The sequence below is a fragment of the Chelmon rostratus genome, chromosome 10 (genome assembly GCF_017976325.1).
Source record: "Chelmon rostratus isolate fCheRos1 chromosome 10, fCheRos1.pri, whole genome shotgun sequence".
NCBI classification, from domain to species: domain Eukaryota; kingdom Metazoa; phylum Chordata; class Actinopteri; order Chaetodontiformes; family Chaetodontidae; genus Chelmon; species Chelmon rostratus.
Genome location: NC_055667.1, coordinates 11,010,868 through 11,155,046, shown reverse-complemented (window position 1 = coordinate 11,155,046; position 144,179 = coordinate 11,010,868). Strand labels below are relative to the sequence as shown.

General features: G+C 41.8%; 3 protein-coding genes across 7 annotated transcripts; 2 read left to right on the top strand and 1 right to left on the bottom strand.

The window, feature by feature from the left end:
* Window positions 1-27,118: 27,118 nt before the first annotated feature.
* Window positions 27,119-82,166, bottom strand: LOC121612526 (neural cell adhesion molecule L1-like protein). Of its 5 annotated transcripts, none has more exons than XM_041945466.1 (26): window positions 81,692-82,166; window positions 62,041-62,216; window positions 61,362-61,470; window positions 61,050-61,237; window positions 60,777-60,899; window positions 57,869-58,039; window positions 57,464-57,502; window positions 57,179-57,287; window positions 56,885-57,066; window positions 55,199-55,333; window positions 53,856-53,996; window positions 51,975-52,086; window positions 51,004-51,170; window positions 50,016-50,181; window positions 49,362-49,486; window positions 49,050-49,154; window positions 47,311-47,508; window positions 46,838-46,908; window positions 46,512-46,734; window positions 45,498-45,613; window positions 43,678-43,882; window positions 42,418-42,540; window positions 39,174-39,356; window positions 32,859-33,038; window positions 31,545-31,617; window positions 27,119-27,627 (listed from the first exon to the last, which is right to left on the bottom strand). In XM_041945466.1, exons 2-26 carry the CDS (start codon window positions 62,120-62,122, stop codon window positions 27,414-27,416), a joined length of 3,540 nt encoding a protein of 1,179 aa, XP_041801400.1. In that variant the 5' UTR covers window positions 62,123-62,216; window positions 81,692-82,166; the 3' UTR covers window positions 27,119-27,413. The 5 variants fall into 5 exon arrangements, with proteins under 5 accessions (XP_041801400.1, XP_041801404.1, XP_041801403.1 ...); XM_041945470.1 differs by having other exon boundaries at window positions 32,907-33,038; XM_041945469.1 differs by having other exon boundaries at window positions 57,179-57,284.
* Window positions 82,167-99,231: 17,065 nt separating this feature from the next.
* Window positions 99,232-128,331, top strand: cntn3a.2 (contactin 3a, tandem duplicate 2). Its single transcript, XM_041945450.1, has 23 exons — window positions 99,232-99,306; window positions 99,520-99,657; window positions 100,499-100,634; window positions 104,657-104,832; window positions 105,888-105,983; window positions 106,122-106,325; window positions 107,239-107,341; window positions 107,685-107,869; window positions 109,062-109,198; window positions 110,632-110,761; window positions 111,262-111,412; window positions 111,727-111,854; window positions 113,815-113,984; window positions 115,388-115,505; window positions 121,054-121,212; window positions 122,710-122,859; window positions 123,050-123,120; window positions 123,771-124,005; window positions 124,513-124,622; window positions 125,973-126,159; window positions 126,420-126,532; window positions 126,656-126,824; window positions 128,137-128,331. The coding sequence occupies exons 2-23, from the start codon at window positions 99,603-99,605 to the stop codon at window positions 128,232-128,234; spliced, it is 3,081 nt and encodes a 1,026-aa protein (XP_041801384.1). The 5' UTR covers window positions 99,232-99,306; window positions 99,520-99,602; the 3' UTR covers window positions 128,235-128,331.
* Window positions 128,332-133,775: 5,444 nt separating this feature from the next.
* Window positions 133,776-143,332, top strand: exosc10 (exosome component 10). Its single transcript, XM_041945834.1, has 25 exons — window positions 133,776-133,931; window positions 134,734-134,870; window positions 135,317-135,440; window positions 135,530-135,634; window positions 135,834-135,993; window positions 136,090-136,198; window positions 136,286-136,361; window positions 136,443-136,553; window positions 136,804-136,947; window positions 137,884-138,074; window positions 138,273-138,429; window positions 138,618-138,766; window positions 138,941-138,991; window positions 139,129-139,240; window positions 139,379-139,426; window positions 139,539-139,614; window positions 139,696-139,805; window positions 139,895-139,987; window positions 140,063-140,131; window positions 140,227-140,332; window positions 140,410-140,483; window positions 142,496-142,676; window positions 142,794-142,858; window positions 142,929-143,005; window positions 143,098-143,332. The coding sequence occupies exons 1-25, from the start codon at window positions 133,809-133,811 to the stop codon at window positions 143,126-143,128; spliced, it is 2,679 nt and encodes an 892-aa protein (XP_041801768.1). The 5' UTR covers window positions 133,776-133,808; the 3' UTR covers window positions 143,129-143,332.
* The last annotated feature ends 847 nt before the right edge of the window (window positions 143,333-144,179 follow it).

Sequence of the window (144,179 nt, the reverse complement as noted above, 5' to 3'; positions counted from 1 at the left end):
ATACGGCATCAAATGAGGAATGCGGTGTGTGTTGTTTAGACAATTAGGGCTACTCTCCCTAGTCTTGGGTTTAGCATAATGGAGCAAGCCCTCTATTACTACAGCGATGCTGCCTCATCTGGATTCTCTGTCAACAGGGCTATTGATCTGTGTCAAATTATTGTCCTATGGTGCTGAATTATGGACCAGGTAATTTGAATCTGCTACCAATAATCCAAGTATCACTGAGGGAATGATGAAAAATTGACTAAATATAATTCCAGCTTCCAAAATCAGAAAATCATTAATCTGCACTGAAATTGAGGAATCAAACTTAAGCTGCTTATCAAGGTGCTGAGAGATCTTTGTCTTCTACAATATGCTGATTTATGACATAAACAGAGTGGACAGTAAACCCCTGCTTTTATATACTCTATTACTCATTCAAGAGGTGTTCAGTACATGTGGGAATCTGAAAACTGAACAGACTATACTGAAGCCCTGCTTCCATTTATTAACCCAAAACATATGTGTTTAGGCCTAGTTTTCTCCTCAGCTGAATGTCAGAAGCACTGTTAATGGTGATGCCTTCACTAACTGCGTACTATGTACTGAAGTGTATTTGAACCGATGCGATCATATATCTTAGAAAAAAGTGAACAAAGGACGAAAGTCAGTGACTGAATGAATAAATTTGAGTTTCATAATTTTCACCTCTAATCGTCACTGGGATGTTAAACCAATCGAGAGAAAGACATTTCGTGAAATAGGATTATTCACTGTCTTCCCGAGAATCAGATAAGATGGATATCACACCCATATTTGTCCACTAAATATAAGACTACAGCAGCAGCTGGTTAGCTTAGCTTAGTGTAAAGACAAAAACCCGGGAGAAACAGCTAGCCTGGCTCAGGCTGAGGATAACAAAATCCACCCACTAGCTGATCTTCATGCAAAGATAAGATGGTTGTAGCTTTACATTTATGATAATAATACTAACGATCTTTATCTCTTGTCCTACAGCAGCTGTCAAAATTTCATGGTTAGCGCAATATGAAAACATTTCATACAATACATTCAATACAAAAATAGAATGGACCAAATACCCAGCAATACTATAAGACAAAAACAATACTAATAATACAAAGATGAGACATGTTGGAAGTAAAACAGTGTGCTGGCCTCAATAAAAAGCTTTTTGTTTAAAATGTTTGAAAAGCGATTTAAAAGATATCCCAGGTTAGTTAGCTCATATCTGTTGGGCAGATATACTGTTCTTCTCATCTAACTCTTGACAAGCAAACTAATAAGTTCCTTTTTCCAAAGCGCTGAACTATTCCTTTAATGTGTAGGCCGTGTCCTCTTGTCCGTAAAACAACAGAGAGACATGACAGTAACCTCGTGCGTGGAAACCACTGAATCTAACTCCCATCCGCCCGGTGCGAGGACTCAGCTCTTGAGTCATTGAAGATTGACAGGCACCCACAGATCACATGTTCATTCTGGGACATGTAAGCCACTTTCAAAAGAACAATGTCTTCTGTGATTTTTCTCACTTTTCGGGTGAGGACTACATGTTGCAAACTGTGTCCTCTGAGACACAATGTGAAATATCTGCGCCCACCTTGCCTCTGTCAAACTGAATCAGCGAGGGTGGTTGTGAAGAAAAAAAAAACAATGTTTGGGATTAAGAATACACTTCAGAAGGAATAACATTACTAAAAGTCAAGCGTATCCTTTCGGACAGTATTGCCAGTGAGCCAGCAGCACAGCACTTTAATCTCTCTCTCTCTCTCTCTCTTGCACACACACACACACACACACACACACACACGCACACGCACGCACATACATGATTTTCTTAAGACATGATTTGGTTCAGCTGCTCTGGTGCATTTTTTTCCAGTTCAAGTGCAGTTCAGTCCTCTGATCCCCTGAGCTCTCCCTGGGGTTCATCCAGTGAGAGACGCATGACATGATTAATGGGCAACAGAGGTGGCTGATGGGACAAAGGGAGGGGGAAATGCACCGCATTAGGAGAAATTAGAAATAAGGCCATGAAGTTAATGAACAGGTAGAAAGTCAGTACAGGTGAAAACTGTCCCTTAGTAGATTTGGCACAAGCACCTCCGGGAAACATTCAATTACAATTTGCTTTTAAGAAATATATTAATTTATTTAATATTCTTGAATGCATGAATTTAATTGTCGCTCTCCGTAATATCTGCACATGACAGCTACAGCTGGCAGTCAGTTCTCGGGAAGTACTGCTATGTGAAATGAGTTGTTTAAAGCCCCTTGTGGCTGCAGAGAGAACTGCAGAAAGTCTGATAAACTGCCTCATGTGATGTCACCTGAGGCAGCATGGGTTGGAGTTGCAGACTACAAGTTTGAAAATGAAAAAGTCTGGAGTTGAAAAGAAGCGAGCTGACCAGACCTCTGTAGCCATCTGCTCGAGGTTAGCAGCTTGAGGCTACATTGGCCATAACGCACCCAAATCTCTGAGTGAACTGCACTGTGGGTAATGTAGGCACCAGGTTTTGACAAAGAAGAATAAAAAGATGGTATAAAAAACATGACATGCTAAATCAGTGGAGTGCTACTCTGAGGTTGGGGTTAGATTGTGGTTACAGCTGATAAAACATGAAATATTGGTCTGTGGCAAGAGGTGAACTCCGGTCTCCTGCATGACAAGCCAGACGTGCCACACGCCACCTCTACACCTTTCTACACCTCATCCTGTACGCATTATGTTTTGCAGTTCTAAGACCCAAATGCAGGACACTCAGGCAGGCAGGTTGACGAAACAAAAAGCAAGCTTTTAATAAAAGAAAAACTGGTTCCAGGAACACAAAAAAAGGCAGCAGGAGCAGGCTGAGGAGTAATCTAAAGAACACAGACACAGATAAAGATTACTAAACTAATAACAGACTGGAGGCGACATGAGGAAAACAGGCAGGGAAGAGAAGAAACTCTAACCACGACAAACTGACAGGGGAAATCACATGGGCTAAATACACAAGAGGCTAATTAACAAATGAAGCACAGGTGATAGAGACAGGACAGACAGGAAAACACACAAAGACAGGAAGTTAAACAAAACACGACACGTGAGAAGAAACCCTGTAAACAGAAAACAGAAAATGGCTCAATTAAAACTTGAAACTATGAGAGTATGGAGTTAATTTCCATGGACACAGATTGGAGATGCTCTCTGCTGTTTAGGAAAGTTGACAGCTTTGTCGGGTTGCACCTCTCTGTTTGACAACGCCACTGCAGTCGAGCTCCATTCGTAAACACCGACTCAGAGTTCATGTTCCCTGATCAGTAGATGGCATTTTCCAAACAACAATGAGGTGAAACAGCTTCACAAACATCACATGAAATGTCCCATTACCCCTGATGTAATTTCACCCAGCAGAGAGCCAGTACATAAAGGGCCAATTTGTCAGCATCTCCAGATATATACTGTACATATATACCACAGATCTATATGTGATTGTAATGGAGGACATTTCCTCTGAAAGATCATGAAAGAGAAAACAAACCAAGGCAAACAAGAAGCAGGTATAATGGCGGAGCAGGAGTTAAGGATAATTTCAGTGCCTACCTGTGGATGCTGCAGTGTTCACACTGACTTGTCGCTGTTGTTGCATTATGTGTGTGTTAGTGTGTGTGTGTACGGGTGTATGTGTGTGTGTTGCATGACACAGAGAAAGGGACAGGGGGAGACAAAATGTGCCCCTCTAGCCTTTGTAATTATCTGCCAATTTTCTCTCCGTCAGTTGCCTTTATCATCCCTTTCAGATCTCACCTAGGGGTTGGAGACTGTCACTCCGTGGCACCTCCATCTCTCAATGTGCGCCGGATGAAATGTAGAAGTCCTCCCACTGACCTCTGCCTGCCAGCTCCCGCCTCCCTCTCCGCTTATTTGTTTCCTCGTAACGGGAGACATTTGGAGATAAGGATAATTATCAATCAGCGATCTCAGCAGCTATTTATGCAGCCACTGAAGAGGAGGCAGTGGATGGGTGTTACTTTCCGACACCCGACTCAAGATGTCATGAGAGATTGTCTTTTTTTGTCCACAGGTTTCCTTCACATGGACAGTTCTCTTGTAGGATAGATTTTGGCATCAGGAATAAGCAGAATAATAAGATTGTAGTTCACATTAAGAATAGCAGGCTATGGCCAGTGATGGCAAACCACTGTGAAAATCTTGGGTAATGTCATTTTTATCACAATTTTTTGGGGTTTATTCTTGAATACGCCAAGAAACTTGACATTTCGCAGGCACACCCGTGGGTTAAACTGATGTCAGTGGCCTTAGACTCATGCGGCATGCCACTTTTACCCCGGCACTCCCTGACAAAAAAATAATCCCCCATCTGATGTGACATTTGAACAAGCAAAAAAGCATATGAGGCCAGCGTTAAGAGCATTATCACTGGGTTGAACACTGCTTTGCTTCCCATCAGGCAAGTTAGGGTCATACACGAGGTGACAATCCCTCCATAATCCTTAATTGTCTGGCTTCCCTCACTTCAAAATGCCACAACTTTATTGCTCACAAAACATTTCTGTACGCCAAAGGGGACAGGGGATAATTAGAAAATATGTTCAAGCTCAGGAAAATGAGATTGAGCTAACAGATGCCTCTCAAGGTTTTCAGCATCACTTGTTTTCCAAGACACATTCAAGGGACATTGTGTTTTAAATAGCAGTCTATTCGATGGGAGCTCATCTGGTTTATTTAGCTTTTTCTTTCTGTTTGAAAACACACCAGTGTTTCATACCCTCAAGGACTCGTCTCAACTCAAAGTGAGACAAATAGTTATTTTCTTGGCAACAGACATTGACGTGCCGATTAGGTCAACCTCGCTGCATGATTAACCAATTGGACCCCAGCTGTCCCTAATAAAACAGATTGATTGCTTTTTGGCTGAGCAGAAAGACCAACTGAATTCAGCAGTTTGTTGTTGTTGTTTTCTGACTCCAAAGGCAGTGATCCAGTAAAGGTACAATATGGTCACCTGTGGAGGGTCACTCCAAACAGATAGGGGGCAGCATATCTCCAACTGCTGCTCACTATAGCCTTTGCTGTAGCTATCTTTGACAGTAGCCACTAGCTGCCGTAAGCTAGTTAGCTCAGCTAGCTCAGCTAGCCATGTAGCTAGTGGCCCAATTAGCTGATTTGACGGAGAGCAGGAGCACCGCAGGAGTGCTGGTGTTTACACCGACGGTAATGGAACCAGGTTCAGCAGCCTCCCAGTGAACACGAAGATGCACAGTTGTATTTTTTTTTTAGTTTTATAAGGAAAATAGCTGTAAAAAAAATTCCTTTCTTGACATTTTGGTAGTTATTTTGCTTTGTTTTGGTATTATGAGACAGGACGGGCTGGGGCTAGCTGGTTAGCATGCTAACTTCAGTAGATATCTCTGCAATGCAATACATAGACGCCTTAGACATAACGTCAGAACTGTTACTTCTTCTCATTCTGTTGATAATGTTAGTTCATTTGAACAACATATCTCACACATTACACCTTTAACCAAGGGCCTCATTAAAAATGTCTAACCAGTAAAGGATAAATGCAGATGCCAAGTGATGCTAATATTGAAAAACTCTCCCTTTTTGAGTGAATTGGACAATATTGTGAAAAGTAGTTTTCAGATTTTCATCATTTCAAATATGTAGCAAAGTGTCAGGTGATACCCTGACAGGTAATGAATGCAGCGTCAACACCAAAATATTCAAATAGAGTATCAGAAGTCTGACAATGTAGTTTTGTCATTGTCCAACTCTGTGAATCTCCAGGATCTTCTAACTCTCTCATACAGGTGCACGCTTGAATAGCCAAGTTTCAGTAGGAAGGGATTATTAAAAGGCACGCTGCCTTTCAGGTAGAAATACCTGCCTCGACACTGAGACGAGCCAGCAGGGGTTTTGACAGTTTGGATTACACTGGGTAGGTGTAGTCCATGCAGAGAAGTGTTGTTGCAACCAAACTTAGAGCCACATCCACCTACTGCATGTCAAGTCAGGGTGGCAATAAAGTGACTGCACACAGCAGAATTCTGGTTTTAATTTAGATACGTGTCGCAGTGCAGTTTGTTGAGGGAGAGAGGCTACGCACCTTTCAGCACTGCTAACGTCAGATCAGATCACATATACAAGTAAACAAGAGCGTTCTGATCAAGAGCCAATTTCACACTCAAATATGTTTTTATTTCATTAGAAAGCCTGCAATATATTTTCATAAATGTTTGCTTTTATTGCTGTACAGCACTTTGTAGAATTGGTTTTAATCATGCTCTACTACAGGGTATACAGGGTAGTATTATTATTTCTGAACAGACTACCAACGCACCACATTACAATGTATGTTTGTGTCTATAAAGCTGGTTCTTATTTAGTGAGTGGGGCTTTGTTTTTAACTACTGTCCCACAAACCTGAATTTTGCGGCTGTTGCCGTTATCTGTTTAACGGCTCCAGCATGAAGATCTCTGTTATCGCCGCGTTGTGTCATCACCATCTGTGTTTAACACCTGGAACCCCCAGCTCCCTATAGGAAAGCTGTCGAACATTATCTCATCTATAGTTAGCAGGGCTAATATCAACTAGTGTTGACGTTCCCTTCTCTCATTACACTGTTATCACAACCTTGCAACCTTTGAATTAATTAGTTGCTGCAAGTCAATTAGCCTCCTCAGCAAACGCACCATGACTGTCAAAACACCCTTCATGCCTCAGAACTCCAACGAGTTTAAAATAAGCAGTGGAGGAGCCGATCTTGGGAACTTCAATACGTTTTGAATTGTTGGTTTTACTCGCTGTGTGTGGGGCTCACAATGAATGAGGAGCAAAGCTTTTACTCTTTGCTAGCCCCTGACGAATCGACACGCAAAATCAAATACCGCTTAATGACTTTATATCGAATTTAAGTAGGTTAGAGATCTCACAGTTGATTATGATCGCTATGCTTTGGTTTACAAATGCCATAGAAATCTGAATTCAGCATGGCAGCACACAAACAGAGCATGAGGATGAATGCTTTATCGCTCACTGTTGTGGTCTGCATGGTGACGCGCGTGAGGTATAGTCTCCTATTTTGATATGCGTACGTGGGTTTGGAGGAAACCCCCGCTGTGAACTGCATTTCCATCGTTGAGCCTCTCCTGCAGTGAACTTTCACTCAGAGGACTCCGTCTCAGGTGTCCAGCCGTGCCCTTAGGCGCTCACATTAAAGAGGGTGCACAGCAATTACCCAATTTCTCGGCTGCTAATAAAAAATTCAAGCGAGAGAAGCTTTTTTTTCCCACCCTATCATGCTTTGTACTGCATGTATACAATGACTTCAAAAACGCTCTTTGAAAAGGTTTCCAGTGAGAGATGGCATCATTTATAAATATAACTGTGTCAAGGACATGTTTCCTTTGTGGTTGACTTGTGTTTTTTGCACTGTTTTCCATTCCATATATGGACATGATAACACACCCCAACTAGGTCACTACAGTGAAGTCAGAATCACAAGGTGACTTCAGTTCATTGCACTTGTACCCACTGGACTCTGAGGACTTGTAAGTAATTAGTGCTCAGCTAAAAAAATCTCTTTGTAGTTTAAAAATACGTGATGGAGACAAAAAGGCAGGGAAAAGTAAACCCACACAAAGAGGTGAAACTCAAATAATAAAGTCCAAAACCGAGAAAAGTTCCTCCCAGATCTTTCAGGGGCACCGAATTGCTGCTTTGGGTTTCAGGTCATGCTTGCAATGGATTTTTCTGGCTGTTACAGTCACTAAGAACATGCCTCAGCTGCCAAGAGGTGGATGAGAAATGGAGCTGTTAGACCGACAACAGCATAAAACAACTATTTATATCACCGCTGGTTTCACGGCTGGATTTATGATTCTTTTAACCTGTCTCTCCAAAAAGCAGAGCTGTCTGAAGCTGAGACATTGTAAAAACACATTACGCTCTGTCAGATTCTCTAAAGTCGTGGATGGGCGCAGATAAAAAGTATACAGTATATACTGCAACAATTTTTATCATTCAGTGCTTGTACCATATATTACTGAATAATCTGTTGATAGTGTGACTTGAATGTGTTTATCATCAGTTTTATATTCACCAAAAATATGCTCATCAGTATATTTTAATGTCAGTAATAACTCCTCAGACTCTTTCTCACCGTAACTTGTCATGCTTTGTCTCCATCAGTGGCAGAATGCAACTAAATACATGTACTCAAGTACTCCACTTCAGTAAAAATGTTTCTTTTAATGCAAGTTTGTACTTCAACTCCACTGTAATTATATGACAGCTGTAGCTGCTACTTACTTTACGAACTAAGACACAAAACACACGAGGACCTTTTCAAATATGATGCTTTGTAAAACACCCAGCAGTGCAAGCAGCCAGAGCTGAAATGACTAGATGATTGACCAGTCAGTTACCAAAAACATTAATTGGCAACTACTTTGTTAATCCTATCAGTCATTTTTCATGCAAAAATTATTTTCATGGTTCCAGTTTCTCTCTGCCTTTCCTTATAATTATTTTAGGTTTATATATTCATTGATTATTTTTATAAATCTATTTTTTTCTTTTTTAAATCTTTATCTTTATTGAATTATAACAATAAATCAATGGATTGACAGAGAAAGTAAGACGCAGATTAATCCATATTGTAAACAATTAGTTGAAGCCTTTTTAAAAAATGGTTAAATGAATTTACTTTTGATACGATATACCTCCACACTTTTACTTAAGTAACTCACATGTTTTTACTTGTAATGTGCTATGTTCACAGTGCAATATTAGTACTTTTATAAAGGAGGTAAAGGATCTGTGTACTTCCTTCATCACTACTCTCTTTTCATTGGGATTTTCAAATCATGATATGATATCATGATAAATTTGAGACTTTTACAGATATTTATCAAATGCCTTGTGATTATAACCCTGATTGTAATATAAACACAAAGCATATTTTTGATTAGCGTTCCTTTGATTAAGTCATTCCTCTGCTGCACTTTTATCTCCTTTACTGAATTTGGAGCAATTCTGGTATTTTGTTTTTCATGTCTTTTTGTCTTTTATTGTAACTGGTCTACTCTTCCTTCTTTATTATTTTTAAATGTTGTAGAAATGCATTTCTTCTCCTTGTGTAAAACACTTTGAATTGCCTCTGTGTTAGTGTGTTCGAAAGGTGCTGAATAAACTTGCCTTTCTGTGCTGTGCAGACAGTTTATCCCTTAGAGCAAGAAAAGCCATAGTGTGGAAAACAGTGGTGGGAGTGACAGAAAGTCAGAGATGTTGATACACCTCCCAGCAAAAGCTACAGTAAATCTTGACCTGCTGTCTACCTGTCAAAGCAGCACTGCCTGTCTTCCGGCCGACGTGCGCTTTTGCTGAGAATCACAGCTATAAAGACGTGAAAGTCAATTTAAACAAAACTGCAGATTTTTGTTTGAGCTGATTCAAAGTTTGCGTGGTGAGGGGCTCACGGGCTGCCTGCGGTAAGCCAGCCACCCAGAGTAGACACGCCTGTATGCGTGTGTTGGTGCATTTTTGCACACGGCCATTTCTTGAGCTCACACCTCATGCTGCTTTTAATGGAATACATTGTCATATGAGATTCATATCCGTTCCTTTCCCACACTACCGGGGTGCCATCTAAATGGTTCCTTTGTATTAACAGCAAATCTTTATCATGGAATATAGATCAAAACAGGGAGAATGCAAAAGCACAGAGATGAAAAAATGGCACGCGGAAAGAGATGGATTTAGTCATGAATTTGAATAAGTGTGGAGGGAAATGGCACAGGTTAATCACAGGGATAAATCATATCCCTCTTGCAGCTTGAGGCTGCGGCTTGTCGATCCTTCTGTGTCGTTAGTCATCCACTCTCAAAGACCTGACAAAAATACAAACGCATAAATAGAGGAGACAGGAATCTCTGGCAGCAATTCTGACCTTGCTGCACAGAAAATCAAACGAACAAAGTGACTGAGATTCAAAAGCAGGCAGCGCAAAGGCGTTTTGCTCGTATCCTCGTACCAGCTTTGTCTTTTTTCCAGAGTCAAGAACATTTTTCGTGCAGTTATTTGAAAACTGCAGAGCAAAATGAATACTCATAATGAATACCATGCATTGCATATTCAACAAAAAATGTGTTTTTGTCTTATTCATGAGAATTTCTATTTTTGTGTGTGAGAAAAACAACAAAGGGGCTTTTTTTTTTTTTTTTTTTTGCCCTACAAATCCCGAGCAACACTGAAAATGAGACTGTCACACAAGAAAGTGAAAAGTTAAACACGACATGTAGATATTCAATTACACGTATATAAATACATCTTTACATACTCTATAATTTCTTCATGTTCCAAAGTCATATGCTGCCTAAGTCAATACTCGACTCCCCTATTAATTTTGCATGACCAAGGATTCACAGGTAGCAAATTTCACAGCTCATTGTTGCAAAGATTGTGTTTCAAGCAGGAGTTAGCTGGAAACACAATAGCTCTGAAGAGATGCGATCTCCTCTGGGGTAAACTGAGGTTAATAATGATAAAATGCAGTGGCTTTCTTGTGTCTTGGGGTCAGACTTTGTGTTCTCGAAGTGGTGATGGGCCGCTAAATAGATTCACAGGCCAGATGAAAACTGAGTGATTTATGCGGGCATGTAGCCAACACTGAGGACCGTGTGCTTGAATAGAAAAAAGCTTGATACATAAGAGCATCCTGGAAGCTCATGGGCAATATGTAAGACTCTGAACCTCGTGGCACCGCCGGCTTGAGTCACACACAGTCAGTCAAGGCTTCTTTGCTGAGGTTTGCAGCGAGCTGCAGATCTCTCAGCGCCTTGTCACTGAGATGATATGTGATGATACCAGAGCTAATTAAACTTAAGGTCATCATGCACCATATCAAGATGAGATGCCTTTGTCTGTGAAATGTCAATGTCATGTTAATAGTCACAACTTAATTAATGAAAGCATGTACGGCAACACAACTTGACTAGTTATGCATCTGATGTGTATCTTACTCTGCAGCATACAGCATATCCATTGAGAATTAAGGCATTTAGCCAAAATTCTTCAACAACAGGAAGTGTGTATAGGACCAGCTTTCATGAGCTTGACCTGGGGGAAGGTGTTAATTGACACCTTTTTCCCCAGACTTTTAAAAAGTCTACATGTCTATGAAAGTCCCACGCGGGCTGAAAAGAAATGTCAAGCACATTGATCGGAAGTGAGGAGAAGAATGGAGATCAGGCACAAAAGTAGCACAAACTTTTAACAAGCAAGGAGTGTGATAAGACGTAGCTCCAGAATGATGTTTGAGGCATTATGCCGACAAAACAGACTTTCAGTCACACACACTGATAGGCACAGTTTCCATAGCAACACATCTTTGATTTTTGTGATGAAAATGTTTCTTTCTTTCTTTCTTTTTTTTTTCTTGTTTAATGTGTGAATGTTTCCAAAACAACCATATTTGAAAGAAATCTAGAACGGTGCAGATTACATACATGTCGGTTTATTACGTCCTCTCCTGCGCTCGAGGCTGCGTAACACATTTTTCACTTGTCAGGGCTCCAAAGGTTGGTGAACACGACTGGAGATCCTGACTGGGATGCACATCCGGTCAGCATTGAAGGTGCAGTATGTCAGAATCGGCCACTGATCGAATTCCTTCTCCAAACAAACGGGGGGCAGTTTGTGTGTCCTCATATTCTCTTGCTAATTACAGCTAATTTTTAAAAATGTTTTTAGCTTAAATTCGTCCATACTCCATCATATCTGTAACACCAAATAAAGTGCTTTGATACCACAATAATTGTTGTAACAGAGAATCATTGGGCATTAACTACATGCCATCCGTTTGACTTCTACCGCCACCTGGTTTACTGTGTGAGGGCACATTGTGTTTCCTTTGTGCTTTGGCCTGAAGTTGTGACCTCTAGTGTCATGCACAAACATACCAGTCAACAAACACGTCGAGCCAGATGTTCCTCCTGAGCAGGCCACACATATATTGTGTTAAGATTACCAGCAACTGTCTGCGTCAGACTAAGACTACGAATGGATTAAGTTTAAAAACTACATAACATAAAAGCAACACACAAACTGTTGTACATGTTCCTGCACTTGCTTGACCATTACCTTGTTTACTTCACCACCTTTCATTCATTACTGATCACTTTCCTTCACGCCTGACATGGGGTTGGAGCAGAAACATTTAAATACCACAATACCCACAATACAGACTGAAAAAACTTATTAGGGTACTATCACGTGTGAAGTCTGCATCAATCTCAACAGGCTATTTAACAATGGCCCAGGCCTTTAAGCCTGTCATTGTATGGATGCTGTTCAGCAGCAGACGTGCATTTACTTTTGAGACTAGAAAACTCTGTAGGTAAAATGGGAGGTAGAGCGGAAAATTCCGGCCTGACTTGATTGCCTCTATATTGCCTTGAAGGCATAGATGGTTTCTGTTGAGACAAGCTTATGAATTGACAGCACAGTGTGCTGCTCTCTCTTGTTAGAAGTCAATCTAGCTCAGCCATCCGTCAATCTGTCTCTGTCTCACTGGAATCAACTTAAACAAATAATAATCCAGCCAGATCATCCATACAAGATTGGATTTCCTTAAATAGAATTAAAATATCAGCGTTCTGAATGAATGCATGTTCTGGTGTACACGGCAAAAAATAAGCATGATAGATTAGTTTTCATATCTGCATGATTTGAGCCATATAACAGCATGTGCAAAGATTTAAAAAAGTGTCATAATCAACCAGATGTTGTAGTTGCCTCGCACAGCATGATATTAGTCTTTTCTGTTTTAGCAAGACTACCAGTTGGAGAGTGTCAAAGGAAGGCAAACAGTATTAACTGCAGTAATTAAAAGACCCAGACAAAATGACTTCGCCCATCCAAAACTGAAATCCTGGCACCGTGCCTGCTTCACACTAACAGCTCTTCAAAGGATATATGCTTTGTCTACGTTCATACTGTATAGAATCAGCTGTGCAGAAAGATGAGACCAAATATTTAAAGGAGTAAATCACATTGGCTTTATGGCGTGCTACTTTTCTTATGCATTTGCACAAAGACAGTTTGTCAATTACTTAAAGAAGGCCTGAGAAGATAAAGACAAAGGCAAAGAATCTAGCATGCTACATATCAGATATATAATGTAGGGAAAAAAGGGTTTTTCTCATTTATATGCAATTGTAATGATATGCTAAGACTACTGTAGAATTGTTCATAGTTTCATAGATTGACAGACAATTATGCACTTTTCCTGCACCTGGCCGAGAAACAGTTCCTCTGTAAACCACAGTGTGTGTTATCTGTTTTTGCACCGATTAAACAAACTAGATATAACATGTTAATTAACAAGCTTTTGAGGTGCTGGTAGATGGATTTTGTTGCCTTTGGGCTAAGCCAGACTAGGTGATTCCCCCTGTTTCCAGTCTTTGCTAAGCTAAGATAAGATAAGCTAACCGTCCTCTGGCTGTATGGCTTCATATTTACTGTGCAGGCATGACAGATGAATCAATCTTCTCATCTAACTCTGGGCAAGTATGTAAATAAACGTATTTCCAAAAATGTCAAACTATCATATCTTCATGTGGTTCACACTCAAAATTGAATTCTTCAGGTCAGCAGGTGCAGTCTGAATCGTCCAGTGTGAATAAGCTCACATGAGGCAGGAGAGTGACAAAGTGTGATAAATTCTACGCATTGATGTTTGATTAAACAAATGAGACGAATAAGACTGCAAACAGAGCATCTGTTCTATTGCGAGCTGCTATTTCACCTCATGAATGCCAATGAGGAGGTGGTAGGGGGTTATATTATAGTTGAAGATTGAATGCAGGGTCTGTCCCCCTGCCTGATAATGCCCCCCTGTTTGTCTTCATGTGGAGATGGAGAGGTGTTTACGCTTACAGCTACAGAGCCCTAGCATCACACCCAGCACCCAGACAGAGGCAGAGAGGAGAAAGAGAGTGAGGGGAAGACTTAGAAACAGAAGAATGTGGATGCTTGAGTTATATTTGTGGGGAATGCTTGTCGCAGTTGCACATAGACACAAATAAACTCAGACACACACACACACACACGCAACACAGTGCTGTAAATGCAGGCCACAGTGCGTGGGCCATGCCCTTCCTGTGACGGCAGCTCGGTGGACACAGAGCATGCAGGAGTCATCGCTGGCTGCCATGGATAATTACCATAATGAATGTAAAGGCCCTGACACACAGATGCTGCTGCAAGAAACAGCTCACACGTATATTCGGAAGAACAATCCTGACTGCTGATTCCTTGAGAAGCATGTGACATATGGTCCATTCTCAATAATTCTGCCATCTTATTGACATTTTGTGCATCATTCATGGCATGGTCAGTGGTTTAAACTAACGATGATGGAAAAGCTCTAGAGTATAATATATATTGTGTGTGCTCAAAATTGCAAAACTTGTATCTCTTCTCAAATGCTGAGATATTACCTCAGGGCTCTATAGGACATGCCTGCAATTGCCCTGCCAGTGCTTTTCAAAGTGTAAATAATCTTGAAGCTTCACAGATCTTACAGCGTTGTTGAATAATGCATGCTTGAAATTACAGTTGCTCTGATAGCCGCCTCTGTTGTATCAGGGCATCCTCTCTCTCTCTCCCCTCCGACTGATCACAGCCCATAATTCCCTCTGTCTAAAAAGTGGGATGTCACAGAGAGGACTCTGATAAGAGATTCTGCTTTGTCACCATTTGAAAAAGGTCCCTCTATCTGTGGTCGCACTGAAAGAGGAAATTGCACACTCCACCAATCCAAGAGTATGAGGTTTAGAAATAATGCCTTTGGAAAAGCCTGAGATAACCACTCAGAATACATACATGCGCTGTTGCAGCAGGCATTTCCTCTCTATTTAACCAACCTGTTTGCCTTGTTCTCTATAGACCCTCGGTGCCCAAACTTTTTCCTTTGGAGGACCAAAAGTGAGACTTAATGGGGGGCCACAGGCCAAAATTAAACACCTATTGTGTTATATTTCTAAGATGCAAAACGGTACGAGGATCCCAAGTGCTCTGAACTGACTGACTTTCTGTGCGAAGTGTCACACTGCCTGCCGTGCTCTAATTCTGAAAAATAATTCATTTGTGATGGGGATTTTTTCAGCTGCAACCTTTCAGTGTATTTACATCCTGGGATTGGCTCTCTGTGTTATAGTTTTCATTGTTAGTGGCGGGGTCCGCCATTCCACTGACAGCGATCGTTGATCAAATATGTATATATATATAATAAAAAGACATATTTGGCGCAGTCATATTTGGCACATTTCTGACCTTGGATCAGTTTTAAATATTGCACACAGTAATGGAAGAAGAAGGAGCAGGAAGACCTCCAGCTCCTCAGCAGGGTGTTCGGCTCTTTTCACAGCGCTCTGCTGTTGTGTGGACAACTACTCGTACCGTGTGCCAATTAGTGTGATTTTGAAACATTCTGCTTTGGAAATTTTGGATTTGTTATTGTACTGTTTTTCCAAAAATCATTTCCACACTAAAATGACGCCCTATGTGCAGGACTACATGATGCCCCTGTGACAAAAGTGGTAAAGAACATTTTTAATTGTGTTTTAAGCTCTAGAAAGTTTTCCTTTTACTCTGCAGAACAGAAGACAGCACACACACAGTACAGACATCACATTTCTTTGTGATAGCACTGTGGTTTTGTGACCCGCTGTGTTGTTTTCTGATTATACTCCACTCCGTGGCATGGACGCTTTCCAAAAACTGTATATACCGCTGAGCTACCTACTGTCTGGGGAGGGAGAAACACATGGTCCTTCAATAAAAGATAATAGAAATGACAATAAGATTTACCATCTTCATTCATCTTCTTCATTACTATCTTCAAGATACTGGGAATAAGCCAATCCAGGAGCCTCACCAGCCCACCAGTCCTACTGGAATAGTGGTTATGTAAGGCAGCTGGTAACTCATTACATTTAATAGGATGCTACACTGCAGTCGTGCTTGAGGGCTACTACTTATTCAGTCTTTGATAAGAGTTATAAAATCTATTCCTTATGAGCTCCTCTGTAAAAAAATCCTATACAGCCGAGTCTCTGAAGAACTCCCCTGAAAACAAGCTCCTGTATAACAAATAGACATGTTGTATGATAAATCCAATATACTGCATGCTTACACAATAAAACAAAAATAGGCGCTTCCACATATTTGACAAACGGAGCTTATTTTTCTCTCAGTGTGTGGTGCCAGAGAGCAACGCCGCCACAGTCGCCCAGCTTGTTTCTTACAGCACTCAGCAGCAGACAGGAGAAAATTGGTCTCAGAGGACAAAAGCTGCATTAATGTACTGTAACTAAAAAAAAAAGGTGTAGAGTACAGTGAAGTTACTTCATGAAGGCATGACCCTGTTGAGGTGCTAGCAGCAAATGCCACATTAATGCCAAGTGAGTGCTTCCTCCTGGAGCTTTAAATGATGTCTGAACAAGCTCCCTCCATCCAGGAATCATCACTAATTAATGATTACACCCGTTAGGTGTGAGAGTGGAGCTTTTTACTGGAGCAAGAAGAGCTCAGGGGGGCAAGAGGTTAATTATACAGAATGTACGCCACATGATCCTTCCTTAATTTTGATGCTGCGGTGTCTCTGCCGTCCTGGCATGGAGGTTTACGTGTGTTGTAGCCAGCGCAGAGCCACCAAAACATCGCGTTCATTAAATGTTTATACACACTCGTCATTCGTCGTCTACTTCAGGCCCCTTTTTCCTATGCACCAATGAATAAAGCATCCACATACGGCAAATGACATATAGAAAAAGCTGAATTTCACACTTTGCCTTCTATAGGGCAGAATTAGGCCTCATCACAGCTGAATAAGTATGATGGGAAAGGACAGTGAGAGGCTTTTTAGTAATCACGCATGTCAGGGGAGGTTTCTCTCAGGCAGAAAATGTGGAGTTGAGAAGGAGGTTGAAGTGCGAATAAACGAGGTAGGCAGGACTTGATGGATTCCAGAGGAGGATGACTGACCACTAATTGAGGAAGAGGCACTCATGCTGCGTCTCGCTGCATGTCGCCGAGACAATGGGGGGCAAATTAGGTTTCATGAAGTCGTACGGGAGATATAAGGTGTGATGGAGTATAATAGAGGCAAATGAAATGAGGTGATATAGACTGAAAGATGCAGCGGATACAACTCCTTAGGGGAGCTTGCAGCTACTGGAGTGTGAAAAGTTATAAGAACTTAGGTATTATGAGCCCAGACAAGTCAAACTCTGTGTCCCTAACTTCTTATCATGGACAGCAGAGATGTCAAATCCAACGTTACAGGTAAGGTTTGACATGGGAGCCAGTTCACGCAATGCGGAGGGTGAGCCATGAATATGTCATTGAATGTGTGTGTGTGTGTGTTTGTGTGGGAGTGTCTGCATGTTAAAGTCAAGTCAAGTTTATTTCCGAAGCCCAGAGTGCCTCAGTGGGCTTCACTGGTTCAAACAGCAGCAGATTTTGACCCACGCAAGACAAAACGTGAAAGCACATGAGGGAGAAAGAATGAGGAAGGATTGTCTGTGTGTGTGTGTGTGTGTGTTTGTGTGTGTGTGTGTGTGTGTGGGAGGGATGGAGGGGCGATACAAAGCATAATGTTCTTAATGCTTCATAATCAAATAACAGGGTGATAGTAGTTCAGTAAAAGTTTTAAACCAATACAATGTTAGTCCAACAAGTCCAGCATCAAGACACGACGAGTACTCCTTACAATATTATCATTTTTGAAACTGCTTTCTGAGCTGTGGCAAAGGTTTGGAAACCATCCTGATGGACAGCAGTCATGATTCCAGCGATGGCTCTTGAATGTTAACCATACAGTACGTCATTTTTTGCCATTTGCTGGAATTACTGATGCTGTCGTGTTTTTCTTTCGGCTGGGGTTAGGATGCGCGGCCGGATGGAGACGTGGTCGGGGCGACACAAGTCAAGTTTTCATGGAAATTTCCAGAAAATCAGCGTTAGAAAATTCAAATGAGTGCGTGCCTCCATCCATTACCGTCGTACAGGATATTGGGAGTTGGGCTCATTGACACAAACTGTTGGTGGTGCTAATTCTCCAGTTGGGCACCATTAATCCATTTAAAGAGGACGCGGCGATCAAAAGCGTGGCATTTTTGGGCATTTCTTCACCTGTTTATCATGGATGACCAGAGAGATGAATAAAACCAGGTGGAAACACATTTAAGCACTCCCAAACAGAGACAGGAGCAGCACAGAATTCTGGTGGTCCAGAAGACACAACCGGTCTGATGAGCACCACATTTTTACTACTGTGTAAAATCTCAAATATCTGAACAATATGCAGATGAAGCCGTTTCATCTCAATCTTACCTGTTGGTCTTCAGTGTAACATTAAATGTTTTTGCTCATTCGTTGCTCATTCGTTACTTAAACACAGCATACTGATTTGAATTAAATACCAGATCTGTAATCTGTAACCGAACAGTTTGACGGACGGCTTGATTCCCCCAGATCCCAGAGTGCTTTGCTGAACATTAAATTCCTCTCTGAATCGTGGCAGACATCAGATGGCGTCTGCGCTCCAACTCCCAGTCAACACTGGCTTCCTGCTGCCATTTAGCTGGAGAGTTCAGTTAATTCAGTTTGTCCCAAAACATGACAAATTATTATGTGCAAGTAGTGGCGGTACAGCAGCATTTTAAAGAGAAATCAAGCAAAGACACAAGTTTTTCTAAGCAATAACACCCATGGCGAAGTGCTGCAACACCACATTCATTGCTACTACTGTCAGCCTGAGCTTTTAGCAGGTGGAAATATCTGAACTGCGCCTTGAGGGAATGTCACATGATTATAATAAAGACTGTAATAAAGAAAGACAGTGAGAGATTGAACACCACACTAAACACATTATACCTATCTGTGCTTATTGCTCCGGCATGTGCATGTGCTTGTGTGTGTTTGAATGTTTAGCAGTAATGGTACACCGCACACAAAAGGATCAAGTACTTTCATGATGTAGCACAGGACAAAGCCATTACACTAATCAGTTTGTGTCGAGCGGAATTGAGAGAATCTAATATGCAGGCTTTCATGTTAGCGCTCCACCAGGATTTAAGAGGCGACTGTGTGATTATCTCTGACCAAATGATGCTTTTTGCGCCAGTTTTACTTGCCATTTTCATCCATTAATTGTGATGTAAGGAGGACAAAAAAAAAAAAGAAGTCAAAACCTCACAGAAGCACAATGGTTTAACATTTACGCTCTGCAAGAAGCCAGACATGGATTCCTCCGGGTCAGGGAGGAATCGTTACCAAACAAATCCAGTGACAGGTATCAGATAAGAAACGCTACAATACGGTCAGACTGCAGGTGAAAGTGGCTCAATTCAGATGTTCTCCTCAAAATTCTGAACTCAGACTGGGATTTGAAACAAAACACATTAAATCAAATAACTTGCTGTTCAGATTGGGGAATTATCACGTCTGGTGCGTTTGGTAAAATGCCAAATTTGTGGCAATGCGACCTCATTCACGTCACGTCAGATTTTCACATTGCTCCAGCATTAAGCTTTTCACGCCTCTGTGCTGATTCTTGTGAGAAGAGCAACCGCTATGGAGAGGTTCAGCACGAGGACAGCGAGGTGGTGGACCATAATTATAATTGTAATTATTCTAATCACAATTGTAATGTTAACCAAAGCAAAATGAAAAATACATTATCAGTGTGTGTTTGAAAGAATAGATAATTGGGGCCACATGAGAATGTGACCGTGACATGAAAGCTGAATCTCTGCGTGATGGCTTCTTCATAGTGGAATATTAAATTCTAATTTATTTTTATCATTGTTGTAGTTGACTCCTTTAGGGTGTGTCAGTCTTTCATTTAGCCGTTTTAGTTTATCCTGATGGCTTGTCCAGCAGTTTATGACCAAATGCCTGCAAAACTAACACGTTTTAGCATGCTAAACGCTAAACTAAGGGAAAGGCCCAGAGATGTTTGACTTTTTTAAGACAATTAACCTGATCTTACACAGCCTGCACGCTGCATGCAGGCTAACTGAGCTCAGCCAGACACCACTGAAACAAACTAGTTAAATAACGCCTTGGCTCTGCACCGTGTTGTATTGAGGAAACAATGCAGGTTAGGCCTGCATCTATTTCTATGCTGGCATTCATTGTCTGAATAGGAACATAATACTGGCCAGTCATGTAGGCAGCTCGAAGGTCAATGTGTCACGGTGCTAACGTGTTCACACTTGAGACATACTGACATGAAGTTGTTGATTTGTGTGGAGTAAACAGGCACTACAGTTCCACAGCTGCCAGCAGTGTTTATCTACTGTCGACCATGAACCACTGAACCTACAGCTGCTGACAGATGGAAAGTGAAATCAGTGTACGGACTACAACGCACAAAGCCGCTGCCTTAGAATGTGGCCCTTTGTGCGAGTGTGTAACAGGTTGCATGTTATTTCTAATATGAATGAAGTCCAGCTGTAACTGTGATCTGGACACAAAGGCACCTGCCTGTCCAGCGCGGCTTTTATCATTCAATCTGTGCTCATTAGGCTGATCGCTGCAGCCAGGGAGGAACAACCAGCGCAGCATTTTAAACATGATGGATGCGCAGGTGAATGTGTGCGGGGTTAGATCATCGGAAGACTGTAAACTTGTCTGATTGAAATAACAGCGCAACAAAATTTGCTCCATCATTACGGAGACACCTGGAAAACTGACAACCACTGCCTCCATCAAAGTGTAATGATTATAATAAATCACAACGTGCAGCTTCTCCAGAGAAACACTAATGTCCTCCAGAATCACGACTCTTTTATCATACTTTATTTACTTCTTCAAGTGGGTTATTGCACCAAAGGGGTCCAATCTGACCCACTTACAACTCTGCGTGATCATTTTTCAAGTCAAACTTTAAGCCTAGCTAGGTTTATTATCAATTTACTTTGAGACATTTTAAGTTTTCCATGTTGCTGGGCTTTTTGGCAGTCCAGCTCTGTGTTAAATTATTTGACATGTACACCAGGATCAAAAGCCGTAATGCATCTTACGCGGCCCTGTGTGTTATGCAAATGAAGGTGTTTTAATGAAGGCGTCATGAATAATTCAGGAGTGCTCCACGAGAAACGCACCGCAGGAACAAATTCATAGAAAAAGAATTGCTTTGGAAAACTAAAAATTGACATTGAAGCATCTCTCCCGTCTGTTTGATATCCAGGGCTGCTCGTCATTTGCTTATTAACAAATGTCAGCAAGCTGAAATAACCCATTTAATTAGTTTGTAAAGTACAGGAGATGCACGCGCTCTGTGTCCACTCTGCTTCTCTCTCGCCGCCGCCAGCCTTTCGTACTATAAAGAGACTGAAAGCAAATATCAGGGTGAGGTTTCAAACTCAATTTGTCTTTTCGGGGGGTTGTTTGTACAATACCAGAGTTTGATTACTGCCTACAAAGGAAAAGAAAAAAGGAACACACTCGGCTGCACTTTGAGTTCTGACATTTTTTAAAATAGACCAATTGAATCATTATTAACAAGGATTTTGATGCACTAAAAATAACATTAAAAACACCACTGCGGGTGAGCAGGTGGAGTGTTCAAACATGAACAAATAAGAAAGCCATTTTTGATTACGTTCCTTCTGCTGTGCAAGTTAAGGATGCCATTTTTCACGTGGCTCCGTCGCAGAGACTTTGAGCAGACTCACGTATTGTGTGTAGATTGTGATTTGTGCCAAGTTGTTGCTTTGACAGCCCCGGGCTAAGAAAGGAAGGTGAGAATTATTCGCCACCCACACAGCACTTACAAGTCTCTTATCTAATCCTCCAGCAGTAGTCTAGATGAAATCCTTTGCTGGATCAACCTCAGGACGTGTTGACCTAAAAGGGCCCGAACGAGACGCGCGCCCGGGTTGTTTCAAATCGAGATGCATTTAGTTGATGTGTAAATGAAGTGTTGAAGTGTTGTCATTATCTGAACGAGCACGGCGCCCGTTTAAAGCATGCCTGTTTGGCACTGCTTGACCTCTCGTATTGCTGCTCGCAGCTTTCTCGAGAGCCACTCATCCAGACAACTTCACACTTGACACTGCGGCTCCTTGGGCCCTGAGCAACACACCTGCCATGACAGAGCTGCCTCCCCTAGCAACGCCAGAGTATACGTCATGTCAGTGCAAACGCTCTCACAAACACTTTTTGACCTCGGCGACGTCAAAGCTCCATTCGGCTTCTGCAGACGAGCCCCGGATTTTACCCACCTCAGTGGTGAGCTGATGTTCGCCCCCAGAGAAGCCAATAACAGTGTGAGCTGAACAGATGGGCCTCCTTCTCTTCTTGTATCAAGCCAATCGCAACCGATTTTGCAGATGACTGACAATTTGAATAGCCAGTGAAATTCTGAACATGCCAATATGGCTCTTCAGTCTGTTATTTACGGCTCCAGGCACCTCAAATCAAGGATTTCAGTGCAAATAGGGATATTGAACACAATGTGAACCATGCATGTACTCCAGTTGGTTCAAGACAAGCTGTCAGTTTACTTTGGGTGTGCCTCGGCTTTTAAGGCTTATTTTTACTGGACTGCCATGATCATAAAATTATAATCAACTGGTTGTTGTCATTGGTAACAGCTAGCTATGAGGGACCAGGCTATTACTGGGAACGAAAGTGTTCCTTCAAATTATATTGCTGACATGTTGAAATGTTAAGTTTGGGAAACAAACTTACAAGATTTTGCTCCATTATAATATCTCCGGCCTCTCCGGCCTCTCTTTCTTCATCTGTTCTTGAGTGTAGTGTAGCGAGTGACGGAGAGCGAGCTGGAGCCAACGTGCCATGTGCATGTGGTGGTGTAACAGTGGGGGTCCCCTCTCACTACACTACACAGTGTACCTCACACTGCTAATAAATATGTCCCACAGATCTCAGGAGCTCGCACTCGACACAGCACCTCCTCAGCAACACACCCACCAAGTGTGAAGTCGATTGGATGAAAAGGTTGTGCAGAAAAGCAAAGGACGGACGGACAGACAGGCAGACAGACAGAGAGGCAGGCAGGCAGACAGACAGACAGGCAGACAGACAGACAGACAGACAGACAGGCAGAGACTCCTTCTGCTGTAGTTAGAAGGCACCCACTGTGAACATCATTTCCGTCGTTTGCACTGGCTGCCACTCACTCACAGGGACAGTAATTTGATGCAGACGCAGTACAGCTGAACTTCCCGGTGTCCACTTTGTCCTGTGCAGATGTCTCTAAAGTGCCCCCCTGGTCTCCGACATGAGCCAGGCTGACTTTGTAATCATATTACCAATGCATGTCTCATTAGTTTCTGCCATGGCTGAGTGTTTCTGCCTCCTCCTGCTCGACTCATACCCTCTCTCTCTCTCTCTCTCTCTCTCTCTCTCTCTCTCACACACACACACACACACACACACACATTTACTCAATTGCTGGCTGGCATTTGAGAGTGTCTGGGCTTGCATCTAAAGCAGTTTACCAGGGAAATAATAGCCCTCTAAAAGGATTCTCTGTATGCAGAATCATCCCATTCCATTTGCATTCTAGTGAGACAAATTAAATTTTAGCAGAACGTGAGTGTAGCACCATGTTGGGATGACAAAAGAATGAGCAGAAAAGGAGGAGGATGCCTGAGGCCTACAGTAAATTAGGTGGGAGTTTTCAGGGTGTTATTGTGACTGGGGCGAGTGTATGTATGCATTTAAATTCATGTTTTGTTTTTTTAAAATTAGAATCAATGGGACCTGCGCTTTAGAAGGATTTTGTGAAAGACAGACAAACCACATCTCGAGCGCCCGTCTAGACTGTGATGTCTTGCTCGACAGCGGCGCCTTTTTCTTGTTGGTCTGCTTTGGATTTCACCATAAGGTTAAGCCCGGGTATTCATCCCACATCCATTTACTGCAAAAAAAAAAAAAAAAAAAAAAAAAATGCAGACAGAGGGTGAAGTCCGTTGGAGGAATATGGAAGATAAAACACTAATTCTGATTGCGTGTCAAGGTCACGAGGCCGTTTCCTGAGCTCTTTTTCTTCATCAGCAGCGTTGCTGAATAGTGTGCCATCAAGCAACCTTCAATACTCAGCCGCCCTTTTTCTCCACCCACCCTTCACCCCTCTCTCTGGTAAAGTGCTCGAATCTTGTCCTTGAGAGAGTTTATGTGTGGCTCTCAATAGGACCGACTGGCTGCTGTCCCTTTGAAAAAAACAGGAGTCGTGACACTGGTTTAACTCCCGTTATGATTCCTCTGAAAACGTTTTAACGGCATTCCCTCAAAAGCCGCCAAAGAGAAGAAGGTCTTTGATAAGAGCATCTCCTGTAGCACCTGTCATGGTTCCCCTCTCGGTGAACCCGGCGGTGTTCATTATTGATGAGATCTCCATGGCCATCGTGCTACCTCTTTCTTTACTGGGTAGTTACAGCATAGACTCAATACCTCAGACCTTGAGAAAACTGCAGATCTTCCCTGCGTGCTGCAGGCCTTGCAGCGTCCCGTCCCCGCAGCATCTTCAGCTGGTTTTAAAGTTGATGCAACACTGAGTGGTTACAGCCCGTGGTTATTGGGCTGAACTCACAGCGTGTGTGAGCATGCTATCGATTTCTTCCCACCAGGCAATTTCCAGGGCACTTAGCCTAAATATCAGCTCCGATCAAATCGACTGAAAGGGAGCGATCCGCTTTGAGCTCGGATGCGCGCGAGGTTGTGTCCGAGCGTGCAGCATCCACCGGCGATAACACGAGCAAAACATCATGCAACAAACAAGGCTGTTCCATTCAGCAAGGATTCAGGTGATATTAACATCCTGACCTTTGCTCATTCCAAAGGCTATAAAGACTTTTGAAAGGGTCACCTGCACGCCCTCAAAATAGATTTAGTGGAGCAAAAAAGCGGCTTGTGTGACACTCAGGGAGGCTTTGACTAGAGTAATCTTTTGTTGTTGTTTAGAGGTTTTAATGTTCCACAGAGAAAGCAATTTTAAAACGGATGAGGGCGTAATCCCCTACAATACAGGGATTATCTCCTTAAATGACCTTTATCTTGCCATGAGGCATGGAGTGCTTTTCAACTCCACTGTCCCAAGTCTGGTTTGATTACAGCTACAATGCCTATTTATAATCACCAGGCTATGGACAGACTATACGGTGGCAAGGAGGCTGTGAATTTAAAGTGGGAGATAAGGGGAGAGGATCTAGGGAAGGTGAAATAAAGTAAAATAAGCATTGGTTTGTAATGGTTTGTCCTTCTGTTACTTTTATTCTTTGTAAATTATAAATTTCAATCTCAGTCACAATAGTTTCGGTTCATTTTGGGAGCAACAAATACGGTAAATGACAAAAAGAAAACTTTCTTTCAAACCTCTGCGCTTTTTATTGAAAGGATAAAAAAAGAAAGAGGGGTAGCTGGGCCGTTTTTGAGGGATTTAAAGAAGCTCCCACCAAATGACAGATGACTCAATCATCTCCCCTCTTTGTTAGTCGGGATGTCAGCCTCATCAAAGCTGCTATATTTTCCCCTCAGAAACTGGAGGGGAGTGAGCACTGTTTTGGTTCAGATAATTGGAGCCATGGGACCTGGCTCCAATTATCTGAACCAAATAATGGGACGCAGATTTCCCAGAAATGGCGAAGAGATTGACGACACTGCTGACTATATTTTATAGCTGAACTTTCTGCCACATGACCATTTTTGCTCTTTTTGGTTTGAAGTAACTTTTTTTTCTTCAGCAAAGTTGCACATCCAACTGGATCTCTTTGGTTTTCAAGAATCGTCTTTGCTTTTAAAAAGGCATTTGTGTTTAAAAGAGTTCAGTGGTGAATGTTGCACATGAAAAATAAGCCTGTAGCCAATGAAACATTTAGCACTTTCTAGCCTGCACCACCCACTATATCCTGTTTTAATGCATCCGTTGAAGTAAGATTGTTGGATAGGTCAAATCTCAACTATATTTGAGCTATATCCTTGATGAATATTTTAGGGACATGCATTATGCATGTAAGGATTCACTGCATGTATCGCAGTGATAACGGGAAAATATTTTGGGGATTTGCAATGTGTTTGACCTTTGAGGATAACAAGCTTAATTCAGCCATGTTTGCAACATTCCAGCATCACTTTGTGCTTAATTTGTGAACAAAATTTGCTGCATAATTTTGGAAATAGCTAAGCACCAAGGACGGATTTTTTCTTATAATGTATTCCTTGTTCAGTGGAAGGACATCTTAACTTGAGAGTCAGCTTACCGTATAAGTGAGTGCTTTTTAAATTAGAGAAAAGGAGCAGCAAATAGAAAGTGATGGATCATTTCACCAAGTTAGCACAAAAACTAGGAAGGAAGCGTCCCACATGAACAACGTCAAGATAATAAATAGAGTGATTCACGCTGTGATCTCCAGCAGAACACAGACGCATGATTAAAAACGTCTTTAGTTTCAAAACGTCCTCCTCAGTACTGGGGAGGATCTTAGGTGAAAGCTTCATTCACAAATGAGTTTTGACCAGTTCCTTAAATAAATTTATTCATGATTACGCTCTGGAAATAAATTACTTTAGCCTTCTTGCTAAACAACTTAAAACAGCAGATCCCTGCTGTAATTCCCCCAGCAAACCGGGAGCACGGTTAGTTAATTTGATGTGAAGTCGTTCTTGGGCTCATGTTGTTTACGTTGTTGTCTCTTCTTTGATAGGAGCAATGAAACAGTGCAAAAATATGTTTGATGTAATATAAAGGTTTCACCAGCATATCAATTATAAACAAATAATCAACTTTCACACGTTTGCATTCTAATAAAAATCCAAAATATATCCATAAAATATACAGTAAAGCGTTTGTGACGAGGTCTTGGTTCCATTTCATGAAGGCTGACGTGCTGTCCTATGTGATAAATGAATGACTGCCTGTTGTAGATGCATTATGTGCGTCTACTCTTTGTGTTATTCCATTCACTGTGTAATAAAATACACCTCTGGTGACATTGTCGATGTTTTTTTACATTAAACAAATTTATTGTGAAAGAACAAAAGCAATGTACGCCACTGAAGACTGTGGCTGATAGGTACAAAAAACACTTTATTATCATTAATAAAATCATGAAACACTCAAACGATACAGGTCATTCTCTTACAGTATGTACAAAGAGTCACATGGTATTCACACTGATGGTGTATTCTTTCCTCTCTGGTCCCTGGGCAAAACTTCTCCCTGCTGTAAAAAACTTCTGCACATTTGAGTCATTTTTATTGCCCCATATTTGGCTATTCAAGCTATATTTAATGCCAGGGAAGCTGAATTTAAATGGTATCTTGAAAGAATTTGAAGTGGACCGCTTCAACTGGAGCCTGGCTTTATGCAGTGACTTGCCGGGGTCCACTGGGCTCGCTAATAGAGCCTCCGTGCTTGCGTGTGGAATATTCTCCGATAAATGAACCGTCCTCATCGAATTCTCCTTCACCGTCTGCGTAGTCGACCAGGCTGTCTCTGCTGACGCCGTCTCCCACCGCGTCATCGCCAGTCAGGGAACACAAGCTGCTGCCCTTCAGTGGCTTCTCTTCGCTGTCACTGCCATCAACAACAACAGAGAGGGATGGCCAGGGTCAGCAGTGCACCACATAGACACATCAGGCGGATGTTCAGTAGCAACACACGGGACCCTAAGAGGCCGCGTCTGACACACAAGCACACACACAATGTCACACATAACCGAAAGCATATGCACATGCACCTACAGACCTTGTACAGTACATGTAGACTATTAAATGCTGGCCTGCTCTAACACACACACACACACACACACACACACACAGATACATGCTCACCCTCAGTTCTTATGGTTTCAATACATCACTACAGGCGGTAGGCAGGGGCGGATGCAGCGGCTGCACAGCAGGAGAGGGAGCACAAGGGAGACGGGGAGGGCTTGCTACAATCACTTCACTAATTGCTAATTGCCAAGGCTTCAGGACCAAAGGCAATTTCAAATCTCTTTAGAACCAGCGATGGAAATTGCCAGAGTGCAGTGAGAAAGAAGTCGAGTGGGAGGTGTGTGTGTGTGTGTGTGTGATTGAGAAAGGGAGAGGGGAGAGGGGGAGAAGAGGTGGGGCATATGCAATCCCAGACAAACAGCCTGTCATTCGTGGTATTCCCGAGGGGCCCGCACGCGGCCCGAGGAGATTAGATGCCAATTTAAGGCTGGGCAACCGGCCAACTCGCAGGTGTCTCACTACAAGACGCGGGGTCACCTCAAAACACTGAGGATATTTTTCCTCCCTGTCCTCTTTTCTAATTCCCTAAACCACGCATGTTTTTGCAACACCTCTCCTTTGGTTTAGTATTCATAACACAGAGCGTCTGCGTTCAGAGACGTTCAGGCGGCTGCTGTGTGATAGCACCATTTGAGGCGTACTGTAGTTGACACCTGAGTCAAATACAGGCTCGACATTTTGAGCAGCGTTTAAGCACAGAGACGTGGTTCAAGGTAAGATTACAAATCAGGTCTCCTTCACAGGGATTTTTAATAACCAATCTTATCTGTCCCATTTCACGAGGCCGTTTACCATGCAAGCCACATAAGGTCCACATTTCAGCTCTTATCAAACCCTCTTTCTCTGACGACTCTAGAGTGCCGAAGATAAGTGGCTGTTATCTAAGAGCAGAGGAATGCCACAGCCGCTGCAGCCCGCCCACAGTGACTTTGAATGCAGTGATAAAATGGGGCTGAGTGCTTTTGAGCCCCAGCTCTCATTCAAGACTGGGATCCAGCTCAGTCTCAGCTGTAGCCGTGAAAAGGCTTTCCTTAAGCCTCACAAACAGACGAGCGATGGAGGCACGTCACCAGGAAGAAGGTAATTGAATTTGTCTTGCCATTGACCCACGCTGACTTGGCTTGGGGGCAACACAGAAACTTCAGGTAGCAGGAGGATCCCCCCGACACACACACACACACACCTCTTTGCACCTGAAGTTGTATTTATTTTAGTTTTAAGGTGTCTGGAGGACAACTTCACTACATCTGCTGCCGCCTCCCAAGTTGCTTATAAAAAATATAAGAAGATGAGATGGAAAAAAGGAGCGGGGGTAAAGAAAACAAAACAAAAGATAAACTAGCTGAGGGGAAAAAATAGCATCACATTGTCGGCCAGCCTGCTCCTGCTATGACACCTGCTGTTCTTGCAGTGGACAGAGGGGCAGGGCAGCAGAGGGCTGTCTCCAAAGAGAAATCGTCTGAAGCATAATTACCACTTGTCAGCTCCCCAGACACGTGGCATACCAGTGGGTGGTCTATTGCCTTCGGAGATTCAAAGGGCACAAGAGAGCCCTGAATCCAGCTCCAAAGCCAGGAAAACAACATCATAGTAAGACTAAGGGCACTCTGGGGGGGCAGTAGTCAGAACAGCCTCATGAAACGGACCATGAGAAGCATTCTAAACAGATAGTCGCAGCCAAACATCTGCACCAACTCATATATTACCACGGCTTCTCCCGCCTGATCAGCTCCTAAATTAACTTCACGATCACAGCTAAAATCAATACCACAATATTAATACTTTCTGATAATGGATGTATATATCACGACATGGCAAATTACACACAACATCATAAAACTGCTGTTCAATACAATAAACCACGCTTCACCGCAATTTTTGTTTTCATTTGCAGCTTGTTCGTACTATTAATTTGGACAGCAGAACAATAACAGAAAATAATCATGTCATCATTTTACTGCTTCACTGAAGGTTAATGTATGGTAATATTGAGTTATCGCCCAGCAACACTTGGCACTTTCCATCAGTGTTAAACCTCACAGAAAACAATACAGCATCTGCTGATGGACAACCCCTCTCAATTCAAACAAATGCTGTCATCTGCAGCTATGTGGCAGTAAATACTTTCTCATGATATCTTTAAAATACTCTATAATCAGTCACATAGTCCACAATCTATAAACAGGACTGTAGACAATGCTTTTATTTCTGTTCAACAGAATTATAGTCTTGGCAAGAGACTCAGGAGTGCAACTGGCAGCAACCACACAATTGTGAGTAATCATGTTCTGAATAATATGATGACGAGCAGAATCAAAGCAGACAGAAGAGGCTATTTTAGGTGATTTCTGTTGCGTGTGCACAAACAAACACGCCATTGTCACACAGTTGCTGCAGTGCTGTCAAGCAAAATGGGATTCAGTCGATTTCTCTAAACTGTCACCGTAGCAGCTAAACAATGCAAACAATGGAAATTCAACAGCTATTATAAAGTACAACAGCTGTCTGCTTTGGGCTTAAAGGCTCGGTTTTTCTACGCATTTGCCATGCTTAGTTTACGCCTGTTTCATTGAATATAAGACATTTTCATCAGCAATTACCGTACATCCAGAATCAATGTCTGCAGGTGAGGCTTCCTCTGTTGCAATTAGAAATACTCCACTCAATACTGTGATACTATATGTTACTATACTAATAATTCACAATGTGAATCAGGGTATGAAGGTAAATCTAAGTCTGCCCAAACACAAGATAAGTAGAGGCACTGCAGCAGCATTTCATGTTTCAATAATATCTCCTCAAATACATCTTTCTGCATTAGCGGTGGCTAACACATAACCTTAACAGGTTCAGCAGGCAGCTGATCTGAGAGCTTCAATAATTAATAGCGTTACAGCTGTTGAAATGTCTTGGTTGTAAAGTGGGGTCACACTACCACCAATCTTTAGCTCCATCCTGCAATTCACTTAAACTGAAGCCCATGCTGAACATTAAGTTCCCTGTTTTTGTGCGAGCTCCAGCCCTCCAGGATACACAGTGTAACTAACTAACAAACTGGGTCAGATTATATTATAGGATTAAAGAGTAACCCATTCAAAACATCAGATATTCTACATTAACTCACAATGACATGTGTCTCAAAGGGCTAAGTATTTTCAAGAAGTTTTTTCCTAATCAGGTGTTGGAAAGGGGGATCTCTTATATTTAGGTCATTACAGCTGACTGTATATTTTGGGTGTGTTTATGCCAATTTTGGACTCATGACATCTCATCCTTTTTTGGTGCAGAGTGCAGGGAAATCTTGATGGAGTAAAAGCTGGTGTGACCCTTCCTGTACACATAGATATACACATACACACATATATATGCTGATGCATACAGACCCAAGCTGACTCACACACACAGGGGAGCAAAGGTTTGTTACCCACTACTCTTAACTACACAGTTTGATTACCTAACCCATTAAGTGATGGGAACAATGGCTTCTAGGCTGATCCTGGTACAGCTCATGAATGCACGGTTTGCTTTTGGGATGGGAGAGAAAAACATTACTGTGACACATGACAAATGAGTTCCTCATCCAAAAAATATTTAACATATGGTTGTTAGATTAATATTGCTACAACACAATGCATTTCCAGGAGATAAAAAATGTCATTTCCTCAGCACGCTTTGGCACTGCAGCTTCCTCTGCGGAGCAGGGGTACGGCTCACCTGTATTCACAGAAGGTGTCATCATTCATTCCTTGTGACTCCACGTCAGGGTGGAGGTCTTCCTTCTCTTTCACTGCAGAGGGGGCAGGACAGACATTTCAGCACCACTGTTAAAGAGCAGCACTTTCATCCACAGATGTAATTGCATATTTCTTGCACTGTTGGGACATAAAATCATTTGTAATGCCTCAAATTTGAATATCTATAGAGAAGCCGGCCTTTAAAGTTTCCAATGGGAAATAACTCAAACAGTAACATTTGTCTTTTGCTCGTTTTAATCAACCTCAGTGATTTTCTGTCAGGCGATTCAAGGAAACTGGAGCAAAAGCAAACACAACATCAATGCTCAGTAGGTGTACAGGAATAAATGGTCTGAACTTTTACATCACTTGAGTGCGTATAAGAGTTGAAATTAAAAAGCAACCGAAATGCTTTTGAGAACATCTAAATATGACTGTGTAAACATTATATCAAGTGTGTACACTGAGAGCCTCTCCTCTGTATGTCTGCACAAAGTGCCACATATCACCTCTTTGTATAAATATGCTTTAGAAAATACCAGATGCTTTCAAGAGAGACAAAAGAGGCGATTCATGAAAAGAGCCGGATGGGCGAAGGGGGAATCCAAAGGAGCTGATGAAATATTCAGTGCTTCATGTCAAAAGCTACTGCAGGCAAAGAAGTGAGGTGGTGTGGAGACGACGGGAAGGCAGGCTGAGAGGAAGAAAGCGAGTGAGGAGACACACTGCAGGTAGGTACCATAGTGAGACTGAATCTGGCTCTGATACAAGGCAGCACAAAGGTGCAGGAGAAGAGCCAGGAAGTTCTGCACATGCGAGGGGTGGGAGGTGTGGAACAAAGCCAGCTGTTCCCACTTGTCTGGCTTGACGAGGAATGTAATCAGAGGTACCAGGCAGAACTAACAGAGTCGCGCAAATTATTTCATACACATTAAATCTAGACTGGCTGCAAGCATCTCACAGACAGTTCATGTGCGGTTAATGATATGAGGCTTGGCAGGGTTAGCATACATAGGTGTCCAACATGCATGCATAGTGCAATTCCAATCAGCGTGGGGTTCAGGGTTGAGGCCCATTGCACATTTTCATTCTTTCAGAAGGTCAATCAAAATCATATCAAGAGTCAAAACAAACTATCATCCAAAAAGAAAATGGTGAAAATGCAGAGATGACTGCTTATAACGAGTCAGACTGGTGTCTTCTACATGCGCTGGACATTTAATGAGGAGAATTTTGATTCACTTCCCGAAGCGAAACAGCAAAGGGACCCAACCCTGGTCAAAGACTAACTGACCTTTTTCCATGGAGAACATGTCTTGTCGCTGGGGCGGCGGCGGCGTACCTGCATACTTGCCACCTTTGTTTCTCCGCACAAAGCAGGCCATGAGCGCAACAAGGGTGAGGAGCGCCACAGCACACATGGTCCCAATGAACCAGCCCTGGGTTGAAAAGTCGCTCTGCTGACCCTCTGCACCTGAGAACAAAAACAGCAAAGAGACAGAGAGCTCAAGGATCGACTTTACACACCGGCATGTTTGAGTATGACAGTCCCCTCAAGCAATCCTCATACAACTTTATATTTGACTGAAAAACAGAAAAACATGATGGATTCTAGTTTGAGAAGATGTTCTCACATCGTGTTTGACTCACATTCCCTTCAGCGATAGCACTCTATCTCTTCTGAAGGAATATTAAATAGGAAAAAAAACAAAACGAATGCACAGAGATGCAAGAAAAGTAAATAACCTCACACACTCAAAGCAGTCAATATCACTTTGTCAATGATATGTGTGTTTGTTACGGGGGGTTAGGAGTCAAATCACTAAACTCTATCGACTGCGACACCTTTCTCTCCTCTCACCTTTGACTGGAGTCTGGATAACGTCTTCAAAAATGCTAGCATTATCGAGCAGCCTCTTGGCCATGAGGCGCACAGTGTACACCGCCCCGGGTTTGAGCCCTTCAATCACGTGGAAACTTTGAGAAGTGTTTACAGCCTCTGAAATCCGCCAGTTACCATCACCTACACAGCCAAGCACAAGAAGTGCACAAGCAGCAAGTCTGTATTAGCATTCGTGCTATCGAAGAAGAAGATAGGAAGAGCTGTTGCCAAGTCATAAATGGTTCTTAAGTTATTAAATCTATTTATTGCACTATATATAACTTTAAATAAATCTTAATACATTCTGTGGCAATCATGGAAATGATGGAAGTAGCCATGCAGACGTTAGGCTTATAATATATTTTTAGATGTTTATATAAAACCTTCCCAGTTACACCTAAACAAGATGCCACCTAAAATTCATGTAAATGTTCAGCAATGCGGGGACAGGAAAAGTAGCTTACGGTTATTCATGTAAGCCACATAAAGCTGCGAGTCCTGCTGCTCTTCTCTGACAGTCCAGCTGATTTTGGCAAAGGTGTCACTCACGTAAGAGCTTATGTTCAACAGGGCCGGAACTGATAGAGAGAGAAGGAATAGGGGGAGGAAAATAAGGAGGAACAGAAAACACAGACAGGCACAGAAAAAAAGGAGAAAGAAGGCAGGAAAAGAGGATTAGCAGAGGCAAACAGGTCCCCCCCCACCACCACCACCACCACAGCTCGAGAACAGTGCAGCAAGCAGAAACCCTTCAAGACGACAGTTCAAAAGGCAACACTGGGCCCCAGACTTAATTGAGTGGAGCTGGATTCTGGCTCATAAAGGGTAGATATAGAGATCGTGGGCGTGAGTGACATCTAGTCTTCACTCTCTCTTAAGCAAAGCTGGCATTTCCTGACGCCCCCCCACTATGAGCGAATATCAGAATAGATTGAAACGACTCCGTGTCTCCAATCCCATTGTTAGTTGAAAGTTGAGGTAGATCAAGATGAGATCACAGGGGTATTACTGGCTGTGCATGTGTGAGAGTGAGCTATATACCTAAAGGAGGATGAGTGGAATTGCCTGGGATAGAGCTGGGAAAGGAGAGAGAGCAGTTGTGGCCTGAAAAGAAAGAGAAGCCTCAGATGTTAGATTCCTGCAACGATGCTGTCAGGTCTGATATTCTATATTGTGCAACGAGCGAGCACTACAGACTACAAGAAAGCAGGATTGTCAGAGCAACCTGAAACTGGATTAATAGCAGTAACTGCGCAAGTGATAACTGAGAGTAAACCACTATAACTGCAGCAGGCTCTACAATATACACTGAATTGTAAACTCCAACAGCAATTATCATTTCATGATAACGTGTTATCACAAGGAAATGTTCAGGTGTGCTTGCACAACTACAAAGGAACTTTTGATGAGGCTATGACCGGCTACTCACTACGTCAACACACCTACAAGCATGTCTATCTCTAGCCCTACTTTGTGTCAGTGAGCCGCAGCGACTGCAGGCAGTGATACATACTGCTCTGAACAGGGGCCACAGCTGGAGTCGAGGACAAATCTTCAGTGGGATAAAAAAAGAAAATGAAACACAGCAGAAGATTACAGATCTATGGAAAGCCAGCTTTACACTTTATAGATCAGGCACAAACACACACACACACACACACACACACACACACACATGTATATCCACACACATCCACAGAGGCAAATATGTGCGCAGTGTATCCTCACAAATACAACCACATGCAGGTTTATGCCAGCATGAGACGTCTGTTTGTTAGAGGGGCTGTGTTGAGTTGACCTGCAGGGAGCTGCACCACCAGAGGGCGCTGTGGAGAAAAAAGATCATGCACTTTGTCCTCCTTATTACTGAGCTCACTAATTCTAAGCAGGGATTGAGCTGTTGTGTAGTTAATGACAAATGCAGTGTACTCAGTAGATGTCAGTATGCATATATTTGCTTGATTGTCGTGCTGATGGACAATAACATTGCATAATGTATTGAACAGAAAATGGAGAAGCTACTCAAAATAGGAGTCATTATTGCAGCAACATCTCAGGGACACAAATTAATTGCACATTTTGTTGCATTTTGCCAACTTGTTCTGCAACCAGTTCATCAACAGAACACATCCAGCAGTTACAGAGCAGCATTATTCATTCTGAGTCATGTTTCTAACCACTTGATGAATGATGAATGTTTTCTAAAGAAAATATCTGGTGCTTTAGCTGCTAAATGCTCCATTTTGTTAACCAGCTAGTCGCTAACAGTGTCTGTCTACTATTTGGTGCTGGGCAGGTAGTGTACAGTGCGTTTTTGGAGCTTTTTCACTGAAAACAGCAGCCTTCTTTGGTTGAAAATGACACTGTGAGAGCAGTGAGAGTGAAGCAGAACAGCAGAATGAGCTGATACTCCTTATAAAACTCTGTAAAGCCGAGGGGAGCCGCAGATTGAGGTACTAATTCTCTGGAGTTTCATCACTATGGGCGGCTCCTTTCTCACTGTCACATAGCCTTCACATCTTCCTTTCATTCTCCGTCATTATCAAAATATTGATTACAGCCACTTTAAATTCATTTCTTGCATACTAGCTGCCAAACAGTACAACAAGACACGTGTGGTTCATATATGGTTTGGAAGTGAAACACACCTACAGCTTCTCATCACAACGCTGTTTGCTTATTGCTTTTCTGTACAAAGGGGAGAATACAACATGCTTTGTACAGCAGCTTGTAGCTACATACAGTATTGCCATTACTGTATGTACATGTATTTCTATTATTTAACAATTTTGGAGGATTTGTACTTAAACACATGACGACAAGAAATACTGGGCTCGGATTTACCTGAATCTGATAGGTGAATATCAAATTACAATTATTATTATTGGTTTATTGTCACACAGTTTTCAGATTTTTCAGTTGTCAACGTGTGGCACACACATCATTTAATGTGTTGTTGTCTGTGTTAGCTCTCACATTGTTTAGTGTGAATATTGTGTGCCCCAACGTGAACACATATAAAACAATTAACACTGCTGCACGTTGACGCAGGCTGTCCTGCTCTGACTGCTGAACCCTGAGCTGATTGAAGTGAAGATGAAAGCGGCAGTAAACTCTAACCAAACTTTTTTAAAACATTAAGCTCAAGCCATTAGCAAATACGTTGGCGATAACAACTAGGGTCTTCAAATGCTGTGCCAGGGAGCAAATAATTTAATCTCTGGAGGAGATGGTTATTTCTGGGTGACTGTGCAGTCCGCTTTATTTCTTCTTCGTTATCTCATGAGACCTAATGGAGAAAAACATTTGTCTGTCTGCCACGCTCTTCTGCTGTGACTGTTAGCTGTTCCCTCTCAGTGTTTCCTGCTCTTCTCTCTCACAGACTTTTCATCCCATATTCTGTGTTTTTTTCCTGTCTCTTACTTCAACTTTTGCATTACAAGGCTTTCAAACAAGACACGTGGACACACACACACACACACACACTGCTGATACTGGCCCTTTTTTCCTATTTTTTCTGTTCTGGTAAGCTAGTCTGTAATTTGTCCAAACATTTTTTAAGCTACACAACTGTTTTATCCTAACTAAAAGGGGATAAACAATAAAAGCAGTCACAAAGGTGAAATCTAAAAGGCAAACTTCATGGTCTGGACTCACTCACTCCCTTGCATTCACTCTTTCACTGTCACTCCATCACTCCCCAACAACATTTCTAAATGAATGCTGCCCCTGCTCTGTGCTATTGGCATTCACAAATTTACTCTGCTGCATTGTGACTAACATGCCCTGAGGACAGCGCTCCAAAACAGAACCATTTTATCTCCCCACTGAGCCTCTACTCAACCATATTTACAAACAATGCTCCTAATGGCTCTCAGGCTGGACATCCACCTACAAGATACGAAGCCTCTCAAGGGAAATATAAAAGCCAGAGAGGAATGAATAACTTTTATTAAAACATTCAGAGATAGTGGACACATATTTTCTCGTGCCTTCACATCTTTTTGCCTGCCAACTAACAGAGGAAGGGGTTTTCCAGGAACTTTGAACTGTCACGAAATTCTAAAAACATTCTTGGTATTTACTGTTAACTATCAGGGCTGAAACGAGCACCAGCCAAATTCAGCCAAATCTGAGCGGTGGCAGGTAATGTTGTCAATCTACTTGCCAAATTGGCCGAATTAAATTATGTGGTTCAATAGACAACAAGCGTAAAGTGTTAGCTAAGAGTTCAGCTACAACACAGAATATTCATGGCCAAAACAGGATCCACAGCAGACGCTTTGTTCTCTGAACTTGTCAGCTCATTATTCACTCAGTGAGACCGGCCCTGTGGCTGAAATGGATGATACCCTGAACAACAACCTGATGAATACTCAAGGTCATTAAAGGGGTGCGTGGCTGAACATCAGCTTGATGCACTACTCTATTCGAGTGCTAAAGAGATCCTGTAGAGCAGGCAAACTATTCCACAAAGGGCCGTGTGGCTGCAGGTTTTTGTTGCAACCAGTCAAGAGGTCACCTAATTCAGCTGATTAAATGAGTCCAGCCTGATGTGCTCCTCCTTGGTTGGAATGAAAACCTGCAGCCCACGGCCCTTTATGGAACAGTTTGGACATGCCTGCTGTAGAGCCACGTTAAGGAAATGCAGAAAAGCTGACCTCGAGATCCATGTTTCATTTATAAAGAGCCCTTTACTTTTTATGATAAGGCTGTTTGCAAGGCGGTTCCTACAGTGGATGTTCCATAGTATAAAACCTGCCCCGATTTCTGACATTCACTTTCCAGACTCAAAAAGTGACAACTTTGCTAAATATTTTCAAAATATAATTACCATCAAAACTGGTATTGTAGCTAAAGATGCCAATTGCTGTATCCCCTTCAAAAGGCAGAAAACTATGACTACTCTTTTATTTTTGCAGTGTATAAATGAATTGCACTAAGAAATTGTAGGGACGCCAAATCACAAACAATACCAAGGCTTTCGTAATTTGGCTTTATTTTAAGGAAAAAAATAATTCACTGTTTTGCTGCTAGACTTCAGAACTGAAAACTAAAAACTAAAAAGAGGAAGCACAGCCCTGTAGTTCAAGACAAGCTACACTGGCTCCCTGTATATTTTTGACAATGTCTAAAGGAAAGTCTTTTGGCTTTTATTTAAAGCTCTAAATGGCTCAAGACCAAACTGTTTTGACAAGTTAAAATTCATAGAGGCGGGAATATGTAATAGAGGCAAAGATCAAAATCTTCACATCAGATGGTAAAATGTCCTGACTTTTATTCAGTGTGGGGAGAGCTCCAGAACACTGGAGCCCACAACTCCCAGGATGCAATGAAAAGAGCCTTTTCAGTAGACTGCTGACGCCTTATAAACACCCACCTCTTTCAAAATCCAAAGTGCGTAACACAGGCTTTTATTTAAAAAGTTATTTCTAAGACCAGATAACCTCAATGACATCATCAGGGGTTATTTTCTCACATGTGACAGACAGTCCTCTGGAGCCACATACACAATATACAACTGTTTTCAAAGGCCTGTAGCTATGGTACAGTACCATAAATCATTAGCATAAACATCTCGACTGTATGAATTACTACACTGCAATTACTATATCTGTGGTCACATGCTACAGATATCTACCTTATCTGTAGTATGTGACCACATGTTTCAAAAACACTAGTGGGGCTTTCACACTTAAGCCAATGCAAATGATTTCATCTACTCACGTGCTTGAGCAATGGTGCTGCTCTCCTGGGCCAGCGGAGGTCCACAACCTGCTCGAGTGCAGGCACTGAGGTGGAAGCGGTAGAGGCTGCCCTCATTCAAGCCCTGAAGCTGCCACTGGGTGGTGTCAGCCACACTGATGTTTATCTCCCGGGAATCAACCACCTCCAGCGTGGTCTCATTAACTATAGAGGAAGGAGAAAGATGTCAGGTCAGTTCACAAGGCATGAGTGAGCCTACGAGAGATAGACACAGAAGAAGTCATCACTGCTGGCTCATGTTGTATGTTAATGGAACAGAGCTATAATGAGGGTCAGCGGTTGAGGGAGGAGGAAGATGAAGAGATGTCATGCTAGCTCATGCAGAAAGTGAACGTAGCAGATACAGTACATGTCGTGACAGGTGAGCTGAGGAGGAATACATTATGAGGGAAGGCGAGAGGAGATGAAAGGAGGAGACAGGAAGCTCAAGAGGAGGGGAGGGGGGGTAAACAAGTGGCAACTGATGAAAAGGGGAGGAGGAGAGAACGAAAAAGGAAAAACAGGAGGAGGAGGTAATGGGGGAGACACGATGAAGGAAAAGCTGACAAAACACTAGTGTAAGAGGAAGACAAAAAATACAAGAACAGGTGGAAGCAGAAGGAACACAAAGAGACAAAAGAAAAAAATAAACAAGGCAGAAGCAGTAGAGGAAATCAGAAGAGTAGCAATCACAAGCAGCATGATCACCAAACCTGCATTATAGATCAAGGTAAAGCATGTGTGCAGGATGTAGAAAGAAGAGAAACCCCCCTCCCCAAACCCCCACACTGATGTCATTACTGTACCAATGTTGAAATGCAGATGAGATGTAAATGTATGTCACACCTGTTGTGCTGCTTCGGAAGACTGATGTTTGTTCGCAGCACAGAAAACTGGATATCATATATGTTCGTGAACATCATCATCATCATCATCATTATCTACTGATATTACACCACAGTTTCATGACTCAGCTGGGGGTGCATATGGCACCACATGTATTATATTACACTCAATGAATTAACAGTCGGCTAAATTTGAAATATCTTTGAGTTACATGATGAATCAGTAAAAACCTCCAACACCCACAGGCTGCATTGTGCGGGAATATCTGTGTAGAGTCTGACATCTGATATGGGAAAAAGCAGAAAGGAGAAGGGGACAGAGTGTATTGAAGAGCTGGCCAGACTCTGTGGGTGCTGGTGGAGGCGGCAAAGGGCTGTCTCTGCCCTCACATTTTACACAAAAGACTTCAGAAATGTCAGCCAGCGAGAGTGTAGGCTTTGAAATCAGAGGAAGAGTAACAAAATCCCCAGTGGTGTGGTCTACGCAGCCCCCCTGGGGTCATAAATTAAATAAATTTATAAACCGTGCTCTCTGTTTCATAATCCATATTTTGCAATCCATGCCCACAGAATCCATGCACATAGATTGCAAATCATGACTCTGCGAGCTCATTTATAAACCGTGGTCGTGCATCCGAAAACCGAGAGCACATATTTAAACATGGCTTTTTTTTTTATCTCAGTTGACCCCAAGGGGGCTCTACAGAACTCTACACGATAGGCAGGTATACGCTGTAAACCTGGAAAGCTCCATGATTTCAGCATTCACTTAGAAATGTGCATGGATACAAAACAATATCATTTTTGATATTTGTTTCCACTCGCCAGCAGTCCCAGATCCCAGATCAGATACAAATCAGCACTTGATCTCATGCAGAGATCGCTTTTTGTGAATTTTCAAGGACGCGGTCTGACTGATGTGTTGATGCATTGCAGACGCCTCACAGATATCTTTCCATCTTTATCTGAGTTTGGCTAAATGCTAAAATGCTCACTGTGGATGCTCCAGCAGTGACTTCTGCATGTGCTACACTGCTGAGGAACTTCTTCCGTCAATGCGGGAGGCCTTTCTGCTGTGTTTGACGATTTCCATCACGTTGTAACTGCAGAGCCTCTTTCAGCTCAAAATGCTCGAGTGGGCAGAGTGGAGAAGTTGAACCAAGATGGTTGTGGACTTCATGGTGCACGGGGCTCAGAGACAGGTGAATACAACAACTACAGAGAGGGACATCAACAACCACTGTGTTGCCAAGCAACATAGCCTGGTGTGTGCGTGCTGCGCGGTGTGCAGCTCTCTTTGCTTTAACGTGTGTGTTTGTGGTGCTAACACTGGTTAAAATCTCTGTGTCGTATACTTTGGTGATGTTTTATTCTGCTGTTCAAATAGCAGTTATTTAATTTCTGTAGCCTAAACTGCCTGTTGGAGGCGTCGGTGCCCATAGATCTTTTTTATTTACTGTTGGTCGTTTATGTTTTTGTCCGACTTTTGTCCTCTTTTAATTCTAGTGAGGTTACACAAGAGTAGGAAGGCCGTTGTCTATGGACATATCACATGATGTTGTTTCACTACAGTTGTTGGAATGACTGGAATGCAGCTGTATCCTAAAGGTGTCATGGTAATTTAACAGTAGGATGATATACCACCAGATACCCACCCCACAATTATTGTAAAAATGTAACGTTCACTGACTTATATCTCAGCACATTTTTAAAAAAGTACTTTTGCTTGAGTAAAGTTTCTTTAAAGTAATGATACTTTTACTTTAGTATAACGTTCCAGCACTCTTTCCATCTCTGCATACCTTTATATGACTATATCTCAGCCTCAAGACACAGCTGATACGACTGATCACAGAGCTTCATACAAAACACTACCACATGAGCAATAGTTTAGAAATAACTCAATAATAACTCAATGCAGTGTCAACTCATAATCCCATAGCACAGATTACCCTGAAAACAAAAGAGATATGCAGCATGTCCAGATACATGACATGCTGCATATCACACATATTCACATGAGTGAATATAACAATGAGGCTGCTGCAGACCACTGTGGAGTATTCAGCGTTAAACAGTGCAACCTAGTGTCTGGTATGATAACACAGGAGAGGAGAGGAAAGAGAAGAGGGGGGCAGATGATAGTGTATGCAGTATGTTTTCAGGTTCATCGGATGAGCATCAACCTGTAGGCTCAAAGGCAAACTGTCGTATCACACATCCACCCCCTCCAGGCGTCTTCCCACTGCAGCTACACTCCCGCTTACACTTCACCCACAATGCCTCACACTACAAACAGTAATCTATTGATGAAAGCACTCAAGGTCTGCACTCTGTGAGTCAATGAGTTATTCGTTAAAGACCATTGTGTATGTACATACTGTGGTGGTACTGCAGGAGATAACCAGTGAGGACGCCGTTTGTCTCCAGCGGTGGGCCCCACACCAGCAGAATGGAGTCTTTCTGGGCGTTGGAGGCGGTCAGGACGGGCACTTGCTCAGGAACTAAAAATGACACTAATGTTAATGCATCTACAGTACAGACATGCTTCTCAGGCAGCTTTTGATTTATTTGGAGCGGGTTAAACTTCACATTGGACTGCCAGTCTGTTGTAGTGTTAAAGAATATTTTTAGGATGCTTGAATCAAGACAGTCAGTCACATCAAAAACAGTTAGGATTTCTTTCTCTCGTGTCAAGTGTCTCTTTGATATTAGATATTTATTCTTTCATGCTTGAAACTTTTTAAAGAGCCCTCTTTGCCCTTTTCTTATTAAACAGATGAAAAAGCACACTGATGGAGCAAATGATAGTTTGCCTGTTTGAAGCAGCTTTGTCATTTGACAAGGCAGCAGCACTGACGAAGCATCCTCATGAAAAGCTTCATCAGGCCACCTTTGATGACTTCGTCTGTCGCTCCTGGTCTTAAGGCTAAACATTTGACTACATCTGCTAAATTCAAAGATCCCCTCCAAATGTCTTTGGAGATATACTGTATGAAAATAGAATTGTAATTTCTATCTGACGTATTTTCTACAAAAGTTTCAGTTGCCTGTTTACATTTTTTAAATTACATATACTCCTTCCCCTTCACTGAGGGGAAAATCCATAATCTATGAAGATGCACTTGTTTTTCATTTCTAAAGTTTAACTACTGGGCACAAAATGTCTCCCACTTCACTGAACAGCCCATTATCAGTGTATGTGCACTGGAGGTTTCAGGTATCCACATCACACTGGGCCATGCTTGATTTCCAAAGACTTTGCAATGTCACAGCTCTTGCTTGTAGGTCGGCATCTTCGAATCAGAATTAAGGTGAGCACAGAGAAACTTTCCCTGCTTCACAAATGAATCTGAAAACAGTCAAAACAGCCTTCTAGTGTCAGACTCCGCTCACTTATTATTCTGCGCAGTGAAGCACAAACATCCAAGTGAGGTAACAATAAGCAAAACACATTTTGAGTGGAGGAGGACTTCGATGTAAATGAAATGTGTGTTTTTGTTAAAGTTCCTCGTCTTGTTGTCTGACTCACTTTAAATGTCCACCATGTCATTAATGGATTCTTCTGCAAGCTGTATGTGCATCTTTTATGTTTTTAAGTGTGAGGAGCCTCCAAACGGTGTGTTTTTGTGCCACCTCACCTCCCTCTGGAGTGCTGAAGGTGACCGGGTCACTGTTGGGCCCATTGCCTTTCTTGTTGAAAACGTTGACAGTGAGTCTGTACTCAGAGAAAGGTTGAAGACTCGGCACGATGGCGTGAGTCCTCTTCCCAGGAAAAGACATGGACTGGCGTTCATCTAAAATCTTGTTGGGATTCAGCAGACTCCGTTTTCTCAACCAGTGAACCTGACAGAGGGAAGCAATGGACAATGGTGAGGAACAAGTGCGAGCAGACCCCAGAGAGGAGGGAGAGAACACTAAGACACAACATAAGTCTGCTTTCCCCTTTAATGAGGCAGTTATCTGAAGCCAGACATCACATATGACCTGCAAATCTGAACATCAAGAGATGTGTGTGTGTTAAAATAGCTACTTCACACAGTCGCATTGCAATTTTCACTCCGTCAAACGCCTACATACCTTCAATGAAAACAGTGATACAGGTAACAGAGCGCAGTAAGGAAAAATGTGCCAAGAAGCATAATTTTACAAATATTGTGTAATATTACCACATTTAAAAGTATGTTTTCATTGAATTATAGCTAGACACATTATTTGATCAAATTACACATTAGTTAAATAAAAAAAAAAATAAACAAGGCTGGAAAAACGTAATCTGTGAATTTATTTCTGCCTTAATTCATAAGACTGTTTCTCTTTCTCTGAAAAAACTAAACTGAGGTGCCTCTGTGAGCACATGCTGAAATCTCATCGTTGAGTTCATCCTCAACAGGGGGTGCGCTGCTGTTTTTTAGCTGGCTAATGACAAAACCATACCACCAGAAAAGGTACACCGTTCAGAAAAGGGCAATTAGGGGAGTTTGAAATGCAGACAGTGAAAGGGATTCAGGTTGGACAAACTCAGAATCTTAAAACCACAAAACAGATAGAGTTTCAAGGGAACAATCTGTCAATCTGTCAATGGAACAATGCTAATTATATATATATACACACACACACACACAAACACACACACACACACACATTTGTCAAATTTAACTCGATTTTTAGAAAATTGTAAGTTTTCTATTAATGCCAGTGTGTCTCTCATAATGTCCTGTTTGACTGTACAATCAGCATTACATAGTCATGCTACAATGGAAGGGCTAAGCCTGACACATTTGGGATATAACACCTAAAGAAATACAAAGATTCACTCTTGTAAAGTCACATTATAAGCATTTTTGTATCTCTGTCTCAGCTATATCCTGCCCATTAAAATGTTGGTTTTGGCCTTTGCACTTACAAAAGATGACACAGCGTAGGTGAGTGGTCCATCTGTGTGTTTGATTAAGACGCAGGACAGTAAAAACGCATGAAACAGGAAATGTCTCACATATAATGAGACTAACGAGAAAATGTGTTAGAAGAAAGATCTAAGATCAAAGCAATCTAGGTGAAAGACTGACTTTCCAAGTTAAGCTTCTTTAGCCTGCTGTCATTCCGACATTGCTGTTAAATGACATTAATAGCTAGTTATATAATAGATATATAAGTATGTAGTAAATAATAAGTATATCAATTTAGGGCCCGCTTCAATTGCCCCTATAATTACAGATTCTTTAGTAAGTGACAGTTATTATTGAACTTTTAAAGATGTTTAAAGCTTAGAAAGATTTGCCAACTGCAGCTCATTATCTGTTTGCACCTGTACTATCTGTACCCGTCTCATGTAAATACCAAGTAATGACTGTGTTGTATAATACTGTGCTGTTGTTTAGAGTCTCTCTGTTGCTTTGAAAGTCTTCAGTTACACATAGTAGGGTGAAAGAAATCACGCTTCAGGACCATGAAAACTTACGTTGTAGCCCCCGAGATGACCTCTCACTGTGGCAGGTGGAGCTGGGGTCCAGCTAACTCTCAGAACAGTGGTGTTGAACACCTCCACTGCCACATCCCGTGGTGCTGCAGTCGGGACTGAAGAACACACAGAGGAAGGTCAGGACACACTGAAAACAACAGGTCACCTTTGCAGAGACTCTTTAACACTACCATAAAACATTTACACAGACAGAAAACTAACTGAAAAACAGCCTAATTAGACAGTCTGAGCTGTTAAAGGAAAAAAAAATAGCCTTTTTTCTGTTTAAGCTGTGTAGAAATAATGTGTTGCTGGTGAAGGCGGTAAATAAAAACAGTGAAGCTGGTGGATCAGCATAAATGTGCACAAATACATACTCAGCTGGACACCTAATGAGGCAGCTTCCTTGTTCAAAGCAGTGTTATTGTTTTTTTTTTTTCATTCAGCAGGGACAAATACCACACCAATCATGGAATAAAAATATTCTCAATACTTTCTGCTCTACATGTCACTGTACTGGTAGCAGGAAAGGACGGAAGCACATCAAACACTAAAAGAGAGAAGCAGCCATTGTGCATCAGTGGGTCTAAAGTGTGTCGTGATCTGTCAAATCTCCCACAGCTTCTGAGACAGAAGTGGAAATTTGACATCCCTCTGCTCTACAAAGGTTATCTGCCACCTGCTGGATTCAGCAAAGGAGGAAAAAGTCACTACTGCACACCTGCACGGGGTTAAAACCACGGGCAAAAGGAAAAAAGGAAATAACTTAACCTGACACATTTTCCCGCAGACAATGCCAAAAGACGGCTGACGACAGGGTGGGCCGCCATAACACAAAAAGTTCACAATAAGTGACGAGCAAAAACAACAGCTACATGTGCTAGTTCAGCCTCACGGTCTGCTTTAATGAAACAGAAGAACTGAAGTGAGTTGCACATTAACAGGAAACGCTGATTTCAATGTGTTAATGACATGAATACATACAACAGAGGAGGTATTTCGTCTGTAACTCACCATCTTCTCCGGAGTAACCGGTAACAACTTTAGGCTGCGGTCCCCAGCCGTGGCTGTTCCTGCTCTGAATTTTGATCTCGTAGGGAACAAAGGTGGACGTGTTCCTCACGACAAAGGAGTGTCTTTTGACCAGATGCTCCCTCCAGACATCTTCCACCCCCAGTTTCCTGTAGCTCACCTTGTACTCGAGACCTGGGCCATTGTGTTCAATAGGCTGCAGCGGCTGCAACAGACAGTGTTCTGATGACTTAGAAATCCTGAAGAATTCTTCCCTTCTTTAATGGCTTCTTGTGCACAGTCTTACAGACAGATTCTCGTTCTCTTACCTCCCAGCTAATGTCCATCTGATGAGGGAGATGGCCTTGAATTTTGATGTTTTCTGGGTTCTTATCAGGAGCTTTGAAGAGAAGTTGTGTGATTGTATAATTAAAATCAAAAGTAGCATGATTAGGTTCAACTGTAGTCTTTCACCGGTAAAATGCAAGTATCTTTACTGTTCAGCTAGAACAGCGTGTTTGGATACTCTACAATTATCCTCAGTTCACACACACACATATTCAAATGAGAGCCAAGGTTAAGCAGAAACATGTGCTGGAGCTAATACTTGAGGACTTTAAGGGCTTCTGAGACCCAAAAATATCCACACCCCCTACTGCTACAAAGTCCTGTGGCCAAAAGCTGGCCTCTCCACACAGAATCTCTCTGCACATTTCAGATGAAATGTTAAAACTTTGCATGCTGTCACAACAGGCAGATAACCAGAGCAGAAAATGTTAATTAAAGGGAGCGGGAGTCTCACCAGCAGGGGGTGTTTTGTATCTCTCGGTGGGCTCACTGGGGGGTCCAGGTCCAACGGCGTTAACAGCATACACTCTGAACTGGTAGTTAAGGTGGCCATGTAGTGCCAGCTCGGCTGTTGCCTGGTTACCAGGGACTTTCTGTAGCTCCTTCCACCTGCCGGGCTCCCATTGGCTCTCCTCAAACTCCACTATAAATTCTGTGTTCATGGAGAAGACACAGACGTTCATTCAGTGATTGCCATAATCACAGCTGCTGCATACATTAGACTCCTTTTATTGCACTGTACAGGCCACGACACATGACTGATAGTTACAGAAGGTAGTGACTAGCTGGTGAACACAGTGGCGCATTTAGCAGCTAAAAATCCGGATCCCTCAGTTAGACACCAAAAAGAGTGTGAATATTGGTCAAATGGCAAGAAACACAACTTCAAATGAAGGCTCATGTTGCTCTGTAACTGCTACATGTGTAAATAAGGAATTGTTTGCAACATTTTGGCAAAATCAACTCGCAAGGTTGTATTCGCAAGGTGATGATGAAAAAAAAACAGTTATTGCAGGTTTAACTGAACTATAAATGCTTTTTGTCAAAAAATCTCTGAGTGCATAGCTTCCTACTTGTTCCCGAAATGAGAGATGTGTCCATTAGTCATGCAGCACTACACCTGAGAGCGTGTCGGAATTGAGGATGATCCATATGTGTCCAAAGTCTCAGGTAACTACACCCTGAGAGAACCCGACTGACTGTTAATCATGCAGGGGTCAATAAAAAGTAAACGAGGGAGCACTTTCAGACACAGCCACGGCTTTTAGCAATTTCCATGGCAAATTAATTACATTAACTGAATATTTCTATACACACACCTGGTGCTGAGTCAAACTGTGTGATCCACAGATATTGTTTAGAACAATATTTACAACTGATGTCTCTTGTTCTGAGATGTTTAATTAAACAAATAAAATGATAACACATTTTCGGTCGAACAAAGAATCTCTTCAGGCTTCTTCTAGCTTCTGATCACAGCTAATAAACATAAAATGAGGATACACTTTTCAATTGATATAAACCTCTTATCATCAGTACACTCCAAAAATAAATGAGTCCCTTTTTGAAGCATAAATGAGACACAAGCTTCCCTGCCAGGATCGTCAGCACTTCACAGCTATTTGCAGCCATCACTTGAACATTGACAACATTTTGTCATGTGCAGTAACTGAATTAACATGCATCAAAGAGCAATTCTAATGCAGGCTTTGGGTGATAGACTTCAACCTATTTCTGTGTATGACATCTTCCATAAACACAGCAGCCACTGAACAAAATCAGGTGAAGCAGAAATGCCAGTTTCCTGAGCCATGTCATTATCTATACACTATTCTGTTATTTACTGTTGCTACAGTGAATCAAGAAAAACTTCCACCTCTGGTTGGACCATAAAGTTAGAATCAATTCCGTTCTACTATATTCACTCAGCTTGGGTGTGTCCTGGGGACGGCCATACGCATAATAAACTCTACCCACTCCACACTAACACTAATTATTTTATAATTGCACCATAATTACACAGTAACTACATCATTATGTAGCCTGCAAACTAAAGTTTAACGACCGACAATCAAAACAATGCACAGTATACAAGCAATTGCAAATAGTTTCACTGCTGCATTATTTAGCACCAGCACTAACCCCCGACCCCCCAGACTTCACATTTTCTGCTTCTTCTACTCTAACACCTACCTGTTACAGAACTGTTGTGATCACTCCCAGGCACCCATGACAGGGAGATGTTCCTCGGACTATTGAGTTCAGATCTCTGTAAATTTGTTGGAGCATCTGGAACGTCTGCAACACAAAATGCATAAAACAATATTAGATGCTGACTGTCCTCAGTTTAATAACCAAAACATGAGAATGACATCAAACCGCAATGCAACACCCGGTTTTAAATGATTTATATCACGGCCTATATATTCTAAGTCCTTTCAAGGGGCATGTAGTCAATAATTAATTATTATTATTCTATACTTATTATTTACAAACCCCTCTAACCGAGTATGGTGAGTAGTGCAGTGGCATCGTCCTCATCCAGGCTGGTTCTAGCAGTGCATCTGTATTGTCCCTGGTCACTCAGGTTCACATTCATGATCTGCAGCATGCCATCGTCCACTGAGTATCTGAACGTATAAGCACATGTGTTAGTACATATCTGGAAAACCAAATCAATCAGTCAATCAAGCAGAACATACTCTGTGAGCATGTATAGTACCTCCACCAAAGCTGCACCAACCTCTACACTGTTATTGATTTGAATAATCGGAAAAGTTTGGATTTTATTCATGTACGTCTGGATTTTCACCGAAATGCACATACTGATAGACAATCGGTTTATTTATTTAAACCAGCAGTTTGTGCTATGACCTAACTCTCCAACAACTGTTATTAAAACTGTGGCTTGGCTTTAGATAACAATCTACCTAAAATCCAGGCAAACAAAAATATAACCTTCTGGGCAGACAAAGACCAACAAAATCCCAAAGTCTGTGATCTGCTACTGATCAGGATAAGGAACAAAGCTATAGGGATTTTTCATTCCTTTTTTTCTTCTCTAGCATTGGCATAAAGATAAAAACACTAAACAAAGCCATCGTAAACACAAACACACCTGAAAAATAATGGAAACACTATCAAACCAAAGCCACCCACCTGGAATTTTCCTCAAAGGGCGGCGCGATCTCCTGTCCATCCTTCCTCCATACCACCTCAAAGGAGCCCCGCAGGCTTTTATCGTACTCTGCCTGACACGTCAACTGGGCTCTGGTCCCACTGATGACCTGCATGTCCTGAGGTGGAGCTACTATTTTTGTTGGGTCTAATGATTTAAAAAAAGGCAGGGACAAAGGCACATACATTAAACAGATAAGATTAAAACATAATGATATTTGTCTTGTTAGGCAGCAGGAGGGGAGAGAATTATTCATATTTCCTGCAAGCTTCAAATGAGATGTGAATATTTGAAGTTAATCCAAATTATTTACTTTATAAATGAGTCTTTCTCGCAGTAACTGCCTCTTTGATTTGTGAAACGAGTAATCAAAATGGAAATGTCCTGATATTGCTCAATAAATTTCCATGGTAATTTGCATTTATGAAACGTCCATGAAATATATATTTCCAAATATGTTCCACCACATTATTATTTAGGCTGCATCTTTTTATAACGTCAATGAAAGATGAATTAAAAGTCTAGATACTAACAAATTTATTGGCTTTTTAGCACAAGCATGTTTCACAGGACCTGACAGAGACAGGCTACTTGAACTACTTGACCAATCAAAAGCAGACAAAACAGAGCAAAGACATAAAGAGGATTCTACCTTCCATAAAAAAACGATGTGACACTGCTTTTGTTTTTTTCGTTTTAAGCCTTCTGTGGAACAAACGACCTGCAACAACCCTCGTGTCAGTCATAGAAGTACCAGACCATGTGTTGTTATAACACAACCACACTGGCTTCAATTCTAAAGGGTCAGTTCACCCAAATAACAAAACCAGCTTTTCCCCAGCTCTAGTCTAGCCAAGCAGATATGAAAACTGTCATTTGGGTGAATTGGACCATTAATGAATAGTCGTGTGCAGAGGCTGGTGCTAATCCTGCTTAAAAAAGTCAACAGTAGTGGTGCTGCTGAGATACCTTTCACATCCAGCACAGCAGTGATAGCCGTGTTGCCCTCCGTGTTGAAGGCAAAACACACATATTTCCCACTGTCGTCCTTTTGTGCACTGATGATTCGTAAAGATCCGTTCTGGAGAGTAAAAAAACGTTCTCCCTGGATGATTCCTGGAGTCTCATCTCTGGTCCTAGGAGAGAAAGTTTTCACACCTCTTTTAGAGCGTATGTGCAACTTATCCGACAGCAGAAGAGCAAATCATAGTTTGCCAGTTTAGGTGCCATTTTGACACCAATTTCAGGCTGAATGTTTAGCTATATCCTCCCGTCTGCTTTGGTCATATTGGAACCAATCTAACCACGTCTATTTAATCTTTTCTTTTCGTAATCATCTTCAGAATATCATTTTTCGTCCTTTATATTTCAGGTCTTTTTAAACTTTGTTTTAGTAAAAACAGTGACGTATAGCTACTAGTTTCGACTGAATCAGGCAGGTCCAATCCAAAACTGAGCGAGACATGGTTAGAGTTGTTGGAATATCATTCAATAGAATCAGAGGAACTATACTAACATTGTGAGGGTATTTTGTCATGGACTGTCTGAGATCCTATTTCCCTTTTGTAGAACTGTAGCAGAGCTGCAGTGGTAGTTAATAGGATTTAATTAGCCCAATTTCAAGGAACGGAAGAGGATTATCTCATTAAACAGATATAAGTGTCAGCATCAGACTATGTCATGCAGACACCTGCAGCAGTGTGGGATTAATAGCGTGACTCACTGCGGTGATTGTGTATGTGCTCTGCTTCAGTCTTTAGACCGTAGCACAGACATAAAACCTACTAATGCAGTGAATGCATGAATTAAAACCATGGTTACCTAAAGAAAACATCGCACTGAATAAAGGCATGAAGTTCTTATGTCTTCACAACATGTGTCAAAATGCTCACTGACAGACGTCACCAAGACTAATACCTGTTGGCCTGGTGATCACTTACCAAGAGATGATGGGTGGTGGAGAGCTGAAAACACTGCAGTTCATGACCATGTCTCCTCCTAGTATTACAGCGTACTCCTGGTTGTCCTTCGTCAGTATCCGAGGAGCCACATCTAAGAAGAAGGGGAAGGACGGGAGATTTAAGCTGCTAAAATGTGAAGTTATTGTCGATGAGAATTTGTTCACGAGAAATAAAGAAGAGATGAGTGAAAAAACAGATACAATTCAAACACAGACAGGAGCATCACAACCTCTCGTATCACTTCATGAGCAACATCGTAACATTTCTTATAGAGAGCTGAAGTGCCAGAGTAAGAAAACCTCATCCAAAATATAATAGTGCAAATTACTACACATCTAGCAACACAAACCTGCTCAACAGTACGGCGTGTGGTTCATTCCATATGTCTTATTAAGGACTGCATTTTTTCTACAATCTAATACCATTGCTTAATTAATATTACTGTTATTAACCATGTCTAACCTACATGCAGGTCAAATATGGCTGTAGAGCTAAAATGATGTCAATTAATCAATTGGTCCATTGATTAATTGTCATGAAGCATATCGTTAGACCAGTGACCAGACAAAACCAGCAATCTAAATATGTAGATTCTGGTAAATTGTGTGAAATACTCTTTACTGTTATTGAACAGTTTATCGTCTAAACAATGGATCAATTAATCAAGAAAGCAATAACTTAATAAATTAATTAATAATTAATACTGAACATAATCAGTAGTTGCAGGTCTGCATTGTTGCAACCACAGCAGGACTGAACAGATTAGTGTAGTCTCTGCTTGTACACAGCAGAGACTACAGCTAAAATAACAAGAGCAGAGATGGTGGATTTCATGGATATGGAATAAAACTCTATTATTTGCACTGCCAGGTTGAGAAATTTGTATTAGTATGCTAACAAATTAAACATGAATTAACTTACACACTCATGTTAGAATATGGATCGTAAACCCCTCATTTTTCAGAAATTCAGAATGAGAGATTGCATTGAGTTACAGAACAAAGCGGAACAAAGGCTTACTGGGGGTGGCTCGTTACATGCAGTCCTCTTTATTAGGTAAACTCCTACAATAATAATGACCTGAGTGTTAGAATGGCAATAAGTGAAAAATAATTGAGCGTATCTCATCTCAGACAGGACTGACTGTCTAAGATTTTTGTTCAAGGTAGAATACATGCAATCGGGGAGGTTGTGGCTGCTTCTCCTGTCCACATGTTGAAGTCAGTGAACCCCCAAAGTTGTTCCTGATGGTGCCGGTGCATTTTGGATAACAGTGCTACATTAGTGCAGCCATGTACCATATATATTATAATAAATAGAAGATCTTCGTTCATGGCAAATCATGAGTTCCTAACAGCTAAGTGCAACATGCAGACAGATGGGATACAGCCGCAGCAATTGCAGAAGATACGTGGGTGTGATTTCTTTTTATTTACAGGAGCAGAAGATCTGCACTTACTACTGTCAGCCAAAAAGAAGACGAAGCTACAGTAACCATGTGAGCACAAAATTGGGAGATTGAAGAGGGAAAAAGGTTGCAGATTTGCTATATGAGGATAATATAAGGATCCATTACTTAAAGAGTGCTGCTGCCCAGGCGTCGTCTGTCATGACTATAATCTATCTTTAAATGTTTCCAGGATGATGATGAGCCATGAGAACATTTTGGATCAGATAAAACAATGTTTGCAGAGAGACTGAACCACTTCAAAATCTGAAAGAACTGTGAAACACCATTGAGCCCACACAAACTACATAACATTTCCCAGACCCCAGTGTGTAAAGTGGCTACTGCGTTTATTAGCTAATAACTCTGTCCTGGCTGCCAGTGCAGAGCTACAGTCTTGCAGTAATACTCACTCATGACCATGATGTTAATGTTGGCCAGAACACCGCCGTGACTGTTGGAGGCGTCACACTGGTAGACGCCACTGTCCTCTGGTCTGGCGTTATGAAGCACCAGAGTGTCATCGAACACTCGCCTGCTGCTCTGTGGGTCATCTGACACCAACATACACACGCGAAGACATAACATCAGCATCATTTCACAGGGACGGCACTAAAGCACAACCAGCATGGGGTTATTTAGGCTGACACTTTCAACTTTCATCATCAAAATATATATAAATCTGAAAAATGAGACCTAAACTGAAGTTGATTAATGAATAAGTTGATCAACAGAAAACTGCCAACAATTTTGCTAATCAATTAATTGTATAAGGCATTTTTCAAGCATAAATTTCAAACTCTCTGATTCCAGTTTTTATATATTCTGTGTTTATAACAATGTTAACAGAATATCTTTGAGTTTTTGGCTGTTGGACAGCTTAAAATATCTTCAAAGACATTGACATGGGCTTTAGGAAATTGACTTTTTGTCACATCATATAGACCCTGTGAATAATCATTAAATGGATAAAATTATTATAGCAGAGTAATAAATCCTGGAAATGATCATTAAAAAACATATATGTTGACCAATATTTCTTTTTTTAACAGTGAAGTCAATGAACCCCCAAAATCGCTCTCGATGGTGCCAGTGCATTTTGGATAAAAGTGCTACATAAATGCAGAACATTTCTTAACCTAAAGAAAGACACACAGGCATGCACTACTGAGGCAACACATTATATAAAAAACTAAATATAAGCTTTGATGATAACTGTAAATACAATCATAAATGCAAAAAAGTTCAGAGAAATAATCAGAACAAACCTCCCCGCAGAGTACAATATACTCTGACTCAGGTGTATCTATCATTAGTAAGGATCAGACAATAACACCAGCCCTCTAATATGTCAGTCAGCCTCTCGACTACACCACTACTGCAAGATTGTGTCGCATGTCATGCTTGTAGTTCATAATGATTAAAACAAATAATTCATACCCAGACATTTCTGCAGCAAGACATAGTAAAATGCATGATCTTAAATCTACTTTAATCATTAAAGAAAACAGTACTACCACTTTTAATAGACTTCAGTTCAGTGTAGTCTGTATCCTAAATCATCAAAATATGCAAATCATTCCTTGTCCAAGAATCAAGCCTGTCCCATGAGCTTTGAAGAACACGTCGTGGAGTGGCTACGTGTGGATTTGAACTCAGGGTCGTGTGGTGGAAGTTTGGTGCAGCTGCTTGCTGCACTGTCCTCCTGCCCAGTGGCAAAAGACATAAAACCACAGCTCAAATTATTCCCACTCACCTCTGAACAATTCTCCATTCCTCCTCCATGTTATGTCTGGCGGTGGTTTTCCACTGACCGAGCACTTGATATGGACATCAGACCCAATCACAGTCAGCTGGCTCGGAGGAGGCTCTGTCAGCCACTTTGGCGGCTCTGGGAGACGTTAAGAAGAGCTGTGTTAGTCTGAGTCAAAACAACTGCAATGTCGCTGCCTGGCATTCTGGTCCTTTTGTTATGGCCAGCCTGACTGTCCTGATTGGGTGGCAATGGAGTTACAGTCAAATGACAATTTGTCAGTGCTTGCTTTTCTTGGATCCTCACTTCCATTACCCTCACTTAAATCAATTAGGAACCCAGTGGTTAAGCATTCTTTAAAAATATGGACCCAATTTAGAAAATATTTTGGTCTTCATAGCTTTTCTCTCTTGAGTCCCATCGCATCAAACTGCCTTTTCAAACCATCCTGCCAGGATCTTGCCTTTCAGGAATGGCACAGGAAAGGTATTATACGTTTTAAAGATTTGTTCATAAATAACAGTTTGGCATCATTTGAGCAGCTGAGTAGAAAATTTAGTCTTTCTAAGTCTAATTTTTTCAGATATCTTCAGGCAAGACATTTTGTTCTCTCTCAGACCACCAGATCTGTAAAAGCAGCAGACATGACCATTGTTGATACTGTCCTTTCTATAGATCCACTTAAAAAAAGGCTAATTTCTGTTCTTTATGGCAAGATGTTAGATCTTCAGAGTGCTCCCACAGATAAGTGTAAAATAGCATGGGAGGAGGACTTGGGTTTCTCCTTGTCAGAGGACACTTGGTTTTCCATACTCAAATTGGTCAATTCAACCTCACTCTGTGCACGTCATTGCTTAATTCAATTTAAAGTGGTTCACAGGGCCCATATCTCAAAAGCAAAACTATCCTCCATATACCCAGATATTAGTCCATACTGTGTCAAATGTAAAAATGTGGAAGCATCCCTCATCCATATGTACTGGTCCTGTTCGAGCCTTAACAAATATTGGAGGGAAGTTTTTCATACGCTTTCCTGGGTGTTAAATATTAATTTGGAACCAAATTCACTGACTGCTTTGTTTGGGGTCATGGGAGGGGGAGGGGTGAAAAAATTAACTATGACTAAGCAGCGCACTTTATCCTTCGCCTCCCTTTTGGCTCGACGAGCAATTCTGCTCAGGTGGAAGGATACCTCCCCTCCCACTCATGAACAATGGTTGGAGGACATCATGTCCTGCCTTAAATTGGAGAAAATTAGATACTCACTTCAACAATCTAATAAGAAGTTCCAGAAGACATGGGGTCCCTTTCTAAAAGCATTCCAGAACCTGTAATGACTTGGCCCTTGAATACAGCTCATTTTTACATTTTTTATTCTCTGATTACATATGGTAATACAGTGATCTGATAGAGCGACTAGTGAACTGGCAGTGACGGGAGGGATTTATTTATTGTTATTTTATTTTATTTTATTTTTATCTTATATATGTTATTTGTGCATGCCGTGATTGATGTATACCTTGATTCATTTTCTGTCTTTGTAACACCTATGTAGTGCTGCACATTTATTATATTGACAAAACTTCAATAAAAAAGATCTTGAATTAAAAAAAAAACAACTGCAATGTGTCAACAGCTTTCCCTCTGAAACAAAAATCCATGCATAATTAGCTCCTGGTGTTGACCTACCTTCCACAATTACATCAAAGTAGTGGACGGCCTCTCCAGCAGAGTTTTCGGCTGTGCACATGTATTTGCCCCCGTCCCTCTCTTCCACAGCAGATATGGTCAACAGCTTTCCAAAGTTGTTGAATTCTGTCTGTGAAGGCAGTTCGTCTCCCATTTTCATCCATCTTACCTTTGGGGTGGGACTACGACATGAAACAACGACATTTATGAGCCATGATGGCAGATAAACATGATAACAGAGCACACACAGTGATAATGTGGTTACGGTTGTGATGATACAGCACGTATACATACTATCCCTGTGGTATACACTCGAGCTGCAGAGTCTCTCCCTTCAAGAGCACTTTCTCTGTCTGGACACCAGAGGGCAGCAGCAGGCTGGGTATCCTCGCTGGGGGGCCTTCTTGAACATAACAGTGTTCCTCAGTCATACAGTCCACACAAATTCAAACAATCAGATAATCTATCTGTTATCTGCAGCTTTTTGCAACATGCTAGCCAACTATGCTGCCTCTTCACATATTATGAAGTGTGTTTTGATTCATGCTGTGAAGGCTTTGATGTGTTTTTATCACTCACTGGCATCTCCGCCACCAGAAGATTCATTGTCAGCTTTCACTGGAACGAGAAACAAAATACTGTGAGAATAATACTGGTAGTGGCAGCGATGGTTTGACTTAACCCACATCTATTGCTCAATCCAGCATCATAGCAGAGTTTCGCAAAGCAGAAACATGACAAGGCAAGCCCTGCCTCTTGGTATGCGGTGCAGGAACATCTCACATATAATCAGAAAAATACCTGAAAATACACGCAAATGCTGTCTTTTCACACTTCTGGAAAAAAAGAGAAAATGGGCTGGACTGGTTTGTGTCATTTCTTTGTGTTTTAACTTCTCAGGGATCTCTATCCTTGATGGCATAATAAACACTTGAGCTACAGTCACACAAGCTAAAGCCACAAAGAAGTATTTTGTAAACTTACAGCTCTTGACCACGACGGCCACGGCGGATTTCTGGACGATGGTGCGTATTCTGTGGAAGGAAGCAAAGCAACAGTAGTCCTGACGGCTGTCATTCTGTAAGGCGTTGGAGAAGTACAGGTTGCCATCAGTGCCCATGGAAACCCTCTCATCCTGCGCAATGTGCTGCAGACCTGGAAATGAGCATATTGGTATCAATGAGATGTCAATCAATGTAGAAAACAGCTGTGTACAATGTCAATCTACGTTCTTTTTCTGCAGGATTAGTTGTTCACATCTACAAAACCTCTCAAATACATACATCGGGGGCACCAGAGGGACAAGAGTAGAAGGTTAAAATAATTACAACAACAACAACAACATAATGAGACTCAGGTCATCAGATAAGAAAGAGAAGCACACTGTAGCCTCATATACGCTAGATCTTAATGGAAATGCCCTAAAGAGTTTCCTCGTATAGAGCCGGTGAACTCACAACGACACTGTGACAGCACACTTGGTTTACATAGAGCCAAGTTTAAGTCACGGGTCAGTGGCGCTCTGTGTCACTCCCTGGTCGGCCCATTCACAGAACTTAACAGCTTCATTTAAGACATAGCCTACAGTCACTGGGCGCTTTGTCAATGTTCACAGAAAACTCACAAGAAATGACATATTTGGTTGTGATTTATGTTACAAGGCAAAGATGGGTCACCAATACAAAGTGAAAAATAATTTTCCAACACTGGACTGCAGGAAGAGAGCTCAGCGTTCTGCTGGGAGTAGAGACTCACACCATCACTGTTTTCTTTGATGTGTTTGTGTTTCTCAGACTTACCAAGCGAGTACATATAATCAAGTACCTTTTATCGTGTTCAATATAAATGTGTGAAACTAAGAGTAAAAAACAAAGAATTTAAACAAACTTTAAAACAAGAGTTGTGTTGTGTCAAGTGTTCTCGTTCACTCTGTCCTGCACCTCTAGGCCCCATTCTTTTGAGCACCTAAAAAACTCCCATATTTTTCTCTCTGACATCAGTCAGGTTTGTTGGAGGCGGTTGAGGAGCTCTCAAGGGGCTGTAGAGAAAACTCAGCCCCCACTGACAAAGCACTTCAGACAGAAGTGAAGTGACTTTTTACACAGTAAATCACTTTCTTTGGCAGTGGTGGGGGAAAGGGCCCTGATGTGAGGTAAACCTGTGGGTCTCAAGTGTATACCTTTGTTCTAACTGTCACTGCTAACTTCACTGATGGCCAGCGGCGGCTGAGGACAGCCGAAGGACGTGCCTCTGCCAAAGCACGCGCGATGCATCCAGACCTTCACACTATCTACACTAAAACGTAGAACCCGGACGTGATCTCGTGTTGGCTTCTCACTCATAATCAGTGTGCTTCATACAAAGTGCTTGTTGGTCTAACAGCATCCGAAACACCCTTCATCACTTTCATGTGTTCACTAGTGTATAAAACCATGGAAGCATTTAAGGGAAACTCTCAAAAATTGTGTCATTTCTGTCAGTAGATGTTACCAGCCCGCATTAATTTCAAGCTTTAATACTGGAGCCTTTGTTCCTACAACACCACATTTTATGTTGTTTCAAGACAATCATTGCAAATGACCAAAAGGTAACAAAGTCTGCATAGGGTGCAGGTCCTGGTGGGTGAATGGGTCAAGTAAAGGACATTCACTCAGCAGAGTGTGTGGAACAGACTGTTGACTCTTTATTTTCAGTTGTTTTCTGGAGCAGTCAGGTTACATTTAGGCAACAAAACTACTTGGTTAGGTTTAAAAAAGTGTATTAGTGTTACGCCTGTGTGTTCCATGTGCTGTTTGTCCCTTTATCTCTCCTGTCCTCTCTATCTCTGCCCAGGTGTGCTACATCTGATTGCTGAATGAGGTGCACCTGATCTGGGACTACAGTGCTTCAAAGCTCCTGTGCCTGCATCAGTAGAGAGGCTTCTGGTGCAGGGACTGCCGGTCTAGCTGCCGCTCAGCCTGCGAGTTTGTGTTGTGTTTTGACCTTATGTCTTCTGTTAGCTTTAATTTGCTGTCTTGGTTGTTTGTGTGTCGTGGTGTTAATAAATGGTAGTTTAATATAGGGCTGCCTAAGGGTGTACAATTTAAGTTTGGAAAAGTCATTACAAGTACACTTCTTGTACTTAATTTAAAGTATGTTTGACACCCACTTTTAAAAAGTGTACTTCTAACTAGATGTCAGTAAGTTCTACTTGACAACATTAGAAATGAATGGACTAATTCTGCAATACTCAAAGTGGTGTTTCAAACTACTACTACTAAAAAGTGGACTTTATTGTAAGTGCTATAAATTGTACTTAAGTGTACTTTTAAAACATGTGCTAAATTACAAATATTTGTAATAGTAAGGAAGTGTACTTCTACTTATTTTCAAGTCCTTTGTAATGCACTATTAGCATGCTTCAGTGTACTTGAATTTCACTTCAGTTTAAGTGCATTGATGTATACTTCCAACACATCGGTGTGCTTTGAATGCTCATGAATTGTGATTTTCACTGGTGTACTTCGGCAGTAGAAAGATGTGCCAATTTAGCAAACTACTTACACGTTAAGTATACTCAAGTATTACACAAGTGTTATTCAGGGACTACTTGAGTCCACTTAAGTATACCTGAAGGTGACAAAAAAGCACAAAGCGTGCATTCTTCAAAAAGCACAACTGAAGTTTACTTTTTGGGGTTAAAACAGACCCTCTCATTAGCCATGTGTTAGAAAGGCTAACTTCTCCCATGTGCATATTTTTTTGGTCTTTTTCCCAAATTGCAAAGCTAAGACATCACAACACAATGACGGTCCCAGAGCAACATAATTATGATGCTGCAGGAACAGCACCAACACGGCGGTATCAGATCGTGCTATAAACTACAAGCATGAACAGTTGCTTCTTGGCTTACCAATAGACATCCAGTAGATCTGACGTGGGGCCACGCCTTCTGGAGGGTTACAGCGCAGGATGATTGGCTCTCCCTCCTTGACAACGGTGGGAGGAAGTTCCTCCTTTGGAAACTTGGGGACACCTAATGAAGAAAAAACCAAACACATTTAACAAAATGAAAACCTTATCATGAAAACTTGAAAAGAAAATACTAAAATGTACTTATATGGTAACTTTAGCATTAGTCAGCTTTTTCACATGATAGATGAGCTTCATTTGAAAGGTTACTCACTGGGAACGATCAGCTCAATCTCCTCCGTCATGGCAGTTCCGAGCTTGTTAGAAGCGTAGCATCTGTATTTACCCTGAAACTGCGCAAGGAGCTTGTTGTAAAGCACAATAGTGCCATTTGTGTGGGCTGTGCTGTTTGTCGTGGTGAGTGGAGGGATGAAGTCTTTGCCATCTTTTGTCCATCTGTATCTGTTGGAGCAAAATATTCAGTTGGTTTGTCTCAAATCATCTTCATCCGTGATGCCATTTTTAGTTTTTGTTGTTTTCTTTTTGTTTTTTTTGAAAGACAGAGATCACACGGATTGTCACTTACTCTGGTGTTGGGTTGCCTCTGGCTTCACACTTGATCTTTACAGTGTAGTCAAAAGGAAGGACAATAAGGGGACCAGATGTGTGTCTTATGATGGTTGGAGGCTGCTCCACTGTAATATGAAGACACATACACACACAATGTTTTATAAAAATGTTTTATAACATTTGTGATTATTGTGTTACAAGATTGATCTGCAAAAAACAACCTTTTCTGTATTTTTCCTTTTCTTTCCTACTTCTTTGTCTAAAGCTGAGAAGTCAGGCAAAGCTGTTTGCCAACAGCAAAACATAATTCTGAAAAACAAGGTGTCTTACGCAGACACTGAACTAAAATAGCACACCAGGACTTAATTGCAAAGCATTCTTAGCACTGCACAAATAAACATCTGCTGCAACACTTAAACAGTTTACTTTCTGTTGCTATTTGTTAGTCATCATTTTAAAAAAGCTGCAAACATTTATACTCAAGCAGGATGGACAACTAAAAGAATAAGCACACATTTTTGACACGTTATGTGACTCAGAATGGAAGAGAAGTAATTGAAGTTTACACACTGAGCCACCAGTTCATTTCAGAAATAAGGTGTCAATCAAACCTTGTAAATCAACTCATCATATTTACTGGAGGATAAGTACAGATTAAGTAAGCATGGCTTTAATCAGTGTCATGACATGCTTACCTTCCAGAGGGATACTGAGGCCCGTGGCCCTGGAGGTCAAGGCCAAAAGCAGAACAAGCTGCAGGATCCACACTGACCTCATCACCCTCCACTGGTTAATGAAGACCGTAGAGATCAGGAGAACGTGTTGATGCAGATCAACTGGCGTCACTTGGCATTCGTAAGGCACGGAGGACCTGGAAGAGTCACGGAAAGATTTTTTTAAAAAAGATCAACTAATTCATCCTGGAAAACATCATCAGTGGGACTGACTCAGTGGTCAGATAAGGAAGTATCTGTTCCAATCACAGAAGGTCGGAGCTGAATGAACGTCACTGAGGGAGAGTTGTTTAGCTCTTAACTGGGCTGCAAATAATCACACTAGGGTGGCAATGTTGAAAACAGGCACTTTATACAACATGACAGATTATAAAGTAAAGGTAAAGAAAACCAAAAGGAAAATACATAAATAAGCTCTGACAAACACGTCAAACCCACAGACTGCAGTGTTTTTCTATGATAATCCCAATCAAATCATATTAAAGAATGGTCTGTTTTGATCATTTCATTCCAAACATGCTGTGCCTGAGGGTAATAATGTTCTTCATGATGTTCGACAAGAAAATGGAGATTACCTAAAGGGCATTTATTGAAAGAATCTGAAGGCTTAGCACTCAAAGGCAGAGCAGTCTCAAAGGAGGAGTACAAAGTATCAGCAATGGACCAAATAATTTCAAATTAAATACTTGACATCTTTAATTTTATATTTCTAATCAGAGTAATTCAATTTCAGCCATCTGCAAGTTTATTATCTTTGATTTTTCATGTATATAAAAGAAGAAATTTTATGTTCTGTGTTAAGGCCCATTTGAAGAACCAATGATAAATTGATGCAAAATTTCCCATTGAGGACGCTGGCCATTCAAAGTCAGTTGTCCCTCATTGTTGTGATGTCGCAGCACAACACAGCAGAGTGCTTGTCTGGAGATTACCCTTTGAACTGTAAATCTTGGCTGGTGGCATCGCATGGCATGCTTACAGTAAACCCGACTGGCACAAAGCTGCTGTCTGCTACGATTCCTAGATCCAAGATGGCAGACTATAAATTGGTTTAAGCCCTTCAGTATTTCACGGCTTAGTTCTCACAGTGCTGAGACTGTGGCGGCAGCACTGGCAACGCCAAATGGGTTCACCCTCTAGCTAATCCTGCTATCAGGAGAATGAAGGCGGGGAGCTCCAGCAGTCATACAGTATGCTGCTTAACAATGACTGAGTGCTACTCAGGGTTCTTCTGAGGACGCAAAGCTTCATGAGTTGTCCCTTCTTAGTGAGAAAGGTTAATGTGGTAATTGCTGTAGACTGGATGCAGAATTAAGCTGCTTGAATTTAGAATCAATTAAAGAAATTGAGAGATTGTGGCAGAGTATTATTTGCAATAAGGACTTTTTGTGATTATCTTCCGGCAGATTGAATGGTAAACAAAGCTGGTTAGATGTTTGTTCCAGTGGAGTAAACATTTCCATGTTGTAATAAAGCTGTAAGCCTCTGTCATTCTTAGTCTAATGCTACTGTATACCGTTTTTCACACACATGCCAACATGTACGCGCCTGCACACATGGACAGAGCTTTGCATGAGAGGCCACCTACAGTACTATGGTGCATGTGCAACTAAAAACTTTAGAGACAGTGTTGTGATTTAAATCACAGACAGAAAACCACATCAGCCCAGCAGAGCACGCTGAGTCCTGGTTGGGAAGGAGTCCCAGAGTCCACCAGCGACATGAGAAGTGGGACCTTTTCTCCAGATCAGTGCTGATCCTGGCAACACAGCAACAACCAAACAGGAAACTTTCATTCGTGTGCAGCAAATCTACTGCCTGTGCGCACTTAAGGAACCTTTCTGTTAGGCAACAAAGCTTTATATGCACTTGGAGATCTGCAAACCTGCCACTTAAGTAACTCAAACAAAGCAAACACAGTCACTTTAAAAGGCAAAACTCTTTAGGGCTCAAAATGGGGTGGAGTCTTTATATAAACACACAACAAAGCATTTGTTTTGGGAGTAGAGGATCTATTACCTGAACACATGGCAGATCATAGCCACAAATCCACAGGGATTTTGTTTCCTAAACCAATAGTTGGCCAGGGCTGGAAGAGTGTGACTACTACATGACTAATCCTTGCCACACACACTGTATACAATGGCCCCCTCCCTTTCTTTAAACTCAAACTTAGCACAACCTCCCTCTGACAAGCCAGCACCCCTACAGACGATCTAGGTGTAGCTGCACAGTGCAGAATAACTCATAGGAATTACTGCTACATATATAAACTAATCGAATACATATAGAAAACTTTTCTCAAGGACTAAAAACCACACACTTCTCATTCAGAATACTCACAGGTTTTTGACTCATTCCACATCTTAAGTCCACCTCCTGAAGAGGGCCAAGGCGGCTGCACTACAAGTCCAAAGAAAAAGTGCAGGACAGGACCATCAAGGGATTATTGCAACAACTCTCTCTGAAGCAACATCTCTGTCATGTTCTTCGTCCTCCACCTCACGTTGCTCCTCTCCTGGTGCACAGACACGCCTCCCTGCCCGCCCCTCCACTCAAGCGGCTAAAGGAGCGACAGCAGACTCACTGAAGTGACATATGTCGCCAAAGCTTCTCACTTGGCAAAGAGGCTCTCTAAGCCAGTGACAATGAGTGGGACAAAGCCTGCACTGCGGGGCTACTCAGTGAGCATTAAAGAATGGGTGGAGAGGAAGTACAGGCATGTCTCTCCCTCTCACTCTCTGTCTCCCTTTTTCCTGGATCCCTCCATCCTGCCTTCCACAAACTATGCACGCCCATTTACACCCGGCTTCATCTCACTGATTTTAATGCAATGTGTCTCAGCTCCATTGAAAAGAGAAGGGAGTCATCTTCTCTAAGAGGACCAGAGCTTTTGTGGAAGTGTGCGTTCATTTCCATGCACCGCTCCGGGGTATTGATAGATGAAGGCGATGTAGAACATGCCTGAAATAGACATGATGTTGTTGATGGCAGGTCACTATACGATCGTCAACAATGTGATTTGGCTCTTTCTTTTCATTTTCTTTTTTTTTTAAAGGTTTTTATCGTGCAGGCGTAGTTTCTTATCTGAAGATGTGTGAAGAACTGATTAACTTCAATCTGTATCTCTCCTGAATCTATTCAAACAACTTGAATAGCCCTTTTATGCAGAGGTGTAATTCTCTCAATAGGCCCAATTTATACTTCAAGGACTAAATCAGGGATTTGTGATACAGGTAGCACAACAGACACTGTTAATTTGTTTCCAGATGGATAATGTATCTACAACATCATTTTCAAAGTCTAATGGAGACATAATGGCCAGACCAATTGGGTAAGCAATGCTCACACTGCCCTGCAGGGTCTTTCAACCAGCAGGAAAAAGAGCTAATATTCAAGGTCCCAGTATATTAAAGCCTGAGACTAAGTAGTGCAAGCTTCCTGCGAGTATTGGTCTATTCCAGGTGAAGAATGGCAGACTTACATTTTAAAGAAAGCTTGAGCGAGCGGTTCTGGAGGGAAAACTTGCCTAACTTCATTTACTCCGCCTAATAAAGAAATTAGAAGCATCTTCCAAACTTCTATCCTCCTTTTACGTTTATTTGTGTTAATTAGGAGGTGAGATTTTTTTTATACTGCCCTACTTACTTTTAAAGCAGTGATGGATTCAGACTTTCCCACAATTCAACTTAAAGCCACTGCCACTGGACAAATTACACAGTCCGTTTCAGGCAGCTGTCATCACTTCTAATGGACCTTTTCCATGTTTAAGAGAGCATGGCTTCGGTAAACATAGGAAAAAAACCTGAGAGGAAAAGCCTAATGGACATGTATGTTCCCTCAAAGCTTGACATGCTATGTAGACAAAAGATTAATACAAATCAAAAGACGATAACTCTAGTACAGCCAAGCAAACATTGTCAGGTCTAAGTAAATACATATCAGGGGCACCTGGCTGTCTGTGGGCTGTATGATGTATGTAGGAACTGTAAGCACAGTTAGTTCCAAAGGAAAAGAAGACTGAAAACACAACAAAATAGATGCTTAAAGATGCCAGATACTTCAAAAATACAAAATCTTTCATAACATATATTTCATGATAATGCTCACTCATTAGTCGATTGATAGGTATTGATCATCAACAAATTGTGGTTCTTGAAGGAAAAAAAAGCCAAACATTTGGTGGTTCCAGCTCCTCCAGTTTGATGATTTTCTACAGTTCTCATGTGTTATATCATTGGAAACTCACTTCATAGACCAAACAGCTAATCAATTGATCCAAAATAATCTCCAGATTATTAGACAATAATCGACAATTGCGGCCTATGTATTTCTGACCTGTCATATCAGAGTTATGATGACAATTTCTTCTTTGTCTGCTTGTCAGATGAGACAACACAATTTTGTGTGGTATTTTGGATTTTGTTTTGATGTTTCAGCACACTACATGAACAGGGACAGACCACCACACACAACTGTCAGAGACTGACATACTGACATACTGACATAGTCATACTACACTGGACAGGACTCAATATTTACTACTTCATTTTGCTGATAAAGCATGTATCAAAATATATACATTTAATACATATAGCAGCTTATTTCACATTTGAAGTATCACTGTTCTTATAATGACTCACAGCTCACTGAATGAAACAAACAACAGAGAATACACAGGACTTTTCCAAGTGTTTTCAGGGTCTCTGCTCTTGACCAGTTTCATTGTGCTTGTTAAATTAGCGTGAACGTTAAAACAAGCGAGGAGCAACCTCATTTGTGAATTCCGACCTCACGTCTCCACCAGCACCTCATCTCCCTGTGGTGACTAACTGAAAAGGTTGCCCTGCCCCGTGCTTTTGTCATGATGCATTTCCTCCCCAACACTCCTTGCCTCTGGTGCTTTCTGATAATTACAAGTCTTTTGCTTCTGTCTGTATGCAAAGCTCCCCAATACATAGCAATTAGAAAATACCTTCCAAACAAACTTACGAAAATTTTAACATACTACAACATGAGACGACCGGGTCAAAATACCTGGAAAAATGTAAGTGCATGTGCGTAATGAGTATAATCAAAGAAAGGACAGAAAGGCCACAAGGACACACCTAAGTATGTACTGTAAATCTATCACAACAGCTAAGCTAAGGTCCAAATCCAGTCATGATTTAATTACATTCGCAAACATTGTTTGAAATCATCATAAAAGAGATTCCAGAGAGTGTTAACCCAAGCAAAACCACGTGTAGACACAAGCAGACATGCAACTGCACACACAAAAGACACGCATCATGACCAGCTTTGCTGTCAACACAGACAATGACAGCAATGACTGAGGAGGTTTCAGACGTCTACAACCATCTGCTGGGACTGACAGGGAGGAAGCCAGCCTTCAGACTAACTCTATTCAAGAAGAAATACTAGTGTTTTTGCAAACAGAAGCTGTCCCTTGTCCTCTTTGTTTTAGCAAAGTACACAAACCAATTTAAACTCAATGGGTGGGGCTACTAAACATCTCATTCTTAAAATTCAGGATGTCAAACACAAATGTCATACAGTAGTAAAGAATGGGTATGGGTATTCGGCTTCAGAAAACCTCTCATGCATGCAACTTTTACAATCTTTTCCCAGATATTAGTTTCAAATGAGTTTTGACTATTAATTAGTTTGATCTACAGTATCTACATTTAACAGAGGCACAAAACCTAAAAAACACACCCAAAAGAATATCAGCATTGAGGAGTGTGTTTCTGAACCTGTGCCTGGTGACTAACTTGTGTTTGTATTACTGGTGAAATGCTTACCATCCAGTCTTTAGAGCCTGTTTACGGGTCACACCTGGGAGTGACATCTGCAGATGTTGATGGATAAGTGTTTGTGTAGCAAATGCTTTCTCTTTATCTACGCGTCATTATCTAGGCTTCGTTAACAATGCTATTTGATTGCCCTGCTTATCTGCAGATGACATGTCAGTTAGTTTGAACACACAGATTAACACAATGTAAATCACTGAACTGATACAATCGTCTTGTAGTGCTCTCAATAACTCTATCAAATACACTGTTCAGAGTCAGATGCAGTAGCCTATTCATTCAGGACAGTAATCAATTCTTATTGGTAAGTGTGGACAAAAATACATACTAAAAAGAAAGAAAGTATTTAGCCTCATATTCACATTTCTGCAAACCAGTGAGGAGAGAAAACATAAGCTGTTTGCAGTGAATTTTTGTTTAAAGAATTCTCAAAACTGCTTCCCTCTAAACACATCAAAGTTTTAAGATAGTTAAGGTCATAAACTAACAAATCCCCTCACCTCTAAGGTCAACACATCTTTTCATCATTTCTTGTTGGTGTAGTAACACGTGCCCTGCCTCTGTTCCAGTCCCCGGAGCACTTCCACAAAGCTAGTAATCATGTAAGTCTGGAATTCACACTGAATGCTCTCTGACACACATCAAACACATCCACATCAAACCTGTGCTTCCAGTATTATGTAAAGAGGCAGGAGTGCTACACTTTTACATTGTACACAAGCATAACAGGTTTAAAGCAAAAGCATAGCCTTACACCTTAAGCACTCCAAGAAAAACACTGCAAAGCATATGCACATGGAAAGTTAGAGGTTAAAAACATTAGCATATTGTGGTAAATGATTTATTTGACACACACAGTGGTTTCTACTCTTTGCCTGTGATCGATCCTTACAGCTACCTTGGTTTAAAAATAAGCACATACGGTTCATTAAAAGGTCACCTACCCCACAACAGTGGATTCATTCCTCTATCCTTTGATGTAAATGTTGCTTTTGCAGAGCACATGAACTTTGTGGACATATGTGGAGGTGCATCACTCCACTTAAGTGCAGTCAAGTTTCAAGTGATTCCTACACGAGCACAAGGTGCTTTGTGTAATGTCATGTGAAGAGGTGTCTCTATAAACAGACGCTAGCCTGGCACGCAAGCAGTTGGCAAGCTCTTACACCCTTAAATTCCTGATACCGAGGCACAGCCCATAAGGTTCAGCGTTTCCAGAACAAACTCTTCTCCCCTTCAGCTTTCTGCAGAAATTTTCCCCCTCACAGGAAACTTTGGGATATGGTAATAAATTATTGCAAAAACTGAATTCCCATGAAAAAATTACAAGTCTGTTGAGTGACACGAGCTGGAAAACAACATGAATCACTATAGAAACATGTCCCTGACAAACATGAAGAGTGGCATTCAGCAGCTTAATCAGTTTGCCACAGCTAGCGGTGCAGGGAGAGACAGTGTGGAGACAAGCAGTCACACTCAACTTCCTCCCTTCAACCGCTGAGGCCACAAGAAGACCTCTTCACACCTTCCTTCACCCTGACACATTGTTCTTCACTGTTGCAGCCAGGCAGATAACGGAGCAGTGCTGTGCTCTATGGTCTGAACTAAGCTGGTAATTAGTTTATGGGATAATCTTGAAGGCCTAAAGTGGTATTTAGTTAGGTTGCTTAAGTCTTTTTTAAGAAGTCCAACAAATGGAAGAAATTTTCCTTCAAAACCACCATTTGTGTAACTCCTTCAGTGTTTTGACCAAAGCTGAGTTTGCAAAAGGTTGATGTAAAACAAGAACAAATGACCTCAATATTTCCCTTCTTAGTGTTAGTCCATGTATTAAAAATTAGTTTCATTTGTCATAGCGGGTTCCACTCCTGTGTTTTGGAAGACTATTTTGTTTATACATATAACGTCTTTAATTTATTTGACCAACATTTTCTGGATGTCAACTTTGTCACGTCAAATGACTTAACAGTACAGTGCTGGCACCATTTGTGTGTGTGTGTGTGTGTGTGTGTGTGTGTGTGTGTGTGTGTGTGTGTGTGTGTGTGTGTGTGTGAGCGTGAACGTGTATCTACTTATGTGCAGGATTAGCTCCAATGACACGATACACTGGATGTGAAATGTTGAGGAACTTTCATTCTTTGGTCATTTTCTGTGGGTCGTGATGGGTCTACTTTTCTTGCAGTACAGCTTGTGTGTAAGTATGTAAAGAAATTCTTACGCATTTATTGATCAAATCAATCTCTCTTAGCTATTGATTTAGCTTTAACAACATAAAACAATTATCACCAACACATATCTACCCACTTCAAATTCTTCAAGTCCACAAGTAATGCCAGAAAATTTTCTGGTTCCAGGTGAGACAAGGACAGTGAATACACCTGTTGACACACTTAACTCCTCTCAGCTCACTATTCGTGACATTGGTGGATGGAAAAGAAAGAACTGACAATAACAGCCACCCATGGAGAAAAACCAGGAGAAAAGAAAGAAAGAAAAAAAGGAAAATGTACTTAGTGACAGGTAGTGATAAACACCTTTTTAACATGTTAGAATGTTTAGATCCTGGGATTAACCTTCATCTCCAAAGGGCCCAGACGCAAAAGTTATGAAGCCTCACCTCAGTGTCGGACCTGTCTGGTCTTGTAGCAGGCACTCACCATTGTGAACACTCTCACTCTCCTACATGTCCTCCCCCACCCTCCTTTTTAAACACCAAAAACATTCTGGATGTAATTACTCAAGCTTTAGGTAGACAAACAGGAGAAAAGAGTCATTTTCCTGTCACTTTGGCTCTTTCTTCAAACGCCTTGCACCTGCAGCCTTGTCTCCCCTCAACAGGAACACAAAAGGGTGAGCAGCAATATTTCTACCTTAACATCTGTTTGCCAGGATGAAGAGTCTGAGCCAGGACTCCGATCCCATAAGTGTGTGTGACATTAAGAGGTATCACGAATAATCTGTGCAGATTCAAAAATATAATACCCTTTAATCACTGACATATGGAGCAATAATAATACAGTTAAATGCATAACTCTACAAATGTCTGAACAATTCTAGATGGAATGAAGCGGGATAATGACGTTGAACAGTGTTGGCAGATAAAAGAAATCAGCAGTGGAAATGTATCTGGCATCTATTGCTTTAGAAAATCATCATACTTGTGAGAAACTCATGAGAAACAAGTTACTTATCCGCCTACTCATAATGAGCTGGCAGTCAATGAGTTCTGAAGCATCTGCTGCTACACGTCAAGAAACTAAGGCTCATGAGTCACTTCAAAGTGCACCCTCAAAGCAAACATCATTACATGTGAAGCAAGCTCTGACAAGGGCTCATAACACAAAGTCAATCATATGAGTACCACTTTTTTTTAAAAATTGAATTTGATTAAAATCCAAGCCTTCAAAACTACATTGTGCAATGCAGAAAATAGACTGTTGCTTAATTTGAGAATCATATTATCTCGATCAGGGGAAAAGTTAAACTAAAAACACAATCAGGGTCATCCTTCTGTAAGAATGACTGATGGTAGATAAAATGTGCTACAGTAAAGGCAGCAGAGGCATTCCATGAGCTGTTTCTGAAACAAACTCCAATTTGCTATTTCAGCTTGTTTTAACCCGATTTGCCCTTAATATGGTACATCAATGCCATGGCTCAGAGCCAATGGCGCTTGAGGAGATTCATGAGCTTCTACATTACACTTCAGACAGAAAACATAGGAGTTGTACCTTGTATCACCCTGTGTGAGTGACAGCCTCGCTGCTGTCTAACACAGGCCCATGACAGGAGTACCTCTGTGAAAGTGTCGGGACCTTGCCTCGTTTGCATTTTTGGAACTCTATGAATGAAAGTGTTTGTTCTGGTTTGTGCGCCTGAATTGAAAGGGTCCATTAAAGAGTGTTTTACGGGTTCCGCTGTGTTGGGTCGGAAGTTTGGGAGCCGGTGTATGGAGGAAAGTGCCGGAGCAAAAAAAAAAAAGATAAATGTTCTGAAGGACATGGTGGGCCAGATCAATCTGTATGCAGATGATACACTGCTTGACATCTTTCAGCATGTGAACAGGTGGGCCATATAAGTGACAGCATCAGTCAGGTTAATAAATGTTTCAACACAGACACTGAACATGTTGGCAGGCTGTGATTTAACTCAGGGTGGCTGGTCTCACATCCAGCGCCAAGTATCAACTGAAGCCTGTTTACTGTAAGTCAGAGATTGCAACATCGCCCCCGGCAACTCTGCTGACTAACAATTATGAAATACCTTATTTTCTCACACAAACACAGTGCTAGGAGTAAGGAGCACATTCTTTTTTTACAAAAATGTGTGGCGCACAGTAAAGACCAACATTTTTTGAAGAAAGATGCGGGTCATTGGATTCCTGTGTGTTTCCTGTAGGATGGGACTCAGTTTTACTATTCATCACATGACTGGGATGGGACAGGAATCACAATAATTGGTAATTGGTCAGTTTTCATATATGCAGTTCTAATATGAATAAACACTCCTTGTAAAAAAAAAAAACAAAAAACCCAAAATGATCTGCTGTTTTTCATGTTCATGCATTTTACAGGTATCTCCTTAAGGCTGTGTTAATTTTGTCCTATTAGTTACATTATAAAAGGCAATGCATTTATTTTGAAAGAGTAATAGGGGTACTAGGAGAAAAAGCCACACTGTAAAACAGCAGGTGTGTCTTGAAAAAAAGGAGGGTGTCGTACTTCTTGTTTGTTTAGCACCCGGCTAATGAGGGCACAAAGTTTGTCAATACTGTGTCTTATTGTGATTCACACTGAGTGACTTTATCAAGTATTTTTGTAGTTTTGCTTTGTTGGAGGATAACTGTGTGTTTAAGATAGCAAGGATGCTGTGTTGAGTGTTCGTAGGCTACCGAAATTCAAGCAAGATTAGCACGCCTTGTCTTTGCTACATGCAGTCTGAAGAAGCGTTGCACTGCGAAATTGTGTATTGCAAAGTAGGCTTATATTGAGATGGTTCATGTATGATTTACATTGACTATTTTCATTATATTTTGAAAGTGACTCATCATTTCATTTTAATTTAAATATGCTTACCTGCAGCACCTTATCAGAGATTCTTACTTTGTCATGATGTAGTGGTACTGTGGTGTCATGGTATTGATAGTGGTATGATATGCTTCACTCTAAGCTTAGACTACTAGACTTTCTCCAAACTGTGGTTGAATATTATTAGACTTTTATAGGACTGTTGTGATATACTTTGTCAGGATATTAGAGTATAGAAATGTTGTATTTTCTTCTTCGTTCTTAAGGTGTGTTCATGGCATGTTTTGGAGCTATTATCAATAAAGCATTATGAATCATCAGTTGCCGAGTTAGACCATCATTCAGATGGGATGCTACACTATTGTCTTTGTTTTGAACATAACGCTATAGATAGATAGATATATAGATATTTAGTGTTTGTCCTTTTCATAAAACTTGTGCGCAACTTTGAGGGGTTCCACCTAACCCCCTAACTTGGTCAGTCCTTCCCCAGTGTCTGACTAGAGATTTTGTATTGGGCACAACAGTATTTAAAGCAATTATATGCGCTAAACCTTCTCCTCTATGATCAATACCTACACTGGCAAAAGCATGTTTAAAAAACAATGTTACTTTCACTGCCATTCAGTCATTAAATACTGGTTTCACAATGTGTTGATGTGTAAACGTACAGAGGAAGGCAGGGCCTTTTCTGAGGAAAAACACTGTTGCCACTGAATGAGTTTCAGTTATGATTACAGGTGTTATAGACATCAGTGATATTTACACTCAGAGGCCACTTGATAAGGTGCACATTTACAACCTACCTCTACCCCTATGAAGAGTATAATGTTCCGCTTTAGGTGGCAGTCAAAAATGTGGAAATTCATTTATTATGTTTATCATTGAGCACATTTGAGAACAGTTAATGGTGTAATGTACTGCATCATACTGAGAGGTGTTTCTAATTTCCTTTGTCCTTACAGGTAATATACATGAGAGGACAGAATATTGGAACCACAAAATACATCAGGCATCAGACATAGGCATCATAAAAGAATGCTTTATGGAGAAACACTTGTATTAGACTGCATTAGATTGTACACGTATACCCAGAAAAGTGGCCACTGATGTAGGAAATAATACATGATGAGGTGCTCACAGAAACAGCAAACAGTGACAGTGGAGGAGAAGAACACGACAACATACATGGGCATTTCCTCCACTGAGTCCATTACTTCTAATATATGGACCTCTAAGAGTACATTATCACTTTTATACCATGGTCACTTAGCACAGAAAAGGGTAACTTGTAGTTTATTTTACTTATAATTCACGGTTAAGTTAGTTTCACCAGTAAGAATTTGTCACTTTTAGGGAAGCAGAAGTATTGTTGCGGTCATCTGCAGTTTAACATGTGTTAAACACAGATTAATGACAGTGGACAAGTGTTTTAGCACATTGATCCCCAACCCATGGGCCGCGGCCCACTAGTGGGCCGTGGGACATTTGGTACTGGGCCGCACAGAAAGAAAAATTTATTTCCATTATTTTGTTTTTTCACATTATTTGTTTGATTTATTTTTCGAGTCTTAATGACGTTTTATTTTGAAAAGTGGCCAGATGATCTCTGTTACATCCGTCTCACATGACGACACCATAAGTCACGTGATATATCCTGCTAAATTAAATCCCAAGCTAACAAAATGAACAACAAACAAAGTTCTTTAGAAAAATTTTTTGCAAAGGGGAAACGGTCCAATGAAGGGACGGAAGAGGAACCGACACCTGCTAAAAAAAGGAAAGCTCCGAACAGGCAGTATCAGGAATCCTTTTTATAATATGGATTTATCGCTACTGGCGATTCCTACACACCAAGCCCGCTGTGCGTAATATGCAGTGACCAGCTTTCTAATGAGGCGATGAAGCATTAAAAGTTGGTTTGCCACTTGGAGACCAAGCACCCCACAGTAAGAGACAAGACATACCACAGTTTTTAATGCTGATCTTATCATTTTATTTTGTTTTTATCTGCTACACCTTTAGACTGGGCCATGAAAATATTGTCAGACATTAAACTGGGCCATGGTATAGAAAAGGTTGGGGACTACTGTTTTAGCAGACTAGTGTTCACCCTGCGCATATATACAATTTAAACAACCTTCTATAAGCCAATCAGAAACAAGCATTTTCTGGGTCCAGGCGAATTATAGTTACCCATCCTTCACTTTTTAAGGTAACAAAAGCAAACAATTTAACACTTTGATGTGAAGAATCTCCTCACAAGAAAGTCAGCGATTCAAGCCAAACAAAAAGAAAATGTTTATCTGCCTCATCTTTATCTATTCAGTGGAAGAAGCATTTCAGACAAGAAGGGAGTTGCATGCTGATTTGCCTGAGCCTTTCCACGGCCCGATAGCAGTGCAGTTGCATATCAACAAAGGTAGAGCTGCATACTGCCACATAAAGAGCCATGTGTAAGATTACTGCGAGCAAGGTTTCGACCTCGAGAAGGCATGAAAGTTCGGGAGCGCGAGAGAGACAAAAACAGCCAGAAAGCTGGAGGGGGGAGGAGCAGAGTTTTGGGGGTGATATCTACGCCACAGGAGAGACAAATCCATGGGAATTCAGCTCATTAGCATATGAATCAAATTCCAGCCACAGGAAAAGACAGACACTCAGTTCAGAGCCTGTTGTTAAGAATACAAGCAGTAGATGAGCAAAATCATTGCACATAGAGTGCAAGGGTCAACGTTAACCCACCCATGGTATGGGCTACAAAAGTAGAGCTAAGCATTTCAGAGGCCGGGGTAAAATATCATAAAGATAAAACAACACATATTACTGTGACACTCTGCAGGAATTCAAACGAGCTTGTACAATACTTGTGCAACACGCTCACCACAGGGGTGAAACTCCGAGCATGAAAAGGGCTGCCGCTTCCAGTAATTATGAAAGGAGCCTCTAAGGTAATATTTTCAACTCATGTGGTAATTAAATCACATCTCATGTATCACGACCCTTTCAGCTCTTTAGTTTTCTGATTCAAGTACAGTTGCACACCTTAGTTAGTTAATCAACTAGTTGAATGACTGAAAATCTATCCATGTATGAATCTATTTAATGAACTGTTTCGTCAAAAATGTCATATATCTGCTTGTTCCAGCCTCTAAAATGAGAAGATTTTATCTTTTTTAGACTTCTAATTGACATTTTTCACAATTATCTTACATTCTATGATCAATGCCTTTATAGTACAATATTATAATAGTGTCAATATTCAATACTATATACAGGCTTTCTAGCGAGTCTCAAACTCATTGTTCAGTTGCACAGCCCATAACATGACTGACATCCACCTGATGGTCAGAAACACAACAAATAAATGATTATTAAAACCTGCTGGATGTGTGAATAAGCAGCTGTTTGCCGACAAACTTGTTATATCATCTTAAAAGGTGGTGATTCGTCAATGTCAAGTCCAAATTTCAGGGATTCTGCTTGATTTGAGTAGTACGTCCATTTTATGCTACTTCTCATCTCCATTTCAGTGGGGAATGTTATACTTTTTACTCTTCTTCTTTCATTCAACAGCTATGGTTACTAGTTACTTTGTAGACAAGATTTTACATACAAACCTCAAGTACCCAACCATACATAAAGTAGTAAAAATGAGCTCCTGCTCGACTAGCTGCAGGAATATAATGCTGCTCACACTTAAAGAATATATTTTAGTAATCAAATAATGTATGTATAACAATGTATAAACTATAATCATATGACAAACCTTATATGAGTATTTTTGATCGTTTCAGTACATTTTAATGATGACACTAATTGTACTTAACTAACTTGCTTTACTAAACGAGACATATTCTGAGCCGACTGTTAGTGGTGTGGAGCTGTTGTGGCTCACAGAGCTCATCCCAGCCAACATGTATGAACATGGAAGCCATGAGTCATGGCCAAATTCTTTACTCCTGCCAAGCACAGAAGACCTCTTATCATTATGTTTGCACACACATATGTCTGCTGTACAGTCAGGTTGAGTGTTTATCATGTGACATGCCCTCATTTTGAAGAAGCCCGTCTCTGAGGTTTAAGCCTCTCTGCAGGTTCCAGGACTGAAACAAAACAGAGTTTGCACTGATCCGCTGAGAAATCTGCAGAAGGTGACCACACATGGAGAGGATGTTTACTTCACAGTCGGGCAACTGGGACATGCTGTCACTGTCAACAAGGCAATGTGCATATGTCACAACTTATTTTGGTATTTCTGTATCAAAATGAGCATTTGTCTCAAAAGAGGGGTCTTAACAGTGAGGGCACTGTTCACAAGCAGGAGTCCTGATGAATGCCATGAAGAGCATTTCAAGTGCCAGAAACCATGTTCCTCACTCGCTAGGAGGAATGCAGCCTATTGTCAATTGAACTCGCGCAAAAGCCTCTGAATGTGCAGCACAGGGGGTGGAGGGAGGGAGGCTGAGACCAGCATACATGACCGCCCTCGAAGCCAGATCATCCCGCTCCTCCTGTGCTCGCCGGAGACATTTCAGTTACTCCGAGTCAGGCAGGGGCGCAAAGTCATTTGTGCCCCCTGTGTGAGGTGGTTATTTCACCAAACAGTTGTCGACTGGAGCGGTCATGACCTTTGCTCTTGGTTGTTAGGAACTGCCACAGCTGAGAGGCAGAAAGCCAGACACCATGGTAACAAGACTGCCGGTATCCAAGCTGGAAAGATTTACTGGGAACTTCAGAGACATTTCCACAGGATACAAGCTCAATCCCAGGATGGGCCAAAGTGTGATGCTAACAAATCTGTCCAGACATGACAGACATGCTGACGACACAATCATTTTCTGACAGTAACCCCTCTATTTTAAACCACGGCGTTGACAGCGGGGAGTTCCTGTACTCCGGTAAATATTTCACAAGCATTCCAAACGTGGACTGGCCATCCTCGTAGGAGAGCGATAACTTCTTTCACCAAATACACACCTCACTGCTCAGGCCGTTTAGTTTCTCTTTCAAGGCCATCTTCTGATCAAAGCCAACCAAGCATCATTGAATTATTGATTGAGAAGTGAGGAAGGGATTCCTGCGTGTCCGTTTACGGCACTGAAGCAGGGAGTTACCACACAAACTAAAACTCACAGCAGCAAAGACCATGGGAGCGACGCCTGCCAGTCTTTATCGCACACAGAAATACTCCTTTAGCTGCTCGCTATCCATTGGCTTTGCATTGGGGCTGGTTGAGATGATGGATGACACTGTGGTCTTGAAGACTGGATCTCATACAAAACACTGTCGTTAGGCCAATTTCAGTTTGCGCAAAACATGATTTAAACACTCAAAGATCAATTATGGCACCATGTTCCTGACAGCTGTTATCTTCTCAAGTACACAGACTGTTAAATTTATTCATGTATGCAGTATTCTCAGATTATCTTCTTAAACAGTGCTTAAACAGTTAATCCACATGAATGCTTTCTCCGACTCTATTGATATGTAAAGCATGTGATTATTGTGCTTCTCTAGAAAAGCACACATGATCACATTTTTTTTTTTCAAATTCATTCTTAGCTTCAGGAATATTCGGCAGCCTTTGCCATCTACATCAAAGTGCTCTTTGTGTTTCGCTTCACGCAGACAGTTCCCTGAATTGATTATAGTAATATAAGAAGGATCTGTGTCTCATTCAGAATATGTTCAGTTACACAGAGTTGTTGCTCCTGCTGCAATTTGCAGAGTTTTAAACATGACATAACGTAGCATCTTGCCTGTTTAACAACCTTTAGATTTTACAGGGATGAGAAACTTTTAATTGCTTCATACTAAGCAGCTAACTTCCAGTCTGATGCTATGAGTTGGTGTTAGTCTTTATGGCATAAAATCTTCTAAATTGGTATGCGTGTTCCCTCCCTTCCTATTTTTTCTAATTAAGGGACTCTATAACTGCGTCTGCCTCATAGATAAAGCTCCTACAACCAGATCGATTCCCAGTGCCTCTCAGAATTTGATAGCAACAGATGCCCTCGTTTAACCATCTGAAATCCCTCTGGTAGAGACAGAAAACAAACTTATTTGCTATCTGGACAGTTTATTCCACCGCTAAATTAGATTATTGGGTCATGTTATAGTCGCTCATGCGGCGGCGGCATGTTGATAGCATAATGTTGTTGACTATAAGTGACTTGCATGGAGTTTTACTCTTCCCAGCGCGTCACTGATTAAGTGGCTGAGAAACTCGCCCCCTGCCTGGTAAGGCTCTTACTCTGCACTAGCTGCTCCTAATGGATAACAATGAGCTGCTCAGATGCTGACAGCAGCTAAACATACTCTTTTCTGGCACGCCACATTTGGTAGCATTTCATCCAATGCATTGTACAGTAACAGGATGTTGCATTAATGTGCTACTTACAACATCTCATAATAAAACAGTAATATAATATTTGATTCTCCAAAATGTTATGTTTTGGATGTGTTTTTGTTAGTTTGACACACTTGTAAAGCCGGGGTTTAACCAAGAGCTGCTGCACTAGTAGTAAAACTCCTCCAACAGGCTCCAATTATACAACTACAAAAGTGTTTGAGAGACTATTATGTCTTCTTTTTGTCTGGAAGACAGTGTAGATAGCTGGAGACAGCATGCCTGGCATGTGGCAAAACATGCTCGATATACCTGTCCCAGACTGCTGGTGTGTGCAACTTCTGAAAGAGAAACAGGAAGTGATTTACTGTGACACTTTCCCATTTATGTTCTCTCATTGTTGCCACTGAGGAGCTATTTGCCTTGTAAAGTTTTGATTTCCATTTCACGGTGTCAAAGCATGATGTCATTTCCAGCCTGAATCCACTGTCAGTTCACATTGAAGCTCTCGCTTCATAGAAGTGCACTCAGATGAACCACTCACCGGCTGACATTTAGAATTCATCATCCTTTCTCTGCCTCTAATAAACCAGAAAATGCTGCTGAGCCACAGATTTGGAAGGTTCAATCCATTTTTGTGGAGAACCCTTTCGCCTAAACAACCTGCACGATGCACTATTTCTGAGAGAGGAAAAAATGAAATCTTTTCACTGAAGAAGATGAAGCCAGCAATGTTTGTGCGTTAAAATTATTTGGCAGTTATCTTCATTATGGAATCTCTTTTTTCATCTCTTTTTAATCATTTCAAGCTTCTCAGATATTAGGATTGATGCTTTTCTTTGTCATAAATAACAGGGAACTAAATATTGTTAGGTTTGGGGAAAACTGCGACGGGCATTTTTCAGAGGAAATGAGAAATGACTCTGAGGTAAAATAATTGTTCATAAAATAAAAATCGCTCCCATCTAGATTGATGGGACTGTTAGTTTGATGTTTAATTCCAGATTTAAATATCTGTTCATGTATTTATTACTTTGATATAAATGTTCTGTATTGGCAGATTAATCGGCTATGTTCTTTTTCCTGCCATGAAATATCATCATCATATTGTCCTTTAAGCACCTGCTATCAGTCGAACTCTAGCTTGAACGAATCATCAAAGAAATGATCTGCGAGGGAGAAACGACACGCCCGAATGAACACATAACTGGATGTAATTCAAAGTTTAAATTAAAAGCTGACCTGTTTCTCATGTAACAACTTGTTGTGCTGTAAATTAATTTATTGAAAGTTGGGCCCAAACATCACCACAGGGAGCGAGGATCCCAGGATTCCCCAATTACCACATTTCAGTCAAGTTGGGTCACACAAAGAGGGAGACTCGACCCATTTCGCCACTGAATAGGCCGGCTTCACAGGACCCGGCGTGGCCAACGCTCTGGGCAAATCACCCGCCACCACTCCTCTTCACTCTCTGAGCGAGCAGACAGAGGAACAGACACCGAGAGAAGTGATCGCGCTATAAACCATTTCCATTCACGCAACGAATTCCAACTTCTGAAAGAGGGAGAAAGCGAGAGTGAGAAAGTGAGTTTAACGTGACTGCAGAGCAAAATCACCATCTGAAAATCTGCAACACTGTCAATGAAAATCCTCTAATTAACACTCTAATTAAATGTGCTGTAGGAGATGTACTGATAGAAGCTGCTCAGCATGAGAAATGGGAATAAGACAGAGCGATTGTTATCAGCACCTGTCGGTGAAAAGTGGTACAAAGCCTGAAATGTTGCTGGGAGATGCCTCACGCTCAGACCTCTTTATAAATCACGGTTCACAAATTCCACTCATCTTTGCATCGCTGAGTGACGGGTTAAAATGTGCAATTCACCTGAGTGATTTCGGGTAACTCTCAAGTTCATCCTGGCACCAGGAGCAGCTACATCATGCAGGTTACAGGTAAAAAAGTCAGCTTAAAACAAATGAAAGATAAAACAGAGCTGTGATATGATATTAAATATGCATGGGGGGATGTTTTGCACCTGTTCATGTACTAATGTCAGAATGAAAAGAAAAGCTGTTCACATAAAAACGCCTGATCTCCAGAGGGAGGGAGAAACTACTGAATCTGGCCAGCCAAGACAAAAAAAAACTTGTTCCAGGCTTTTTCTTCCTGGCTCTCTGAGACCCTTCACTGTATGATTTCACACTTTGGCTCCACTAACATGCATGTCTACGGATTTATATTTCACTGTTAGGGAAGACAGCTCACAGGTACAAGTCTTCACCTGATTTAATAAGAAGTTCAACTTGGAGCGTGATGCTTGGACTGGTGTCTGCTGAGGTCCCAGTTTACCACAATATGCCTCCATGACGAAGCTTGTCTTTTACACTGTACTACAGGTACGTGTTCTTGTACTACTCACCCATAAGACGAGCAACCGAAGTGGTGACTTCCAGCTGTCGAGGTCTGGTCTCCAGGAGAAGAGTCCAAAACTTTACAGTGATGTCAACTTTGAGTCGGCGGTGTGAGTGAGTGCTGAGGCGGTGGCAAACATCCCAACTCCTGCAGGAATACTTCGCGACAGCTTCTTCTTCACCTCAGGCGCCCAACGTGAGAAACTATTTGACTGGCGGCCAAAAAACTGCGCCGTCAACAACTGCGAAGCGACTCGAGCCCCCACAAGGTCGTCTCTCTATTTTCGAAGCGCCAGAGGTCAAAGGACACGCGGTGGCTCTGAGGGCGGGACGGCTGCTGTCATACGGGCTGCTATAAGCGGCGGGCAGCCATAGGCTTTGAGTAAAATAAGTGCGTACACAAAACGTGGGGAAATATTTCATCGCGCGTGTGCGTGCGCGCGCGCGGCGGGTGTCAATCAGCGGGGAAGTCGGAGGCGCGAGAGCGGCGCAGTCGGTCTCCCGCTGGTTCACACAGACTCGCGCACAGTGATCAAACACAGGTGAGCCCTCGTGAAAACACTTCTATTATTGTGTTATAGGTGGTTCACAGGACAGTCGCTGTTAATTCATGCACCCACCTGCTCTCCGCTGCATTTGCCTGCTCTTATTTAAAGGTGATGCAGCTGAAGAATAGCTCATAATTCCAATGGACAAGTGCTACTTTACAATAAATCCCTTACTCCCACTTAGCGAGAGTAGGTGAAACCACACGAAGCTGTTTGCACGGGGCGACACACCCATCTGAGCACACTTCAGTCTCCAGAGACTTATCAGCTCTCCAAGCCAACAAACACTATTAACACCAGCCAGGAATGGAAAATGCCTCGTGTGCTTTCACTGTCCCAGAGCTGAAGCACTCTGTCACCTGAAGTGATTGTCTCTGAGGGAATGTGAGGCGAAGGTGTGTGGAGGTATGTGTCCCTTTGCACATAAACACAAAGGGATTTGCGGTGTGTTCAGGTGTGTTTCATGTCATCATACTAATCCAGACCGTTTGAGCACATCAGCAGCTTTTCTTATCTGTACGCTGAACTAAGATTCATCCACAGAGGAGTCCTACGGGCACACTGTCTTGGGACATTTGGACATAAGAGTCATCCTCAAACAATTACTACAATCAATCAATCACTTAACACATTTTTAAAGATCACTGGTTGTAGCTTCTCGTGTGTGAATACTTACTGGATGTTGTCTTCAACATTAGTAAACTGAGTAAGTTTTGTACTGTTTGTTGGACAGAACAAGCTGTTTGAATATATCAAATTGGACTTTAGCAAACTGCGATTGGCCTCTTTGCGCTGTTTTCTGCTATTTTATAGACCAATAATCCCTAATGAAAATCAGCGTTTACTGCAGGTCCATCTCAGACAGATTTGCCACTAGAATAAGAATTATGAAGAAAGTACCCGCAGATTTCTAATCTTATTTGCACAATGTGCCAACCGTACTGATGTTGAACCAGTGTTTTGGTTTCCTCTTGTATAACAGTTAGTGCACAGTGCTGCACGTCAGACGAATTCAAGGCCTCAAAGCAAACTCATTCAGCAACGATTAAACATGTTCCGTCCTGATTTGGGTTCAGACACAATACCTTTATCATGGACTAACTGACTTAGCAGGCTAACATTTAATTCTGTGTAGGCTACAGTATGTCTTTGTTGATACCCGCTGTGTAATCAGAGGATCAAATCACATAGCGAAAGGTGCTCTCCCTCCTCTACAAACTCATGTGCAAAAACACACTTTATTATTTCTAAATTTGAGATTTTAATTTCGCAACATACATTGGCAGTCAAGGTTAAGCCTTTAAACATGTCCTTTTGGGGAGGCCCTGAAATGTACTGGTGCTTTGTGGAGAGCACAGCTGCTATAAAACATCCATACAACAATACCATCTAGTGTGTCACATTAATGGTACTCAAATCTGAGATACGAGCCAATCAAAGAATGCAAGTATTTTCATTTTACAGCACAAGCCTTCAGAGGTTTTTACTGGGATATGACTCTTTCTTTATGTTTTACTCTTACTCTTAAGTTTTGCTGTGACTTTGGGGTTTTTCATGGATTGCAAGAACACTAAAACTTCCACCAGCAGGTATAGACCATAAAAAAAGCACTTCGCTGTCAAGTTGTCCATGCCATGCTCCACTCCCACAAGGTCCAAACTTAATTGTAAGGCTTTTGAGAAGAATCTTACATTCCAATTACCACTCGATCCTGCAGTGAACGCTGTGTCCTGAACCCTGACATTACCCTCCATAGAGAGAGACAGACACCAGCACAACTTGGACTCCTCACATTTCCACCCGTTATAAGGCCATTGTGCTGCGCTGACCTGTAAACTTGACCTCGGGTTGTGCTTCTCTGTCTCACTGCTGATAAGTGAGATCTGTAGATTCCTCTCCAGGTTTGTGTCTCAATATGAAACTCTTTATTCAAGTGTTGAGTCTCACTCATCATTGCAATTCACTTAAATCAATACATACAGCTCCAGTGCTGCCTCACACTGACCCCTGCTATGTGTTTTTGAGCTACAGAGAGAGAAAACCTACAAAGTGTATTCCACAGAGGAGGGAGTGTAGTGTAGAAAATGTAGTTGCCATAGTAATGGATGTATGTTTTATTGGTGGCCAGTCTCTCCTCCTGTGGTATAACAATGCCCCCTAGTGACTCCTCAGATCAGCCTCGTACAGCTCGCTGTGCGAGCCAGCACAATGCGGAGATAGACATTTCCCCAGCCTTACTCCAGCACGCTCTGAAAGGCTGAAATAATTCAACCAAGCTTTCATTTTAGTGTTTATTTGGCTTATTCAAACATCACTTGTTGAAGTCATTTGTTTTTGAGATGCGTGGGAAATGTCTTTGTGAATAAGCCAAATTAGTCCATTTAAAAGGTCATATTTATGTGCAATTTCAAGTTACAGAGGATGATATACGTGCAGTATCTACACCACAGTGTCAGTCTCACGCAGCAGATGGACAGTGCTGTCTTTTCTCAGGTGCATTCGAGCATCAAACCTACACCATAACTGCCTCTCGCAGTGTTATGTTCTTGGCTGAATGTGGAAGATCTGTGTGGATTTTTCAGCTGGTTAGGGAAGAAATATTCTTCTGGCGTCTCTACTGCTGGGTCTGCCGTGGACATATTTTATTTATTGGTGTTAAACACTAGAGGAAGCTTCTAAGTACATTTCCCTGTGGTCTCCATACTGCTGTCTGTGTAGTTATTTCAGCAATCCAGGTAGAGATTTGACCTGAAATAAAATGTTCTATCAAATCACCAAATCCACTGACCTTGCAGTTAAGGAAAACAGTACTCAGTTCATCCAAAGTCTTCATCATGGTCTTGGATGTTGCGAGTGGCTGTCAAAATTTCTAAAGGACTGGGGCTCCCTGGTGGTTTAGTGGTCTAATGCACAGTGCATACCATATAACCAAAGTCTGGTGAAAACAGGTGAACTTCAGTGACCATCAATCCACAATTTGTTGCCTTTGCTACGGAAAACATTTTTGCTCTTTATTTGAAATTTTATTTGTCGTCCCTAAATTGACCTTCAGATAAAGACGGACATCTTTTTTCACACTTAGAGATAAGAGACACATTTGCGGGCAGTACTTTCAAAAAGCATTTTTAAGTTTTGGAAGGTTATTTTGATGTTGGCTGCCTATTTCAAAATGGCAGATTCAGTCTTGTCATATCAAATACTTATATTGGTGTAAGAGAGATGTCATAAAGTGTGTGTTAGATTGGATTGATGTGGGATCCTCTAGGCAACAGGTATGAAATGCCAACTCAGTGCACTTGGTAAAAGATTTGGTTCAGATTAAATTTGAATTATAGACAATAAGATTTACATTTAAGTTTCTTCTTCATTTCCAAGGCATCTGCACTGTCGAGTGCTTTGGACTGACAGTCCTTTCACCATTGCAAGGCTATCATTCAGACTGTGAATATTAGCAGTGCTTCAAGGATTACTCACAGTACAAGGATGGACTGCTGCTCACTGTATGAAATTATCCAATTCTGGGCTTCTTAATATTGAGGCTCCGCAGGTGGGCACGTTGACCTGAAGATGTCAGGGATCTTTCCCTGCACCTATTCCCTTCAGAACAATTTTCAATATCTGCCTGGCACGCAGAATACAGGTGTCCCACCTTACCTTTAAGTGCCGTGTTCATAAAAGAGTGCCAGAATGGAAGAAAGAGGTGTGGAAAGAAAGTAGGTGACGCAGTGCTCAGCAATGCTCTGTCGGAGCAGGAATGCTTCAGAGAATGCGTCTAGTATCGCCGCGTGCATTTTTTAACTACCAGTCGTATTGTGTACACCACAGTGGGAACATCAGGCACCTAGTGCAAAATTTCAGCTGCACTGGCGATGAAAACGATCTCATAGTTGCTGCCCAACAAGATAACAGCATTGCGATGGGCGCTAAATGGAGACGGACTGGGAATAAATGTTGACTGATAAGTGCAATCAAAGCCAGCTGCCTCCATTTATTGACTGAAGACCCAGGAGTGTGTGTGTGTGCGTGTGTGTGTGTCTGTGTGAATGTGTAATATCAGTGTTGCAGTGGAATACGAGGAGTTACATCATCACCACTTAACAGTGTTACAGGAGGCTCGCTAGACTATTGGTGCCCAAGGGAAGAATTGAAATTGAAATGTTAAATGACTTTAATACACGTGCACATTGGGACTATGTGACTAACGGTTGCATTTATGCTTTGTTGCCTCGGATGTATATGCATCTGTGCGTGCGAGATACAGGGAGAGAGCAAGCATGGGTGCGAATGTGTGTTTTTATGTGCCTCACCTTATACAGTGCTGGAAAATATGTGTATGTTATTAGCTGCCATGCAAATGGGAACAGGTTGATATAAGGCTGCAGAATTGTGTGTGGCTCAAACAAACGCTTTTGTTTGTCTGGTACATGAAGCCTTTTCCTACTGAATCGTTTCAGCATCACAGCTTTTGAAAAGGTGCATTATCAGCTGACAGGAATAACTAAATATCCCAAATAACAGACCGCTGTCATCATGGGGTTGTATGCTATTTATTTACCCCACTGTACAATGAAAGCTGCGAAAGAAAATAATTTATTATTTGTTATCTATAAAAGACATGACAAAAGCCGAGATGTTGATGAAGAGCACTGGGATTAGTACAAACACATTCAGAGTGATGATGTATGTATAATGAATCTCACTGAGCATGGGAAATCACATCACTTTGGTGTAGTTTAGATGACTTTTCTTTCGTTCACAGCAGCATTTAATTGTGATGAAACAAGTGCAGCGCTAAATGAAGACCGTGCATCATAATAACAAAAAGGCACAACCACAGTTAGTTTCTTTGCAGTGCACCAACACGGTTTTATCTTCATACACGTGTGATATAGATTTCCTGTTTCATGTACACTCATAAGTCAGCATTTTGACTATTAAGGGATCCTTTATGTTAATCAAGATGTTTGAATAATTCATGTCTTTGACACCCTGAATGCTAAACTAGGCAAAGGCATTAGGAAACAGATGTGCTCACCCTTAACCAGCTAATGATCACCCATGAAAAGTGGAGAGCCAAGCAGATCCACCACTGTCATGGTGGCCATAATGAGAAAACATCGCCTTTTCACACTATTTCTGCATCATTTGTCACCAAAAAACGCGCAAGTTAACGCTTGAGAACTGCAGCGTCGTCGCTCGTTACCAGCTGTTTGGGCTTGATTGTGTTTCTGCATTTTGTCGAGTGTGCTGATGAGACTGTTTTGTGTACTGCATGTTGATGTGTCTAATTGCAACTAAAGCACATCTTTAGAAATCAACCAAGATCATTTTTGTTTTCAAACACAAGCTAATATGCTTGTAGCTTTTAATGTATGCTAAGCACAGGGGATTGTTCTGTCATTGACAAGTAGAGAGTGAAAACATTCATTAGGAAGAGACTATTGAAAATCCATACAGCGGTCTGCACCTTGGATCTATATGTATCTAAATCCCATTCACCTAGGATGGATCTTTTCATTGAACACTTCAGAATGGAGGGAACCCTCTCTGGAGGGGAAGGGTATGGGAATGAAGCCACTTGGGCGATATGCCCATTGTTTGTTCCATTCTGCTGCATGGTTCACTTACATATAAGCCTCGAATGCTCTCAAAATGAGAGTAAACACTATTCCCAACAGCTTCATTTTCTCATTAAGGAGGTAAACATTTCATTTAAGGTAACGCACCACTGGGACAGGCCGCTCTTATTGGGTTAAGTTTGGTGAAGCTGTAGAATTTTCACTCAATAACATTATTTTCCGCCAATAACAGATTATATTTCTTTTCGCATTGATGGGTTGTTATTTTATTATTTATTTACTAAGGCCCTGAGTTTCATTTAAATAACCACTGGCCTTGTATGCATCTGCAAATACTAATTAATATGCATGTAAATTGATATGGAACAACACATATTAATTCATCCATTTGCTGAGTTCGCTTGTTCTGATTCAGTAAATATTAACAATGGCGTCTTTCTTTAAGTCCATATCACCACTCCGGAAATATTAAAGAGAGCGAAACGTGATCCTGCAGCCGACCAAAGACTGTGTGAGATTGTGTAGATTCATGCTGCGTCTTGTAAGAGAACAATTGCCAGCCTCATGTGAGGTAGGCTGACCTTGTAGGTTCAGTAGCTTTATTGATTGCAGATGTCAGACAACCTAATATCAGGCAGCAAAATTGAATCCTGAAAACAACATACAGTGCTCACACACACACACACACACACACACACACACACACACACACGCAGACAAGATGAATCAATGGAAAGCTGGTGAAATGAGAGATAAAATATTTATAGTTAATGAATATTCAGCCGAAAGTACTTTTGTATCATCCCTCCACAACAGTTTTACAGTTAAAATATTTATAGCTGCTTAGATAAATGGAACAGCCGCACAAACTAAACATTGTTGATGTCTAGATGAGTATAAACATGCGCTACATGAGGCCGGTCAGTCTCTATGGATACAAACAGTGTCGGTTGTCTAAAAGCATGATTTAAATCTGGACGTCTCCTTCATGTCGTCTGAATATGAGAATATGTGAATATGAGAGAAAGACAGACTTCCTACCACACGGCAAGTTGTTCCATTTAAAAATCTCCTCTCGCCATCCTTTACTGCACTTAACGCCTCCCCTCCCCCACGTCCTGACTGAAACGAAAGCATTAAAACTGTTTTGATTCGGTTATCACTTCATGTGTTGCCATTGGCAGAATTTATAACTAAACGAGCGACACTGGAAATGTCTGCTGAGATTGGCACGGGGACGGACGTGGGCAGTAATGTCTGCTGCCACCTGCTCCTTTCTCGACGTTTTCGGCTCAGCAGTGCAAGGCTACAGGCAGAACGTCTAATTCTGTCTGCACTGCGAGTTTAGGATTTAGGGACCTTTTACCGGGGCCGTAAAGGCATCGGGAGATGATGATGTCAGCGCAATTTAATCTTGTCAAACTCCAAACTCCTCGAGGTAGAGACACAGACTATCAACAAACTACTGTAAGACACTCTCTTGGGTTGATTCCTGGCACTGGCTGAGCAGTAGAGGCTATTAAATTTGCACACTATCAACTGCAAGGTGGGTGTTGTTACACACCACAAACGCAGCTAAAGAGCCCTTGAGTAAATCACTAAACCCCCAAATTACTGCAATGGTGATGCACTGCTGCAAAGACTAAGCGGAAGAGACTTTGTGGCCTCTTTACGCTACTTTAAGTTGCCTTATGTTGACTTGAAAACTCATCGTGAAAACTGCGATTCTCAGATCTCTGGTACAGGAAGAGCTGGCACGCGCTGCTGGTTGGTATTCAACTTCGAAATGACTCACTCGTGTGAAGCTGCCTTTTTGTTTTAGTACTTTCCACTGCTGAAATCGGTGGTGACAAGAAAACGGCTTTAGGAAAGAGAACCACTGGTCACAAGTAGACCCTCACCAACGCCAACTAAAAAACACTTAACCGGACATTTGTTTAATAACACTACAAACTGCAGCCTCTGAATGACCATCGAGTTGAAATAACACCTCTGACAGTCTCCAGCACGACGGACCATTATGAGCTCCACCAAACATTTGTCTGAGCCCATTTTGCCTGTAAATATCATTTAGAGCTCCAACTGTACAATACATCTTGTTATTATTGTGTGCCATTTCACTGTAATCAACTGTTACAGTGAATTACTTCAGTTACTTTGATTTAATTAATGAAACTGTGCTAGAGGCAATTAGTAGTAGCCTCTGTTGCACAGTATTTTAAGTTGGTATTTTAAGTGCTGATAAATTATGATCCAGATTATGACCACATTTCCAATAAACCGTGTTACATCCTGTGGCAAAGAAGAGGGCTGTTGTTTGCTCCCCCAGGCGTCTCTCTGCGTGAGTCTGTTTAACAGAGTAAGAGGGATAAGAGCTGATAGTGGATATAGTCAGGCTTACACTCACACCACCATCTGTTGTTGCAAGAAATCCATCCAGGAGTCCATCTCCTCAGCCATTAAACTCTTGTTTTTGTGTCTAAGCGACCGATGGGGCCAACAACCTTTAAAATTAGCCGGAAGCTGCGAAACCGGCTGTAATTTAATCTCTGGGGGCAATTGCGCACAGTCAATGTACATCCACTAAAAGTGCCTCGGTTTTGCCACGTCTAGGCTCAGATTGTTACTCCGAGAGTCTGACAACATGATGGAAAGGATCCCCACAGAAAGAGACCTCTTTGTTAAAGAGTAAGATCTGTTTTGTTTAACCAGAAACAGCCGTTATATCACTCTCCTCAAAGCCACCAGACTCCATTGACAGAAACAGCCATTTTACCTCACAGATCATCGTAAAACACACTTGAGAAACAGAAACAACATCTGCATGGCTCGCTACTGTTCCAGTCACAAACTCTGGTTTGATTGAAATTAACACTTAATTAGAGTTGGATGTGAAAATATCAACAGAGCAGTGAGAAGGAGTTTGGGCATCAGAAAGAAAGCAGCAGTGTGTTTTAATAAGTTTTCATGAAGGATCCTCTTTACCATGAATATAGCAGAAAACATAATTACTGCACCCAGTGACTCACCATGTGAATCCAGTGAACCAGCATGCCGTGGCTTCAAATTTCATGTCTGCTTGTTTGCTTGTTCGGGCATTATGCGTAAATGATGTCTCAGAATATCTGGAGCACAATAATTAATGGTGAAATGCTACAAGCAGCACCGCAGCCCAAATCAAACTCGTGAAAAATATAGTTTTAATACGAGATAGCTCTCATGAATCAGAATCAGAGTTAGCTTTGTTGTGTACAAATGCAAGGAATGTGAGTCCGGTTTTTCTTTGCTCTCAATGCACAGACACAGAAACAGACAAACAGCTGAGAATAAGGGCAAGAAAAACAAACCAACATAAATAACTCTATATACAAGTATTTTGTAGTTGTAAATAATACAAATAGTGCAAAGAAATAATTATTGAATGAATATATTTACATGTGCAATACACATTATATGCAATAAATACTAAACATTAATAAGCAAGCAGAGGTTGTCCTGCTGAAGAAAACCACAAACTGATGCCTTAGGGTGTGTATTTTTTGTGTACATCTATCTATCTATCTATCTATCTATCTATCTATCTATCTATCTATCTATCTATCTATCTATCTATCTATCTGAATTTACTGGACTCACCCCAGTTCAGACCTCACAAGCGGGTTTCTACTTACAGGTCTCTTCTCTTGCCAAGCAAATTTTTTATTGACCCACTGGAGGATTTATCTCAAAGTGGATCTTTCCCTTCATTAGCCCCTTGCAAGGCCTCCCTATCAGCAGCAGTAGAGAGTAAATTCTTGATCCTCAAAAGTAATGGACCTCCACAGCCATGGAAGTGCAGCATGCAATAAAAGGTATGCTGGCCCATTAGTCTTCTATGGAAGGCTGTTGAAAAGCCTGGCTAATGAAGTAAGGATACCAGAAATGTTATAAAAAAAAGCAAAAAAAGAAAACAACCACTGCTACTTACTGAGTTAATATGAGACAGACAGAGACAGAGAGACAAAGAGAGAGAGAGAGAGAGCATCATTAAAAGCGTCTGTGTGATATATTGAAGTGGACTGCAGAGAACACCCAAATCGTTTTTGGATTGACAACCACATAGGTGAGAGATGTTTTTATGTTCAGACGTATTATACCCAAGAGCAAGTGGATATGAAATAAGGGAAGAGGATTTATAGTTTTGTGAAAAATGATTACAACGAAAGCGAAAGTGATGTAAGTTTACATATTTGAAGCAATAGCTCTTCAATTTTTCATGAAATAATAAAGTAGGCTATAGTGCGCTTCCCCCAGTGCTGACAAAGTGACAAATTGTCAAATTACTTTCTATTTACAAGTGACAAATTGCCTTCTGTTTCTACCTGTGTGTGTGTGTGGTGTGTGTGCGTGTCCTTTTCCTATAAGAGCCTCCACTTCCCGGCCTTCAAATGCACACATTTTTCCACACACGGCCTGAAGAATTCAGGTGTGCAGTCGGGAGTTGAGCAATGTTCTGTGATCAAGAAACATCATAATTAACATCTTAAATCCCATTCGAAGTGTGTGCATGCGAGATTTCCTCCGCTACTTTGAGGGAAATTGCTGTGTTTTGCTGTCTGTTAACCGACCTGCAGAGTGAGCAAATTAAGCGGTGATGTTTTCCTCCGCAAAACTGGGTTGAACATTGGGGTCTCTGCATTGTGCGATAAGCACAGATCTTGCAAACATTTGCACTTTTCTTTGTGCTCTCCCAAAATTAGACAAGCTAGTAATACAGGAGAATTTACATCAAGTCCCCTGAATGGTTGAGAAATAAGACCTAATGACTTTTGCAGCTTAACACACGCATTCAAGGCACAATGCTCATTGCCATCATATGCACACACGCAGGCACGCACACACACACACACACACACACACACACACACACACACGCACAGTGAAGGAAGTAATACCTTCAGGGGTTTGCTATTAAGATGGTTAATCCGTGAGCCTCAAGAGGAGCTGGATAAAATATTCCTGGAGGAAGCTTTTCACAACAAGCTCCTAGGATCAAGTGCATGAATAAATTACAGGCATAATTAAAGGAAATGTCAAATGGCTGCTGTATGGAGCATTATTAACGATGCCCTGGCCATGTTAAAGGAACCTAGGCCTGAAATGAGGATGATCAATGTAGGTTTAATGGTGATCCTAGTAGACTGAGGTACTACGAGACCTACGATAACACAGTCAGGCTTCACTGAGGCCCAGCACAGATATTGACCTGGTGGTGATGCACACAAGGGTAACATGAGTGTGGTAGTAAAGAGGAGGGATTCGATGTTTGTGTCTGAGAGAAAGAGGCAGACAGAATGAGACAGACAGAGAGTAATGAAGGGCAGTTGTGTGAGTGAGAGAGTGTGAATAAAAAAAGAGAGCGGTAGGAGGAGAGTTGGAAGAGAAAGCAGTTTCCTTCCAGTCTTGTCATGGGAGATACATCCTCTCACCATGAACCCAAGCTGTCAGCGGATGCTTATCAAAAACAGTGAAATGTCAGCCTTCTGCAACTCAGAACGAAACGCAACCCAATTTCTTTCCGTTGGCAAACGCAGTTTTGAATTACACTCAAGTGAAGAGAAGTAAATTTTCTTTATATAGCCCCAAATCACATATCTGTCTCAGAGGACATGACGATCTGTACAACATACAACAGCCTCTGTTTATCCTTAGACCCTTGATCCGGACAAAAGGGAGAAAAGGACTCAAATAAGGCTGAAAAACAAAACAGAAACCTTAAGAAGAGCAACAGAGGAAGACTCTCTGCTCCACGGTGGACAGACATGCAATAGCCTGTGGCAGTTTTAGAATTACAATATGAAGAGACAAAATGACGATATCAAGAAAATAATGAACAATATATAAAAAATGTTTAATAAAGAGTTTTCAGGCAAAAAGTGTTTCAAATAGGTCCTTCAGTTATATACCACTGCATAATCTAAAGTGAAACCTCACATTCCTGTTACTAAATAATCAGGTAATAAGCATAAACAGGCTTTTTTCACAGCAGACGTCCTGGCACGTCATAGTACGAAAAGCACAGGTGTAACTAATGACATTAGCGATGGCTCCGTTCTATTCAATACTCGGATGAAACTGAAGCAGCTAAGCAGATTTCAGCCGTCGTTCATTTTATTATTTGCATTTGTATTTTTTCTATATATTCCCAACTGTGATGTGCCAAAATTTCAGTGAAAGGGGCCAATTTTAAAGGGGAAAATGTCACCAATATCAATATCAATAGCACGCTCCCTTTTTATTTGTGTGTTTTAACCGAAGGTATCTGCTCCATTACATTTCCATGACAACCAGGTGCATTTTTTTGTGCACTCAGTGCTACAGTGGAAAACAGGTTCAGTTGTACCCACAACACTTCACTCTCCTCCAATCACAGTCACATGGTGTCACTCAGCCCCCGTGCATGCCCCACTTGCACACAAAGAAGAAGCCACACTCACACATTTTTGAGTAATTTTAACACCCCTCTCTGCAGCTCTGTGTTTTCAGCCACTTGCAGCTCATTATACTGGCTTTCTGCTACATGGATACTTGAGTCCCAATGGCTCTCACTGACCCCACATATTATAACTGGCAGCCACTCCTACCTCATAAGCTCACACAAGCTGATTTTATGCAGCCTGCCTGTTGAGAAATGAAGGCTTGGACAAGTAAACAAGTGACTTGTGAACAAAAGTCTCTGGAGTTAGTTTTGAAAACTTTACGCGCCCTAGTGTACAGAAATAGGCTACATAGCTTTGGATTGCTAGGAATACTTTGGGATCTTACGAAATAAGATTAATGGCTTTCTTTTCCACAGTAGATGTAAGTAGACACTCTCATATTTTTGTCATTTTAAGGTGGAGCTAGCAGCCTATTATCTTATCTTAGCATTAAAATCTGCCTTTCTACATCTGAAAAGCTCACTGATTAACACAAGTTGCAGGTTTTGTCTCTCAATCTCATGGTGACAACAAATGCGACTTTTTGTTTCTGGTTGTTCCCCCTGCTGCCAGTCTTTATGCTAAGCTAAGTTAACATCTCCTAGCTGTAGCTTCATGTTGAAGAGAGAGATACGAGAGTGATGTCGACATTCTCGTCTAACTCATAACCATACTTCTCAAATTGTCAGTACATTCCTTTAATAACTTTTACAGTTGTACCATTTTAACTTACAGAAACGAGTCAGTTCTTCAGAAAGACTGACGAAAGGCGCCCTCTGTAAAAAAAAGGTCTGGCTTATTCTAACTATCGATATAGAGCTGGAAGGAGCAACTGGTTCTGGAAGTATTTTCTTTACCACTGCAGGTTGAAATTTAAAGTGTTTTTTAAAGCCCCTGAAACTGTGGTTTCACTGAAAATTGTGTCTCAGATGTTAATTACTAAATATGACACAATCAGAGTTGAATTTAAAGTAAAAAACATTCGCAGATATCATTAAAGGTTTAACACTCAAAAACTCGGCTTGTCTGCTTCTTTAAAATTACTCCATCAGTTTTGATTCCAACGTTGCTAAATACTGACTGGTGCCCGGGAGAAAGTGAGAAAGTAAGCACAAGAAACTGCACAGACAGAAATCTGTCATGAAAAATCACCAAAATGGTTCAAAGTTGGGCGGAGAAGCGCATGTTCATTTAAGACCCCATCCCTCATAGTAAGAGGCCAGTAGAGAAAACCTGCAATGTGCGCCTTTAAAACGTCTGTGAAGTCTTCCAGGTCATGCTTATCCAAGGAGGGTTGAATCAAGGGCAACTGGACTTGGTGGAAACTTGAAAGCGTTTCGTCTCTCATCCGAGGGGCTTCTTTAGTTCTGAACTGAACTGAAGAAGACTTGGAAGTCCAGCCTTTAGAATGATATCTTCAATGATCTTCAAAACAGAAACTCGAGCAACTTTTTAGTTGATTTCTATGAAGCGCTTTCGGTTCCTCCCAGGTTAGCGGTGCACTTTTATGCTCTGTGATTGAACTTCTCTCCTTGGATGTAGTTGACAACTTGCGGTTTTATGTGCACAGGCTTTTACATTTTACTTTTTACTCAATAACAAAAACAGATATCCACTAATGCTGTTGGTCTGTGGGTCATAGGACTTTTACTTACTTACAGGAACCCTGTATACCTAAAGCAGCTTGTTTGCAACTCTACATCTGTGAGTTTAAGGATCAACTGTCGCTTGTTGCAGCTTTAATATTGCACTTTTCTGAATGTATCACCGCATGAATAATTCTGCAGGCTTGCACCAAATGTAACACAATTTCCCTTTGATTTAGTATCAGGTTTTCTAGTTACACTTCTCGATTGGATTAGAATGAGACTAAAGTTGTGTTGATCTCGGTTGCAGACATGCGGGGGTTTTTTAACTCTCGTCTTGTAAACCTGGCAGAAAAGCCTTAAAAAGAAAATGAAGACGACCGCGTTGCGGTGCAATACTGCAGTGTGACGCAGGGGGGTGCAGTTCTCCGCCAGGTGCGTCTCCCTCCCTCCGCACCTTCCCACCCCGGCGCTGCTGGCTCTGGCTGCTCCGTCGCCTCCTCGCCGCCGTGCAGCCCGCGTCTTCTTCGCAGGGGAGCTGACTTGATGCGCATAATAAATCATCTGCGCAAGATCCCCTTTCAAGCCCGATTTCAGACCTACGCGTGTTGGATTTGAGAGCGTAAACACGGGCGAGAGTCGAGCCTCTTAACTGGGGATGTTTCAAATGTGATTCGGCGCAGCCAACAACGTGGGTGTTGTGTGTGTGCGTGTGTGTGTGTGTGTAAGTGTGTGTCTATTTTTTTTTTTTTTTTGGTGGGGAGTGGAGGAGAAGGGGGAGAGCAGCGATATGAAACGCGTGTGTTTGTGCCTCCTGCGTTCGCCGTTCTCTCTGACTGACCACCGGCTCTGTTTCTGCACCTGTATGAACGACCTTGCGATTGTGACCGAAATTTTCCTAACAAGGTTTCCATGGAGGATCAATCTGTCGCTTTTTCCGTGAGGGCTGAATTTGCTTCCTGCTGGTCTCAAGATATCTCAAGATAAGAGGTAAGACACACGCGCGCGCGCACACACACACACGCACACAAATATATAGCCCACGAGCGCGCTTGGCAATTGTGAACGTGCCCAAATACAGAACGCTAAATTATTTACACAATGATATTTATATGCTAAAATATTTATTTAGTCAAACAGGCTCACACGTCGGCCTGTCTTGCCTGCTATCCCGAATTGGCCCATTAATTCCTAATGATATCTTCGATAATAATAATTTGTTTTATTCTGGAGAAACGTGACGTGCCCTCCCAACTGCGGCCAATTCCTCCACACTGAGTTGTGTGGTGTTGGAGGGGCATGCGCTCAGACACAGCCACTTTCTTTCTTTCTTTCTTTAAAACGAAGAGTTATTTTGCGGCTCGGCCGATCCTTTCTTTGTCAAACTGATGGAGAGGTGCTGTTGCATTACTCACATGGTGGTGTTTTTGCCTCCTAACTGCTCCTGTGGTTCCTACCTGGTGTGATGCCACACTGCAGCCCGGTTTCACTCCACCTCACCCCCTGACATGTGTAGCCACAGGCCAACACCAGCGCAATTTAGGGCTAAATCACCCTTGGGTGGACTTTCGTGAATGGTGCACTGGCTGATCAAAAAGAAAATGAAAAGAAGACATAAATGTATTCAAGTGTTGTCAAGGAACCACAAAGCTTGAGAAGTGTCATGGCAATGACTGGCTTTATGCCTCCTGAGATGCAGTAAGTGCTGAAGGTGCAGACACACACACATACACACACCGTTTCTACACTACAACATTCACCTGGTAATTGCATACTTGTATGCCACTATGTCAGCTGGAATATGTGTGATGAATCTAGCTCAGGCCTTCAAAGTAAGTACACTCCCACTCTGCCAGCTGGGCTATTTGTTCAACCAGCATGTTACTTGGATGCGGGCGGAGTGTGATGGAGGTGGTGGATATCGTGATTATACATTATTTTTTCATGTCAGTTAACCCAGTGGTGTGTTGTTACAGGAAGGCACCCTCCTTGATTGAGAGTGATTCACCCTGCAAAGCTTTCTCACCACCTTTTATCGGCGTCATCGTTAGCACCATTATCTGTGAGTGCAAGCTGAGAGGGTGTGTGTGACTGTGGGTGGGTGCCTATGTGCATGTGCTGGTGTCTGTGTGTGTCCCCGAGTGTGCGTGAACAGTCTTACACAGTCTGTACATGGGAATCACAGACTGATCTGCTGCGTGTAGGATCACTGACAGAATTCTCTAACTCTGTATTTTGCATTTGTAAATGATTTATTAGATCTGCATGAAGAAAAAAAAAGCAACCAACACATTGCATCAGCTGTTAGATGGTGCCATCCCTGACAAAACCCCATTACAAATGCAAACCATAACATGCAAAGTCGACAGTAGTGTAATACCGACTGTACCTTCCACACACCAATCCTCAGTCTTGAGGTGCCAGCAGTTTGCACACTGTGGGCCTATCACTGAGGTATGGCATGCAGGACTCCTCTTGAGAGGAAGCGTACCAATCCAATTTTGCAGACTTTGGGGGAAGAAAAAGGACCGAGCAAACATGAAAGGTAGGGAAGAAAATCCTGGCTGAGACCCCACGTGTCTGATTTGACATCCAGGCAGCTGACAAACAATTAGACCCTCCATAAGTAGCGTTCTGAACCAGGCTCGCCCCGGGATTAGGCCACAAATGAGCCGCACATCACGGCTTATGTCTTCTAAATGGAAAGTGGAGTGTGTGTCTGTGTTTGTGTGTGTGTGTGCATGTGGAGGCAGGGTGTTATATGTGTTGTACACAGTGAGAAAGTGAGTTTGGTGTGTAGGTGTGTGTGGGTTGTGTGACATTTAGCAGATTGGTGTTGTTATCTGTGTGTGCCCTTACTATATCTTGAACACCTCTTGTAGAAATTTGTGTTTTGCAGACCCGCTTGCTCATGTGCATGTTTTCGCACGGGTGCACACCGATGTCCGCAGATCTGCATACACTCTAAACACGTGTGTGTGTGTGACTGCGCTCTTAACTACTGTGTTATTGCCGCTTCTCCGCTGTGTGTATGTTTGACATTTCATAATTGCATCATTACTCGCTCAGTCTCCTCCTGCAAGAAGTGGGTGCATTGCAATTTGCAACACATGCTACGAGCAGACAGACACTTGCCCTTGATTATGGACCTGGGTGGAATGGCTTCCTCATCAGGCTGTCTTGATTCACCCCAGCATGTGGGGAGACACATGCTGCTGTGGGGGAATCTAATTGATTGGATGGCACCCAATTCCCAGGTCCAAGTCTCCTCAGGCAGCCAGAGTGAATCCGTCCAAGTGAAGGATGAGCTTAGGCGTTGGTCGCTCCCCTAATAGATTGGCAGGAGCTTCCTCCCATATGCCTCTGGTGTCGTCCGCAGACATCTCCGGGTGCAAGTCGGCCAAACCACAGGGCAGAAAGTGACACCGCCTGGATCTTCACTGATTAGAAATGTGAGAATGGACCGAAGGAACGTGACACATCCTGCACCAAACTCCACATCCAATTTTCTCATTATCACACTTCCACTACTAAAACTGCACACTCCCCCTTTTCGTGTCCTGATAGATGGTTAAAAGGGATAACGTATCAGAAAAGCGGGGTAAAAAAAAGATGGTGGCGCTCGCCGACTTTGGTGTTTTACTACAAAAATCTTGTTCCAACAGGTCAGGCTCCCCTCTCTCGGAAAACACGAGTGCCATTTCAAAGATTATTGGATGAAAGTCTCATTTGCCCTTGGCTGCCAAAGATGACGTTGCCATGGAAACAGCTTCTACTGTTATCAATCATCGACTGTCTGGCAGGTAAACCACCTTTTTATATGAGTAATGATTCTTTATCGTTTGGACATTTACAGTTGCGGGATGATAGCTGAAGAGCCGAAAATCATGTCAGTGTCAGAGATGATAGGCTGGGCGCAGGTTTAAAGGAACACTCCTCAGTATTGACTTCCATTCACAACAGAGGTGCAATACTCTCAATCTTCCTCTTCACTGCTCTGTGACTATAACCTAATGGAGAGACATTCGCTGCTGTTTCCTCGTCTTTTACACTTTTCCTTCTTCCTTCCCTTCTCCTCTTTGTATAAAACTCAAGCAACGGAAAACGCAGAGCAAAGACTTTAGTTACTTAAAGAAAGGTGTTTATTAAAAATGTTCATCATAGCATTTATGCATTCATGTTCAGAACTGAGAGCAATTGCTTCTCTAAGTTCCCAGTAAATTGGAAACTTTTTTTGATGTATAATGTACAACAGTTTACCATGAATGATAAAAAAACGATCACGATTTTTATCTCTTTTATCTTTTGAAAATACAATCATTTTTAATTGCTGGAAAAGCAACATGTCCAATTTCAAAGTGACAGGAATGGCATCCTGCTACAGTGGTACGCTCTCAAGTGTTCATTTTATTCAATTTATTCATTGGGGAGAAGCTGCACTTTGCAACACCTGAAGATAATATGAAACATATTGAGTCATTTCCCATGTATAACAACGTCCAGCCTCCCGTCTTGAAAGAACATCCCTGTTACACCTGAAAATCCTATTTCGACCAGAAGAACGGAAAATTATGGAAGCTGTACTCTTTTGAAATGACACTTTTTTCTGTCGCTGTGCTCAGCCTGTCACTGTTTCTCTGACAGATTGTCTGGACAGTGGCTCATACCATGGTCCAAGATGGAGAATGGAGCCAGGTGACTTGTTCATTCCTGTAGACTCCATAGAAGAAGAAGCTACTCTAACCTGTGATGCAAAGGGAATCCCACCTCCTCAGTACAGGTAAGAGAACGTGCAAATTCAGGCTTGTATAAGCATTCAGAAATCTGTCAATTTTTGTGTACTTTGACTGTTAAATACATATAAAATATATAAAACAGCAACTCCAGTACAAAAACACTTTTTTCAAAGTCAAACCACGCTGTGTTGAGTTTCGTTTCCATTACCTGTTTAAATGTGCTGAGTTGTTCCGAGTCCTGCCTGAGACGGACCATCTCTGGAGTTGGGTCAAAGTGTGCCCATAGAATATATATAAACATGAAGGTAGCCTCATTAACGTCACCCATATGCTTCTGAGGAGCCATTGTGACGCTCATTGGCTGTGGCTCTGGCCATCACCATCCTGACTCCACCATTCCAAAAATGGGAGTGGAGCATGGGTGGGGCTGAGATGGGCTGAATGAAGCTTAGTAGCTGAAACGACTAGCTGTCTCCCAGAGCGGCATTCCCACAATTATGCATAACTAACAACATAATTAACATATCAAAATTCATCTCGTGTACAGTTGTCACAAATGGGGAAATTAGCTATAGAGACCAAAACGTTTTTTTGTGTCAGGCTCTAAACATGTTTACTTCTGCTGTAAAGTTGGGCATTTCACTATGGGAGTCTATGGGGATTGACCCTCTTTTGGAGCCTGCCTCAAGTGGCCATTTGAGGAACTGCAGGTTTTTGCACTTCCATGTTGGCTTAATTTTTCAGACCCAGGAGTTGCTAGTTGTGCATCCCCCGGCCACCTCCAGGCAGGTTGTGGTGACGTCACATGTCATCAGATGTCATCATTCACGGACGATTCAGTGACATGTTTATCAAGCAGTAAGCGGTCGATGTCAAGCAGAGTCGGAACAACAGCCTGAAAATCCAGACATCTTACAACACATCTTCACACGTTGTAGTGAACAAACAAATCCATTCTGCGCCGAGTCAAACCAAGCCAAGCCAGCATATGTGTATGGAAAAGGACTATTAGCGGGGCTCAGGCAGATAATCAGCTGCCGTCATGCGCTTTCTCCCTATTTTTGTCTTCATTTTCATCACTGAAAGCATTTTCTGAGCTGTCAGTGTCATAAGAGGACATTGTTTATTGTTAAGTACTGTGATCAGTGCAGGAAACATAGCATTTGGTTTAAAATTTGTTAAAAAAACAACAACAAACTTGTCATTCTTTGGTGCAAATTATTAAAAAACAAACATATATACATATAAATATATTATACATATTACTATCTTGTCCATTTTTGTAAAGCCCATTTCAATCATTTACAGGATTTATAAATTCCAAGAATTTTCACATGGAAGAGGACGGTGCTTGCTCCCCTTTTACTTTTCTCCAAATTAGACTAGAATGCATTAAGACACTGAGCAGTGGTGTCATTATGGCTTTACTAATTCCTATTGACTATCATGCTGTCAATCTGGCTCTTGTCTCGCCAGATATTATCTCAGGGACACACGTGTAGCATCCTAATGCATTTTAAATCTTCCCTTATAAAAAATGCCATTTATAGCAATGCAGGTTTCTCGAAGTAGCTGGCACCAACAGGCATTGATTACAAGTGTCTTTGGCGTTCAAAAAGTGGAATTACTGCAGCACAGACGAGCTGAATGATAATGGCTCATTATTTCAGGCTTTTCACATTCCTTGCCTAAGACCAGATATTTCCATGTACTGATTAAAGGTGAGATGAGCATGTTTAGCGTGGTGTCTTCTCAAGCTGGATGTGCTAGGCTCTGCATGCCCTCAGCACCTCTCTGGCTCCTCTCTTGAAGTGTAAATGGGCTCACACAGCTCCCTCCCCCTTCTTTTCCTTTTCTCTGCCAGTCACTCACAAAGAGATGAGACCTTCATAGTATGCACGCTGTAAGCGGCATAAAAACTCATGGCACAAAGCCACATCTTATACAGAAAAGCGCCGTCTCGGCAGCAGGTCATGAAAGGGATGCAGTTTTATAAATCTAAACAGAGGGTGACTTGTCTAACCTTTACGTGACCTGAGGTTTGCAGCCTGTGGCTCCGGACTGCGGGATCATCTGGAATACTCAAGTTTCTCTGTGGTCAGATGGTCCGACAACATGTGTTCACAAAATGAGTCTCAAGCAGAGTAATTCGGTTTTGGAGTTGCTCTTCAATCACCTACCTGATGGTCAGGGTAGCACTGAACAGCAGAGGCACTTCAGAGCGGGTCAGAAAGAGAGGAAAACGGTGACTCAGGCCTGGACACAAACACCTAAACACACACAGGCATGTAACACTAACCGATTCAACCCTTCAGGGATTCATTGTGCAGGCGGTCTCTCAGACTGTGTTGTCTTAAGAAGAAGTGCGGTTAATGTCAACGCGTGCAGAAACACGGCTATCAGTTCTAAGTGTCTAAAGCAGGGCTGCCAAAAATGAGGTTCAATTTGGCCCACCAGATATTTCTAAAAAAAAAAAATACAAATTGATAAAACAAAGAGGTGTTTATGCTGTTTTATTTTTTGCAACGTAAAAATTCCCTTCAAATATGTAGGCTAATTATTCATTATCTTTCATAATCCGAGCATGGCGGGCAGAGATACACAATGCACAGAGCCTGTCAGTACATTTTGCATCTCAGCAGTATAACACAATACAATAGGTGTTTGCTTTTGGCCAGTGGCCCGCCATTACGTTTCAGTTTTGGCTCTCCAAGGGAAAAAAGTTTGGGTACCTCTGGTCTAGAGCACGGCAGCGAGCACTCGTCAACATTCAGGGGTTTGGATGTATTCTTTAAGAAATTATTTTTTAAGCTAGACGTGAAAGCATTTGGAAAGTTGCCCGCCATGGCGCCACGTCTTTCATTTCCTCTTAAGGAGAGCAGAATAGAAAAATGTGGCTGAAGGAAGCAAATTATTTTCTGCGCTTTGAGACAACATTCTTGAAAAGTGCTCTGCCCTTGAACCCATCAATGCTCCAGTTTTGAATAGCATTTAAAAATAGATGAAGTGTTGTGCTGGTGGAGGAAGAAAGTCTTTTCTGGCCGAATAATGAGACTCGTTTGAATCAATGAATTAACCTTGCGTTTTTTCAGAGTTCTTTTAGGTGCTTCATTTATTTGATAGCACAATCTGAACTTGCTACACAAAGTATTATTTTTTAAATTCCCACGCCTGCTGAGTGTGGGAAAGATGTAATGGATGGTGAAAAGGAGTGTAAAAGGCATCCTTTGTTACATCAGCCCACTGTTACCTCTTGCCAAGTGCTAATGTTTTGTCCTAATGAGAAGTCAAAGGTGGAATAATGTCACATTATGTAAATATAATGTGGCAGAGAAGAGGTGATTATAGCAAAGACTGATGATAATATCTAGGATGGCGTCTGAAACCTTTATCTTCAGCTTCCCTTAAATAGCAGAGGACAGCTTTGTGTGTGATACTCCAAGATTAAACTTTAATGATCCCTGTGGGGAAAATGGGATCGCTGCAGCAGCAAAAAGTGATAGAGCAAAATAAAGAAAAATAGAATCAAACAGTAACATACAGTATAAATAAGGCATTTGCACGAAACATAAACAGTAACACTGTAACGTGTAAGTTAAACAAATGGCTCGGACGCATTGCAGCCGTATGCACTATTAGATTACAGGCATAAAAATCACAATCATGAAACATGCAGAATTGGACTGTAAAGAAAGCAAAAACGCAGACTACAGACACCATTCAAATGCTTGTCGTTACGTTGACCTCTGGCAGGTGTGCACACGTTTATCAGCTGTCTTATCCAAGTTACTTTGTATGGCTTAAGAAAAATACTCCTGTTTAAAACTTTGTCAGGAGTTGAAGCCCCTCAGGAAAAGAATTAATGGCAAGAATCACAACGAGTTCATGCTCCAAGCCGGTGAATTTCCTCTGCACCAGCACAAATATACAGTATATTATTCTGATTTAGAGTGAGTTAGTACAGTGAGTTGTGTTCTCAGCTCACCTCCTGTCAGACCACCTTGGATGGTAGAAAGAAATGGACAGTGTGTTTTGCCAGGGACTGATGGTGTCTCTGCCCTCACAGATGGTCATTGAATGGGACTCTCATAAATCTGGGCCTGGATCGCCGGCGGCGTCTGTCCGGGGGCAACCTCATTATAAGCAGTCTGGACCGCTACCAGGATGTAGGGATGTACCAGTGTATGGCGTACAACACTGTAGGAGCCATCCTCAGCAGGAGAGCGAGTCTGCAGTTTGCCTGTAAGTTGGTGCGAAGCTACATTAAATGCATGCGCACAAAGACCGACCACTTCACTTTTCGTCACTTTGCTCCATTAGATGTCGGTGGTGTTTTACTGGATGTGCTCAGGGGCAAAGAAGTCTACGAAACTGCTTCAGTAGCATATTGAGATGGACTGACGACTGAAGAAACAACATTTGCTTTGACTGGAGCACAACATGCCGCTACTGTTCCGTTATATATATGTTATTATAATGCAAAGCTGCACTGTTTATAAACTGTGACTTCTTTCACATCAAGTATCTTTGGTGAGCAAACACCTCAAATTAGTAAAGAAACGAGTACTTACTGCTTGTGCACTCCTTTTCCTGCTTGTGCACTTGCATTAAGGCTTCTATTCACGATCCCAACAAAACACCTTTTCTCGCCTTCTCCTTGCCGCGTGGGTATTTCGGGTTTTATTTGACAAGCTGTTAAGATATGCACGGCTGAGAAAATTAAATAATGACATTTAATAATAACTCAACAACAATGGGTCTTTGCAGAAATAGTGTCCTGGTTACACTGGATAATCTGCGCGTCTCACTGATAAGAGTTTTACCAATTTTCACCTTCAAATAAAAAGAGACCCAAGTGGCTGCAGCAAAGTCTGTGGATTATACAGAGGAGACTCCACGAGGGGTGAGTGGGAAGATGTGTGTGTGTTTATTCTGAGCCGGAGCCTTTCACTATTAACAAGCACTGGAAAACATACGTAGCAATATAAGGAATTCATTTTAAATACTTTTTTTGCGTTTTCAGCTTAATCTTGTTGTGTTATGGGTCCTATCCCATCATGCAATGCTCATGTGGTCGCACAGCTTTCATAGACTGGAGTTGTAACCTCTTCTTGGTGTAATATCAAATTTAGGGCCTGGGGTCAAACATCTGCACTGTACTTTGCTCTTTCCTGCCTGTCTCTGTCTCGGGCATCGCAGAGCTGCAGCGTGCCAGCGTCTCGCTGAGAGCTTCTGCTCAGCTCTCTGCCTCTCTGATATGTGAGATCCTGCAGCGATCTTTTGCTTTTTTCCCTCAGACTTAGATCATTTCAAAGTCCACACCAGAAGCGCGGTGTCAGTCCGAGAGGGACAAGGAGTGGTGTTGCTCTGCGGGACACCCACTTCCTCAGGAGGTAAACTCTCTGACCTTCGACTTAACCTCCAACACAGCACTTATTTCACGGCACGGCAGTATAATCTGGCCACCATTGATTTGATTTTTTAGAATTTAATGTCTCGTTGTATTGTGTCTGTCTTTGTTTGTCCTCCAGACCTGACTTATGCATGGGTCTTCAATGAGTACCCATACTTTGTTCAACAAGACAACCGGCGTTTCGTCTCCCAGCAAACAGGAAACCTTTACATTGCCAAGGTGGAGCCCTCTGACGTGGGTAACTACACCTGTGTCGTGATGAACAGCATCACAAAGGGCAAAGTTCACAGCTCGCCCACGTCCCTGATCCTGCGGACAGATGGTAAGACGACAGTTTACGGCCGTGATGTGACAAGTATGCCTTTCAGCCATGTATTGAGGACCTTCTCTTTCATGGTGCCTTTAATCATCATGCTAGCATGAGTGCTCTTTGTCCTGTCGTGCCTCGCTGCGGTTGAGTCACCGAGTGCTAATGCCTGTAAATAAATAGTTGCTCCCCAATGTAGGCCAGCAAACAAAGCACCCAAATCCCGTCTTTGCTGACTTAGCTTTCTTATAATTCGCATCCCCTTTAAAAGCTTTCCCTGTGCTTTCACATGAGTTCTCAGGCCGCTCCTCGCTGGTCTGTTGTTCTATTCTCTGTTATGCTTTCATGGAAAGAGTGAATAAAAATTGCCTTCAGAATGAATTAAACATGAGCTATACGTCATTGGACCATTACATTGAGTGTTCTGGTGGCTCAACCAGTTAGTTTCCACTCAGTGTACTGTACATGTAGCTGCATAAATTTAAATCCCATCGCATCACTGTTAGATCCCTGTCTCGACCTGTCTTCCCTGAGTACTGATATTAACAATAAAGTACCAGAGGTTGGGAACCGCTCACTCAAGCTTTTAGATAACAGCCAGACTAGCTGAAAAAAAGAAGAAAAAACCAACAACAACAAGATTTCAAATCTAGTCCGTCTATTCCGCCAAGAGGAGATTTGAGTTCTTCCTCGCTGGTGTTTCACTGCACCCTGGCGACTGCACACTTCAGTGATGTACCACTTTGAGTTTACCCATGAGAGAATGTTCTTTGCTCAAAGAACAGTCTCTCATGGTCACACTCATGTGCCTTTTATTTCTCCTCTGTTAGTTTTACAGTGCTATTGTTTGGTCCATAATGCAAGCCATATTGCTTGTAAGTCATGAATAATGGAGGACTGAGCAAGTTCTTGTGCTTGCTCTTCATAGGAGTGATGGGTGAATACGAGCCGAAAATAGAAGTTAATTTCCCAGACAATGTACCCGCCGCAAAAGGATCAACAGTTACGCTGGAGTGTTTCGCCCTTGGGAAGTAAGCTGGATTCCTTGAAGCATGTTTTCAATCTTCTGCTGTCTTTCATTCCAGATGAGGAACCTCTGAATTTCTGTAAAGTAAAGTTACAGCAGCACTTATATTTCTTAGAGTGCGGCATCGAGCCGTGATTGGTTTGAAAACCATGTGAGACGGCTTTTTGTCGTTGTTGTCGGATTGAGCTAACTCCAAACCATTCATCCGCAAAAAAATACCCTGAATAGGCTTTAAGCTCCATCAGGCACTTTATTGCAGGATTATTACAGACTCCTGCAACCTGAGCGACAATCTTAAATGTGAATCACGACTTCACGCTCAGGGTTCTTTCCTCTGTGCCTTCCAGCCCCGTGCCAGAGATCACCTGGAAGAGGGCTAACGGCGTGCCCTTCCCCAGCAAAGTCAAAATGAAGTACTCCAATGCCGTGCTGGAGATCCCCAGCTTCCAGCAGGACGATACAGGAGGATACGAGTGTGTGGCGGAGAACAGGATGGGCAAGAACACAGCCACTGGTCGACTGGCCTTCTACGGTACTAAGACCTTTGTTTACAACACAAAAAACATTGTAGAGCCATCAAGAATTATTAAGAGCTTCTATGCAGCCTGTTCTGCATTTAACTCTGTTAACATGTGGCAACAATTGGTTTAAGTGCTTAAGAATTGTTATTTGGTAACAGAGCTGCAACGATCAGTCGATTCGTTGATCAGTCGATCCAACGAAAATTAGTCGCCAACTATTTGATAATCCGTTAATCACTTTAGTTGTTTTTTAATGCAAAAAAAATCAAACATTTACTGCTTCCAGCTTCAGAATTTGCTGCTGTTCTTTGTCATTTACGACAGCACATGAGGAGTTTTTGTGTTATGGACTGTTTTGGACAAACAAAGCAACCTGAAGACGTCACTTTGGGCTCGGGGAAATTATGATGAGTGTTTTTCACAATTTTCTAACAGTTACTACATTAATCTTTAAAATTATCATCAGATTAATTGACAATGAAAATAATCTTTATTTTAGCCGTATTTGGTAACATGATAATTGCAATAATTTTAACCGCTGGTCGTAATATACACAGCTGGAAAAGTCATTATCTTCTTCCCGGATGAGAAGTGCTGTTGGTAATAATTTTACCGCAGTTGTTACATTTCTGGGTTCTTGGCTTAGTTCAGCCGTGAATTTTGGTGAGAGAGGGAAAATGACACTTGTGAAATTGGAGCTGACGTTATGTACAGTGCCTGCGAAGTGAGCCGTGTTTATTATGGGCACAACACTCTGCCCATGAAAATTCCTGAAAAGCTGTAAATATGTAAGAGGCGAGATGCAGGAGGAGTTGTGTTCTGGATCGGACAGGGCTGATGTTTATTATACACAGAATTAAGGTGACAGGTTGGGGTGAGCTGTGGTGTTGGGTGCACTTTAGCCGTCATGAGAGCTTCCTGCTTTGTGCTGCAGTCTGTGGTGCTAATCTTGCGCTGCCACAGGCGGCTGACGCCTTTCATTGATAAAGCTGAGTGATACATTCACTCCTCTCGCCTCTGTCCCCTTTAAAGACAAACCCATTCTTCAAAGGTTTTTTATGATTTCCTCTTATTCCAGCTGTCAATCTGCACATGCTTTCCTTTGAACTATTTTGGATGCGGCATATTTAATGAGATCATTCCGCTCCTTCAGAATCTGCTTCTCGTCTGATATTTTACTGGAGTGTATTTCTGTTCCCTCAGCCAAGCCTCAGTGGATCCAGGCCGTGAAGGACACGGCCCTGGCCATAGAGGAGAGGCTATACTGGGAGTGCCGGGCCAATGGGAAGCCCAAACCCTCCTACACGTGGCTGAAGAACGGCCAACAGCTTCTCTCAGGGGTAAATTACAGCCTGTCTTCTGCCACCTACCAATATTTCATTTTAAAGACTTAATCTTCAGCTTCAGCTGATCCGTTCATTTTAGAGAGCCTGGCTTCACACACGTTGCTGTTTTTCCAAGTGCAATTTCGAGTGAGATCAGAGGAGAGTGTAAACATCTTGCAGAGGTGTGCCAGTGATGAGACTTGGATGTAACTGTCTCTTATTCCGCTCTACCTTGGCAGATTACACAGTCTTAGAGAGTGGATCAGTGTAGTCCCTGCGAGATTGCTCCATTTCATCTGAATGGAGTCAGTGGTTGCTTTTCATTATTCATGGTGCATGTTTAAGCTCCTCCAGATTTAGGGACAATGGACTTAATCTTCTGTGAAATATACTGTATATAGCAGCGCACCTTACTCCAGACCACCAGAGAAATACATGCTGTCTTGTGTATTTTGAGATCCATAGCTTGAAACTTAATTTTCCTGCATTTAATAAGGCTCGGGGCAAGGCTTCTTCTTTTGAGTTTGACTGCGAATATAACCCGTCTGATTTTATTATTAAAAAGACATTTTTTTAAATGTCATTCTCTAATTTGATTTCAAGAATATATTCAGGGTTGCAACATTTAGAATATGATTGGCAGTTTTATCATTTTTTTCATTATTTTTGTTTTATATGTATCACATATGGCTTATGAGGAGCAAACTGTTGTCTAAATTTAAAACATATAGTTCAATCAAAATGTTTTTGGGGGTGAATGTGACAGCGTTAAGGTCCAGCGTGTAGGATTTAGTGGCATCTGGCTTTGAGGTTACAGATTCACCACCTGAGCACCCCTTGTCTCACCCTCCTATGGTGGAGTCAGTGTTTGGTGTGTCCATTCTGGGCTACTGTAGAAACATGGTGGTCACCACAAAAGAGGACCCTCTGTAAATATAAAGATTCTCATTCTCAGGTTACAAAAACATCATATTTTCAGGCGATTATACGCTAATCAAAACTTAACTGAATACTATATTACATTTCTGCCAATAGAGCCCCCTAAATCCTACGTACTGGTGCTTTAATCCTCACAGGCAAAACAGAAACTATCTAAGCTGCGTTTTGTTTTATGGTTCAAACGAAATCTGTTTTGACAAACTCCGTTTTCACTGCCAGGTATTAGTCCTGACAACATCAGTTTAGGCATCAACAGGCCCAACTGACACACTGTAAGGCTGGTTTACATGATGGTGAGAAGAAGCATACTGTATATGGAAAACAAAAATGTGGTTTGTGCTCTGACTGATTCATTCTCCGCAACATAATCCTGATTTGATCTGCACCCATTGACAATGCGTCTCACCCAATCCGACGGTTATTGAGCTTTGCCAGAGCACACTGAGCAAAGCGAAAGCCACCTTTAAGTCTTAAGCAATAATTGCTTTCTTTCATCCTTTTCTTCACAGGACAGAATCCATGTGGAGGATGGAGTCCTGTCGGTGTCAGTGCTGACACTATCTGACGCTGGCATGTACCAGTGTGTGGCTGAGAATAAACACGGCGTCATATATTTTGCTGCTGAACTAATGGTTTTAGGTAGGATGGCATTTATCTGTCGCTTAAAGCCTCAAATCGTTGTTGCCAAAGAATCTTAAAGGTCAATTTACTGTCATTCTTAAAGGTTGTCTGGATTAGCGGATAATGGGGTCAGCGAGGACGGTTTTGTGGGGCCAAACACATTTAACAAATCATTTTTCCCTTGGTGATATCCTGATTTATTTTGATGTTATGTTGGGGAATGGGGTGGTGGATACAGAATTCCCAGTTGAACAGAAAACATGATCTTTTGCACAAAAACCAATCAAGAGTAACAACTTTTTGTTCAGATTTCTTCATAAATCCATTTCACACACAGATAAATCATCAGCAGTGATTCGGTTTTAGATTTATTTGATTCCCATCCCAGCTGTTTAAAACGTCAGTCTTAATTTCTTTAGCATTTGATGATTTTCACAGATCAAGCTGAAGCATGCTTCAGATGCCCTGTGAGGTTTGCTGCAGCCTTGTACTAAAGTCAGTTCACTGTCTCCCATCAGCCTCTCCTCCAGACTTCACAGGGAACGTCCTCAGAGCTTTGCTCAAAGCCAAGGCAGGAACTACTGTGACGTTAGAGTGTAAACCCCAGGCCTATCCCATCGCCAGCATTTTGTGGAAGAAAGGAAACCTGCCCATCCACACCAATGACAGGTAGTGACTGAACGAGGTGTTCCTGCATGAGTTCTGAAACTGCTTTTATGATGATAGAGCAAAAAATAAATAAATAAAAATAAAAATTTGGTGGCTGTTCAAAGTAACGACAGCAACGTACACAGATAATTCAGTCAATTCAGTGTTTTCTCTGTGTAGATCAGAGCAGCTGCGTTATTCATCCCACCTCATTTGGTCACACACATGATCGCTGACATGTAGACGAATCCAGAATCAGAGTTGTTGTTGAAATGATTCGTTTGTTCTCGCAAATTGGATCATAAGCTGCCGTCTCTGTTTGTACGCTCCTCTAGGATCACACTGTCCCCGGATGGAACGCTGAGGCTTGCCAACGTGAGCAAGTCTGATGCAGGCAGCTATACGTGCTTCGCTCGGAATAGATTTGGCATGTCGAGTACAACTGGAAGGCTCCTTGTTACCGGTGAGCTCCGCTGTTAAATAGCAGAACGCTTGCGCGCCCCACTTAGTAAGCAGAATTTATTGCTCAGTATGGATTAACACAGGAGAGAGCTACTGTACCGCGAGGACTTGAGTCAATAACTAGTGGGTAGAAAACATGAACAGAGTTTGGGTTTTGCTCTGAGGAGCGCGTCAAAACTAAAAGAAGTCTCTCTCTTTGAGGGGCTAAACATCTTTGCATAATTAACAGCCTTAAATGTTTTTAGACTAATTTAAATGTGATTTTCTTTGCATATTTATTTATTTGAGGGGGTGTTATCCTTACCGACGCTCCACTGCAACTTGAAAAAAAACAAAAAAAAAAACCCTCGTGTCGTTCAGTTATTTTATTGAGCTGTTTTGTTTGGCTGCATTTTGCAGCGGCTGCAATAATGCACTTGGAAGGTGTTTGAGAAAATACTCGATCATTGTTTTCCTCAAAGCAGCTGAAACAGCCAATTTACTGCAACAAACCAAAGTGCCCTGAGTGGAAGCAATGAAAGCGTTAGCGGGGAGGTGTTAGAGATGCTGTTATTGTGGAGCGTGTGTTTCCAGAGGAGTGATAGTTGTGACTTCTCTTATTGGTTTTATTAATGTGCTGAATGCTATTGTCTGCTGCTGTAAGTGCCAAGGCCAGTCATATTTTTACATGACTGTTGTTCATTTTTTTTTTAAGAACTGGGAGGTGGGGGCGGGCGGGGGACACCCTACATTTTTTTTGTCCCTTGACAGTCTGTGTAAGGTAAGAGTACAAGCCCTCTTCCTTTGTGCTGTACCTCCTTTATTTGATTCCAGGAGATTCATTATCTTGACTTTTGAAGCACAGCAGACTTAGCCAAATGATTGCTATTGTACACTTTGAAGCAGCGCCCCTCATTTTTGTTCTGGATGCACAGAGAAGCCCATTACATGAAGTTTTATCTGATCCACAGTGTATTGTAATTGCTATCAGGATTTCAGAAGATTATTCTAGCTGTGTCGGCTCGGAGTATTAGGCCATTTCAGTGGTGGCAGGCTTCATGTTATCACATTATTCGACTAAGACTTTCATGAAACCCTCCTCTGTACAGATAATGCTCCTCTGCCTGTGACTTAGTGTATTAAAGACTCACGCTGTATCAGTAGTGTGCCTCTGTTTCAGAGAAGCAACAAAGCGCTGCTCATCTCATTGCAACAAGTGAGCAGAACTCATTTCAACTTAGGGGGCGACCATGAAGGCTGAATGCGCTATGCCGCTCAAACAAATACAAGCCCGGGCTACTATTGGAAGTTTTACCATATGATCAGTATAACGTTAGCTAGCAAGCTAGCTACCTCTAAATATGAATCCATCCAGGGGATAAGTTAATCAATTAATGGTTATGTTTTTAAAGCTTTTATTCTGGTGATGGGTTGACTTCATTTGTTTGAACAAAATTAGACTAGCGTTGTTATGGATCCCAGGGCTGTTCTTGGCAGATCTCACCCAACTCTGCCTCTGATTGGTTGCCTTCGTTGGTTCTGTTGGTTAGTGCGGTTGGTTGGGGTTAGGGTAAGAATATTTGTCAGCCAATCAGAGGCAGAGTAGTGTGAATCAAAGGCACAGTAAGGCGGGTCCTGACAAGAAAAGCAGTGAGATCTATAATAACAAAAAGCAAGTGCTACAGGGAATCTGGGAAACAAAGTCCAATAGCAAGTAAAGGTATCAGGATGGAGTAAATCACAGTAAGTAAAACATTATTTCTCAAATTCCCACATAGGATACACAGGGGGGACATAAACAAAACCTTGAAAAAGATTTGCGTTAATGTGGCAATCATTTCAAAAGTGGAATAATTTGTTGGATGTTTTTCAGAACTTGGAGGGGATCAGCACCCAGGTGTGGTCTCATGTTCTGAGTGAGATTGGCAGCTTCCCGGGTCAAAAATCAGTCCCTCTCACAATGTTTTTTTTTTCTGCCGCAGATCCAACCAGAATCACCCAGGGACCGGTGGACATGGAGATCATTGTGGGCGAGAGCATCGTGCTACCCTGTCAGGTTGCCAGTGACCCCGTCCTAGACGTTTCTTTCTCCTGGGCCTTTAACGGACAGCTCATCTCCAAGGGAGACGGTCACTTTGAGCTCGTGGGTGGGGTGAGTGACCGCAGTCATATTTCTTCAGAACGTGCGAATGGGCAGTTGGCACCTCTTCCCATCTTGCTTCACTTCATCTCTGCCATTAGTTAAAAGAGACGGCTTGTGGTTTGACATGGAAGTATCTCTCGGAGAGATTTACTGTGGCTAGTTTTGCTGCAAAGGGTGTGATACCATCCTTCTTGAAATCCTTAAAGTCTCCTCGGTGGCATGATAAGCGGTGGGAATGTGGAAATCTTTGGAAGGAAGCGCCATAAGATCATTCAACCCCCCTCTAAGCTTCCACTTGTACTTTTGTGAATGGGAGCCTGTCGGTTGGTGTGTCAAAACATACTTCCTACATAAAAATCATCATGTAGGTAATGCGTTCGTTGCTCAGCCATTGTGACAGGTTGTCATCTTTTTGAGTACCCTTCTCCTACCGGAGCTCAGCCCTCTGAAGTAATCTATTTTTAATACTTTTGGCTAGTCTTGAATTCTTTTCAGATCGTACTTTGACATAGCCTGCTGCACTGCTCCTTATAACTGAAAGGGGATACACATCATTAGAGGTGTCTTTTAAAGAAGTGAAAGCATGGCAGAGCCCCAAATGACAAAACACTTTCAGAACAGCCTCACACCCTTCGAGATTAACCATTCTTCCTGTGCCTGTTTGACTGACAATGTTCTTATCTGAAAAGAGACTCCTTCCCTAGCAATGCTAGAATATCCCCAGTCCAAAGAGATTATCAACTTAACTTTGCTGCTTCAAGGAATTTAATTTCCATAATTAAACCACGTTGGCTGTTCTGCCACATTTCCCTGCCGATGCCAAGAGAACGATTTCACCACTAATTTACCATTTGCTGCTTACGGGTGTCCTCTCAGATGAGAATCTGGAGCGCTTTTTTTCCTCTCCAATTGAGCAAAAACCGACTGAACTCAGTAGTAATAGCTTGTTTGTGTAGTTTTCTTGCAGCAGGTCCTGAGGGTCATGGCGATGACCCCTACAAAAAGCACGTAAAATTGCTGAGGCCTTGTCAAACACAGAAACTCCATTTGCTGCATACAGTTTTTTGTGAATTCTGGCCTTGATCCTTTCACCTGAGCTGATCTTGGACAGCAGTGTGTGACTAAAAGGTTCTGTCATATTCAGAAATTTTTCATTATGTTTGCCTTTATGGTTTTTGCTGCATGAACTGTCAGGCGATATGTGTAAAATATCAGTGGTGTAAAATATCTTCTTTCAAAAAAAATGTCTGATTTTCCTCTGCAGAGTCCCAGCTAGATAACTGCAGGATCTGCAAACGCTTTTGGCACCACTATTTACTACACCTTATATATGCTTCGCTACATTCTTTAATAAGCTGTCACAAGGTCTGTTATCTTTCATGCTACATAAAGCTTTCGTTCCTCCTTGGTAGAGAACAGCAGGAGATCTGATGATCAGGAACATTCAGCTTTACCATGCCGGCAAATATATCTGTGTGGTGGACACGGACGTGGAGAGCTTGTCAGCCGTGGCTGTATTGATTGTGAAAGGTAAGAAAACCTCCTCTCTGCTCTGCAGCCACTAATTAAAGCAGGGCTTACTGCCAGGATTGTTTCTGGGTTTCTCTTTTAAAAAAAGGTAAATTAAAAATCTAGAATTCAGTGTTAATGGCAAATGGACTGCACTTATATAACGCTTTTCTACCTCAACAGACAAAGCGCTTTACAATTTGCCTCTCATTCACCCATTCACACACACACACACACACACACACACACACACACACTGTGTGTCACACTGGGAGCAGCGTGGGGTTCAACGTCTTGCTCAAGGACACTTTGACATGTAATAGCTGTAAAGTTGGTGATGAATGTAGCCACAATAAAGAGATGTCTGCATTCTGCAAAGGTTACCAAATAAAGCCTTCTTTGCAAAAAAAAATAAAATAAAATAAAAGCAAAAGAAAACATTTCTGTGGACAATCTGTGGATATGCTTTGCTGAGAATATTAAGAATGATGACTGTCAGGGCACGCAATGTTCATTTGGGCTTTTAAACCGAAATGGGGTTTGTTTCAGCCGGTGATTGCAGTGCCACCAAAATGCCCATATTCTCATGAAAATCGTTCCAGATGTCATCAGAGAGTACACAGTTTTCATGTCCTGCTTATTTCTAGTAGCAATCGCTTGATTACATCAAATAGTGGAGGCTTGCTTCTCTTTTATATTGCTTTCAGAGATGTTTGTGGAAGTAGAGAACTTGACAAAACTGTGTGAAATCGTAGGAATATCAGCTATTTTTGTTTTTCTCTCTTTCTCTCTTTGTTATGACCAATTTCCAATATTGTTGCAATGAACTTGACAGTGGAGTTCTTCGATGCCTGTCTGAGCTCACTCGTGCAGTATGTATAGCTCCATAGAGACGCAATTGTCAAGAATTACATTGAGCAGGACAAAACAGAATAACTTTTGTAATGTGTTTCGGGGAATGGCAGGTTTGGATTGCACGCATGGTGCGAGGATGGATGTTTCTGGCTTTGATCAATAAGCCAAATTGCCCAGCAAATTGACACTAAGCAAATATGCTAAATGTCAGATGAGGTGAGGGATGATTTTGGTGTCAAGATTTGAAATGGTTTGGATCCATAACTTTATCTTGTGAGGATACCCGCCAGTGATTCAGCTGAAGATCTTCTAGGCAAATGGCATTAATAAGCGCTCCTTTCCAAATGGCTAAGAACTAAGTGGAAATAAGACTATTTTTCAAGTGGAAGCAATATCAAGCCCCTGGAAATGGATTGGCCCTAGTATTGACTGGAGAGAAACTTGTCTGTGACTCAGATTGTGCATTATTTACACTTCCTGCTCACGGCAGCTGTCATGGATGTCTCATTGCTTGGATGGAATGGCTTCAAATGCTGGGCGACAAAGCATGAAGCTGAATAGAAAACCAGTCATGGAGGCTGAAGAATGGCTTTGCTTGCCCACAACTGCAAACCTCTAAAAAGCATCGATTTGACTATCCAATCTAGCAGCCAGTCATTATCCTGTTTGAAACCCCCACTGCCTTTATACCTATAACCTATAAAGGACACAAGTAGCTCTTTCATTGTGCAACACCACACATACAGCATATTAACCAGCCAAGACTCAAGCTGTGCTCACGCAAATTATAAACCTGATTCCAAAAAGGTTGGATGCTGTAAAACGCAAATAAAAACAGAATGCAGTCTGTTCCTGAGCACATGTGCTAATATCCTTTATACAATCATGTGTTATTTAATTTCCCTGGTGTGGGATTAATAAAGTTTTATCTTGTGTTCACACAGTGGTGAACCTCGCTCCATCCTCACTTTTGCACGACTGAGGATGCCCCTTTTCATACCCAATCATGATACTCTCACCTGTTACCAATGAGCCTGTTCACCTGTGGAATGTTCCAAACAGGTGTTTTTATAGAATTCCACAACTTTCCCAGTCTTTTGCTGCTCCTGTCCCAACGTTTGAAGCGTGTTGCTGCATCAAATTCAGAATAAGAGGATATTTAGAAAAAGCTGATGAGGTAAAACATTAAATATATTTTCTTTGTACTGTTTTCAATTGAGTATGCAAATATATATATATATATATATATATATAAAAAAAAATATATATCAAAAAGGATCAGCAAATGGCCACATTCTGTTTTATTTATGTTTTACACAGCATCCCAGCATTTTTGGAACCGGGGTTGTACAAAGAAAGATGTTTTCTCACTTACCTCTAGTGGTGTTAAGCCATGCAGGTAGTTTTATTTGCCTGTTTTGTAACATATCCATCTCAATACAATTGGCAATAATCAGTGCCATGTACTCAGATCCTTAGCAACACAACAATTAAAAAAGCACTCCATTATAAGCAATGCATTCAACGTCCTACTTCCGTAAAAGAAAGTGCAATCAGCAAAATGTCCTTAAAGTATCAAAAGTAAAAGGACTAGTTCTGCAGTAAAATGTCCTGAGAGTGATACATCATTATATGTTATATAAAATTATTCGATCATTAATGCTGATGCACCAGTGTGTAAGCACTGGATGTGGCTGGTTATAGCTACTCGTTTCCATCCTCAGGGCGGGGCCCCTCCAAAGAGTAGCAAGATAAAGCTGAGGGGTTGTAGAATGATTAATGGGGTAGAAGAGCAGAAAAGAACAAAGTTCTGCTCCATATTTTTTAATCTTTCAAATTTATTTGTCTCTAATCTTTGCTTGCTTTAGCAGTAACCTCCGGGACCGAAAAACTGCAGTTCCTCGAACGGCCACTTGAGGCTGAGGCAGTCCCCATAGACCCCCATATTAAAATGGCCAACTTTACCAGCAGAAATAAACAATATCTCACCCTTCTCAATTATATTATGGCTTAAAGTTATGCACAGTTATGGGAATGGCCACTTTTGTGGAGTCAGGGACCGCCAAGATGGCAGTGGCCAGAGCTACTGTCACTGAGCCTCACAGACATCGCGGAGACTACATCCATGATTGTTATCGTCTATGTTTATTGGGAAATATTGGATATTTTGACCTCTTTGGCCCACACACTGTTACCATAGTTTAGAGTGGAACAACTCACAGACAATGATTACGAACTAAACAGTGCTTTCTTGTAAGGGGTCACAAGCCAAAAAGATTGGAAACCACTGCTGTAATGCTCAACACTGTGTTGTATTTTATCTATTTAGTATTTTTTTTACATCAAGTCTTGATCTGCGAAGTAACTGTAACAGTCTGATTATTGTAGTAGAGTAAAATGTACAAGATTTCCATCTTAAAACGAGTAGAGTAGAAGTAAGGAGTGTGATAAAATGGAAATACTATTTCAGAGTTGTGCTCCGCTACAGTACTTTTTCAGAGGAGGTGCTCCTGTCCCTGCCTGGCTAATCAGCAGGACATGCTGTTTTCATTGGAACTACTTCCCACCAGACAAATTGTCCTGTGTTGTGTGTATTATCCAAAGCAATGGGGACACTGGAAAGAGATGTTGCTGTTGAATTTTTTAAAACATCATTTTTCAAAGCTGTGTGCACCATAAAAAAAAAAAAAAATCCATTCACTCGCATTTATTTTGGGGTGGAGGCAGAAATCTTGGAGAGAAAAGCTTGACAAATAAATCCCAAACTATCTGCGTGGCTATATACTGCAAGAGGCAGCTGAGAATACACTGCAGCAGAATCCAGCTTCCCTCGGTGGCTGCATTTACATGCACTCAAAAAAATGCATGTTTAATGTTAAGACAACAGCGTGAATAATGCAGGACTCATTTAACTGTGATAATGATTGTGTTAATCACTGGCTGTGTCAGTGTGATTGTGCTTTCATCTGGAGCGAGTGCGATCGCAGCAACATAAGTGGTCATTTATGATCATACTATCAGTCTTGCTGATTATCGGTGTTATTGGCGATAGACGTGTTATTGCGATCATGTAATATTAGCCAGTGATGGTAACTCTGTCGTTTTTCAGGGTGCTTTTTTCGCACCCTGTCTCACTCCACTCCTCTCGCAGCACTGAAGGTCAATGATAATAGCTCCTGACACAAAGACTCTTGAGTGATCATCTGGGTTCTTGTTTTTTTACAATGGCAGTGGAAAATGTTTTTGATGCCACTCCATGAGGCCTCACAAACACTCCACTGGGTGGTGGTGGTTACAGAGAAGGTCATGTTATACAGATAGCATCACGGTCATTAGCATTCAAACCACTTTGCGAGCACTCGAGCTTGTTTGACAGTTACATCATCATCCTCGTCATCACCCTTGAAGACGGTGCGTAGGGAAACACACAGCACCGTGCAAATATGTGTTTTCCCATTATTATTTCATCACTTTTATCGCATACTCTGATTTAGATTCACTTCTGACACGTGTGACATATATTACAAATTTGGTTAATATTCAGTTCAGATCAAAATAATATTACCGTGTCTGTAAGTATTCATAACACAGCCAGATATTAACTTGCCCTGTGCCAAGTTCACAATAAGAGCCCAGACAGTCTGTCCATATTAATAACAGATTATTTGAACACCCTCAAGACAGTGACAACACCCTCTTGCCTCAGCCAATGAAATATAATTAAGAGGATAAGGAATTGATCCTTGATTGTGTGCTCCATTAATATGTATTAATGAGGCCAGTGTATTAAAGGTTTTTTTGATCAAGAGCTGCTAATGAGTTTTACAGAGATCAATATCTCTAAAGCCAGAGCTTCCAGGCCAAATGTATGTGGGTTGCACATTAAAGGCTTCTGTAAACAAGAAAATGTAGTCCAGCATTTACTTCTTAACATGCGTGTTGAGCAGAGTCTGCTAAATATTTATGCAAACACGCATTTAAACATGTAGCACATACATAGTGCATGAGCCGTAAACACAAAAGCTCTGTTTTTTTTTTAACCAAAGCATTGATTGTTTATTAAAAAAACCATTTAATGCTTTAATAATTGGAATGTTTGGCTTCAGATTAGAAGCCACTACAGAGCCGGCGAGCAGCGTGAGCAGGGCTAGGGGCGTTGTTATTCTGCGGTCTGTCTCGCAGCTCTCCAGTGGTCTATTATTTCTGATGAGCCGACACATTCATTAGGACAGGAAACAGTAGATGAGGCTAAAGTAAAGCATCACACCACTTAATTGGTGGGATAATGAAAATAAATGATAAAACTCTGGTTCTTCAGGACTATGAGGCCCTTTTTCATCTCTTACCTTTTAATTCGACTCCCTGCATCTACTTACGTCTGCTGTTTTATCGATCAATTACCAGGAGGGCCGTGAAAGGGGAGGATTACAAGTTCAGTGCATATTGGAGGATAAATCTTGAATTCATTTTTAATTCCTTATGAAGGGCATAAGTTCTCCTCAAACTCAAAGCTTTTTAAAAATGTTTTGCTCCTGTTATCATTGATTTCAAGATACAGAGGCTTTCAACTAATCTCTTGTAGCAATAGTGTAGCTGTTCATGTTTTTTCTTGCAGTATGTGAGAGTACATACAGCTACGTCCACATTCTGTAGTCTCGCCTGCGCCTCTGCATGTGCCAGTGCCTCACAGTGTGTGTTCCCGTGATTGAGCCAGGTCCCCCCAGCCCTCCAGACTCTGTGACGGTGGAGGAGGTGACAGACAGTACAGCCCAGCTGGCCTGGAGCGCCGGCAGAGACAACGGCAGCCCCATCACCAATTACCTCATCCAGACCAGGACTCCCTTCACTGTGGGCTGGCAGAGGGTTAACACAGGTAGGCAGCACGCGAAGATGAATTTTCATCTCATGCCACATGTGATGCTACTCAGGTAATTCATGGTTCCCCTCAGGGAAATTCTCTTACAGCTGCGAGGTCAGGGTGTAGGGTCAGCTAGGGAATGAAGGCTCTGGAGACGGGAGGGTTTCAAGGTCCCCCCCAAGAGAGCTAGAGGTTATTGTTTCTGCCTTTACATGATCTCATTTGAACCACTTTAATGACCTCTACGCCTGCCTCGGCCCTCAAACCAGAATCCTTTTCATCTGCTTAAACCAGCGGTTCTGAAACTGGGGGCCTAAACATTAAACTAATTTGAGAGAAAATGATTTATTCAGGGAAAATAAGCAACCAAGAGTTTGCTGATGCTGTCATGCTATCAACCTTTATCTCACTAAAATTTAACTTGGATCCTTTTTTATTAGTCGCTTCTCCTATTCGTCTCCTATATATTAATGATTTAATGCATTTTTAAGTAGGGGACATTTACTTTTTTTGGCTTCTGAGGGGGAGTTTGAGAACCGCTGCCTTAAGATGAGTCAAGTCCGTTTGGATGGCATCTAGCTCCTGTTGTTCCTGTGGAGGTGGAAGGCACATATTGCAAGTTGCTTTGGACAAAAGCAGCTGCCAAATCAATGCAATGTAATGAAATCTATTTATTTTATCAGCTATTTTTAGACAAAAAAGAATCGTAAATGAGCCACAGTTTGTTTTGGATTTCCAGCTCGCAGCTTTGCCGTTAGTGTTGACTCTTACTGCTCCCGTTAGCGTTGATTTTGTCAGGTGTTTTCAGCGAAAAAGCGTAGAAAATCCACTTAATGCTCTCTGCCTGAAGACCTTTTTCACCACAACCAGCTGGTGGACATATAGAGGTGCAATTAGCTGCTAAAGAGCTTTTTTGTGAGCTGGTGGAGACCAAAAAAGGAGCTCAAAGGAGAGAAAATATCCATCTTAGAATTACCAGACAGTCAGCAACACAACTCTAAATGTAATTTCTAATGTTGCTCTGTATCTGGATGTGTAATAGGAAACTGTTTGCTGGCAGCTCCACCATATGAACTTAAAAGGTGATAGATTATATCTGTATCAGTCATTGTTGGGTTCATAGCTTGTTTTAAATTGCCCCCATGTAGCCGGAAAATCTGTTAATGTAGGTTTAAAGTCACTGCCTAGGATTTCAAAGGATAATAATACTAATAAGGATTTGTTTTAAAATTCCTTTGGCATACCTAGTGTTAGCATTAAAGAAGACAGCAGTGCTAACAGGTAACCCCGCCTTATCTTACCTTACCTGTTTGAGAGTCTAGACTCACAACCATAGCTCCCCCGGCATTCATCAGTTATGGACAACATTTGCTTAAGACAAATGTGTTGAATGATTTTTTCTTTATTCAATGGTTTTATAGTTTTATATATAGATTTGGCTCCCTTGTTTTTTCTTCTGTTGCTTTTTTTTAGAAGCTTATGTAAATGCTGTACGTTTCCTGTTTTCTCCAGTCCCTGAGATAATCGATGGGAACACGCTGACAGCCACTGTGGTGGACCTCAATGCCTGGGTGGAGTATGAGTTCCGGGTTTTGGCCAGAAACAGTGTTGGGGTAGGAGAACCCAGCCCTGTGTCAGTCAAGACCAGGACAGAGGACGCAGGTACAGCGAATGCAACTCACTGTTTTCCCCTTGAATCATTCCTCCCGACCAGATAGAAAATATCAAAACCTCAAGCTGTGGTTTGCAAAAACAAGCGGTTAAGGATCATCCTACCATCTCTTTTTTTACAACTTTCTGAAGCCTTGAGTGTTTCTTATATGGAGGCGTGAACAAGGTCTGTCTTGTGTAGTTCCTGATGCAGCGCCAGGTGACGTGGGTGGAGGAGGCGGAAGCAGATCTGAACTGGTCATCACATGGGAGGTAAGTCATCAGTCTTGTGTTCTAGTCTGTTATTCAAAGTGGCTGCAATTAATCTTTTTTATCCTTGAGTGAGGTGCTTAATATTTCTCACTAAATCAAAGACCCTGCTCTGTTTGGCTTGTGGGTTTCATAAATTTTGGGTCAATTGAAGTCTGGTGCTGAAGTCGCTGTAATTTCTTAGTTACAGAGTCTGCATGTGGGGCAGCAGGGATGCGTACACAAGCAGAGCACTGAATGTGATAGTTATTGTCACTTTTGAGGCATTGATCTGTGGTCAGTTACTGTTGCTTAGTCAAATCGAGCAAAGAGGGAAACCAATCGGATAGCTGAAAAATAATGTAGATATTAAAGAAGTCATTAGTTGGCTAAAGCTATCTCATTATTTCAGTTTTCTCATTTCATTAAAATCAGAAATACCTTTTCATTTGAAAAGCTGCACAGACGTTGTGTAATGAGCTTTAGATTTTTTTTTAAATGGCATTTTACTGCTCATTTCGTTTCGTCAGGTGGGTCACAAAAGCAATTTGTGGGTCGCGCTCTTCCTTTGGCACCGTGAGAGTGGGTGGTGATGGTGTCAGCCCAGCGGCGGGGTGAACGTGAGTGGTTTGTATATGTTTTAATATCACTATAGTTTTGTGTTTCACTCTCAGCCTGTCCCCGAAGAACTACAGAATGGTGAAAGCTTCGGTTACATCATTGCTTTCCGCGCCTTCGGAGAAGTTAGCTGGACTCACGTGGCCACCTCTGCCCCCGGCGCGTCGCGCTACGTGTACCGCAACGACAGCATCGCGCCCTTCTCTCCGTTTCATGTCAAGGTTGGCACTTACAACAGCAAGGGGCAGGGTCCCTTCAGCCCCGTGGTCACCATCTACTCTGCAGAGATAGGTAAGGCAGGGAATGTGAGTGGGATTTCTGAAAAGCTACAAACATTCTTCTGTTTGTGAAAAGGGCAAGGATCAAGAAAGTGGTTTTCAATGAAGTGGCATTTATTTTCCTGCATGAAAGGAAGAGTCATGCAGGAAAATAAATCGGCGGAAATCTTCCTACGAGTAAAAACGGGCAGAAAACTTCGGGGAAAAAGATTGCAGCACATTTATGTAAGGGTAGGCTGATTGCCTCCAAATATCACTGCTCTTTTGAATAGCTGCGCCAAAGTGAAAACCGGTTGGCATTTAGATCTATGCTGCCTCTCAGCATGCTGAGAGGGGGTCAGTCGGTAGTGTAGTGTTGGTCTATTTACCAGCAAGCACCTGTGTGTGATGATTCATCCAAGTGGGGATCAACAAGAATGGCGCACTGTTATAAATGTAAAAATCGAAGAGATTTGTTCTGCTTGTCTCCGTGCTGTTGGAAGAAGGCAGCAATGCTCGGTCTCCTGTTGTCTGTTTTCAGAGCCAAGTGGGATGCCAGCGGGAGTCTGGGCCAGAAGTGTCTCAGCCTCTGAGATTGAGGTGAATTGGCAGGCTCTCTCCTTCACCCCTGAAAGGGTTCTGGGCTATGAGGTACATTTTACCCTTTTAAATGGAAATAGAAATCACACACACAACACAATTCAAATGCTTGTCATCGCCCCTGTTGTACCTCAAAACCATCACTTCCAAACTCTGCGTCGCCATGGAAATGGCTGTCTGAGTTGGGCGACTGTTACAGCCAAAATTACACACTTCTTTGTATCAGCACGACAGGAAAACATGTCAGAGCGTTTTCAAGAGAAGCCTTTTCATGCTGCTGTCAGTTGCTGTGTGGGGTATCATGATGCAGGGCTTCATGATAGTCTGCGCTGCAATGCTACACCGCGCCTCGTGTCAGAATAAGTGAAGTGGCATCGTACCGCATCAGAAACATGGGATGATGCTGAAAACTGATTAACAGTTAAGTGTTTTCACAGTCGAACACAGAAGCGCCACGGGAATCGATCTTCAGTCTTAAGTCATTAGGCTCACTAATTAAAATAGGAAGATTAAACTTTTTCAGCCCAAAACAGTAGATTTCATTCTATTTTACCTTGAAAAAACTGGGACAGCCTGATTGCCTCACCTGCATAATTCTCAGGTGATAATCAGGGTGATCAAAGAGCTTTACGCCGAGGTGTTGTTGTGATTCTTTTGCTCAGTAAAATCAAAGTTGTTTCAATATTCCCAGGAGGGAAAATAAACCTTCGTGACAGTTCGTATCTCAGCTACCCCAGCGATGTCAACATCAGCTCACACTGAATAATGATGATAGAAAAGAAGATGGGTGGAGGCGGGGTGGGCGGATCATTTATTCTCAGTTTGAAGGATAGAAGGAGTGATAACAGAATAGTCACTTATTTTAGGATTGGTGTAGTTGATCTGTAATATTTTCATTTAAATGCATATTATAATTAGCCATAGTTTCATCATTGGAAAAATAAATAGGGCATGCTGCATGCTTATTTCTACATCATTGTAAGTTATATACCTGCTGGTTGCTTTGGGAATTAATCATTTATTAATTCCAAAAAAAAAAACACAATAGATTAATCAATAAGGGACAGGATACTTAATATCTTCCCTATTTTGTCACTCTTTTAGTAGTGCCTGAGCCGAATAGTGAAACATTTCTAGGAGCTGTAAAAGTCCATTAGCAAAGACTTTGTAATGTCAGATCAAATATCCTGCCGGAAAGGTAAAAGTGATCTTCCTTAAAGGATTCAGCCAGCGGCGATCATTTAACAACACCGCTTTCCTCTCAAGACATCAAAAACAACTACAGAGACTTTGTTGTGCTGTATGTGAGAGAAAACATGCTGCCGACGTGCACGTTGTCTCCAATCCGAAGCCATGTCTCGCGGTTTAAATGCCAGACGGCGTGCTCTCTGTGTCAAACAGGTGGTTTACTGGGAGGATGACACTAAACCAGAGACCATGGGGAAGGTTAGGGTGCCTTGGAACCAGACCTCGGTCACAGTGAGCGGCTTGGCAGGAAACACGCAGTATTTCCTAACGGTCAGCGCTTTCAACACAGCGGGCACCGGCCCCTTCCTCCCCGCAATCAACGTCACCACAAAAAAGCCACGTAAGTTGCAGAAGACAGGACACCCTCATGCTCAGGTGTTTCATTTTGTGTCCTCGCTGATTATAATTCACAGGTAAAACGTTCATTCTTAGGCGTCGCCACAAAGCAGGAGAAAGTTAAAGGAAACAGTTTCTACTTCTCATCTCATGATAGGAAGCAGTGTTGTCTCATGAGAGGAGTGTTTAATTCTCGCATAATGATGTGACAGGAACATGTGTCTGTGCTGACACGTGGCAATGAATTGTTTTTACATCGTGCAGCACCGGCCCAGCCGCCGCTGAATGTCGAATGGACCCTAATTGGCTCACAGCTGTCGCTTTACTGGGAACCTGTGGTGGCGATGGATTCAGAGTCAGAAGTTACAGGTTACCAAGTGAGTGTTACGCTGTCAGGTCTGTTTATTCCACGAGAGGGCCTTACCTCACTCTCAGGCGGTCGGCCTGTAAGAATGCATGTTTACAATGTGTCACCCGCCTTGTTTCTCCCCCCCGTTCAGCTGTCATACAGGAGACAGAGACACAAAGAGGTAAACACGCTCACGACAGCCAATTCAACAGCGGAGCTGACCCTCGCCGAGGAGGAGGACGACTACATCATCCAAATTCAGACGCTGAGTGAAGGAGGGCTGGGCCCGGCCTCGGATCCCATACGCATCCACCAACTGAGTAAGCTCTCTCAGGGGTGACGTGGTTATGTGGTTAAAAATAGAAAGTTCAGGGAATAATGCGAGTTTGGCTGGCCCTGGTGGGGAAAAGACACAATGGCTGCTGTTATTTCAAGGTTTGCTGTCTCTGTAGCCGTAGCCGAGATATGCTGATGCCACCATGTTGAAGAGGAACACAACAGAATGGGATCTTATTTTACATATTAATTCGCTCAGTCTCTCACAACTCATATCTTTTACTGTTTACCCACACTTAAATGAAGTCACTTAGCAATTCTTAAACCTGACACAGACATTTTGTCCTCCGTTGACTCACCATTACATGCGTCACCAGCCTCCCCCGTTCGGCTCTTCCAGGCTTATGTTTTGCTGAAATATGCAGTGCAATCCATCTCTGTCGCAGAGGTTGACTTCCTCTTTTACTAGACGCTATTACTGTCCTGTGGGACTCCAGGGGGCTCCTCTTTCTGCTCTAAATGCTAATTTGCATTGTTGATATTCTGTGTTGAATCCCTGAAAACAGCGGTGGAGAGAGATAGAATTCCACTTTGGCTTTTCTTTTAAATTTCATTTGAAAATTGGCTTTTTTTCCCCCCAGATGTTCTTTGGATACCACAAAGAAAAAGATGTGGGCAAAACACATTAGCAGGTCAAACAGAGCGCTGTGTTTAACTAGTAGCTCTGACACATCGGATGTGCAAATGTGGTTCAGGTGCGCATCAATAATATATGTTTTGCCAAGGAAACTGTTTCATATGGATATTATGTCATTACGGGAAAATACTCAGTGATCCATATGAGTTAATTGAGTCACTTAAATCATGCATGAGAAACTAGTGATGAGAGCAAACTGCATCAGGCTCATGGTCCCTTTACAACCTTAATACATATTTTACAATTGCAGTCATAAGCTAGGTCATAAATTAGTTTTTAGCACATTTTAAGTACCCCTGTGAAACATGCTGATGGGAGAAGTTTCCCTTCAGGGACGTCTGCCAGAAAGCCTTTCTAACACGCGGTGAAACGGTCACAGTTTGGTTAGGTTTGGGCTCCGAAACTGCTTGGTTAGGTTTGGGAAAAGATTGATGGCACCAGCAGGTCTGTGTGTGACCCATCCATCCACGCCGACCTCCTCCCTACGCAGGATTTGTCGCTTTTTCAACTACCTCACCTGACTTCCTGGACGCTTTCTGGCAGAAAGGCAAATTTTCTGTTTCGAACGTCCATTTGATCTGCTGAAAAAACTAAAGATAAGACGTTAGTGTTTCAGCTTTAACATCAGTTCATCGTTGGGTTTTGTTTTTGTGTTCCAGGTATGAGTGTCCGCGGCTCGAGAGCCAGGAGTTTGGACATCTTCCCCCTCTCCCTGCTCCTCGCCATCGCAATATCAACATTCAGGTCAACTTCGTGACACAATGACAAACTCTGCTCTGTTTTTCAAACTTCTTATTGGTTCTTTTTTCTTAAATTCGTGAAAATTGCTGAGTTTTTCACATTTTTGGAGGTGAACACATACGACTTTTCAGTGTTAGTTTGCGAGTATGAGGCAGCACGAGAGCGGAGCGTGCTGTCAGACACTTCATTAACAGTAAAGGCTTGTGCTTTTCTTTTCTCTTTCTTTTTCTTTTTTAAAGTGGGTCTGTTTTGACATTTCTGCCGGCTTGGGAACAATGCTCCATTTCAACTCTTTTTTCGAATGATACAGATGCCTTACTTCCATTCATGTGCCAAAGTAGTTTCAGCCTTCTTGTTGTTATTGCTAAGATAGCTACATGCTTTCCTCAACATTGAATTCCTCACATTTTCTTCTTACTGAAGGTCTCGGTATACCTTGCGGAGGGCCGTGATGAGAAGTTGTATTTTGTATTTTGGAATATTTTCACTTTTCCTCTCTACATCTGAATTGGCGAGTCGGAACATGTTCATTCACCCGTGGCCGTGCCTTTGGAGATTCTTGTAACGCCATCACTTATAGACACTAGTCAGTGAGACTCAGCGTTTCAGCACATACTGCAGCCCCCTTCATCCTTACGTGCTCCATTAAAAGTTGGTTGTGTCCCAGATGAAACTCATAAAACAGTTCCAGTGTTAGCCAATTACCTTTTATCATTTGATTGTGGAGAGCTGAATGTACCATGAGGGCTCCTACAGGTTTTAATGCCTCGGACCGGTTATTGTGACGGCCCGCTGATTGATGCGTTGGACTTTTCTCTGCATTCACCAACTTTACATCTGCCTGTACACAGCAGTGGTGGGAGAGGTGTAGAACTGCCAGTGTATTTCCTTCAACGCTAATGCTGAAACAATCAGTCAGAAATCGACAGAAAGCAATTAACAGCATATCATTTAAGTCATCTATCAAGGAAAAAATGCCAAACATACGCAACAAGATGTACGTTCGATTGCAATCCATTTGCCTCCACGGACTCCAGCTCGGAGAATATTATCCCACTTTATACCGTGGCCACATGCCAAAAGCCATTCAGTTACTTATATAACATGTTTTATCCCAATTCTGCTGTTTTTTATAGTAATAACTGGTAGGAACAGGACAGTAGGAAGGGGTTCTGGGCTGGGCTAAGAGATTACCCTGGTTACAGACCCTCCTTAGAATGAGGTCTTCCTATGCAGACCTGCAGGAGAGTTAAAACCCCCACAAACTGTACAATCATGTGCAAAGGTATAGTTGCACATTTTGGGAAGAAAGCTTATTCACTTTCTTACAGAGTTAGATGTGAATATTGATGCCACTCTCATGTCTGTGTGTTGATTGTGTGCCTAGAGGCAGGAGTCCATTAGCTTAGCTTAGCATAAAGGCTGGAAGCAGGGGGAACAGCTAGCCCGGCTCTGTCGAAAGTTCACAAATGCACCTTCCAGCATATGTGAAGCTCACTGATTAACAAGTTGTTGCTTGTTGAATCTCTAAGGAGCTGGTGTACTGCATCAGAGGTGCATGTCAGTTAGTCAAACAGCCGCACACACCTTTCTGACCACTGCACGGGTGGAGGGGTGGAGGTGGTTAACCAGCGTCTGATGATGTGTACCATTTCCCACTTTCTCGTCTCGTTCTCAGCAAGAAAGCAAACAAGTGTGATTCCCAAAATGCTGAACCGTTCCTGTAAAGAGTAGTTTCACTGATTGCACTCCAGTGGTCAAACTTCAAGAACAGAGAAAAGCTGCGAGATGCTTTTTGAGTGTGAAAGTTCATTCTTGGCCTCTGGAACAAAATGATCTCAGCTCAATGTCCACTTACATACAGACATAATCTATATCAGCAGATGGAGTTTGCTCAGATGTTCCTCACTTCGGTCACACAGCTGAGTGAACTGCATCTGCTGATGAAAACTGAGAGCTGAGATGATGGTCTGAAAATGTAAAATTTACCTTGAGTTAAGATGATTTTGTCAAATCAGTGTAACAGTGGCGCATTCACTTATAAAACACCTTTGTCAAACTGTTTAGTTACACTGTCTGGCGAGCAGACGCGAAGGGTCCCCTGCTACCAATCAGAATCCAGAAATCTTAGTGGCCATGAGTTTTTATAGTGTTGATTAAAGCACCTTGGGCTCGGGGGAGATTGTACATTTCTCTGACTAAAAGGAAGTAATCATTGTTTGCAGCCCTAGTCTTCATCCATCTGGGCAACACAGAGTCGTTGTGCCAGTCAACGCGCATCATCAGCCATCGCCGTGGAGATGAGAGGCTTAAAGTGCTGCCAATTGTGCCAGTCTGATAATTGAAATCTAGCCACCAGCTTAGACATTATTTGGCAAAATGTATGGTCAGCTGTGATTTAATACTTTGTGAATCTGTCCTTTCTTGTCAGTTGTATTGGCTTTTTTGTGTAGTATGTGTTGTCATTGTTTATTTATGTCTTTCAGCCAAACCCCACTGCTCAGGTATTCAGACCTGCTTCATCCTACCTTTCAATAGCCCTGCAGTGGCAGGAGCAGATAGATCACACATCTGTCAGCACCCGACACAAGGGCCTATTTAACAGTCTGACTTGACGAATGGAGAGCCTGATATGTGCCGTGATTTAGCAGACATTAAAATATCTTAGTAAATTAGAGCAGGCCTGAGGGGATTCTATGGGAAAGGGCATAGGAGTAATGGTACTAATGACACCCACGCAAGACTAATATATCAGGATTTAGGGAGGACTAAATCAGGACAATCCCATCAAGATGACACCAGGAAGATTCAAGGGTGTGTGTGTGTGTGTGCATGTGCGCGTGTGTGTGTGTATGTGTGTGGTTAATGCCTTACCTTACGGTGTCATGGACAACTGTTTTCAAGAGGAACATTCTGCTATTTGGGAAAAGAAAATAGTTTAAACTCATTTCTTGTACTTTACCATGGTTCAGGGCTTCAGGCATCAGAAACACTGCGGACATTCAAAAACAGTTATACAAGGTCAATATGGGAGGCAGAAAAAAGCTGAGTTTGATTTGAAATCTCTGGTTTTCTAGCACATTAGCATGGATTGTCAGTGCAAAGGAGCTCCAGAATCCAAGGCCAGGTTAGGCGCACCTTGCAGGATACAGTTTGTATTAAATGTGAAGGCAAAAGGTTTTCCTCCCCAATGAGTGTTAGTAACTTCCAGAAAGCAGTCTTTGAATCCTGTTACATTGTTTTTGTGGCTTTACGTGTGGTTAATCTGTATACATTCTTTCATCACAGAATGTTCATTGTTAAGATAACAAATGTTTACACAGGAAATGCATCTTTCTGGCTGATTTATCGATTTTACTGAGCTGAAAAAAAGACAACATTGCAGTTTATGAACTTGTGTCTTGGCTACATAGAAGCATTGCCAACCTCTTTGTTTTGTAACGTATCAGTACTGTGGAGATGTTTTGATTTTGACTTTGATTTTCTCTTGTTTTAATGTTTGATATGGTTCCTGATTTTTTTTTTTTTTTCGTTCTTCGAAAAATTCTGCACAAAGGTCAAGTGTTGCTTTAAAATAACATTGTAGAGCCAGGGTTGGCAAATTTCGAAAGCCAGTGCGATGAGACCTCTCTCGCCTCCGTACAGTATGCTGTACATACTGTATGTATTTTGTTGTGATTTGAAGCAATGCCCCCAGCTGGGAGACCAAACTGTGGTGTCCTACTTCCAATTGTAATTCTCAGTCAAACCCAGAATCTGAAAAATACATGAGCAGAGAGTAACATTTCTTAGCAGCTGCTATCACACACAGCCTTTTGGTGCAATGACACAAACACTACCTGTTACAGGGTAGTCGGCCAGTGCACAGTAGATAATACAAGCAGTACTATCTACTCGTACTTTTTGTCTTTTTATACCAATACAACTTTACAATTTTCATGCTGCTTTTCGAGATCAGAAGAGGCAGAATTAATCAGAAAATGAATAAATGAGTTACCCAAAAATTTGCAATTCCACAGAGATTGATGAAGAACTGCGATTCGAGCTCTGGGTGACAACGCTTGGCCTTTCTGTTGCGACTCCTCAGTATTTTGATGTCCAGGTGATCTCCGTGAGATCGTGGCAGTAACGTTTTCACATTGAAAAGTCATCAGCTGATCTTGATATGCTGAAGCTGTGCATGTATGATATCGTTTGGTGCATTTGTGTTTTCTAAATGAGGGAGTTAATAAAAACAATTCACTGAGGATTTTCTCTTGGATTTTTTTTCTTTGTTTGAATTACGTGTGTGGCGCGGTGTCATTTTCAGCATCAGCAGTTTTAGTGTCTTTTACTGCAGGAGGAATTTGAGTGGTGCTTTGGGGTGCCATCAAAGCTATAAAATGCATAATATTGTGAAAAAGCATATAAATGACAGTAAATGGCAACAGTAATGTCCTATTCAGTGGATAAAGAACACATTCGCAGCATTTTTTTCTGCATATGCATTTAGTTTTATTATATAATAAGTACTATCATCACAGAGAATGTGATGTTTTGAGTGTGAACATTGCATGCAATATCCGACAGAATACACAGTCTAAAACTAACATGTATCAAGCAGTTGCCTTTGCACTGTAGATTTTGCAAAGACTACTGATGCATTTGGATTATATGTATCTGCTGAAGTCCAGATACCTTCCACTAAAACAACGGAATGACATGGAAAGCTACTGTGAAATATTGATTGAGCCAGTGTTGCAGAGATGCTTTTAAGATAATAAGAGGGAGAGGACCCTGTGAAGAGATCAATAGGAATGGGAAGTGAAGAAAAGAGAGGTTTCTCCCTACACACCACAGATCATCCATAATGAGCTGGTGTGTCAATACTTCACCAATGGCTCTTCACATGCTATTGACCACTAATCACAACACAAGGCTACTGTTACTTCTTTCTACACCGACATTACAGGCAGGGGATTTATGTATGATTTTTATACACTTAGCATCACCTCTATTGCTGAAACCTGCAAAATGCCTTGATTTCAGATGGCTCTAAGACGTGATTGGTGTACATCACTTCTCCCTACATCCCCGCAACACAGTGCGGATGCTGTAGCTGCAGATTGCAAATGTCAATATTGCCCCCTCATGGCAGCAGCGTCCTGGTGCAGCACGCCATGTGTGAGCCAAGACTGGAGATAGGGCTGTGCCTGCAGTGTCACTGCATTGAATGGATACATTCACCAGACCAGAGCCTTGCAATGCAGTGGGAAAATGGCAAGATTCATGACCAGTCTTGACTTAGTCTGAGTGGTAGTGTTAAACATTAGAACAAAGAAAACCTCAAATGTTGCAGATGTGTAAAATAAAAATTACAGATTTCAGGAATACGTTCAGGTATATATTCAAACATGTCATATATGGTCATGTTGCAATATTTCGAATAAGCTCTCAACAAATTGTACAATAATATAGCCCGTGCTTCTGCGGCCCTTCCACTCCCCGCCGTGAGGTGGCGCTGTGTCTGCCGCAGCTTTCCGAGCAGCTTAGGAGAAAACATTGAGGAAGAGGCTGCTCACTGTAGCTCACATGTACACAGTGTTTGATCATGGCTTCTTCAAAGAGTAATATTTCTACAAACACAGGCCTTCGAGATACCACGTCAGACACCAACGACGAGGAAAAAGACGAGTTGTGTCCCGGTTTTAAAGACGTGGATGCCTTTGTTAAAGTAAGTGAACTAACGAAGCTGGTGTTTAAGTTCAGGCTAGCAGTCAGATGAGCAACGTGGATGTGCCTGTTGGCTACAAGCTGCAGTCGCATTAGAAGTTAGTTAGGCAGTGACACAAAACACACGGCTAACGGTATGTTTATAAAACATCTGATTTGATATCAAGTTAAATGATCAGGTAATGATTGATATTACGAGAGCAGAGCTAATTACGTTAGGCTAAAATATGCCTGTCTCGTACTAAATGTTTTCTTGTGCATTTCATGGAGATCTGACAGTAAATTTGCATTGTCGACTAATTTATATTTATATTTATATCTATTGTGTAGACTAATGCTTTCATGTTAAAGGAATGGTTTTAAAATTACTCACTTAGGACCAACTATCCCAAACTTTGACGCTATTAACGTAACGTTAGCCAACGTTAGCTAAGGTGAGGGCTATTAAATGGAGAAAAGAAAGCAAATATCAAAGCAAGAGAGGCTTTCAAATGCTACCTAGCTTGTTAGTTGTTATTTTTAACAGATAAATAGCCACAACATGTCACTATCAAAAATGTTACTTATGCATTTCCAGTCACTACATTCATACAAGTTAAACTATGTTACTGCCATGCTTCATTGTATAGAAATAATCTTCATATGCTGAAAATCCCAATAATACAGTAGACGTTAAGTTAAAAAGCAAAGTAACCATCATTTATTCAATGTGTTCCTGCTCCAAATGTTCAATTGTACTACATTTGATTACACTGAAAACAGAGACGTGTTTACTAACAGCTCAGCCTGTCTCTCCTCTGCAGTATGGATTGGGGGCTGTATTATCTGCCACAAAAGCATCCGCCGCATTGCCTCAAACTGGAGATGAATATGACTTCTATCGGAGCTTCCCGGGCTTCCAGGAGTTCTGTGAAAGTCAAGGCGATAAGCTCTTGCACTGGTAAGTATAGAAACGTTTGTTGCCTCTTTTGAGTCTTAGCTCAGTCAGTCCTCACTCACCTTCATACCCATGAAACAGACACATTTTGCTTTGGACCTCCTGCACATTTGTAGCTTAGCGTTCACCTTTGTTGACAAGTGAATTGCACTTGGTAAAGAGAAACAGAGTTGTCTTGATGTGTGTTGCCTTTGGAAAGTGGTGTCATATCACACCAGTGTGTTTAATAGTACACCACCAGACGATGCAAAGCCTGTGTATGATTGCTCCACTCAGTACTTCCTGATTACCTTTGTCACACCCATGACATCACATCCTGTTTTGATGCAGAGTGTGAAAGTAAGTCCGACTGAGCCTTACGCATGCAAACAGAAGAGTGGGTTTGCTGAGTGACCTTCCACTTGCTTTTTCTCAATAAGCTGATTGTTTTCACTGTGTCCCTGTCTTAGCATGAGTCAAATAATGCAGCACCACGGCTGCAGATCTCACATGAGAGACCAGAACAAGCTGACGGGGCTGGAGGAGAGGTTCGACTTGGTTGTGGACTCAAACGACGTCATCCTTGAAAGAGTGGTATGACCTTTGGCGTTAGTCTGAATTTCTTCAGCAAAAAAAAAAAAAAGTCTTTGCAAACTAACCAAGCTCTTGTATCTGATTTTCAGGGGATTCTTCTTGATGAAGCTGATGGGGTGAACAGGAGCCAGCAGCCTGTCATGCCTGCAGGGTTTCAGCCTCCCAAGATTGTCGTTTCCAGCTGGAATCGCAAGGTTGGCTAATTAACCTCTCATACTGCAGATGCCAGTTTTCTGGGCTGCGTTCAAACGGAAATGTTATGAGCCAGTCCTGGCATTCAAACACTTAAAGCACTAGAATGTGTTTTTGTTTCTGTTTTGTTTTTTTAAACATTTCATAAATACTCACATGAGAGCATCACACCTTGTGTTAAACAATCCTTTTATTGATCAGGGTACGGGCTCTGGCAGTCGTTCGGAGATGTTCCGACTGCTCCACGCCAAGAATGTTGCGAGGCCTCAGCTGAAATTCAAGGAAAAAGTTGACAACAGCAACACACCGTTTATTCCCAAGATCTTCATCAAGCCCAATGCAATAAAGCCTCTTCCTTGTTGTAAGACATACTTTTCACTCCCAAACTCTCATTTGATGTATAATCTCAGCTCTCTCATGTTCGTAACATGTTCCCTCTCTTGCCCTCCAATCGTAGATTTCACCAACAAACAAATCCGCAAACAGAGACCTGAGGATCTTGATGTCCCAGCTGCCCTGGCTGACTTCATTCACCAGCAGAGAACTCAGGAACACATTGAGGACATGTAAGACATGTCCCTTGTGTAATATTTACATTTTGTCTTTTCCAATTTCTCGCTGTCCAAATAAACTTGTGATTCTAAACCATTTAGGTTTGCACATCCATACCAATATGAACTAGATCATCTTACGATACCGGAAAGCCTTTTGTCTAAGCCAGAGCCACAGGTAAGTCATGGTGATCTTATAATATGATCCTTTCATTGTTGCTTTCGCTTCTACTAAATCTGTCACTTGTGGATTATTTAGATGTACAAACCAGTGGCTGAGACCAAGTGTTCCTTCATTGACACACTGGAGGATCTGGTGGCTCTAAATGAGAAGCTGTGCAAATTGTCTGAATTTGCAGTGGACCTTGAGGTATGGGATTAGAAAAAGTTCTTGGATGTACAAGGGATGGGCATGATATACTATACAGTACGCCGATACAATGTAATGTGATCCAATACAACAGCCAAGAAACAAATGGTGCCTTTGTAAGGCTTATAATGTCGACATCATGTGTCAGGAAGGCATTGATTGAATTCTGCACTTAATTTGAAGCTGTAAAGCCTGTAGGTTCTTGTGTGTGTAAGCAGGCGTTTTGTAAACACTCTGTTCTCCCTCGCAGCACCATTCCTACAGGAGTTTCCTCGGCCTCACCTCCCTGATGCAGGTCTCCACCAGAGAGGAGGACTTCATCATCGACACCTTGGAGCTCCGCAGCGAGATGTACATCCTGAACGAGGCATTCACTGACCCGGCTATTGTCAAGGTAATGGAACCACCATACAGCTCATTTGTTTCCGTGTCCTGTTCTGTGAACTGTCTAACGAGAAGATGAGACTGCATGTTTAATGAGATTTGTCCTCAAAATGGGCACCTGTCTCCGTGCCTGTTTTTAACAGGAATTTCCCTTCTTTTTTTTTTATCATTGTTCAATCCTAGTTGCATCTCATCCTTTTTTGCCAACTTTGCTGTGTGCACATAGCATATTAAATAAGCCACTGGTTTGAAAAGGAAGATGTAAGTTACAGTTACAGCTGTCAGTTGTAGAAAATCATTAGATCTTGCAGGGCTACCTCATTGTTCAACTTTGACCAAGCGGACATACAGTAGTATTTGTGAAACAGGTAGTTCTACAATGTCTTTGGGGTTTAAATAACTAAAGTGAGGATATTTTGAGTAAGCGTGTCTGGATGTCTGACTACTTGTTCCACTTTGTCGTGTCATGGCATTCACAAATCAAATTAAAATGGCCTCAAGGGGATGTACTGTTTCAGCATATGAAGATGAATATGGCTCAGAATACCTTATGAAGCGGTTGCATCTGAACCATCTAAAGTAACCTGGAGAAGAAGTCTTCACCAATTCAGTGATATTAAGTTTGCAAAGATATAATCTTGAAAACTTTGAGGTTCCTCACAGCCCCACAACGTGTTTAATAAAGTTGGCACGGGTCCTGTGGTGTGTGGGAGCCGCTATGACTCACGCGCTGTAGGATACCTGTGAAAAATCTTGCTGCGTGGGCTTGAACTTCTGAGTATGTGAAAATAATCCAAATGGAAAAATGTCCCATGGTGTGTCCCCAGTTCTTTAATATTTTTGGTTCAAATATTGTCTGTATCTAAGCAAGTCAATTTATCATTTTTAATTTAGGTACCCTCACCAGAGAGGTTTCAGCCGAATGTCCTTTCTCTCCTGCCCTCAGGTATTTCACGGCGCCGACTCTGACATCGAGTGGCTCCAGAGGGACTTCGGCTTGTATGTCGTCAGACTTTTTGACACGCATCAGGCCAGCCGAGCTCTGAACCTGGCCAGACATTCCCTTGACCACCTGCTCACGCACTTCTGCAATGTGAGCTCAGACAAGCGCTACCAGCTGGCTGACTGGAGGATTCGGTACGGAGATGACTGATGGGCTGCTTGATGTTTATTATTGTTCAGGTTTAACTGTGGGGTAGAGCTCTTTTTAATCTTTTAATAAGAAAATCCATCATGTGTTTCTGACTGGTTTTAACATTACTCTTGGAATACTTGGAATTATTATTGACTTTGGCAGTTGAAATAAAGAAGTGTGACATAGCTTTGGCCCTCTAGCCCCTTGCCAGATGAGATGGTGCAGTACGCCCGGACAGACACCCACTACCTCCTTTACATCTACGACTGTGTGAGGGCGCAGCTGCTGGACTTTAACCACGGGCAGCCTGGCCTTCTGCAGTGTGTCTGGAACAAGAGCAAAGACATTTCCCTGAAGGTGAGCACAAATCTTACTTCATACATCATGAAGATTAAATTGACACTTCACAATCAACCTCTATACGCCTATTCCACTATCCTCTATCCAGTAATTTCATGGTTTCTTTTATTGCTTTCACATTTTTACATTTCCACACCACAATCTCCCGCATTTGTCACGATTCACCGTGTGCCCCCCCCATACAGAAATATGTGAAGCCTATATTCACAGAGGAGTCATATCTGGAGCTGCAGAGGAAGCAGAAAAGGTCTTTTAACACCCAGCAGCTCACTGCCTTCAGACTGCTGTTTGCCTGGAGGGACAAGCTGGCCAGGCAGGAAGATGAAAGCACCGGGTAGGCTGTTTGGAAATGGATGGACTCGCTGTTCTGGAAATCTGCTGGAGCTCTTATTTATAGTTTGCACCCGGCCAGATTTTGCAACCCACATGTTTTCAGGTTTTAGAATCATTCATAGTCTTTCAACATCTGCCTTAACTTGTTTTAATATAGTGTTGTTTGTGTGTTCAGATACATCCTGCCTACTCATATGATGATCAAGATATCAGAGGAGCTGCCCAAGTAAGTGGATTAAATTTCCCACCTTAGTTTTCATTTGTGTTGTAGTGGTAGTTGTTCTCACTTCAGTGCAGTTGGAATTTAGTGTTTTTATTCATAACTTCCAGCTGTTTTTTTTTTTTTTCTGTTTTTCTTCCCAGAGAGCCTCAAGGCATCATTGCCTGCTGTAACCCTATACCCCCACTGGTGAGGCAGCAGGTCAATGAGCTCCATTTGCTCGTGCAGCAAGCCAGAGAGATGCCTCTCCTTAAGGTGAGAAAAGATGGCTGGCAGCTGGGGGGATGTAATGATTTTTGTCAATGGAATTTCAGTGTTTGTGTTGACATGTCACTTGTCAATGAAGGCACTTAAGTCAGTCAAACATGGTAATGTTTTCTACTCTTCACGCAGGCTGAGATTGCAGCTCAAAAGAAGAAGGGACTCACACCCATAAAAAAGGTTGGTCAAAAACCGATGAAACCAGATGGATTAATTTTAGTTTTTGCATTCAGTAGCCGTTGAAGAAATCACAACTGGGGTAAAATGAATGTGATCTTGTGTAATTTTCCAGCCAGAGGTCACTTTGTTTGGTCCTCATGATACATCCAGGGTCTCTGAGAGTGACCTCCACCCCGTTTCATCTGATGGTAAGCTTGACACTCGTACACTCGTTGTGCATCATCCCTAAACACGCCATTAGTGCCTTAAACACATGTATTTGGTTACAGAACTACCTGTGAAACAAGGGATGCTCTTCTCAGACGATGAGCACGAAATGGATGCTGATGTAGAGAAAACAAGTGATCTCATGGCAGCAGCTACGATCACGCTGTTTGAGGTAGCGATCCTTTTTAGTTGACTCTATTCAGCCAGTCGATTTGTATGTAACGGTGAGGCCTCATGTGAGACTTCTGCTTCCTTTTGAAGGAGGTGAAAACTACGAATAACCAAGAGTCCCTCCCTGTGGCTCAAATGAAAGCCAGACGCATCCTTGAGTCCTTTGAAAACCCCTTCAGAATGGTAAGAGATGACCAGGGATTAACCTTCAGTATTATTTGCATTTTCAGTATTCAGTTGTCCTCTTCTTCGTTTCAGTATTTACCCTCCAGTGATGTGCACATCAGCAAGAATGCCAAGTTTGACCCGTCTTCAAAAATATTCGAGGTAATCAAAGAGCTCCATCCAGTCATGCATCCTCAGAGTTATTTGTGTTAACTACATGTTCGAATGTTCGTGGCTGTACCATCTGACGCTTACAGATCAGTAAACGATGGAAACTGCAGAGTATTGAGCAGCAGCAGAAGGAGATGGAGGCCAAGAGGAAAGTGAAGCAAGAAGCAAAGGAACACGCAAAGAAAGCGTCAGGTAATGGGAACTAACTTGCTCTAAATTGACACTTTTTAGAAGTACTGTTCCTCATGGTATTTGAATGATTTCCACAGAGGAAAGAAACAAGGCTAAACAGAGCTACCAGGAGTCTCTCCAGAACGTTGCCACTGTTCGCCAGCAAGCAGCGGTGAGTCATTTGCACTCTTGTCCCTCCGTTTCTCCGTGCCGCTTCAGATCGGCTTTGCACTCTGTCAACTTCACTGTTGACGTCCCTGTTGGGAAAGTATAAATCCACGAACAACATGAGTTATATTCACCCAAGAGCCTGGCACAGCATATTAGAGATAGTGCTTTAATAGCCAGTTTAACCCTCCGCAGTGGCCCCCATTTTCTCGAGACATTGCTGGCATTTCTGAGCATAAACGCAGTGACTCACAAGCGAGTGAACCACCGGTACGTTAGTGGCCTTTTAATATTTATATCTGTCACATGATGTGCCCGGGGAAGAAGAACACACTGCGTGGGAGTGGAGCATTAGAGACACGTCCTCCACTCATCAAACGCTTTTCCTTTCCTCCTGAGGAACAACAGCCACCGTCTACCCAAAAGCCCACTTGCTGTTAGCTCCATCTCTCTGGAGTACTGCTCGGCAACTTCCCGCTTGGTTACTATTACGTGCTCTTGCCACCATATGGTGTTTCCTCTCTGTTTAAAATGCTCAGTGAGACAGTAGTCCCTGTACTACAGAAAGAACGGTCCCCCTCTCTTCTGTCCCTGCTTCCCCGTCTCTGCTCTCCGCTGTGCGAGCTGTCAGCCATGCATTGCTGGTGCACACAGTAATGGCGTGCACCACAGTAATCCACTGTGTGGTGATGGCTTAAGTGAAAAGTTGGTTTTAAGGCGCTCCCTGCCGTCGGCACCGTCTGGTGGCATGCATTAGAGTCAGAAGTGTTGGCAGCAGCACTTGAAAGTAACACTCGTCAACCTGCCAACTGCAGGCAAATATTGGCTCTGTCGGCTGACTGTCAGTTTCAGCCGGCACTTTGGCAGTGAAGTTTTCTGTCTGTTTTCAGTTTGAAAGAAAGCTTTGTGCTTCTATTGCACTGATATGATTGATACCATCAAGAGTGTATACTGTACGCTCACTGGTCAGTGACGGTTAATCATCAAAAAGTGATTCAGCAAATCAGAAATGATCACATGGAGATAATATCGCAAGGAAACACGATTTGTCAAGACATTTGATGTGCAACCATAAACATATCTTTAGCAAATTAATTTGAATTGGAACAGCTTATAAAAATCCTCCATTCAAACTCCCAAATAAGGATGTTAAGCTCTTTGAGGATAACGTGTTTTCACTTTAAGCCCTCAAATGGCAGGTTTGTAATTCCAAAGAAATCACAAAGGTGAAACCTCTGTGAGGTGACGCTGCCGTCATTCACACCTCATGCTGTGATTGTGGTTATATAATGTGAAGCTATTTTCACTTACCGGCCTAAACTGGATTAAATAACAAACTACGTGATCTTATGCAAACTGAGGGAAGCAGAATCACTGCAAGTTGTTGAGATGAGACATTTGTACAGGAGTTTTTGTCTAAACGTGGACAAATCTAAATGGCATATTGTCGTGAAACTGCAGCTTCAACCACTAACCTGCTGGCTGGATAACTACAACAACTGTAGAGCTTAACATTTAACTTCAACAGGCACAGACTTTTCAAAATATAGCAAGTCGTGTCAAACTAGCACAGTTTAAGTTCCTGTATCATTATATACAATTATGTAATGTTGTGGTGTTTCTTCTTTATCTTAAGCCACATGGCAGCTGCCGTGTTTTAACTAGTTAATACGTCACTTTTTTATCATCTTGACTGATTACACATCCTCTGCAGCACGATTTCATTGATTCCTACAGGTGAACAGATTAATCAAAATAACGTTGACTTGAGTAGGTCACTGCCGTATAATTCTTTCAATCAGATGCACATACAGAATGAAATTGAAGATTCCCTTGATGTTCTTTCATGCATTTTAATGGTTATCAGAATCGTCATAAAACGCTGCTTGATTACTTATGCAACAAAACTGCACACACACACTACTACACGAAAATATACACAGTAAAGAATACATGAATTAAAATGTTTATTTTGAGTATTGGACAGATTATAAAGTTGCTGACCAATTTCATTAGGAATCTGTAAAAGGCGGCGCAAAGAAAAGAGAGAGGATTGCCAGTGAGGTTGGAGAGTCGACTCCCAAACCGAGTAAGAAGCTGATGAAATCTGCAGAGAAGCCCCAGAAGACAGAACCACCTCCCCAAGACAGCTTCAAGCCCTTCGACTATAGTCAGTCAGACCTCAAAGTCTTTGCTGGTATGCTTGTAAGGTTTTTCTTTTCATCACATCAGACAAATCTTACTTTACATTCAGTTACAGTTGTTGCGCATTGTAGAATTTATTAAAGTCTGCACACCCCCTTTGTTTTTGCAGGTGCCAAATCCAAGGACAACACTCAGTTTGATCCAAACCGGCAAGCCCATGATTTTAAGAAAAAGGTATTTGTTAGTTTTAAAAACAATATTTATTTTATTCCTACTTGTTGAATTCAAATCTTTTGTCCAACAGAAAATTTCCAAGGGACAGAAATCCAATCCTGGAGCTGGAGGCCGCAGTATGTCGTTCCTGGCCGGAAAATCTGATCGGTAAACACGCAGTGGACAAAATACAGAAGAGTTTTTGTTTCCTGTGCAAACATCCCAGTGTCTTAACCATCCTGTCTTTTTATTCTCCACAGAGGATTCCGGCATAACTGGCCCAAAAGATGAAATCTCTTTGATGCTATTTTCAGTCTTATTTTAAAGCTTTTTTTTTCATCCTGCAGAAACTTTGTTCCCCATTTTTCTTGCTGCCAGTGGAATTCAGTATTTCAATATTTAATGAATTTCAAAGTGTATTTTTTCCATCTGTGGAACAGTTTACTTTGTAAATATGTGGACGCACAGACCTCTTTATTAAAGATGATTTTAGAGGAAAAAGATCTTGTCTACATTTTTTTAATCAAACCAAACAAACAAAATAAAAACCAAGTTTTTTTGCTGGCGCAGCATTATTCAGTATTGTACTCAAACCTTTCTTCACAATTATCAGCACTGATTAAGATCATATGACAACTCTAAAGTAAAGATAATAGATGTGGAGTGCTACCAAGACAAGGTCCATGATACTACTCTACTTAGCTCACTTACCTCATCACTGAAACCTGCATTATATTTCCAAAAGTATGTGGACGCTTGCTGAATATCACTTTCCATAAGCATGTTCATTAAAATGCTGCTTTACAGTGGTTGAAAGTGGCTTAGTACATTTATTCAAGTGCTGTACATATTGTACTTTTTACTCTGTTACATTTATCTGACAGCTGCAGCTTTTACTTTAGATTTTACAAAGAAACCTGACCAGCATATGATGAGATACTGTGCTATGATTTAAACAATCCAAAAGTATTTAGTATATAATAATATTCTAAGTAACTGGTTTAACCTGGAACTGAGTCCTCGTGTAAACTGTGTTTATGCACCTCAGCATGTTAAACATGACTGCTGTACCCTGTGTTTGTAACAGTAATGTGTTTAACAATTAGGCCAATAATGCTCATGCTTCAGACCAGACTGCAACCACTATTCTATGTTTTACTCCTGTGATTGCGCTAACAATTACCTAAGATTTATTTACAGTTACAGTCAAAGTCATGACCCACCACTGAAATTCTTCTTCGCTTGCTCTGAAAAGTGTGACTGGTATGCTTTCTTTATCTCCTGGCTATAATGTTCTCCGTTCAGTAAGCGTCATGAGCCAGGCTTGTGCAAACACACATAC

Excerpts from the sequence above, each read along its gene's own strand:
- LOC121612526 (XM_041945466.1), bottom strand. The coding sequence starts at position 62,122 with ATGAGGTCAGTGTGGATCCTGCAGCTTGTTCTGCTTTTGGCCTTGACC. Across the intron at positions 58,040-60,776 it reads GATCTACTGGATGTCTATTG|GTCTGCAGCACATTGCGCAG; the intron begins GTAAGCCAAGAA and ends GCTCATTTCCAG. Across the intron at positions 31,618-32,858 it reads CATGTTCTCCATGGAAAAAG|TGAAAGAGAAGGAAGACCTC; the intron begins GTCAGTTAGTCT and ends CCCCCTCTGCAG.
- cntn3a.2 (XM_041945450.1), top strand. The coding sequence starts at position 99,603 with ATGACGTTGCCATGGAAACAGCTTCTACTGTTATCAATCATCGACTGT. Across the intron at positions 122,860-123,049 it reads GACCAGGACAGAGGACGCAG|TTCCTGATGCAGCGCCAGGT; the intron begins GTACAGCGAATG and ends TGTCTTGTGTAG. Across the intron at positions 123,121-123,770 it reads AACTGGTCATCACATGGGAG|CCTGTCCCCGAAGAACTACA; the intron begins GTAAGTCATCAG and ends TTTCACTCTCAG.
- exosc10 (XM_041945834.1), top strand. The coding sequence starts at position 133,809 with ATGGCTTCTTCAAAGAGTAATATTTCTACAAACACAGGCCTTCGAGAT. Across the intron at positions 136,554-136,803 it reads AATTTGCAGTGGACCTTGAG|CACCATTCCTACAGGAGTTT; the intron begins GTATGGGATTAG and ends TCTCCCTCGCAG. Across the intron at positions 139,241-139,378 it reads GAGAGATGCCTCTCCTTAAG|GCTGAGATTGCAGCTCAAAA; the intron begins GTGAGAAAAGAT and ends CTCTTCACGCAG.